This window comes from Talpa occidentalis, unplaced genomic scaffold (genome assembly GCF_014898055.3).
Source record: "Talpa occidentalis isolate TD23 unplaced genomic scaffold, MPIMG_talOcc4v2.1 talOcc4.11, whole genome shotgun sequence".
Taxonomy (NCBI): domain Eukaryota; kingdom Metazoa; phylum Chordata; class Mammalia; order Eulipotyphla; family Talpidae; genus Talpa; species Talpa occidentalis.
Window position 1 is genome coordinate 42,182,725 of NW_023601104.1, and position 136,577 is coordinate 42,319,301.

At 50.4% G+C, this 136,577-nt stretch overlaps 11 protein-coding genes and 3 pseudogenes across 15 annotated transcripts; 3 read left to right on the forward strand and 11 right to left on the reverse strand.

Moving 5' to 3' along the window:
• Positions 1–6,897: 6,897 nt before the first annotated feature.
• Positions 6,898–27,169, forward strand: NYNRIN (NYN domain and retroviral integrase containing). Of its 2 annotated transcripts, none has more exons than XM_037503150.2 (8): positions 6,898–7,163; positions 15,630–16,297; positions 16,405–17,970; positions 18,739–18,869; positions 18,956–19,052; positions 20,828–20,929; positions 21,134–21,235; positions 22,439–27,169. In XM_037503150.2, the coding sequence occupies exons 1-8, from the start codon at positions 6,966–6,968 to the stop codon at positions 25,302–25,304; spliced, it is 5,730 nt and encodes a 1,909-aa protein (XP_037359047.1). In that variant the 5' UTR covers positions 6,898–6,965; the 3' UTR covers positions 25,305–27,169. The 2 variants fall into 2 exon arrangements, with proteins under 2 accessions (XP_037359047.1, XP_037359048.1); XM_037503151.2 differs by having other exon boundaries at positions 15,825–16,297.
• A 3,239-nt stretch (positions 27,170–30,408) lies between these two features.
• On the forward strand, positions 30,409–30,761 carry LOC119238237 (eukaryotic translation initiation factor 1-like). The gene has a single exon (XM_037501943.2). It carries the CDS (start codon positions 30,420–30,422, stop codon positions 30,759–30,761), a length of 342 nt encoding a protein of 113 aa, XP_037357840.1. The 5' UTR covers positions 30,409–30,419.
• Positions 30,762–37,273: 6,512 nt separating this feature from the next.
• Positions 37,274–38,510, reverse strand: CBLN3 (cerebellin 3 precursor). Its single transcript, XM_037501944.1, has 3 exons — positions 38,211–38,510; positions 37,831–37,950; positions 37,274–37,471 (listed from the first exon to the last, which is right to left on the reverse strand). The coding sequence occupies exons 1-3, from the start codon at positions 38,508–38,510 to the stop codon at positions 37,274–37,276; spliced, it is 618 nt and encodes a 205-aa protein (XP_037357841.1).
• An 805-nt stretch (positions 38,511–39,315) lies between these two features.
• Positions 39,316–52,703, forward strand: KHNYN (KH and NYN domain containing). 3 transcript variants are annotated; one of them, XM_037503153.2, is made up of 8 exons: positions 39,316–39,362; positions 40,060–40,280; positions 41,995–43,091; positions 43,231–43,364; positions 43,446–43,542; positions 46,603–46,710; positions 46,903–47,004; positions 47,528–52,703. In XM_037503153.2, exons 2-8 carry the CDS (start codon positions 40,080–40,082, stop codon positions 47,778–47,780), a joined length of 1,992 nt encoding a protein of 663 aa, XP_037359050.1. In that variant the 5' UTR covers positions 39,316–39,362; positions 40,060–40,079; the 3' UTR covers positions 47,781–52,703. The 3 variants fall into 3 exon arrangements, with proteins under 3 accessions (XP_037359050.1, XP_037359051.1, XP_037359052.1); XM_037503154.2 differs by having other exon boundaries at positions 39,321–39,459; XM_037503155.2 differs by lacking the exon at positions 39,316–39,362 and adding an exon at positions 39,726–39,846.
• On the reverse strand, positions 48,722–53,291 carry SDR39U1 (short chain dehydrogenase/reductase family 39U member 1). The gene is made up of 6 exons (XM_037503156.2): positions 53,244–53,291; positions 52,877–52,983; positions 52,716–52,798; positions 52,239–52,360; positions 51,343–51,486; positions 48,722–51,058 (listed from the first exon to the last, which is right to left on the reverse strand). Exons 1-6 carry the CDS (start codon positions 53,257–53,259, stop codon positions 50,646–50,648), a joined length of 885 nt encoding a protein of 294 aa, XP_037359053.1. The 5' UTR covers positions 53,260–53,291; the 3' UTR covers positions 48,722–50,645.
• A 3,178-nt stretch (positions 53,292–56,469) lies between these two features.
• Positions 56,470–59,478, reverse strand: LOC119238966 (mast cell protease 8-like). 2 transcript variants are annotated; one of them, XM_037503157.2, is made up of 5 exons: positions 59,420–59,478; positions 58,094–58,238; positions 57,629–57,764; positions 57,134–57,391; positions 56,470–56,701 (listed from the first exon to the last, which is right to left on the reverse strand). In XM_037503157.2, exons 1-5 carry the CDS (start codon positions 59,472–59,474, stop codon positions 56,546–56,548), a joined length of 750 nt encoding a protein of 249 aa, XP_037359054.1. In that variant the 5' UTR covers positions 59,475–59,478; the 3' UTR covers positions 56,470–56,545. The 2 variants fall into 2 exon arrangements, with proteins under 2 accessions (XP_037359054.1, XP_054545473.1); XM_054689498.1 differs by having other exon boundaries at positions 56,638–56,701; positions 57,139–57,391.
• Positions 59,479–70,770: 11,292 nt separating this feature from the next.
• Positions 70,771–73,216, reverse strand: LOC119238078 (epimerase family protein SDR39U1-like; annotated as a pseudogene).
• A 527-nt stretch (positions 73,217–73,743) lies between these two features.
• On the reverse strand, positions 73,744–76,218 carry LOC119238970 (chymase-like; annotated as a pseudogene).
• Positions 76,219–78,639: 2,421 nt separating this feature from the next.
• LOC119238968 (mast cell protease 8-like) lies at positions 78,640–82,493 on the reverse strand. The gene is made up of 5 exons (XM_037503159.2): positions 82,415–82,493; positions 80,239–80,383; positions 79,786–79,921; positions 79,291–79,548; positions 78,640–78,863 (listed from the first exon to the last, which is right to left on the reverse strand). Exons 1-5 carry the CDS (start codon positions 82,467–82,469, stop codon positions 78,708–78,710), a joined length of 750 nt encoding a protein of 249 aa, XP_037359056.1. The 5' UTR covers positions 82,470–82,493; the 3' UTR covers positions 78,640–78,707.
• Positions 82,494–90,991: 8,498 nt separating this feature from the next.
• Positions 90,992–96,137, reverse strand: LOC119238971 (epimerase family protein SDR39U1-like; annotated as a pseudogene).
• Positions 96,138–97,185: 1,048 nt separating this feature from the next.
• LOC119238079 (chymase-like) lies at positions 97,186–99,215 on the reverse strand. Its single transcript, XM_037501821.1, has 4 exons — positions 99,137–99,215; positions 98,337–98,487; positions 97,706–97,841; positions 97,186–97,500 (listed from the first exon to the last, which is right to left on the reverse strand). Exons 1-4 carry the CDS (start codon positions 99,213–99,215, stop codon positions 97,186–97,188), a joined length of 681 nt encoding a protein of 226 aa, XP_037357718.1.
• Positions 99,216–101,305: 2,090 nt separating this feature from the next.
• On the reverse strand, positions 101,306–104,675 carry LOC119238967 (mast cell protease 8-like). The gene is made up of 5 exons (XM_037503158.2): positions 104,561–104,675; positions 103,228–103,372; positions 102,760–102,895; positions 101,984–102,241; positions 101,306–101,539 (listed from the first exon to the last, which is right to left on the reverse strand). Exons 1-5 carry the CDS (start codon positions 104,613–104,615, stop codon positions 101,381–101,383), a joined length of 753 nt encoding a protein of 250 aa, XP_037359055.1. The 5' UTR covers positions 104,616–104,675; the 3' UTR covers positions 101,306–101,380.
• Positions 104,676–118,960: 14,285 nt separating this feature from the next.
• Positions 118,961–119,847, reverse strand: LOC119238080 (chymase-like). Its single transcript, XM_037501822.1, has 3 exons — positions 119,816–119,847; positions 119,483–119,675; positions 118,961–119,275 (listed from the first exon to the last, which is right to left on the reverse strand). The coding sequence occupies exons 1-3, from the start codon at positions 119,845–119,847 to the stop codon at positions 118,961–118,963; spliced, it is 540 nt and encodes a 179-aa protein (XP_037357719.1).
• Positions 119,848–130,120: 10,273 nt separating this feature from the next.
• On the reverse strand, positions 130,121–133,078 carry LOC119238081 (mast cell protease 8-like). Its single transcript, XM_037501823.1, is given in 6 exon segments — positions 130,121–130,311; positions 130,743–130,997; positions 131,239–131,374; positions 131,690–131,824; positions 131,826–131,841; positions 133,024–133,078. Coding segments are annotated over 6 exon segments (753 nt in total). The 3' UTR covers positions 130,121–130,155.
• Positions 133,079–136,577: the final 3,499 nt, after the last annotated feature.

Genomic DNA, 136,577 nt, shown 5'->3' on the forward strand with positions numbered 1-136,577 from the left:
GTGTCCTCTCCCTTTGTGTGACCATTCCAGGTGTGGTGGCTCAGTGGGCATTAGGAATATTTTTGGAAGTCCTTTCAACACAGGAACAGCAAGTCATAACTTACTCCTTATGGAAGTTACTGCAAGCCACATAAATCTATACTGCTAAACTGCTACTGTATCTCCTACTCACCTTCCTCTTAGGCAGATCCCCAAAGTGCGCTTGGTGCCAGCTGACACAGGGACAGAAGTGTGACAGGAGAGAAGTTTGAAGGGAAAGACATTGTAGTCTTTTTTTTTTTTAAAGATTTATTTATTTATGCATACAAAAACTGTGGTACAGGCCAGAGGTGTGTGGGGGGGTGAGAAGATTCACCAGAGACAGAGTGGGGAGCAGAACAGGCAGACTGACTGAAATATATTGCTGACGGGAGCAGTAGGCAAGACAGGAGAGGTCTGCTGCACCATGTGGGTCAGCTCCTTGGCTGGGGATTGAACTCTTGGCTGGGGATCGAACTTGTGTTGCAGTGGCTGCTGATAGCTTTATTGTGCTAAGACTTAACCCCTTGTGCCACCAGGGAGGTCTTGTAAAAGGCATTATTTAAGTGTGCCTGCTACGTCACAGAACATATCTAGTTAAAATTTTCATGGACTGCTGCCCTGGGAGGATGTGCAAACAGGCCAACGCTGTGTGGGAGGGACCAACACTGTGTGTTAGCAAACTTTGCTAATTCTTGCTGCTTTGTAGGAGAAAACCCCTAGTTTGCTATAGTTTCAACTTGCATTTCTCATATTAGGGTGAAGGGGACTATTTTCTCAGATTTAAGAACCATGTAAGTTTCCTTTTTTCCTCATCTCTTTATATCCTGTCTCCATTTTTCTACTCTTAGTCTTTTCCTTATTGAGTTGTAAGAGCAGTTTAAATATCAAGGAAATTAGTCCTTGGTCTGTGATATAATTGCAAATATATTTTCCTAGCTTTTCATTTGTCTGTTAGCTCTATGGTGTTTATTTTCCCATCGAAAAAATTCTATATTTACTTAACTGGATGTTTAAGTAAAATTTACAATTTTAAAATGACTTCTGAAATAGCATCATTCTTAGAAAGGCCTGCTTCTCCCGATATAATAATAAAAACATTTCCCATGTTTTTTTGTAGTGCTTTTATTAATTCAGTTTTAACATTTAAATACTTGATCCTTCAGGAATTTGTTTTGGCTTTGGAGGTGAGATGTAGACATTTTATCTTAGAAGTTTCCCCCATCAGGGCCTCCCCGTTGGTGCAGCCATTGAGCGCTGGGTGGCGAAGCTGCCCGCAGCCTCTGCAGCACCAGTTTGATCCCCGGCTGCCAGAGAGGGTCCCACATGGTGCGCAGACCTCTCCTGCCACCCACTGCTCCCCTCAGCAGTGTGCTTCATCAGTCTACCTGCTCTGCTCTCCCCTCTGGCTTTGGTGAATTCTCTTACCCTCCCGCACTTCTGACTGTACCTAGTGCTTGTATAAATAAATAAATAAATAAATAAATAAATAAATAAATAAAAGAAGTTTCCCCCATCATCCCAAGATCATTAAAGCACATCTTATCTCCATGGGCTAGAAGGTTACTTTATTCATATACAAAATGTCAGCTCTTCTGACATTAGTCTGTTCCATGGGGCAGTTTGTCTATTTATGGACTATTGCTCATTGCAGCTTTGTAGGTTTTGGTTCCAGACAAGGAGCTTCCAGAGCAGTGAGACAGTGCCTTTTGTTGTTTAAGACACCATTTTGTGATCATTTGTAACAGCAGCCCAAGGAAGCTGATAGAGTGCCAGGGCCAAGATTTGAACCCAAGCCTTCAGTTGTAAGCCCTGTGTTCTGAATGGAGGCACAACCCTTTTCCAGAGAAAGCATTTGTGAGGGGAAGTGTAGGGGAAACTAGTTTAATTAGCTTAATTCCACAGTCCTCAGGCCTCACCAGCATGTGGGTGCTGAGAAACTAAGGTTTTGCTGACTATTCTTTATCAGAAAGCTGACCTCAGCGGACTGCCTCAACCCCATTTTCTTATCCTCTGGCTTCTGATCAGGTTTGGCCAATGCTCACCACTGGAAGGTGGCTGTCCCAAGCTGGGCCACAGCTTGTCAGCGGCTGTGTGTGACCTCAGGGCCATATCTCCTGCTTGTGCCTTCTTCCTGCTCCAACTCCGGCCCATTGTTGGTCCAGCAACCACCTCTTCCTCTTTCCTTTTCAGGCCTATGGGAGCATCCAGCCCTCCTGTTCCCATCCCACATTAGCTCTAGAGTACTGGACAGTCACTTATGGATTCTCCATAACTTTGCCCACCTCCCCATAAGAGATCCATTCTTTCAACACCTTTCTTTTTTTTTTAATTCTTTTTTTCTTAAAAATTTATTTTTATTTATTTATGCATACAAGAACAGGGGCTAGGCCAGAGGTATAGGGGGTGAGAGGATTCACCAGAGCCAGAGTGGGGAGCAGAACAGGGGGATCTACTGCAATATACCGCTGAGGGGAACAGCGGGGAGGTAGGAGAGGTCTGCAGTACCATGTGTGTTAGTCCCCTGGCTGGGGATTGAACTCATGTCCCATGTGGGTTAGTTCCCTGGTTGGGGGTCACACTCACACCACAGTGGCTGGTGATAACTTGATAGCACTGAGGCTTTAATCCCTGTGCCACCAGGGAGGTCCCTATCAACATCTTTCAATGACTCCTTCTGAGGGTGCTATGTAGTTCTGACTCAGACCCTGACCCCTGTGGGGGTGCCACCACTAGAGCAGGCACTACAGTGTCCTGGGCCCTTACCTCCACTTGCTCCGTTTGCACCAACTGAAGTTCTGACCATGCCATGTGCCTCTGAGAATCCAGTCTGCTCTATAGGAGGTCTCCAAGAATGAAAGCTGCTCAGCTACTCTGGTAAAGGCGAGGAGGACAGAGGTCCCAAGCCAGTGTGTGGGTTGCTGGACAATGCCCTCAGCTCCAAGTGTGGATCTGGGCTTGGCAGGGAGACATTTCAATGCCAGAACACCTCTCCCTCTAGAGCCTTGGAGGGATAAGGATCTATTACTCTGTCAGGCTCATAGCTGGAGGCCCCTCCTTTAATGGGGAGCTTTCTCCTGGAAGGTTTCTCATTCCTTATGCAAACAGGCTCCTGGCAGGGCATGCTTCCCTGCTGCCAGACATGCCTAGACATATTGAATTCTATTTGGACTTGAGCTGGGATCCTCTATACAAGTTTGGGAAAGTAAATTTGGGCCAGGTGGAGGAAGGCCTCCAACATAATCAAATAAGTTTTAAGCTAATATTTTAGGCAAAAAGTAGCTAACTGTATGTGAGCTGGGGAGAGAATTACATCAAAAATTGCTAAGAGCTCAAAACTCAGCACATAGCCATCTCAGTGCCTGCTCCTGCCCTCCCTCTAACTGAAATATCACCTGTCCTGGAGCCCCCCAAGGCACTCTCCATCACCACACCTTGTTTCACTCACCACGCCTTGTATCATTCCCTGAAGTCATGAAGTTTTCTTCTTTCTTTGCCCCTTGCATGAGGGCAGAGAGATGGGTGACTTAGTTGATGCTATATTCCCAGGACCTGGCTCATAGCAGACACTCAATAAATATCACTGAATTTGTTGAGTGAGTGAATGAATTTGGCCCAATGAATGGATTTAGATGAGGAAGCCCAGAGAGGTCAAGATGTTATAGGACAGGGAGAGGGGCAGCCCAAACCCCGCAAACCTGCCTATTCTACATGGGTTCTGCCATCCGCCGCATCAACACAAAACATAGGAGACTTTAATGGGAAGGAACTTTAATAAAACTAGGAAACAATACAGGTAAGGCAAAGAGTCTAGTTTCTAAATGAAGCCTCCAGAGTTACCCGTCCCCTCATGGGTAAAACTCCATCCATATGGGATCGGCCCAGAGCAAGGCCCCAAAGCCTGCTAAATCTAAAGCATCTTCCAGTGGGGACCCACAGAAAAGGGTCACAAACAACCGGACAAGCCCGGAAGGAAAAGAGCAAAGTCAACATCAAGATAAAAGCTGCCATTGTCACCTCCCCACAGGTCTCACCCACAACTGTGTCACCCAGTCCATGACCAAAAGACAAGCGCAGTTTCTTCACGTGTCTCTAGGCTCCATGCACCTCCTCCAGGTCTCCTGGCTCCATCCTGCTTCCTTCCTTAGTCTCTTCTGCAGCTTCTCCTCTTCCTACTCAGCTCCACCCTCCCTTGGGTGGGGCAGGGAACCTCCCCCTTTCCTGGGGACCACCCTGTTGCAAAGAGACTTAGCTACCTGCTGAAAAGCCACAGAGCATTATGGGTGACACTATCCTGGAACAGGGTTATCTAACTGCACCTCATACATCCTGGTGGAGAGGTGGGAGGGTTGGGTCAGCAGCGCCCTATCTAGTAGTCAGGCTGGATGCAAAAGGATGGGAAGTTGGTCCAGGGGTGGGGTGTGGAGGGGCGCCAGGGAGGGAAGGTTAGGGCGGAAATCTGTGGGAAGGTATGGAGACAACTGGCCTGAGCTGAGCCAGAGAAGAGACAAGATCTAGGTATGGGGAATGAGAGCACACTGGATGTCTCCTCTGTGCCAGGTACAGGCGTACCAATGTGGTCTAACTCATGACTTGTGCTGGAGATATCACCGTCATTTTTATGAGCCAATGAAATGGAGGCACAAGAGTTTAAATAAATTACTCTCTTTTACCCACTTGATAAAGTACCTGACTCCTAAGCAAGACCTCTTGCCACCCTCTGCTCCCCACTGTGCTCTTCTTTAACCCTTTCCTGGGAGGGAAAGGCTGAGCATAGTATTAAACCTGAGGGCTTTCCTTTGAGATGCTCTGGGGGTCAGGAACGTGCTAGCATGTCCCTGACCTGCATGTCCCTGGGGACACACTGAGGGATGAGTTGTGGACCAGGTTTGCAAGGCAAGACTGCTGCTCAGTGAGCAGCCCTCTTGCTATTTATTAGCAGTAATGATTAGCAGACAACGGCAACAGGATCAGGGTCCAGGGGAGACAAGTGGTAATCAACTTTTATGGGGAACAGGAGGGGACATGTCGGCCACATATACAGGGAGGACGTCCCATGCAGGTGCTTGGTGTAATTTCCGAGCTTATCCCAGACCACCTCAGACCATGGCCACACAGTCAGTCAGTGGCTACCTGGGCTTCCCTGACTGCCTCATGATGTGGGCTGTTGTCTTAAGGCAGTCACGCAGGACTGCCTCATCCAATTCTTTCACATACACACACACACACACACACACACACACACACACACATGCATAGAGAGGCCATACACACAAAGGTGCAGAGGCCCCAAGTGATAGAGAGGCCACAAGATGCCACTGTGCTGGGTGATGAGGTGAGGGGGTTCATACTCAGAAGAGGATTTGAGTTAGATATTTCTCTGGGAAGGAGTGGGGAGCACCTGTGGCTCTCACCTGCTTTAGAGAAGGAATTGAGGCCTGAGAAGGCAGAAACCTCTTTCGAAAAAGGGAAAGCAGTGAGAGGTAGGGAGAGTGGAGAGGGGCTGAAATTGGCCCTGAGGGTCTTCTGCTTCCTGGGGCTGCAGAGGGCAGGGCAGGGATGTGCCAGGTGGCGCAGAGCAGAAGGCCTTAGAGTCAGAGGCCACACAGGTCACTTTTCCCTTTTCTGGATTCCAATGGAGGGAGAAGCAGGAGTGGGGGTGGGGTGGGAAGGCTGAGTCTAGTCTCAACTAGGAGTGGTGTGAACCTCTCTCTCCTCCCCCACTTGGGCCCCTTCCCTGGACTGGGGAGCTCCTGGCCCCTTGCCTGCAGGCATGCAAACACGCCCTGGCCCCACAGCCCAGATGTTCCAGGGCAGGCCTGACTTAAGGCCGTAGGTACACTTGTGCTTGTCGGACTGCGGCTCTGGATTTGGGTCTGGAAAATAAAGGTCACAGGGGCCCAGGACTAAGAGTCAGCAGAGCCAGCTTCTGTGCAGCCCCAGGGCTTCACAAGGTGTTCTTGGGGGGAGGGGCGGGGAACACGTCCAGGGCCCGTCCAGGGCCGGTTTTGGAGGCAGACCCCCAGCCCCAGGCCGGTGCCTGACCGCAGCTGCCTAGCAACTCATGTGGGTCTGGGGTTAGGGAACCTCAGGGCTTGAACCTCTCCCAGCCTAAAGCCTCCCCCCAAACTTGCTAAAAAGGGCTTTCATAAACAAGAAAGTCTGAAAGCAGCAGCTCTCTCCGCCCCTCCAGTCCTGGGGGCTTCAGGAGGGTCTGGGCCGCCTGCCAGCCCTGGCCGGCCCCAGACTTGGGGGGCGGGGAAGCGGTACAGTTGCCCTCTCCTTCCCGCGGCGTTTCCAGCCCAGAGTTTCCTCAGACCCCAGCTTCCCCACCCAGCTCTCCCTTAACCCTTTCCTCCGACGGCAGGCGCAGGGCCGGCTCTCCGGGGAGGCTGAGCGCGGCGGTGAGGGCGAAAGGACCGGTCCCAGAGCTCCACCCTCCCCACCTCCCGAGCGGCCCTCTCCTCTGCCTTGCACTTGGGAAAGGCGAGCGAGGAAGGAAATTAACTTTGACCCCTGGATTCTGGCTTTGGGCCCAAAACTTGGGTGGAGAGCAGAGGCTTCCAGGACCCTCCCGTTCCCTCCCCCTGCCGCCCCCTCCTTTCCCCGCCCCCCGCGCCCCCTGAGCTTCCCGCAGACAGAGGTTCTCCTGCAGGGGCTGGCGCCCGGCGCGGGGAAGCCGGGGCGGAGGGAAGGGCGACGCGAGCCCGGCCGGCCCCACCCCTAACCGCAGCCCCTGGCAGGAAGAGGCTTTCGCGGGAGCCGCAGCGGAAAGGCACGGAGCCCCGAGGGGCAGCTGCCAGGCGGCGGGTGGGTCCGCTGCCCCGAGGGGGCGCGCCGCGGGGACCCAGGGGCGTGGCCTGCGCTCGCCGGCCGGGGCTGGGGCTCCTCGCGCGCTCGGACCCGGGTGACCCTGCTCCCCTCGTCCAGGGGCGGGCGGAGTAGTCATGCTCCTGTCTGGGGGCGACCCTCCGGCGCAGGAATGGTTCATGGTGCAGAGCAAATCAAAGGCCCGGGTGCAGCGGCAGCGGCTGCAAGTGCAGCGCATCTTCAGGGTCAAGCTGAATGCCTTCCAGAGCCGACCAGACACTCCCTACTTCTGGCTGCAGCTCCAGGGACCCAAGGAGAATATGAGTAAAGCCAAGGTAAACAGCTTCTCCCCACCCCCACCCATCCCTTATAGCCAGACCCTTGTGTGCCCCTTCCCACCCGTGACAGGGGAGTCCCCCCACCTAGATTGGCACTATGGGGAGAGGGAGGGGGGAAGTACTGGGCCATCCTCTTGCCTTTCCAGCTCTGCAGCCCTGGTTCCTTCCCTCTGATTCCTTCTTTCTTTTCTGCCCCACCCTCTCTTGCCTGACGCTCCTGTGTCCCTTAAGTGCAGAGAGAGCCTGCAGGGTGTGAGCCCCTCCACCATGCTTCCCTAGCCAGGGCCCCTGCACCCACAACCTGGCTTCTCCATCTGGGGAGTAACCTAAAGTCCTGCCTGCCCATGATGTCTTCCACACATGGCTTTGTTCTCCACCAACACTCTGGAGGGCCCAGGTCCTTCTGGCTCCCTTTAAGTCTCCTTAAATCCTGGGCTTCCCCAAGAGTCTTTCAGAGTGCCGACCACAGGGGCCCTTAGAGGTTTCTAGAGACAAGCTAGCATTTTACAGATGAGATATTGAGTACAGGAGACAGTAAGAGGCCTCTGTGAGTGTTCAGGGCTAGGTAGTTGCCCAGTGGCAGGGTCTTAGACCAGAACTCGGGGCTCTGGGCTCTCTGCTGTGGATTTTCAATTCTCTAGGTAGTCTCTTGCAGGGTATGGGGGTTGGGGGTGTAGATGCCCTGGAAGATTCCAGCCTTTGGGAATGAGTGGGAATCTGGGAGGAGAGTGATGGGCAGGTTAGGTCACAGGACACCTCTTGTGTTCTCCCTGACCTCTTCCCCAAGCTTCTCTACTTGGACCTTCCTGGTGAAGGTCTCCCTTTTCCCCCTGATTCCCTTATCTTATCTTTTCCTGGTCTGAGTGCTACAGCCAGAGACCACCAGCTTCCTGTCTCCTCCCCCCACCCCTCCTACTTCTTCTCCAGCTGGGTCTGTACCAACATCCTAATTGACCTTGGCTGGAAAGGGCCAGAACAGGCTGGAGAGCAGACTAGCAGGCAGCCTGGGAAGTTCCTCCCTTAGCCCTTCTGTGAAGCTGCTGTGTCAGCAGTTTTTCCAATTTTGACAGTGGTGCTGGGGGGAGGGTAAGGGTGCCTGCTCAGAGAACAGATGTGCAGGAGCCCCTGAGATGAAGAATTTTTGGCAGCTGGGATAGGGTGGGTTAACAAGAGGAGTCTTTGGTGTTGTTTGGCCTCTTAATCATTTTGTTAATTTGAAATACAGCAGCTCACCCTTTTATAGGCCTGGCACTCAGTGAGGTGTGCTGTTCCCCTGCTCCCTGCTGGAATCTGGGATCAGCTTCTCCAGGGCAGTCTGCCCCAGCTCCCACTGCTGTTTCGGGGTTCCTGGGGCAACTGATCCCTCCCTCAACACCCCAGGTTTTGCTAACATAACCAGTGACCTCCTGGATCACCCCCCACACACACACCCGGTCACCTTTCACTTCAGAAAGGCATTGCTTCAGATGGAAACAATGTGCCCTGAGGGGTTCTGGGGGTGACTTCCTCCCTACTGCCCAGAATGAGTAGAAAGTAGAGCTGGCTGGAGGTTTGGAGCAGGAAGTCAGGGAAGGTGGGGAGTATTAGGCTTTGTCCCAGGAGTTAGGAGTCTGGGCTCAATTTGCTGTCACTACTGGTAGAACAGAGGGGTGTGGTAGAGAGAGTTTAGATTGGGGTTTGCCATGTTTAACTGGATGCCCTGGGCCACATCATTTACCCTCTCTTTAGCCTTTTTCCTCATCCATAAAATAATATAATAAACCCACTTCATGAAAGGGTTGTGTCTGCTGAAATAATGCATGCTGAAATACTTTCGCAAAATGTGGAAACTGATAGAAGGTAGAGCTAGAAGCCAGTGCTTGTTGTTGTTAAGTAGCTGTCTAACCCCGAGCAAGTCCTTTCCCCTCTCGTGTCTCAATATTGTCCTGGGTTGTAAAGCAAGAAGTTTGAATTAAATGTTCTCCAAGGTCCAGCGATCTGGTACATGGGAATTCCCCAAGTGTAAGGCTGCCTGCCCCGTGGTCTCCATGGGGACCATGTGACTGCCCCCAAACCTAACTAGGGATGCAGAATTATCCCCTTTATAATAGCCTGCTGGCCATAGGCCACTGCAGAGAGGACTCCGTGAGACTAGAGCTTCAGGATGCAGGATGAGGAAGGTGGTGGGGGTTTGTGTGTGAGAGGAGGGGCCGTCAAGGATAGGTGTTGGTCTGGTAAAGGGCTTATGTGTATTTCTGCGTTACATGTGACTGGTTTCCCAGGAAAATCTCTGTAGAACTCAAGAGGACCTTTAAATTGTTTTCTGGTGGTGAGATTCAAAGAATAATGAAGGCATTGCTGGAAATCACACTCCCAGGCAGCAAAAACACACACTAGGGAGGTCTAGCCTCTCTGAGGTGAAATCAGCTAGTGGAAAGGAGGGTTTTTTTAGTGATCAGAGTGGCCCAGGGATAAGCCCTGCTCAGCTGCCTGTCCTCCTTGGTGATGATATGAGGAAGGATGGGGTGCAGAGAGGAGAGGGGACCTGTTGGCTTCTCTCCTTTGCGCTAGTGATAAAGGGAGGTGATAGGAGCCAGAGACTAGGTCTGGAGCTGTCAGACGGATGTGATCTGCTGTGCTTCGCACCAACTGTGAACTGCACCATGGAAGTTGGTAGTGGCCAGGGCCATACTGGAGCTGGCTCCGTTGTTAACATTTCAGGAAGCTTTCAAGCCAGTGGCTCTCATTGCTAGTGTGAGATCAGCGTGGTGGGAGTATTTATACCACAGAAATTGGTGAATACTACAAATCAGGGCTATACCCTTAAATCTTTATGGTTAAACACTCACCAGCACAGTTAGTTGTGTTGTGTGTCACTCATCCTTCTCCTTTGTCGTTAAGCTCAGGTTTTCCTTTATCAAAGTAATACGCCATTGACAAGTCCAGTAGAGTTTTAAAGGCTCACAATAGAACACAAGAGATTTTCTTGCCTCTCTCAACTCCCTTTTCAGGGCCCTTTCACATAGGCACTATCCTGGCATCTCCACAGCTCTGCTTTCCTAAAAATATATGTAGATGCTGTTATCTTTTGAAGAATCAATTTGAGATGTTGTCTTTTTACTTCCTACTGTAGGGGAGGATTTAGCTCCCTTTTACTGCCATCCCTCTTTCTTGCCAATATTGATATATTTCAATTTTCTGCCGTCTATATTTACATTTAGTATTCTCAACATTATGCCTGTAAAATATTCACATCTAAGCATTTATGTGCACTGAGATCATGTTTTCTTTTTACATTTTTATTTCACCAAGGTGAAGAAACTCCTTGCTTTCTAATTTGCTTATTTTTCTTTACTTGTTAATTTTGACAACTGTCAGTAGTCTCAGTACAATTTTCTTCAAGGCCAATCTGTTGGCTGAAGGAATCCTTTTAGTTCCAAATTTTCTTTTGGAGTTCTCTCTCCTCTCTGGTTAGGCCAGCACTGCTGTCATCTTGGCACCTCTGCGCCTTTTTTCATTGCTAAATACCTTATTTCCCGGACCACATGCTTTTCTTTTCTTTGGGTTGGTGGGGGGAATCCATCAGCTTCATTATGTTCAAAGGACGGTGCTGTGCTAAAGAGTGCTAATAACTACGACATGCTCATCTCGCTTTTTTTTTTTTAAAGATTTTTTTTTTAATAGAGGCATGTTTTTATTTATTTATTTGTTTGTTTGTTTTGTTTATACATGAACTGGGTACAGTCAGAAGCGCGGGAGGGTGAGAGAATTCACCAGAGCCAGAGCGGGGAGCAGAGCAGGCAGAAGGACCGAAGTACACTGCTGAGGGGAGCAGCAGGCGGCAGGATAGGTCTGCGCGCCATGTGGGACCCTCCTCTGGTGGCCGGGGAGCAGCCGGGGATTGAACCGGCGCTGCAGAGGCCGCGGGCAGCTTCGCAACCCAGCGCTCAACCGCTGTGCCACCTGGGAGGCCCTCATCTCGCTTTTTCTAACTGACAAAATTTTAATGAGGTAATATTGATGGATAACAACAATTTCAGATGTACAGCATTAGAATTCAACCCCTGTATGCTCTGTGTCCTGATCATTACCCTAAGTCCACCCATCACCACACTCTTCACCCCTTTACCCCTTTCACTTACCCCTACATGTTGGTCTCTGAGCCACACACAATCTCTAGTTAGAACTAGTTGTCCTCTATATCTGGAGACAGTTGTCATCTTAGAGCAGTGCCAGGCATGTTGTAAGATCTCAATACTGACTTGCTGAGCAGATGAACAGGTTTCTAGATTTCTCTTTGCTATCATCCTGGAGATCATCTTTACTTTTTCCTCTATGTTGCATCTCCTTTCTTGATTTCCTTCCCTTCTTTTTTTTTTAAGATTTATTTATTTATACAAGAACTGGGGTACAGGCCAGAAGCACGGGAGGGTGAGAGGATTCACCAGAGACAGAGCGGGGAACAGAACAGGCAGAGTGACGAAGTACACAGCTGAGGGGAGCAGCGCGCCAGACAGGAGAGCTCTGCTTCGCCATGTGGGATTCTCGTTGGCCCGCGGGGATTGAACCTGCGCTGCAGAGGCTGTGGACAGCCTCACAGTGCGGTGCTCAACTGCCTGCGCCACCAGGGAGGCCCTTGATTTCCTTTCTTGATTGAAATTTCCTTTCTTGAGCTAGAAAATGCTCCCTGGCAGCTTCTGGAGAAGAGTTTATAGGAGGTAAAAGTTTGGAGTTACATCACTGCGTATCTACACTGCATACCTCAAGGTCACTTGATGACAGTTTGGCTGGTATCGAATACATAGAAAGTTATTTTCCTTCAGAACTGTGAAGGCTTTAATCCACTGACTTCTTGCTTTTGAGAAGCCTGAAGCTATTCTGGTTCCTGCTCCTTTATAGGCGAGGTGTTTTCTGTCTGGCAGCTGGTCGTTCCCCTTGGTGCTCTGAGGTTTTCCAGTGAGACCCCTGGAGGTGGGTCTGTCTTTATCCATCCTTGCTTACTCTCACTGATGTGTTGGGTGGGCCCTTCTTTCTGGACGCTCATGTTTCTCTGAAGGAGCAAACATTTTGGCACTGGTTTGTGGATGACGTTGTCCCCGTGGCTTCGTTTCCCCTCTTTCTCTGCATGTCTGCTTCAGACTTTGGACTTTCTGGACTCGTCCTCCACTCTCCTCCTGGTTTCCAGTGCAAACCCTTTGCTCTGCTTCCTGGAGATGAGAAAGCAGAGCAACCCTTCGGCCCTGTGAGCCTCTCGTTTCTCTCATGGTATTTTTAACATCTAAAAGTTACTTCTCTTTCCTCTGAATACTCTTCTGGAAAATGGTATCCCACTTTGGTTTTGTGTGACCCATATTTTAGTGGTCTCTGCCAGGACAGTAATGAGGAGCGTTTTGAATTTTTATTTTCTGCCTACTTTCTCTACCTTCAAGTTGCTCCCACCTCATCTGTTTGTTTCACATTAGAATTTTCCTCACATGACTGTAATCCTTGAATGATTAAAAGTGGAAGACAGAAAACCGATTGGGCACTGAGGCTGAGACTTGTTGATTTTGAGCTTGGGGACACGGGCTGTTCGGGAATCCATCCGAACAGTTCTGCTCCAGTTTAGTTCTGCCCCAGGCCTGGTGAGGTTTTCCAAAGTGTGTTCCTCTTCTGTCCTGGAGGCCCAGGGGCTGGCTGGTGAATCTCTGAATAGGAAGAATGAGTTTCTTTGCACTTTCACTGTAGATGTGTGGAAGTCCTCTGTATGGCCTCTGTGCGGTGCCCAACGCCACAAGGGTGCTCATAGGCCTCTAGACCTAAGGCCTTGCTTTCCCCTCTAGAGACCAAACCTCTGACTGGTAGGAAAGTGTGTTTGTGTGTGTGTGTGTGTGTGTGTGTCTAGAGTTGGGGTGGGGTGGTTAGCCTCCAGGATCTAATTGCTCCTTCAGACAACTTTACTTCAATCTGCCCTTCATTCCTAAGTCTAGAATTTTTTGTGCTGCCATTTTCTGAGAATTTTGAGTACGCTGTGGTGTAATTTAGGGGGAGGGTTCTGGAAAACTGACTGTAAGTGACAACTGACTTACAACAAAGAAGAATTCTAAGTCAGGTATGAAATGGTAGAGCAGCATGGGGTCAAGTGTAGAGCAGTGTTAACATATTTGGTGTTATTGTTTTTATTAGCTGACAAGTTAACAATGCCCGGTGGATATTGGGCAATACATTTTTACAAATATGCCACTCTTTTTTCTGTGCTTATTTTCTATTCTTTGTTGTTACCTCTTCTCTGCTTTTTTGCCTTTTAGAGGAAAAAGGTCTGGGAGGGCTTTAAGCAGGAAAATTGTTCCACATATTTTCTACATGCAAATGCCTGTTGCTTCCTTATCTCTCCCCACTCCCCCAAGGCACAGGCAGCAGCATGGTTAAGAGCCCAGCCTAGTTAAGATGGTTAAGCATGGTTAAGATCTCAGCCTTGGGGCATCTGTAGGACTTCAATTTGTGTCCTTTCTTGTTCATGTAAAATGAGCATGATAGTACTTTCCTTATAGAACCAGAGAGGAATACATGAAAGAATGTGTGTAAGAGCCTGACACATAGTCAGCGTTCAATAAATATCAGTTTAGATTTATTATTTTGAAAATATCGCAGTTCCTATTATCTCAATCAAAAAAAAAATCAGTTAATGGAACAATAAATATTTTAAGCTCTTTGCACAAAGAGAAAGAAACCACTCTTAGTTATCTGCCCCAACACGTGTCTTCATTTCCAGATGTGGGGTACATGGGGAGGGGTTGTTTGTTAAGGTCTGCGAGTTATCCCACACCCGGTCAGATTGCCCTTCTGGGCAGTAGCACCAGTTGAGGTTCTGGGTGGGAAGAGTTGGTTTGGGGGCTTGAACTGATCAGGTTTTGAGATCTTTCTTTTTTTTTTTTTTTAAACATTTCTTTATTTATTTATACAAGCACTGGGTACAGTCAGAAGCGCGGGAGGGTGAGAGAATTCACCAGAGCCAGAACGGGGAGCAGAGCAGGCAGAGGGACTGAAGTACACTGCTGAGGGGAGCAGCGGGTGGCAGGAGAGTTCTGCGAGCCATGTGGGACCCTCCTCCAGTGGAGGGGGAGCAGCTGGGGATTGAACCTGCGCTGCAGAGGCTGCGGGCAGCTTCGCAACTCAGCGCTCAACCGCTGCGCCACCGGGGAGGCCCATGATCAGGTTTTTAATTGATTGGAAAGGGGTTAGATCTGGGCCTTCGTGCTTGGGTGTATTTCGGGTCCCTTTGGGAAGGGATTGGAGGTCTTCGGCCTAGTTCAGGAGAGGAAGCAAACAATGGCCTGAGCAGGGAAGGATGACCAGGGTGCTGAGCAGAGGGGGCTGGAGTGGCCTTCAGGATGACTGCAGAGGATCTCAAATGGAGCACTTGTTCCCTAGTGGAGCTGTCAGGGGAAATGGGAAGAGGGAGGGAGGCCTGTCATCATTATGGGGATAAGAGAGGACATGAGGGCAAGCACAACACAGACTGGCTGATGAAGGGCAAATGCTCATGCCCCCTTGGAACTCATGGGGTGATGCTGGTGTAACTTGGTCTCAGGGTGGAGGAACCCAGCTTTTCGGATCCCAGCCTCTGTGAATCTTGTACACCCAAGGACTTGGTCAACCAGTGAGCCAGAGGCCTCCCACTTCAGTTGTGTGAATCTGCGGGGTTGCCTTGGACACAGGCCTGGTGACTTATCTCCTCCTCTGTCCGCTCTAGGCAACACAGTTACTATAGTTACCAGTACAGGTTGCGCTAGAGACCTTCTGCAGGAGGATTAAGCCAGAGTCCCATAGAGGTACCGTGTAGTCACTTCAGTCAGCCTGAAGAGATGGAAGGTCTCTGGTTTCAGAGTCAGACAGATGTGGGTTGTGATCCTAGCTCAGTCCCCCCTAGCTATGTCTCTGGGCCAGTTAGAATGCCCTCTGAGACTGCAAGATGGGAACAAGCTGTGCTGGGCCCCATGCTAGGTGCCTTCTCAGCATTAACTCATTGAAGCTTCCTACTAGACTAATGAGATGGGCCTTGTTCTCCCCATTTTACAGTTGTGTAAACCCCCTCCCCCAGGCTGTTTCACAGGTTCACAATGCCGGAGTAGGACGGGACCTAGGAATATATCGTTTAGTCTGCCATTTTGTAGGTGAAGACACTGAGGCCTTGAGAAGATGATACATTTTCCACAATTCACCTCATCTATTGAGGTCAAGTTGGACCCAGAAGCACATCTCTTGACTGCAAGTCCAGTGCTCCCCATGCCTCCTCCATCTGTCAGAGTTCCTGGAAAGAGATGAGTGTGGGGGGAGCAGGACCAGGGCAAGAAGACTGGCCACGGGGTCACTGGCAGGCAGTGGGGCAGGCAGGGGAGGACACCTGCTTGGCAAGGTGTGTGCTTTCTAGGTGGGGGGGCATCAGCCAGTGGCAGGTGTGCCCCCATCCAGGGCTGACTTCCTTGTGCTCTCCTGTGGCTTCAGGAGTACCTGAAGGGCCTGTGTACCCCAGAGCTGTGGAAGGAAGTTCGCTACCCACCAGTCCTGCACTGTGCCTTCCTCGGGGCCCAGGGCCTCTTCCTCGACTGCCTCTGCTGGAGCACCCTGGCCTACCTGGTGCCCGGCCCTCCTGGTTCCCTGATGGTGGGCGGGCTGACTGAGTCTTTTATCATGACCCAGAACTGGCTGGAGGAGCTGGTGGGGCGGCTGCGCTGGGGCCCTGCCCCGCTGCTGACCCCCCGCGGGATCTGGGAAGCAGAGGTGACCCGGGCCTTTGGGGCCCTGGTCTGGATCCGTGGTGACCAGCATGCAGGGGACCTGCTGCAGCTGCCTCCGGCGGTTCAGGAGCTGCTGCTGAGCCTGGTGCGAGATGCTGCGGGCAAGGAAGACATCATCGAATGGCTGGGCCGCATCGGCTCCTCTGATACCCGCTCTGACCCAGAGGTCCTGCACTGCCCTCCCCAGCAGCAGAAGGAAGGCCCAGCCATGGTGTCTGTGGCAGATGGCTCTGCACCCTTCCTGGAGATGGGGAGCCTCCAGAATGGTAGTTCAGAAAACTCAAAGAAAATTACTAGCCTGGGAGCCACCCTGTCCCCAGTTTCAGGCACCCCAAGCCAGACCGCGCAGCAGGAAACAGCAGACCAGCTGATGCGGTAAGTTCTGGCTTCTCTGACCCTACTCCTATCCCTCTACCCCCAAGGAAATAGTTTGGGACCTAAATAGCCTTCCCACATTTCCAACAAACTTGGGTTTCCTCCAGGGTTTGTTCCAACAAGCAAGGTGGTATGGACGGTGCTCGAGAGAAGGGGTCGGTGCAAGCCACAGGCAGCCAGGACTCCGCAAGTCACACACAAGTCTTGTCACAAAAGAGGCAGGTCCAGAGGGTGGAAGATAAACTCCCCCTCCAGCCTTCGGTGTCCAGCCTGGGCGTGTGCCCCACCTGGAAGGCCTGGCCCCCTGGGCCAGCCTTTGGGCCCTTGTGGCCTGGTACCATCGCTGCCACCTTCTGGAGGATCAACGAACTGCATTCTCTCCACCTGGCCTGGCTCCTGTCCCAGGCCTGCTTCAGTTTCCCCTTTTGGCAGAGACCGCTGGTCCCCATTCAGTTCAAGCTGCCAGGGCAGAATCCTTTGCCCTTAAATCTAGAGTGGAAGCAGAAGGAGCTTGTTCCTCTGCCCCGTGTGGAGAGCCCAGATGGCCCAGGAGGACAGGCAGTCCTACAGAATTGTGCGAGGCCAGAGACCCCCTCAAAAGTAATGAGTTTACTGGTGGTCTCGGGTGTAAAGGACAAGGCTAGCTCTGGACTTCCACAGATTGGGCCACCTTTGCCTTCCACTCCCCAATTACAAGCTGGAAGTGAGACAAGGGACCAAGGAAGTGTACAGTGCAACTGTAAAGGGCCTGAAGAGAGGCCCACTCCAGCGCTCCCTAAGGGCCAAGGGGTGCCCACAGCTCAAGAGAGGCCCACATCTAAAGGAGAGCTGTCAGCTCGGTCAGGACCTGAAGCTAAAACAGTGCCTGAGCCTCTCCAAGTGCCCGTGGCTGCAGCAGCACCCACAGCTCAGAGCCCACCCACCACTCAAGTGCCGCCCGCAGCACCCGAAGTGCCTACAGCCAAGGTGACACCAGCAGCCCTCACAGAAGCTGCAGCCCCCAAAGTGCCTTTGGCTTCAACCAAGGCAGCAGCTCAAGTGGTGTCCACAGCTCAAAAGCAGGCCATGGATCAGCCAGCACTGGATGCTCAAGTGGGGCCTGTGACCCCCCAGGCTGCCACTACTCAGAAAATGCCTGCGGCAAAAACAGCACCGGCAGGTCTCAAAGCAACCAAAGCCCAAACTGGGTCTGCAGCTAAAACAGGGTTGACAGCTCCCAAAGGAACTACTGCTTCCAAAGCACCTGCCACCCCCAAAACTCCTGCAGCTTCCAAAGCCTCCAGAGCTCCCCAAATGCCTGCAGCTCAGAAGGCACCCACAGATGCTGGGCCAGCCTCCAACACAGCCAAACTCCTGAGTGACGTCCAGCCCTCTTCAACAAGGGGCATTGCCTCCTTCCCAAAGGGTCAGGGGGAAGCTGGAAGGCAGGGTCCCCAGCCTGGCAGCACCCTGGCCCCCAGCAATAAGCACCAACCTCAGACGGAGGGGCTTCTGGGGCCCTGGGAGGGGTCCCTGAGGCAACCGCCTCGCCACCCGCAGGCCAACAGCACAGTGACCAGTTTCCAGCGCTACCATGAGGCCTTGAACACACCCTTCGAGCTGAACCTGTCTGGGGAACCCGGAAACCAGGGCTTGCGGCGTGTGGTCATTGACGGCAGCAGTGTGGCCATGGTGTGAGTAACCGCAGGCAGTGGTGCTGGAGTTGGGCAGGTTATCCCTGCCGGGGCAGAGGGTGACTGTCTTCTTGACCTCTGCAAATGGAAAAAGATGGGAGGGAGGTGGCCCATGTCGAGTAGCTACTGCATGTTAGGCAGTGTACTCCAAATTGTCACTGCCTACAAGAGTGGGTTTCTATTCTTTTCCTTTGAGAGAAGCAGAAACAGGCTCAGGGAGGTGAGGAATCTTGCCCAAGGTCCCAGAGCCAGGAAGGGCCCAGCTGGCCTTTGGAAGCAGATCTTTTCACTGCCAAGGCCCAGGTCTTCTACGGCAGGCAGCCCGCTTCACACGGCATGGCAACTGCCAACCCCAGGCCACCTTTAGCCCAAACCTTAAGGCCCAGCACAGATCTCCTTGAAGACCCTCCTCACCAGGCTGACCTTAGAGATGGCTCTGCCCACACAGCACCTATTGTGGGATAGGTGTGTTAGCCTACTTCTACACCAGACCGCTTAATTTGCCACTTTCAGCTCACTGCAGGTGGCCCTGAGTCAGGGCTTCCAGCCCTGAATCAAGCACTGAGTCTGATGCTTGCCTTCTTCCTCCCCTTGCCCTGGAAGCCACCCCAGGTGCTCACAGAATGTGTGATGATGGAGGGAGAGGAGAAAGGCGTCTTCGCTGCCTGTGTACTGCTGCTGTGTGGCCTGCTGGTTCTGAGGGACGGATGAAGGGTGGGCCCACTGCTGGTGCAGGAAGTTGCCCCTCACTTTCTACCCTGCCCCCAGGCACGGCCTCCAGCACTTCTTCTCCTGCCGTGGCATTGCCATGGCGGTGCAGTATTTCTGGAACCGGGGACACCGAGAGGTCACTGTGTTTGTACCCACCTGGCAGCTGAAGAAGAACCGCAGGGTGCGAGGTGAGTTTTTCTGTCCCCTCTGTGGTACTTTCCACTTAACTTCCCTCCCCCCCCCAGTGGCTCTGATTTCTGCCTTTCACCCGCAGAGAGCCACTTTCTGACGAAGCTGCACTCCCTCAAGATGCTTTCAATCACCCCGTCCCAGCTGGAGAATGGCAAGAAGATCGCCACGTACGATTACAGGTGTGTGGGCCCCAGGCCTTCTCTCTGTGGTGCTTAGGGCTCAGGAGGGGCTGCCAGGTGGAGTCTGCTCCTGTGCCTGGGGAGGCTGAGGCTAGGGCCTTAGAGGGTAGGGCATGCCCAGCCCTCTGCAGCAGAAGAGGGAACACAGCAAGGAGAGGGCCTCTAGATGGCTCTACCCAAGCCCTGGGCTCTACCCAGGCCCCATTTTCCTTAACCTCCAGGCTTCCTTCCCCATGATCTGTGGGCTGATAGCCAGCACTTTGGGTGGGACTAGCCCTGGTTACTTCTGGTGCTTTGGGTGAGCTGCTTTTCCCAGCAGCTGACTTGGGGTACGAGTTTGGATTCAAGCTCATATCTCAAGAAACTGCTTCAGTTTCCCTTCCCCAGCCTATGTGGTTGGAGTCTGCCTGGGACCTGACAGGAGTTAGATGGGCTTTATCTCCTAGCTAAGTCCTAAATGCCTCCCTACTTGTCAGTTGTAAGCACACACTCCCCAATGTGACTGCAGGACTGGAGTGCACAGGAGGAGCCTGTGTGCTGCAGCTTCCCTGCTGTCCTCATTAGTCCTGGGCTCACTGGTCCTCACTGGAGTTGCTACCAGATGGACAGAGGTCTTGGCTTCACTCAGGCATCTCCCATGCCCAGCAGGAGATGTTCTTTCCCTCCTGCTTTTCCCAAGACCTGGCATTCACTCAGGCTAAGCCTAGGCAGGGTTGAACAGGGCAACTCAGGCATCATTCCTGGAAGAACGAGTCCCCCAGGATAAGACTTTTAAGTGCCTCCAAATTGGGTCTCGCTGTGAGGCAAGATGGCATTTCTGCAGAGGGCTAGTGGAGTGGCATGGTGGTGCACTGGCGTGCAGTCTGGGAATGCTGAGAAGGGGTAACCTGCACTTTCTCTCCTGGCCAAGGGCCTCTTTTGACAAGTGATCTTAGAAAAAACGGATTTGTCTATTCAGGTGTATGTTTTATATGTGCATACATACATCTATTGTGTGTAGGTCTGTCTTGGCATGTATATGTATGTTGTGCATTGGTGAACAGTAATAATGGAATATTTGCATGTATACTTGATGGCAGGCATTGATGCTTCAATGCATTAGCTCATTCACGTTAGTCCTCACAGTAATATAGGGTAGGTTTCTTTAAAAAAAATGTATTTATTTATTTTGTAGAAGAACTGGGGTGTAGGCCAGAGGTGCAGGGGATGAGAGAATTCACCAGAGACAGGGTGGGGAGCAGAACAGGCAGACTGACGGAAATACACTGCTGAGGGGAGAGTAGGCGAGACAGGAGAGGTCTGCTGCGCCATATGTGTTAGCTCCCTGGCTGGGAATTGAACTCAGGCTACAACTGTGATAGCGCTGAGGCTTAACCTCTAGGCCACCAAGGAGGCCTCTTAGGGTAGGTTTCTTATGTCCATTTTGGAGATGTGACAATTGAAGCAGCAAAGGTATGTGTGTGCCTGTGGACAAGCCTGTGGGTTTCCATCTGTGTGTCTGCGTGGGTGATGTGGGTGCCTATGTGTAACAGAGTCTGTGTTTGTATATGCACTTGGGTGGTGCATCCCATTTCACCCTCTCAAGGTCTTGTGGGGACCCCAGGTGGCTGCATAGATGAGGGGTTGGGATCCTGAGCCCTGGCGTTCATTCCAACTACTGTGGGCAGCATTTCTGCCCAACTTGTCTCCATGTGAAGTTGCAAGTTATTTTCTCAGAGGACAGGACAGCGTGGGGCTGATTACTGGGTGGTTTATGATTTCCTGTCTCCCTGCAGGTTCATGGTAAAGCTGGCGGAGGAGACAGATGGCATCATTGTTACCAATGAGCAGCTCCACATTCTGATGAATAATTCCAAGAAACTGATGGTCAAAGATCGGTGAGGCAGCTCCCAGGGCCTGGAGCCTGTGCTTCCCCTTGGATGTCAGGCAGCTTCTGGCAGGAGGGGGTCTTGGAGCTGTGCTCAGCCACACCTGCTAGGTCCAGATGAGGGCCTCGGCCCCAGTGGAGACGCCTGGGGGGCAGTGGGGTGTGGGTGGGTCCAACTCTGCTTTGTGACTGTGCCTCTTCTCTCCCTGGTCAGCCTGTTGCCCTTCACCTTTGCGGGGAACCTCTTCATGGTGCCCGATGACCCTCTGGGCCGTGATGGCCCAACACTTGATGAATTTCTGAAGAAGCCGAACAGGTAATGGGCCAGGCCTCTCTGGCTTCCCAGCCTCTCCAGGGACTTACCAGAAATTCCTTTCTGCTAGCCAGCATTGGTCTGGTGCTTAATAAGGAGCAGGAGGATCTGACTTTTTCTGATTATCTTGCTTCTACCACATACTTACGGGTCCATAATCCACATCTCATGTAGTTTTGCAGATTTATAGTTATACACACATCCGCTTTAATACTGGGCATGTCCTTTTGTGACTGGTGTTTGTGCTCCATGTTTTCTGGTTTCCCCACCTGTGTGCCATGTTAATTTACTTTAATGGCAGTGCGATATTTCAGGACATGAGTACCTGACAGAATCTTGGGTTCTATTGTCGAGGGCTGCTTGGCAGTTTCTGTGTTTGGCTGGTGGCCCCAGTGAGGCAGTGCAGGCCTTCAGGTACAAAGGGAGCCGTGTCTAAAGTATATAGCAAGTAGGGCCTCCCTGGTGGCGCAGCGGTTCGGTTGAGCGCTGGGTTGCGAAGCTGCCGGTGACCTCTGCGGCGCCGGTTCGATCCCCGGCTGCTCCCCGGCCACCGGAGGAGGGTCCCACGTGGCGCGCAGACCTCTCCTGCCGCCCGCTGCTCCCCTCAGCAGTGTGCTTCGGTCTTTCTGCCTGCTCTGCTCCCTGCTCTGGCTCTGGTGAATTCTCTCACCCTCCCGCGCTTCTGACTGTACCCAGTGCATGTATAAACAAAAAAACAAACAAACAAACAAATAAATAAATAAAACATGCCTCTATTAAAAAAAAAAAAAGAGGTTTAAAGTATATAGCAAGTAGAATTCTTTCCACATTTATTATCCTCTGTGATCTTCACAACTTGAACTAGATGTGCATGACCATCATTCCACAGATGAGGAATCTGAGACTCAAGTGACTTTCCCAAGGTCACTATGGAAGTGGTTATATACTAAGATCTTCTGACTTCTGCCCCCTCTGAGCCCCCTTGCCGCCCACCTTCCAGTTCCCTGGGCCCAGCAGGGAACCTTCCCGGCGGGGCACTGCTTCCTGGGCTAACTGTCCCCCAGTTCCATTTCCTGTTCTGGAACCCAGTGATGTGGACGAAGTGCCTCTGTTGTGCCTTCCAAAGCCCCTGCCGGGCCTCTTTGTGGTTTGCTCATCCTGGGGTCAGGTTGGAAATGCCAGTCATCTCACTCTTGTCAAACCACTGGCTCTCTTGTTGCTGTGTAGGTTGGACACTGACATCGGCAACTTCCTGAAGGTGTGGAAGACTCTTCCACCCAGCTCCACCAGCATTGCTGAGATGAGTGATGCCGCTGTCCCTGGGCCCCTAGAGAGCCCACAGAAGGTGGACGAAGTCAGGGAAGAGAAGGAGGACAGGAGGGACGAGGAGCAGAGAGAGGTGCAGGGGATGCAGGAGCTGTCTGAGGAAGAGCCTGCCCAGGAAGACGACCGGGACTCCTCCCTGGCGTCAGTGTTCAGAACTGAGTGCCCTGTGCTATCAGAGGAAATCCTCCGGTGCCTCAGCCTCCACAACCCCCACGATGGGGCCCTTGACATCGATCTGCTGCCGGGGGTGGCTTCTCCCTCCCTGGGCGTCCTCTGGGATGGGAAGGCCCCCTGCCAGCAGGTTCTTGCTCATCTGGCCCAGCTGACCATCCCCCGCAACTTCACCGCACTCTCATTCTTTGTGGGGTTCATGGACTCCCACCGCGATGTCATTCCTGACTATGAGACCCTCATGGGCCCTCTACACAGTCTCCTTAAGCAGAAGCCGGACTGGCAGTGGGACCAGGGGCATGAGAAAGCCTTCCTGGCCCTGAAGCGAGCCCTGGTGTCTGCCCTCTGCCTGACAGCCCCCAACTCCCAGCTGCCCTTCCGCCTGGAGGTGATGGTGAGCCAAGTGGCCTTGACGGCCATTGTCTATCAGGAGCACTCAGGGAGGAAGCACCCCATAGCTTATACCTCGAAACCCCTTCTTCCCGACGAGGAGAGCCAGGGCCCCCAGTCTGGGGGAGACAGCCCCTATGCTGTGGCCTGGGCCCTCAAGCATTTTTCCCGCTGCATTGGTGATACCCCAGTGGTCCTGGATCTTTCCTATGCCTCCCGGACCACAGAGGACCCCCAGGCACAGGACGGCCGTAGGGATGCCAAGGCGTGGTTGATCCGATGGTCTCTCTTGGTACAGGACAAAGGCAAGAGGGCCCTGGAACTAACCCTTCTCCAGGGCCTGCTGGGGGAGAACAGCCTGCTGACACCTGCATCCTCCATGCCTCGTTTTTTCCAGGTTCTGCCTCCTTTTTCTGACCTGTCCACTTTTGTGTGCATCCACATGTCTGGCTATTGCTTTTACCGCGAGGACGAGTGGTGCGCTGGCTTTGGTCTCTATGTCCTGTCTCCCACCAGCCCCCCTGTCTCCCTCTCCTTCTCCTGCTCCCCTTACACACCAACCTATGCGCACCTGGCAGCCGTGGCCTGTGGCCTAGAGCGCTTTGGCCAGTCCCAGCTCCCTGTGGTTTTCCTCACCCACTGCAACTGGATCTTCAGCCTCCTCTGGGAGCTTCTGCCCCTCTGGCAGGCTCGGGGCTTCCTCTCCTCTGACGGGGCCCCACTACCTCATCCAGGCCTGCTCTCCTACATTATATCCCTCACTTCCGGCCTCTCAGCCCTTCCGTTTATCTACCGAACCTCCTACCGGGGCTCCCTGTTTGCTGTGACCGTGGACACCCTGGCCAAGCAGGGCGCCCAGGGCAGTGGGCAATGGTGGCATTTGCCAGAGGACATGCCGAGTCCTGTCGTGTCTCCCCATAGCATGGGCAAGAGGCCCGACTTGCTGGCATTGCAGCGAAGTGACAGCACGCTGGCTGATGTCATCGCCACGCTGCAGGCTGGGCAGAAACTGCCCAGCTCTTCACCCTTCAGTTCTGCCTTTAACTCACTAAGCCTCGACAAAGAGAGTGGTCTGCTGATGTTCAAGGGAGAAAAGAGGGCCAGGGTCTGGGTGGTCCCGAGGCAGCTCCGGAGGGATCTGATTTTCTCCGTGCATGACCTCCCCATGGGTGCCCATCAGAGGCCCGAGGAGACCTATAAGAAGTTGCGGTTGCTGGGGTGGTGGCCTGGCATGCAGGAGCACGTGAGAGATTACTGCCGGAGCTGCTTGTTCTGCATCCCCCGCAACCTCGTAGGCAACGAGTTGAAGGTCATTGAGTCCCTGTGGCCACTCAGGTCGACCGCCCCCTGGGCCAACCTGCAGATTGAGGTGGTGGGCCCGGTCACCATCAGTGAGGAGGGCCACAAGCATGTGCTGATTGTGGCCGACCCCAACACCAGGTGGGTGGAGGCGTTCCCCCTGAAGCCCTACACGCACACGGCGGTGGCCCAGGTGCTGCTGCAGCATGTGTTTGCCAGGTGGGGTGTTCCCATCAGACTGGAGGCCGCCCAGGGCCCCCAGTTTGCCCGGCATGTCCTGGTGAGCTGTGGGCTGGCCCTGGGCGCCCAGACTGCCTCCCTTAGTAGAGACCTCCAGTTCCCCTGCCTGGTGAGCTCGGGGGCCTACTGGGAATTCAAGAGGGCCCTTAAGGAGTTTATCTTCCTGCATGGCAAGAGGTGGGCAGCCTCCCTACCCTTGCTGCACCTGGCCTTCAGGGCCTCCTCCTCCCAGACCACCCCAATCCAGATCCTGACGGGGGCCGAGGTGAGGCTTACTGAGCCCCTGTGGTGGGAGATGAGCAGTGCCAATATTGAGGGGCTCAAGATGGATGTCTTCCTGCTGCGGCTGATTGGGGAGGTGCTGGAGCTGCACTGGAGGGTGGCTGACAAGGCCTGTGAGAAGGAGGAGAACAGGCGCTTCCAGCGGGAGATCCGGGAAAAGGAGTGGAACGTGGGCGACCAGGTCCTCTTGCTGTCGCTCCCCAGGAACGGCAGCAGTGCCAAATGGGTGGGTCCTTTCTATATCGGGGACCGGCTGAGCCTGTCTCTCTATAGGGTCTGGGGCTTCCCAACCCCAGAGAAGCTTGGGTGCATCTATCCTAGCAGCCTGATGAAAACCTTTGCCAAGAGTGGCACTCCCCTGTCCTTCAAGGTCCTTGAGCAGTGAGCTGGAGGGGTGGGGGAGCCCCTGTACCCCAGATCTGGGTGTCTGCTGCTAGGCCTCCCTCTCTCCCTGACAATGCTCTCGTAGTCCCCTGGGGGCCCTTAGTTGTGCCTTTTATAGACAAGTTATTTCATAAAGCTTTGTTGAATTGCCTTGAACTAGGGACAAGGGTCCCTATGGAAACTTTCCCTTTTTGGGGTATTGGGAGAATCTGCCAAAGGCTGTGAGTTATGGGCCCATGGCAATTTTACCCTGGGGGGTAGAAATTCCCCATACTAAGGTAAGCCAGGCTCAGTGTCATTCCCCTAAGTATTCCCTGTGCTGTCACACAAGTGCAACTGTGAGTGGGCTTGCACATGCATGTGTATGTGCATGCTTGCACACACACACACACACACACACACACTCCAGAGTCTTACTCCTGGCTGTCCTACCCATGAACTAGTGTGGTTTCTGGATCTCAGAATCGGAACTGCATTCCCCACTGAAACAGAAACCTCAAGCGTGGTTCCCTCTCTACCCTGTTCATTTTGGAACCCCTTAACCTTGAGGTTGTCACAGCTGACACATCCATGCGGGCTTTGGAGAGACAGCCAGTGCAGTCTCAAGGCCTGCCCAGCTGTCAAGGAAGGGTTGGCAGTACTTTGAAGGGTGGTCAGCCTACCTCATTTGACTCCAGCTGATGGAGACAATCCCCACCCCTGCTTCCATGTTATCAATCCCACAGGAATCAAGGATCTCGATGCCAAGTGTGGCATCTCTACCTGAAGAGCTGCTTCAACTAGACCAAGGGGCCCAGGCCTCTTTTTTGGGGGGACTGATTCTACCTCCCAATCCCACCCCCTGGCCCATAGCCCTCTTTCCACCTGTACCCCTAGACCCTACAGAGTGCGTGACTGCTTTGTTTGGATCACCCCTCACCCTCACCACCCCCTGGTCCTGCCTTCTGTGTAGGGCGAAATCTGGGCTCTCTCAGAGCCACTTTTGTGTCAAGAGTGAATTTGTTGTAGGTGTGTGTGCTGTACTCACCCCTTGGGATTGCTGTGGTAACTCCACCTGCCACTGAGTGGTTTTCAGAAGGAGGCAGCACCCCTTCACTCTGGCTGGGCCTTAAGTGGTTTTATTTCTCCAAAGCTGAGCCAGTTTCCTGGCCTTGTTCAGGCTGCCAAAACACTTGGCATTGCGAGGGCCAGAGTAGAACCTGCTGTCAAGTCCAATTTGCTGGTTTTACAGCTAAAGAAAGAGCCCAAAGTCACATGGCTAGTTTGTGGCTGGATCAGCATCAGGACTCAGTTTACCAGAGACAGAATTCTGCTGACAGGCAAGTGAGAGAATCCCTCAAATATCTGTACCCACATTTTCTCCAACTCCCTAGCTCCCAAATCTCTGTAGACAAAGTGTTTTGATGTTGCCCTCAAACCATTTCCAGCTGTTAATTCTGTCCAGGAAAGAATGATTGGGTGGCAGCTGAGAAATGGAAAGATATGCTGTGGGTTTTTTAAGCAGAAACATTCTCCCCCTCCCTGTCTCCCCTCCTCCCTCCCCCTTCATGTAGCCGTATGTCCAACCTCATCTCTCTCCTTGGTGCTATACCCACCGCCCCTGTTAATCACATGTATGATCTTATACCCTTTTTATGTGACTTTTTCCCCTTTGATTTGTCAATAAACGGATCAAAATGGAGCCAGTGTCCAGTTCTTTTATAGCATCAGTCAATTATGGGAGTATGGGGGGCAGGCAAAATTGGGGCTGCTGCCTGTCCTCCAGGCTGACTCGCACATCTGAATAGCACTGGATAGCACCTTCTCACGTTTATCTCTGAACCAAGCGCTTATTTTACACATGAGATCAGCACCAGGTAGTGACCTGTGGAAGGCTCCATGGCAGGGCTTGGCAGGATTGGGCGCACCAGCCAGGCTGTGGGCGTCCATGTCTACACTGGTGTTTTTCCCAATTGTTAAAAAAAAAATTCGACAGAGTAAATACAGACATCTATATGACTTTAGTCAATGATACATGAAATTGAACAGCAGCCCATCCAGCTAATAGAAAGGTACTTCCAAAATAGGTTTTCATAGTCAGAAAGAGGGTGGGACAGGGGGACTTTTAGCTAAAGAAAATGTTGTTCCAGGCAGGGCCACCCTCCCTTAGGGGAAGGCAGGAAGTTCTTATGATGCAGATTATGTGCCGTTGCCAATGCTGACTATATTCCTGGAAAGAGTTGAATTAAGTTAGATATTAAATCTAGGCTTGGTGACATGGGCTTGGCATGGGTGACTCCATTTTGGGTCTGCTGTTTCTTTTTCTTTTTTAAAAACAGGTCATTTCTGGTAAGCAGGCAGATGGGAATGAACATGAACTAGGGCTGGCGTGAGAGAAAGGTGCCAGTGCTGAAACAATTTAGTTGAGTTGGAAACAGTGTAGAACTGGGTTTAAATACTGAATCTATAGCTGCTACCCATGTGACCTGTTTCCTGAAGCTTCAGTAACAACAGCAGGAAAACAATTCTCAAGTTACCATGTGGTGCGAGGATTCAAGGATTCTACAAAACAATCTGTGCAGAGGGCCTCCCTGGTGGTGCAAGGGGTTAGGACACAACCTATGAAGATATCTGTAACCACTGCAGCATGAGTTCAATCCCTGGCCAGGGAGTTACCCACATGGTGCAGCAGACCTCTCCTGTCTTGCTAGCTGTTCCCCTCAGCAATGTATTTCCGTGGATCTGCCTGTTTTGTTCCCCACTCTGTCTCTGGTGAATCCTTTCACCCCCTGCATCTCTGGCCTGCACCCCAGCTCTTTTATGCATAAAAAATCTTAAAAAAAAAAAAAAGAAATCTGTGCAGAGGGGCTGTAGTGCTAGGCATGAGCTGCATGTTTGCGTCCCAAGTTCATGTCTTGAACTCCTAACCCCTAATAGAAGGTCGCCTTGGAAGGCAATCGGTTTAGATGAGGTGATGAGGGTGGAGCCCCCGAGAGGGGCTAATGTCCTTCTACGGGACAGACAGACTAGAGCTCCCTTTCTCTCCATCATACAAAACTACAGGACAACAGACCTGTGGGTGCCAGGCTTTCTCCAGCCCTAGATCTCCCAGCACCTTGATCCTGAATATCCAGCCTCCAGAATATGAGAAATAAATATCTGTTATTCCAGCCACCCAGTCTTTGGTGTTTGTGTTAGAGCAGCTGGAAATAAGCTGTCTGGCTGCACGCAGCTGACATTCTCTTCTTCCTGCTCCTGGAGCTTTTGCCATGTCACCCCTCAGGTAAAGAGACCTTCCTAACGCAGGCCAGACTTCCCAACCTCAGGGCCCTGTCTCCCTGCCTCTTGTTGACTTTCTCCCCACCCACACTTCTGTTCAGCACTAGCAGTAGTGTGGCATGGCTCAAGGGAGCTCCCCACTCACGTGCACGCAGTTGTTTATTATTTGCAGAGACCCCTACGTGCCAGGCCCTGTCTAGGTGGGGCAGAGCTCATGAACAGGTGAGGGGGACAGACAATTCATCAAGTGAGTACAGTATAGAGCAGTGCAGGGGCCTGAGGTCTCTGCATTCACAGCCTTTAGAGAGGTCACCCAAAGTGAATAACCTGCTCTTAGTGGAAGTTTTGGATCTCCACATGGAAGGCCCATGAGAGAGGGGCCATTTTAAAACTACTTTACTGTCTACTCCAGAGAACCTTAAGCAACAATCAGATTTTACTTACACTGGCATTTAAGGCCTAGGAAGGTGAGACTTCTCCTTTTTGCTGTTGATCAGTTTATAAGGTCTGAGCAGAGACTTGAGATTCCTCCTATTTTTGGAGGCGTGAATAGACAAGTTTGTCCAGAGAGTTGAGTACCGTAGACTCCTCCCTAGTCACTACTTCTCTTCTTTACACTCATCACCATTGTCCCTTCTCATTTGGGGTGCTAGCAGGCAGGCTTCCCCTAGTCTCTAAGGGAGAAATTACCAAGTAGCCAGTGAGCAGACAGTCTCATCATATAATGCCCTCTAGAAAGATAAAGAATGTTCTATGATGAATTCCCTTTCCATGTTAAAACTTATGTCAACCATCTGGTGAGACTGGAAGCCTTAAGCTTTGCTGTGCCACGTTTTCCTAGCCACGGTTTACTAAGCCCTTGTGTTGGTAGGTCCAAGTAAATATACCTAAAAGAAAGAAACATTGCAACAGAATGGCTACAATAAAACAAAACAAAACTTCTAGCTGCATTTTTAAGATTGTCAAGTATCTTTGGGACACACATGCACAAGTTTCAGCTTGTTTACTAATTCATATGATAATTTACAAATATAGGGTATTGTTCTGTGTCAGGCTCTCTTCTAAATGCTTTTCAACCCTGCTGGGTAGATACAGTTGAAAAAGGAGGCACGAGGAAGTTAGGTAATTTGTTCAAGGTCAGGTGCAGCTGCTAAGTGAACAACTAGCGCTCTCTCCATTGTGTAAGGACACAACAAGATGGTCATCCCCAAGCCTCACTTGACAGTGGGTCTGTCGGCACCTTGGTCTTAAATGTCTATCCTTCAGAATTTCACCACTCAACTGTCTTAAGTGGTTAAGTGTTATCACTGTGCTCCTTGCCTCATGCAAAGCTAATTCACTGTGATGTGATGATAGTTTCCCACCCCCATCCATGCCCTCTCCATCTTTTATTTTATTTTATTTATTTTTAAAAAATATTTTATTGAGGGGCCTCCCCGCTGGCGCAGCGGTTGAGCACTGGGTTGCAAAGCTGCCCGCAGCCTCTGCAGCGCCGGTTCGATCCCCAGCTGCTCCCCGGCCACTGGAGGAGGGTCCCACATGGCGCGCAGACCTCTCCTGCGGCCCACTGCTCCCCTCAGCAGTGTACTTCGGCCCTTCTGCCTGCTCTGCTCCCTGCTCTGGCTCTGGTGAACTCTATCACCCTCCTGCGCCTCTGACTGTACCCAGTGCTTGTATAAATAAATAAATAAATCTTTAAAAAATATATTTTATTGAGACACTGAGCTGCCGCCGAGGTCTCAGCAGCCTCCCCCTCGAGCCCCCTCACTACCCAACGCTCAGACCACCTCCCCCACCCACTGCCATCTCCCATCGCCTTCTGCAGGCCATTTCCACTGAGGAAAAGGAATCGTATCGTATGTCTGCTATCCAGAACCTCCACTCTTTCGACCCCTTTGCTGATGCAAGTAAGGCTGATGATCTGCTTCCTGCTGGCACTGAGGATTATATCCATATAAGAATTCAACAGAGAAGTGGCAGGAAGACCGTTACTACTGTCCAAGGGATCACTGACGATTACGATAAAAAGAAACCAGTGAAGGGGTTTAAGAAGAAATTTGCCTGCAATGGTACTGTAATTGAGCATCCAGACTATGGAGAAGTAATTCAGCTACAGGGTGACCAGCACAATAACAAATGCCAGTTCCTCGTGGAGCCTGGACTGGGTAAGGACGACCAGCTAAAGGCTCATGGGTTTTAAGTGCTTTTGGCTCAGTGAAGCTTAGTGAGGATTTCCTCGCAATGAGTAGAATTTCCCTTCTGTCCCTTGTCGCAAGTTTAAAAACCTCACAGCTTATATAATGTAACCATTTGGGCTCTGCTTTTAACTTGAACTAGTGTAACTCCTTCGTGCAATAAACTGAAAAGCCACACTGTCTAGTCTTGAAGTCCCTCATTTAAACAGAGATCAAGCAGTAGGTGCCTGGCAGAGTCCAGCCTGTAACAGAGCAATAACTTGATGTTTCGGCCATGCCCAGAACCCCAAGATCACTATTGTCTCTGTTTGGTCAGAAGCTCCTCAGCTCTCCCTCTGTAGAGTTCCCAGCCCTAAGAGAATGGCACCACCTGAACAGCCTTCGGTGAGGCTGAGAGGAGAAAATGGGGTGAGGCAGCAAAGACAGCTGTAACCTACAGGGAGCCTTTGGTAGTAAAGGAAAGATGCCCTGATGTCTCCAACTTGGCCAGAGTCCGGAGTGGCCACCTTCCCTCTAGTGAGGCGACAGGACATCTATGATGAGACATATCCTAGTTAATCCGATGAACACACCAGAATATGAGGCCAGCTTTCTGTTTTCAAAGTCAAACTTTTGACAAGGGAACAAAGCTTGCAACTTACTAGCAGCAGCTGCCCAATGCAGCTGGTTTTTGGTGGTTTTTTTTTCCCCTTCAGTTTTAATGTTACGTAATGTATTTAAACCCTTATTTAAATAAAACTTGTTTTCAGAAAAAAAAATTATTTCGTTATTTTTGTATAGAATTGGGGTGTAGGCCAGAGGTGCGAGGAGTGAGAGGATTCACCAGAGACAGAGTGGGGAACAGAACAGGCAGACTGACTGAAATACAGTGCTGAGGGGAGCAGTTGGTGAGACAGGAGAGGACTGCTGTGCTATGTGAGTCAGCTCCCTGATCTGGGATCGAATTCAGGCTGTCGTGGTGATAGCGCTGAGACTTAACTCGTAGGCCACCAGGGAGGCCCCTCCATCTTTTATTAATGTATTAAATAGTGCCAGTTAAGATAGCGTAACTCACTGTCATTTCAGATTGTTCCATATTAGGTTGAATTACAAACTGAAACTGGGTCCTCCCTGGTGGCGCAAAGGGTTAAGCACCGCACTATGAAGCAATCCACAGCCTCTGCAGCACAAGTTCGATCCCCGGCTGGCCAGGGAGCAACCCACAGGGCACAGCAGCCTCTCCTGACTCGCCCACTGCTCCCCTCAGCAGTGTATTTCAGTTAGTCTGCCTGTTCTGTTCCCCACTCTGTCTCTGGTGAATCCTCTCACCCCCTGCATCTCTGGCCTGTACCCCAGCTCTTGTATGCATAAATAAATAAATCTTAAAAAACAAAACAAAACTGAAATATGTCCTGATTTACCTCCATTGGGTCTAAGAATGATTCTCTTGACCTTGCTGAGTTCTGACTAGAATGCCATGCTCTCTTTCTGAGGGCACTAGCCACTCAGCTAATAAATGGTGCCAATTTAGAGATTTCCTCATTCTTGGAGATGGTGAAAGATGAATCAGGGGAGAGTGTAAAAACTGGATTGCATGGGACCTCAAAATCATGCTAAGAAATTTGGATTTCATTCCAAGACACCTCTTCCATCTGCTAAAGGGCTTTGGGCAGTGAAGTTCACTGAGGTAGGTCATCATGGCCACCCAGTGTGGAGAATGGACTGAGGGTCATAGAACAGGAGGCCAAGGTGCCAGTCAGGAAGCTTTTGTAGAACTTTCTCTGAGAGATTGGCAGCTTGAGTCAGAGTGGTGGAAATAAGGGGTGGAAACCATGGATAGGAGAGAGTGGCTATGGGGGTGTTGGAGCGGGGGGAAGTAGAGAATACTAGCTGGCATTTAGTTGGGGGCAATAAGGAGAGTCTATTTATAGAAACAGAGAACAAGGGAGGTAGAACAGGTTTAGGGAGGAAAACTATAATTTTATCAAGTTGATTTTTAGGTGGGATACCAATGCCAAGATACAGGAGGAAGATCCTGGTTAGAGAGAAACATGTAGACGTTGTGAGCACATAGATGGAAATCGGTGTTTTTGAGAGTGTGTCAAGACAGAAATAATCTTAGGGCAGAATCTTGAGGAAAACCAATATTTAATAGATGGGCAGAGGTAGAGAAATTTCTGAAAAAGAAACTGGGGCATGGGTGAGAGGTGGAGAAAGTCTAGAAGGTTGAGTGTAGCCAATAGGATCAGATCATAGGGAGAGCCAGAGTGCCAGAAGGATTATCAAGTCTATTGACTTTAGTGACACAGAAGTTGTGAATGGCCAGATGCGGGCAGTTTAGGTGGAGCTCCAGAGGCCACAGTTGACTTAAGAGGTGAGCAACTGGTGAGCAAAGATATTTGGTTCCAATGAGGAGGAGATTTGACATTAACTAGCTGGAGAGACATAAGGAGCTGAGGATAACTACCCACCACTATTTCTGCATCCATCCTTTCTCTTTTAGATTGAAGAGACTTGAGTGCAATCAACTGCTGAAGGGAAGGAGTAAGCAGAGAGGGAGAAGTTGAGCATACAGGGGAGAGAGGAAAAGAAAAGAGTATGTTTAGAGGAAGTGGAATCCCTGGCTGGTGGAGGAAGATGGCCTCCGTGACAGAAGTGACAATGCGCCTTCTACTGAGCGAGATAGAAAGAAGCAGAGATAAGAAGGAAGGTGAGTTTGTGAATATACTGGGAAGGGCTCCTGTCTGGTGTTTCTCCCTTCACAGTCAAGCACAAGGTGGGGTGTGTCAAGCACTGCTGCTGGCAGTGTGGGGAGAGCTGGTTGGGTAAAAGGTATAAGGAGAAAAAAAAAAGATATAAGGAGGGAACAGAAGGCTTCAGTCAGATTTGAGGGACTATGAGGAAAGAAACTGGCAAAGGAAACCACAGAATTGATTGGAGGGTTGAGGACCAGGGGTTGCTGGAGACCATGGATTTAGGTCCACAGCAGGGATCCACTCTCTCCAATAATCAGTTGCCAGGCGTGGGAGTAGGGAAGGTGAACAGTTGGATTCTATTCTTAGGCTCCTTTACTGCTGAGGAGATTTTTGGATCTGGAGAAGATCTCTAATGACCATCTGTGATTATTTATTGTTTAATCTATTTACTTCACAAGTCTACTTAAGCAAATAATTTAAGCCCTTCTCAAATAGCCAACAAAGCCTATGCATTTTATAAATCAAATTATCTAAACATTCATTGCAACCTTAAATCCTCCTATATATTTCAAATGAATCACCAGCATAAGATGTCAGCTTCTCTAAAAGCATCAAACATTTTGGTAAAGCACACACATTACAAGGATGATACAAGGATGATAAAATTTATTACACCCATACCTGAAACCATTATCAAAATGGCTTTGCAGACCCAGAAATGGACCCTCTCTTAGTTCAGACCAATTTTTTTGCATTTGGACATGCAAAAACAGAACATTATCTCAGATCAGACAAAGTGTTGGATGATGATGATGATGATGACTGACTTTTGGATTATTAATCAATGAATTCCAGTTGGGATATGGGAACTAGCTCATCTTCTAAGATGATTAAAATCCCAGTCAGTCTTTATCTTGTATATTTTGGGAACTTTCTAAGCCCACACCTTTTCCACAGATTGGAAATTACCAGTTGCCAGGAGTTATTATAACCAGAGAACTTGAAGTTTAATGACTATGATATGAAGATGCCCCAAAGATGTCTGTGCCCTAATCCCTGGAACCTCTGATTATGCTCTGTTTCAGGGCAAAAGGGACTTTTCTTAATTAAGGTAATGGATCTTAAACTAGGAAGATTGCCTTGGATTATTTGGGTAGGTTAATCAATCGCATGAGCCCTTAAAATCAGAGAAATTTCTCTACTGAAGTCAAAGACATGTGATAAAAGGGTGGATCAATGTTGTTAACTCAAAGATGGGAGGTGGGGTGCAGGGACCTCAGTGGACTAACATAAGGAGTGAATTCTAAATGAGCTTGGAAGTGACTCCTTCCCCTTTAGCAAGGAAGGCAGCCCTGCCCACAGGTTGCTTTTGATCTTATAAAACCCTAGGTAGAGAACCCAGTCATGTTCTGCTGGGCTTCTGACATATAGAAGCTGTGAGATAATAGGTCAGTGCTGTGTTAAGCTGATAGGTTTGTTGCACAGCAATAGAAAACCAATACAAAAATTCTACTGTGATCATTGACACATTTATCTAGTCCATCTGCATTTTTGAAAAACATCAATTTGTTTTCCTCAATATTCATTATCCTCTTATTTACTATAATATGCCTAATATTTAGTTGCCAGGAATAGTCTATTTCCCATTCACTTTCCCTAGGCAGGTGTGACTAAATTCTTGCCAATGTACTACAATCAGAAATATCCGGTGCACGTTTCAGAAAAGAGTGTGCCCTTTTGTCCTTCCTTCTTCCTGGGTGTTATCATGGAAGGACAAGTAATGGCTGGCGCTCAAGGAGCTATCATGTGCCATGATACTAAAGATACTACAACAGCAAGAAGGGAAATTGGGTTATGGGGATCATAGAACTGCCAACTAACTCTGAACTCTTCGCTTTCAGATTCTTCTATGTGAGACAGAAATAATCTATCTTGTTTAAGCTATTATTATTTGGGGTTTTACTGTTCCTGTAACTTCATTATAATTTGTATGGTAATTGAGAGGGTCCCTTTTCCAAGAGGTGAGGATTGAGTTTGATCAATAAGTGGTTATCTTTGGGACCTTTGACTAACTCAATCTTGTAACATACCATTGGACTTTCTTTCTGGTCGTGACATAAGGCCAGATGGCGTCAATCAGTCTTTCATTCTTGGTACAGTTCCAACTTTTTCTGGAATTACTCACAACTCTCTGTATCCACTCCTCCCTACTTACACAGATAAAAACAATTATGCCTCATGAATAGATAAAACACCTACTATATTTGTACTCTTCTACTTATCAAAATTAACAAAAATACCCTATTATAGTCATTCTTCTTTCCTCAGTAGATTAACTACCTATTTTAACTCTTTCCTTTTTGAGTATCACTATAGAGTCATGGATCTTTACAAATTTCACTTTGTTCCAATGAATTATATTACTTTCATTTTGAACATCAGATTATCATAGCACATTAGGCGGCAAATTTTAAAATTAGTTTCTTTGTTTTTCAGCATTACTCCATATATTTTCTAAAGTATCCCTGTTTGTTGTCATTAACTCAGTACTATGTTCCAGGCTAAGAGTTATATAAGACACGGAGCTATCTATATCCAAGGCACCTGAGTCCTTTTATAGGGGAATCATATTTGGGGCAAAGATCCAGGTGCTAAGAATGCATATCAGATTTTTCCTGCTGTTGCTTCTACTGTACTTTAGTGACAAAGGTTGAAAAAGTAATTTCTTTGGAAAACCACAAATTCACATTGGTATTTCCTATTTATTTCAAGCAACTCCAATCCTTTTTTTGACTCTAATGCACGTTTTACATTTATTTTTGCTACAACATACTTGCATGTATCCTGTAACCCCCAATTCAAATTATAATGGCATCTTTTCTCTTCAGTGATCTATAGGGTCTCACTGACCATCATTTTCTAGTTATTTTATTGATAGATTGATCCATGCTGGGCCAAAGGGACAGCGAGGTAAGACAGTTTATAATAGTGGCAGGCGAGTGGCTGAAGAGAAGAATCATGAAATCCAAGGAAATAGGGATGGTCCCTGACGTGCTCCATGCCTGGAGAGCCATACCTGCCCACACATAACATCCACCCCCACCTGCAGCTGCCCAAGGAAGGTCTCTACCCTTAATATTGGCAGGAGCAAACATACATATCCCACGTCTTTGGTGGGAAGGTGAGTGCCAAAGTTCCTCTGGGGCCTGGTACTCCTGGCTGCCCTAATGTATATGGAAAATGCACCATATTTAGGCTGGGCACATGCCCCCTTCCTGTATCACCAGCCACAGGCTCCATGTGGATCATGGCCCTCCCCACACTCCTGCTGAACTCCCTGTCCTAACCCATACCACTCTGGCTCAGCTCCTGACTGTGCTGGCTGAGATTTGTGATGCTGCCACTCCTTATAGGAAAGAGCCTGCAGGGTGTGCTGAGGCTGGTCCATCTGGGTCCCTGTGGGGGCCTATTTGGCTCACCTGTGCCATCTGTTCCCAAATAGCACTGAACAGGAAGCTGGTGGGGATGGAGCGGGGAGCAGGGAACTCAAAGGAACACAGGCTCCCTTACTGCCCAATACTAGGGCTGCAGGTACAAGGAGATGCAGTGCCAGCCTGGGAGGGCAGCTGGGATGGGGGTGGCGTGTAAGAGTGACCAGGACCTGAGATACCACAGCTCTACTCCTCATCGTGGGCATTTGGCACAGGGTCTCATGCAAGGAGATGGAATACACACAGTCAGAGGGAGCCCCTCTCCTGTCCCTAAGATGTTGCTTCTGGGGCAAGAGAGGACACGGAGCAGAGGTCAGGGGCTAGAGTCCTGTCCTTGAAAGGCTTGAGCCCTCAGAGTGGGAAGATGAGGAACCCAGAGAAACTTGAATATTTCCAGCCTCCAAGAAGATTCCCCCGACGAAGGCGCAGGGACACCCGGTCCCCAGGGTCCAGGGGCAGTAGCACAGAGCTGGTGGCTGCCTCCCGGGTCACATCAGGGTCATTGGCAAAGGCTGAGATGACAGGCCATGTGTTCAGCATCAAGCTCACCTGGGGAGGGGAGCCCAGTTAGCACTTCTCCCAAGCCCTTGTCCCTGGACCCCTAATATCCCAAGGGTTCCCTTTTTCCTCCAGGCCCACGTGGATGCTTTGGGAGTCCCCCAGGCCCCAATCCCCAGACTTTGGGAGTCTGGAAACCTGGGCTCAGAGGACTTCCCTGGGAGATTGAGAGGTGGTCAGTGTTGGATGTTGCACAGCCTCCAGACTCTCTGCTAGGCAGGCTCTTTACTCCCTGCTCCCTTGCCCCCAGCATACAGGCCAATGGAGGGTCTGCCCAGGGGTCATTGAGCTGTATTTATTCCCCTGCCCTCCCCTTCTGAGCTGGGGATGGGGCTCAGCACTCAGGTCACCTGGACAGTCTGGCGGTTGTAAACCTTCACCACGTGGAACCGGAAGCTGTAGACTCCCCGGACAGGGGCCACGAAGGAGCCTGAGGCCCGGTCAAAGCCACCGCCCTCATTCACCAGGACCTGGGGAAGCAGACCCTGCTGAGTGGGGCAGGGAAATCACTTGCTGGGGGTCGGGGGGCAGGGCAAGAGTAAGGAAAAAGAAGGGGTGGCAAGTAGAGGGAACAGGAGAAATGTACAGATTCAAAAGAAGTGAGAAAGGAGGAGTGTGGGTTGGAATGTAGGGAGGGGAGACAGGCAGGCAGTGTGAGGGGCAAATTGCCATAGTACAGGCAGTTTCCTTAAAATCTGAGGGGTGGCAAAGTGGGCTGTCAGGGGATTACCTGGTCGAAGTAGATGGCCCCGCTGGTGCCATTGCTGATTTCCCCAGCAGGCTCGTGGTGGTGGCTTCGGACAGCAGCAAATGCCACTCTTCCAGGAGGCGCCTCTCCCAGGGCAGCTCCCCCGGGCCCTCCTGCAGCAGCTCGGCCAGGCTCACAGACCACCAGACACTCACCTTCCAAAAGGACAGGCTCTGCCCCCTCCTGGGCCCATCCGGCCCCCAGGACCAGAAATGTGAGGGCCAAGGGCAGATGGAGGGTGGGTGAGGGGCCTGGTGGCCAGTGTCTCTTAGCTGCCAGCATGGCTGAGGGCTGTGTGACACACGAGTCCTCTTCAATCAGCTCCTTTTCCCCAGACAACTGCCACCTCTCGCTTGCTCCTCAGCCCTCTCTCTGGGTCTCACTGTCACCTGGTCTTGGCATCTCCCTCTCCAGACCTATCTTTGCCCCTTGACTCTGTCCTGCCTCTCACTCCTGCTGTCACTGCAGTTCCCTCCTCCTTGGCAGGACACAAAGTGACAGCAATTGGGCTCTGGGAGGGAGAGGAGAGATGAAGCAGCCAGATAGGCGGGCTCCAGCCAGAACCCCAGGGCAGCTCCTCTGAGGGCTCTGAAGGCAGGAACTGGGATCTCAGAGGACAAGCGTGTGTGTGTGTGTGTGTGTGTGTGTGTGTGTGTGTGTGTGTGTGTTCACTTGTGTTGTGAGTGCGTGCAGAGACACAACTCCTACAGCTCCTTCCTCTCCTAATTCCTCCCCTCTTCAAAAATTCTTTACATGTCAATAGCCCATTCGGTGGCATTTTTTCCAACGTGTAGCTTGTCTTCCCCCACAATAGCTCTGGTTGCAAAGTGCTTGGGGTGACAGTGTCACTCTCTTGTGACCCTAGGCCAGTCTTTTCCCTTCCTTGGTCTTCCAGATCGTCACGGGAAGGCAATCAGTGGGTCCTCATTTCCCAGAAACACTGTGGATCCGGGAGAGGGAGCTCCGGGGAGACAGGCAGGAGGCCGGCCGGGGCGGGCCGGGGCGGGCCGGGGCGGGCCGGGGCGGGCCGGTTCGGTCTGGGGCGGGGCCCGGATGACTCCGCCCCGGGCCAGGAAGTGACTGGGGGAAAAAAACACAACAGTTCGAGATGCCGAGAAGAGTAGTTCCCGTTGGGTGAGAAATCGGGGAAAGCCCGCCCAGATTTGGGCCCCCAGCCCTTCACCCCCGGCCCGGGGCGCGGGCGCAGCTGGGCCCCGGCGTGCTCCGAGAGGTGCGGGCGGGACTGGGGTCGCGGCGGGCGGCCGGGGGGCGCGGGCGGGACCCCCTGTCGGGGGACGGCGGGAGGCCGGGGCCGCAGTGCGGAGCGCGGCGGGGCGGGGCGGCTGGGGGAGGGGCGCGCGGCGCCTTCTTGGGGACCCCGGAGGGAGGGGGCGAGGAGCGGTTAGACCCTTGGAAATGGCAGACGAGGGACCCCGGAGGACAGCCAGATATAAATCCCTGGTGAGGATTCTCTTTAAGTGACCGTCTTGGAACCCGAGATTGCACAGTCCCCCGAGGAGAGGGACTTTTTCGTTGCTTATCCACCCCTCTGGCCTCCGGGCCGAGCTGGAGTCCTCGCACCCTTCCTGCTCGGGACTGTGGCCCCGCGTCCACCCAGGTAGATAGCCTTGTTTTTCCCACTCCCTCTCCCGAGAGAAGGCCTTTCTTTGTCCGGAGAATCCTCTGCCTTTCCTACCCCCAGACAGCCTGGGATGCAGGGTATCTTCACCAGATCGGTAACTTGGTACGACCTGTTGATCGCTGGTGTAGGCCCGGAGACCAAGATGTGATTTGCAACGTTGAGGCCCTGAGCTGCCTCCCCTGCTTCCAGGTTTGGTCGGCCAAGCAGCCATGCCTACCTATGGGGCCAGCTGCCCGTCCCCTGACCGCTTTGCGGTGTCAGCCCAAGCCGAGGACAAGGTGCAGGAGCAGCGGACCCGCGTGGAGCGCATCTTCAGCGTGGGGATGAGTGTCCTCCCGAAGGATTGTCCTGAGACCCCTCACATCTGGCTGCAGCTGGAGGGTCCCAAGGAGAACGCCAGCCGGGCCAAGGTGAAAGCCCCTCCCCAGATCCTTTTGGAAATAGCTGTGACTCCCTCCTGGAGGGAGGCTGGGAGAAGAGGGGGTAGGGAGGACCTCCACTCCTTGGTTGGCACAGTGGCAACTTCAGAGGTGCTGAGCTTTAACTCTGTATTTCTAGTTTTAGTTTCGTTTCTGGTGAATGAGCCAGGTTACTCACCTTCTGCCAGGACTTGGAGACAGGTGATTCAGTTCAACTCAATTTGTGCTCTTTGCAAGAGTATAGAAAATCCGGTTGGGCAAGCAGGCCCCTTCGGGGAATTCTCTGTGGGGAGGGGGAGGTTGGGCCACTTTACTTCCTTTGGAGTCAGACTGGGGTTCCTGTATAGCTCTGCCACCTACCAGCCTTGATCTATAAAATGTAAATAATAGACTCCATCACATCAGGTGTGTTATGAACGAGATAAGCATGTAAAGTATGAGCTCAGTAAAAGTTGACCATCATAATGATGGATATATGCAATACCTATACAAGGGGGGTCTTGAATATGGGGGGGGGAGCTAGGGATTCTACCCCCTCCACCCCCATGCAGCTGAAAATCTGTGTATAACCTTTGATTCCCCAGAACTTAACTATAGTGTCCCATGGTATACCAGGGGGATTGGTTTCAGGACCCACTTAAATTTTGGTGTCTAAGAATGCTCAAATCTGGGCCTCCCCGGTGGCGCAGCGGTTGAGCGCTGGGTTGCGAAGCTGCCTGCAGCCTCTGCAGCGCTGGTTCGATCCCCGGCTGCTCCCCGGCCACCAGAGGAGGGTCCCACATGGTGCGCAGACCTCTCCTGCCGCCCGCTGCTCCCCTCAGCAGTGTGCTGCGGTCCTTCTGCCTGCTCTGCTCCCCGCTCTGGTTCTGGTGAATTCTCTCACCCTCCCGCGCTTCTGACTGTACCCAGTGCTTGTATAAACAAAAACAAACAAACAAATAAATAAAAAACATGCCTCTATTAAAAAAAAAAAAAAAGAATGCTCAAAGCCCATTTTAGTTGTCCTCCATATTCAGCCAACCGGCACCCAACATCATGGTTGATGGAATCCATGAGTACAGATCCACTGACAGAAAAAAACCCGTGTGCAAGTGAAACTGTGCGGTTCAAACCCATGTTGCCCAAGGCTTAACTGTATCTTTAGACTCCACCTGATAACCAGTTAATTGTTACAGCGCCTTAAATTGAGTCAAGTTCTAAATGGAAATACTAGCTGTAGGCTGTCAGAAGTGGGAAAGAAGTGAATTTCTTTTTTTTAAATTTATTTATGCATGCAAAAACTGGGGTACAGACCAAAGGTGTGGGGGTGGTGGTGAGAGGATTCACCAGAGACAGAGCGGGGAGCAGAACAGGCAGATCTACTGAAATACACTGCTGAGGGGAGCAATGGGCGAGTCAGGAGAAGTCTGCTGCACCATGTGGGTAGCTCCCTGGCCGGGAATTGAACTCATGCTGCAGAGGCTGCGGGAAAATTCATAGGTTGTGTCTTAACTCCTTGTGCCACCAGGAGGCCCAGAAGTGAATTTCTTAATCCCCACCTTTGTTAGGATCTTGGGGTGGGGAAGTAGGAGGAGAAGAAATCCTTTTTTCTGCCCATGCATCCTGGCTTTCAGGGGAGAGCAATGAGCCTGAAGGGGGGTTACTGGGCCACTGATGATTCTAGTAGTCTCCTTTTTTCTTTCCTTTCCTCCCCAATCACCTCTAGGAGTACCTGAAGGGTCTCTGCAGCCCGGAGCTACAGCACGAAATCCATTATCCACCCGAACTGCACTGCATCTTCCTGGGAGCCCGGGGCTTCTTCCTTGATTGCCTGACCTGGAGTACAACGGCCCATTTGGTGCCGGGGGCCCCTGGTTCGCTGATGGTCAGCGGCCTGACTGAGGCCTTCGTCATGGCTCAGAGCCGAGTGGAGGGGCTGGTGGAGCGGCTGAGCTGGGACTTTTGGCCAGGGCCGACCCCTGGCGCCTCTCAGTGTGCTGGAGTGCTGAGAGACTTCTCGGCCCTGCTGCAGCTCCGGGGCGATGCCCACAGGGAGGCCTTGCTGCAGTTGCCTCTGGCCATCCAGGAGGAACTGCTGAGCCTAGTGCAGGAGGCATCCAAGGGCCAGGGACCCCAAGCAGTTCCCTCCAGGGAGCAGGGGAACCCAGGTCTTCTGGATCCTCAGCACTGGGGAGTCGGAGCTTCCCTGAGTGAAGGCAGGGAGTCCCTGGACACTGGACCTGCAAGGCAGCGAGAGTCACAAAGAGAAATACATAGTGGGGAGAAGGAGGGAGGGAAGCAGGATGATCCTTTGAAGTGGAAGGAGCTGTTTGGGAAAGAGACTTGGGAGCAAGAGTTGACCTTTAGGTCACAGCCAGGGGGAGAAGAGGCAGGGCCCCTGAAAGGGAAGACCCTGAGGAAGGAGGGAGTGGTTGAGGAAAAAGGACGGTTGTGTGTCCAGGGTGAGCCTCCTGGTGCCCACAGTCCCTGTCAGAGGGCATCTCAGCTTCGGGGAGCCTCCCTCCTCCAGCGGCTCCACAATGGGGAAACCTCACCTCCAAGAGTACCTAGTCCCCCACCTGCTCCTGAACCTCCATGGCACTGTGGAGACCGGGGAGACAGAGGAGATAAACAACAACAGGTTGGGGCTCGAGGTCGTGGCTCTCCATGGAAACCACGAAACACCCGTGGGGGCAACTTGGTGACTGGCACTCAGCGTTTCCAGAAGGCCCTAGAGGACCCTTTCACCCTGTGCCTCGCCAACGTGCCAGGCCAGCCAGACCTCCGCCATATTGTCATTGATGGCAGCAACGTGGCCATGGTGTGAGTACCTGGTGGGACTTAGGGTCCTGGGGAGGGAGATGAGGCGGCGCTGTAGGACATGTGCTGAGGGGTAGGTATGCCAGCCAGGCTGCTAACCTTCTCCTCAGGAGCCCCCTGTGCTGATCCCTCCCCTCGGCAGGCACGGCCTCCAGCACTACTTCTCCAGCCGGGGCATCGCCATCGCTGTGCAGTACTTTTGGGACCGGGGCCACCGCGACATAACTGTTTTTGTGCCTCAGTGGCGTTTTAGTAGTAAGGATGCCAAGATCAGAGGTGAGTCAGGTGTAGCCTTGGGGGCCCTGGGATAGGCCCTACTTTTACTTCACGATAACACTGCTGTGCTCCTCTCTCTAGAGAGTCACTTTCTGCATAAGCTGTACTCCCTCAGCTTGCTGTCCCTCACTCCCTCCCGAGTCATGGATGGCAAGAGGATCTCCTCCTATGATGACAGGTACTTGCTTCTCTCCTGGCCCCAGGCTTGATATTTAAGGAACTCCTGAACTTTTGTGCTCTTTCTGAGCCTGGGCAGTGGAAGAAGGGCCAGGCTTCCCTTTGTGTGCCCTGATGGCACAGGGAAACCTCCCCTGCGGGCGAGAGGACACGGATGGTGGACACCTGTGTGTGCTCGTTCCCGTTCGTCATTCATTTTTCACTCATAAAATTAAATGATGCCTCTTGTTTATGTAATGCCTTTCTGTCTGGAAAATACTGGTTTAGTGAAAAGATGGGAATGCTTCTGACATGGATAGCTGACATGCCTTCTTACAACCTAAATTTCCAAACATGTAGCAAAATTCCTCTGTGTATTCTAGAAACACCAGAGTACATGTTCAAAATAAGTCAGATGAGGATACATAAACCTTGTGTAAGAAGACTGTACAAGCCATGGCATAATGGAAAGATTCCTGGGCTTGCTTAGAATTTGCTCTGCCTTTGAGCCCGGGTTGTATCACTCATTCACTCTTTTATTGTGGGCCAATCTCTCCCAGAATTAACTTTTTTTTTAAAGATTATTTATGCATACAAGAACTGGGGTACAAGCCAGAGGTGTGGGGGATGGTGAGAGGATTCACCAAAGACAGAGTGGGGAACGAACCGGCAGATTGACTGAAGTACACTGCTGAGGGGAGCAGCGGGGAGACAGGAGAGGTCTGCTGCCCCATGTAGGTAGCTCCTTGGCTGGGGATTGAACTTGTGCAGCAGTGGCTGCGGACAGCTTCATAGGTTGCATCTCACCCCCTGTGCCACCAGGGAGGCCCGGAATTAACTTTTTCTTGTCCTAAGATCCTCTTCCATTCAGCATGCTCCTTGTAAATATCAAAAGAAGGTGAGATAAGTGCTTACCTCACTCAAGGTGCTAGGCTAGTGATGTTTCTTAATTTTGCAGGGACCCAATCGAGTGTGGCAGAGGCTCTTATCTCTGCTGTGCACTAATAGGGACAGCGGCTAAGAGTGGATGACGCTTTTGGCAAAGGCTACTCTGTGGTAAAGGAAAAATGAGAACTTAAAGCTGCCAGATGCTTTAAATGAACACAGGGCACATTCCTTCAGTATAACAGACAGTGTAGGAAATGAGCAGATTTTAAAAGCTAATTAACCAATTAAAAAACTTGGCAAATACAAGTTCTTTATTTTCGAGGATTTTCAGTTTTAAATAAAAGACTCATTTCCTAACCATAGTGATTATATTTTTTGTCTTTTTTTTTTAAGATTTATTTTCTTTCTTTATGCATACAAGAACTGGGGTGTAGGCCAGAGGTGCAGGGAGTGAGAGGATTCACCAGAGACAGAGTGGGGAGCAGAACAGGCAGATCCACTGAAATACACTGCTGAGGGGAGCAGTGGGCAAGACAGAAGAAGTCTTCTGTGCCATGTGGGTCAGCTCCTTGGCCGGGGATCGAACTCAGGCCATGGTGGGAGGCAATAGCTTGATGGTGCTGAGATTTTACCCCTGCGCCACCAGGGAGGCCCTATTTTGTCTTTGTATTTATTTTTTTGTTTTTAATTTTTTTAAGATTTATTTATACAAGCACTGGGTACAGTCAGAAGTGCGGGAGGGTGAGAGAATTCACCAGAGCCAGAGTGGGGAACAGAACAGGCAGAACGACAAAATACACTGCTGAGGGGAGCAGTGGGCGGCAGGAGAGGTCTGCGCGCCATGTGGGACCCTTGCTGGTGGCCGGGGATCAAATCGGTGCTGCAGAGGCTGCACAAGGTGAATTTGGAATTTTGCCTAGTTGCAGTGAAGCAGCACAGCGACACCAGCACAGACCTACTGATTACAGTGTGACATGAGGCATGTGACATGTGCTCAACCTGAAAATGCCTTTTTGGTATATCATGTGATACCACATTTATTTCCCCAGACAGAAACCCCAAACCAGACATCCATCCTACCTCAGCCAGATTAGCTGTCCCCTCTCAACTGCCCTGTGTTTCAGGTGCTGGTTATCCACTTAGTCCTTGGTACTTGCCTTGCTCATGAGGCAGGAATGCTGGGAATCAGGGAAGATCTGATTGTTGACTTCAAAGAGCCAAATCAAACAATAAGTCAAACACTTAGGTGCTCAGAGGAAGGGAACCCCTCTGGCTGGGGTTTTGTGGGTTTTGTGGGTTAGACTGAATTTTTTGTTGATTGAGAAGGACATGAGCGTAGCTGAATCTCTTGGCTTCTAAATGTGTTCAAAAAGATCCCCACCTACCACATCATCAGTCCTCTCCTAGTCCTGTGAATTACTAAAAGTGGGACCCAGGCACCTCTTTTTAAAGTTCCCCTGCTGATTCTGTTAGTGAGGTTTGACAAGTGCCTTCTAGATGGAGGAAGTAGTCTGAGAAGCAGGGAAGGCAGACAGCACAGGGCATGTTTGGAGAATAGAGTATAATCTGATCAGTGATTTTGGCGGGAGTTGAGAGTACATCAGGGAATACCAGGAGAGAGAGGATCATTCTGCAAGATGAGCTGCATTCTGGAAAACCTTAGCTGCCAGCCCTGGGCATGTGGATTTTATTTGGTAGATAAAGGGCAAGTTTGTGTTCTCTTGGAGGAGAGTAAGAGAAATTGGAGGGCAGTAGGTAGCTGGGGGCAGGGGACCCTCTTATTTGGAGACAGTTCAGTATCATTTGGGACACTGGAAGAACTGAGTTGGGAATTGGAATGGTGGGAAAGAAAAGGGGCAGAGAGGAAACCTTTTCAGAGGAAGAACATAATGGATATATGGCTGACTGGTGAAGCAGGGTGGAAGAAGATAGACCAGATCTCACTGTCTCTTAGTAATGAGATGCAGTGTCCAGTGGACTGTGGGAGTGGAAGGATGCTGTTGGGAGACCATGTTGGAATTGTCTTTGTTTCCTCTTTAACCTATGATACCTGCATCCAATCACCTTGGGCTGGGTCAAGGTGAGGTTGGGGGCCAGATCTCCATCACCAAAAGTGTGTCATAAGAGTTGATAATGTTCTTTGGGATTGGGGCCTTGGGGAGTTCCAGAATGGTTGCCATGGTTTTCGATACAGGTTTATGGTGAAGCTGGCTGAAGAGACTGATGGGATCATTGTCTCCAACGACCAGTTCCGTGATCTGGCAGAAGAGTCTGAAAAGTGGATGGCAATCATCAGAGAGCGGTGAGGGAGTCCTCCCCTGAGCATAGGGCAGACCTTTCTCTAAACCAGCTCTGCTCTGCGCCGGTGAGGCATGGGAAGGGGCTTGATGTTGCCTGGAAGGATGGTAGCCTGAAGATGCCAGTGGTGTTGGTCTAGGTGACCTGGGAGGAAGGTAAGGGCCCCTCTGTGACCACACATTCTCTGCCCATCTAGCCTGCTGCCTTTCACCTTCGCGGGAAACCTCTTCATGGTCCCCGATGACCCGTTAGGGCGCAATGGCCCCACGCTGGATGAATTTCTGAAGAAACCAGCCAGGTAATGCCTCATACTCTCCGTGGCCATCTCTGCAGGGGCCTTGCAGGCCCGGAGACTTGTGGAATTGTGACCTTAATTGTGACCTTAATGCGGGCCAGCTTAATTCTGAATTAATTAAAATTGCCTTGGACCTGCCCTCCTTTTAACTGCTTCTCAGAGAATCCTGACACAGAACCTCCGGGCTGGCAGGGAAGCCCCTTGCTTCCTGTTTTATACATCAGTGTGTTGATGGAGTTAGTTGGAAGGTGGTTGCTTTTACTTAGCGCCAGCCATGTTCAGCACGCCCCCTGCTGGACCGTTGGTTAATGTCTTAGACTAGGACCAGATCTTTTAGTGGTGAGCCCTTTCCCTTCAGAAGTGGGTTGATACTGCCACCCAGTGGTCATCTCGGGGAACTTCAGGAGTGCTCCCCCAGAGCAGGAGCCGCTTGCCTTTAACAAAGTGAAGAGCTGGAGGCCCACTGAGCTCTGATTTCTCTCCATGGTGCTTCTCAACTCTTCTCGTGTTCTCTGCTTCATCCCAGGGCACCGGGGCCTTCTAAGGCTCAACCTCCTTCCATGGGCTTCGCACACCACGGAAATCAGCAGCAGGGGCAAGAGGCAGTGGAAAAAGACAGTGGCGGCATTCGGAAGACGCGGGAGACGGAGCGGCTGCGGCGCCAGCTGCTGGAGGTGTTTCGTGGCCAGGACCACAAGGTTGACTTCATCCTGCAGCGGGAGCCGTACTGTCGGGACATCAACCAGCTCTCCGAGGCCCTGCTCAGTCTCAATTTTTGAGCCTCGTGTGCCTGAGCAGCTGCCGTCTGTCAGCTGCCATCTTGCCCGGCTCAGCGCCTTCTGTGACAGTCCCTGTGTGGCTCAGACCCTGACCCGAACTTACTCTGAGTTGGTGCTGTAGGTCACGGAAGCTCTGCCCTCCCAGTTAACTGCCCTGCCTACTCCTAGGTCTGGGGCAGCCATCCTGAACTTCCCCAGGCTGGGCAAGAGCACTGGTGTAGGGGGCTGGGGGCACTTTAGGGACAGGCCCATAAAGGGACCTGATCTTATTTTGAATCAGGACCTCAAGCAGCTCTCAAGAGGCTCTGCTCAGTCTTAACTCTCATTCTTGCCTAAGCACAGGGTTGCTGGAGGAGCGGGAGCCACTGGATAGGGTCGGTCCTGGAGATCGGGACAGCAGCTCCTCCACGCTGAGCTGGGTGGAGGCTAGGGTGGGCAGGGGTGTGAAGAACAGCTGGCAAGGAAGCTAAGCCTTCCCTCTCTTTGCTAGCCATTCTGGATGGCCAGAGGGCACGTCCCAGGCTTGGCCAGGCTCCCAAGGAATGCTAGGGCCTAGAGAAGCTAGTGTTTTGGGGCCTGGGTCACAGTGGGGCAGCAGGGAGCCAGGTGGAGAAGGCTGGGGGAGACTTGGCTTCTGGTTTCGGCTGTGCCTGGCTGTGGCCTTGATTGAGCTGCTTGGCCTTTCTTTCTGCCTCTAAGTCAGGGGTAGAAATACCTGTTGGGATGAGAAATGAGAACATAGGGGGAGGCTGCTTGGAGGAAAGGTAATTGGACCAAGTCGCCGGTGTGTCTGTGGTGCACAGGCTTCTGAACCAAAACCTCACTTTCTGAGCTGAGGGGCCTCTGTCCCAGCGCCCATACCCTAGATTTTAACACTGCTTCCTCAGTATAATGTGCCCTGTCATGGCTGCAGCCCTTTCGGGCAACCCCCAGATCACATTTTCAAAGTTGTTAATTAGGGGTGACTGTTTGCATTACCAAAATACTCTCAGGGTTCCTACAAATGGCAGCTCTCCTGTTGAATTCACATGTGTTTACAGATAAACGAATGTGTCAGAAAGCCCCTGATTAGTTGCACTTGCTGAAGTGTTGAGCATTCCCCAAACTGATGAAGCCATGTTCTGCAACGATGATGTTAGTGTGCTCTGCCCATATCATTTTCTCTACAGAATCACATATGTTGCATAAAGTGAGGCCCATTTATGCTTTGTGTGTGTGTATGGGGATGGGAGGGGTTTATGGAGCTTGTGTCTAGATGAACCAATTATCTGGAAAATGAAAACCGAAGAATCAGAGTTGGAAGTTAGGTGATTGGCCACTAGACCAACTACTGTCACATCAGGACATTCTGCCTGGATTCCTTCGGTCACTCCTGTATCTGTGCAGTCCTCCTGTGCCAGGGAAGTTATCTCCAGCAGACATTTCTCACCCATGAACAGTATTAGTCAGTAGTCCCTCCTTTTGTTCAGCTCCCGAATTTGCTTTTCTATTATTTTTCAGGCCAGTCATTCCCTCAGGCGAGAGCTGTACAGAGGAAGAGTACAGAGCTAGTCAGCTTCCTGAGCAGTTGGAGACCAGTCAGGCGAGACCCTGGGATGTGCTGTGGGGCTCTGCAGCCAGACCCGGGACCATCCCTTCTAGCCTCTGACTTCTGTCCTCTGAGCAGCACAGGGAGTTCAATGCTGCCACTTCAGTTCCTCCCTCCAGCAACTAGCGTAAGTCCATGGATGACAATGGGGCCTGAGTCCCAGAATGCTCCCCTCTTCCTTGGTGTATACCACTAGACCATACTGATCTGCGGGCAGGTGATTTGGAGACAGGTTAGTCAGGGAGGTGACAGTGGCCGACAGATGACCCACAATCCTCTCAGAAGAAAAATTGGTTTAATGTGGCCTGAATTGGGGGCTAGTGGAACTACTTTTGGCCAAGTTATGGCAGATATCAGGGTGGATAAACAGGGAGAGGAGGAGGAGTACTTGAGACTTTTCTCGAGTAGGGTTGAGTCTGTAGTTTTTAATAAGTTCTTTGCTCCTTTTGTTTTTAAGGATGGTAGGTATGCAGTAGGCCAGGGCTATCATCTGCCCTTTTATGCTGGGGACCCTGGTTGATTGAAGTAGGTAGCCCCAATCAGATGAGAGCTAAGTGTGTCTCACAGATGGGGAAGTTGGCTTTGTCCTGCTGCAGCTTCAACTGGGACCAGTGTGTCACTGCTTCATTAACTCACTGCCATTCAGTGACAATCTGAAGGCCTAGACCAGGGTCTCATCTCTTCCTCTGCTGACATCCTAAAGGCACTGTGTGAGCAAGTATGCAGGGTGACCACAGAATCATTGGAAATGGGTCATTGCTTGTCTTCTGTTGTCTACCACGTGATAACTCTGCCCCAAATTTCTTACCAACTCTTGGCAATGGAGGGACCAAGAAGGGAGGTGTTGCTCATTGTAACTTCAATGCCTCCATAGGGAAAGAGTCATTGAGTGTGATTTTCCTTGAAATAAATTGTAGGAGGATCTAGGCCTTAGAGATGAGCCGAGGCTAGTGAGATCACTTGTTTTTATTGGCTAAACAGTAGACGATTCTCTACACAACATGAAGAAAAAAATGAGGCAGGGAAGGGACACACAGGAAACCCAAATACGGAAATTTTTTCACAAGGAGTTGAAATGGTTAAGGTCTTAACTTAATGAGATTGTGGACTGAGACAGTGGACAATCTCAGCTAAATAAGGTGGACCAAGAGGACAGGGAGAGGAATCCCAAGATGCCAGATGGTTTCAGGACTCAAGTACAGCAGTACCTGAGCCTCTTCACAGTCTAACGAGAAAGCTTCTCCTGAGGACTTGTGCTCTGTCCTGAGCCTTCCCACTTAGGCTACAACTTCCTTCAAGGCAGCCCCTAGTTCTGGGAAGGAATACTGGTAGCCAGCGGCCAGTGTCCGCCGTGGGATGACCTTCTGGCCTTCCAGCAGCATGATGGCGCGCTCTCTACCAAAAATAGCTTGCACCACAGTGCTGGGGAGAGGGATGAAGGCTGGGCGGCCCAGGGCAGTGCCCAAGGCCTGGGCGAACTCAGCATTTGTAGTGGTGGAGGCTGGAGCCACTCCATTCAGAACTCCCTGCACATGGTTTGCTTCAATGGCGTGGATCAAGATTCCTGCTAGGTCCCTGATGTGAATCCAGGGGAAGAACTGGCAGCCTGAGCCGATAGGGCCTCCCAGGCCCAGGCGGAAGGGCAATAGCATGTGACCAATGGCACCGCCCCCACGGCCCAACACAACCCCTAAAATAGACAAAAGGGATAACTGAGGGAGGCCCCTCAGCCTCCAGGTAGCCTGGCTGTTCTGTTCCTCCTGTTTCCCCTTCCTCACTCTGCAAGCTGATTTATGATTCAGCCTGCAGCAGAGCGAGGGTGTGGGGCGTTGGGACTTCCATCCTCCCATCTGCAGGCTGGCCAGAAATGGAGGCACTTTACCACTCTGGAAGCTCAGCCCTTCTGACACCCCCACGGCCCCAAGCTGATTGAAGGAGGTGGATCCTGTCTGATACCCAACCCCGGGTTCTCACCAGAGCGCACCACCACCTGGCGTGTAGAGTCTCCAGGAAGCCTGGCTGCAGCTTCCCATTTGGTTATGAGGTTGGAGAAAAAGTCAAAATCCCCTCCAGGGCTGTCCTCATCATACTCCGCAGTCAGGCTGGGCTGGTAGTAAGCTGCAGGGGAATAGCGTCCATTGCTCTGGCCCTGGATAGCTTGGTTGTGCCTGACTTTTCTCAGTCACAGGCTCCCTTGGTCTCACCCATCTTAGCCCTTGGGATCTCCCCATGGGAAGACAAGTCATGAATATTTTCTCCTGGAGCCTCCCCATAAGCTGATCTCTCCAGTCCTGGAGGAACAACTCTTTGGTGCAGGACTAAGCTGAGCCTCTGTTGCAGAGCAGTGGTTAAGAACAAAGACTTGTTCTTAACCCCTGGCTGCCAGGCTGCCTGAATTTTAATCTCAGCTGCAGCACTTATTTGTGGCAAGTTACATAACCTCTCTGTGCAGAACTTTTGCATCTTTAAAATGCGGATAATAATAGCACCTACCTCAGAGAGTGTTTGTGAGGATTAAAGCCGAAATAGGTGCAAGGCACTTAGAATAGGGATAGGTATACATGCTGTAATTGAAATTATTTGATCCCCGAGGTGAAATACAGAACCAGGAATTCTATTCCTAGAGAACTGTGCTGTGAAAAGCAAGGAGTTTGGGAGTAGGTGGAATTTTTCCTGGCACTGGGAGCAGTGTTACCCTCTCCCCCTTTTCTCCAAGGATCCCCATTGATCATGAAAGTACTTGGACTCAGGGGCTAGAAGGTTCCTGTGTCTGGTAAAGCCCCACACTCTTGGGCACCTACAGCTAGAAGAGCCTCCCCTCTGCTCCCCCTTCCCCTGACTAAATTTAGGAGCTTATGACTGCCGCATACCTACACCTGTGACTAAGACCCAGGCCTGGGGAGGTCGTGGGGCTTCCGAGATGGCTCTTGCCAGCATTTGGGTGGTCTCCAGGCGGCTGCTAAGAACCTCTTTCTGGAAGTTTTCATTCCACCTGCAGGAAAAACGGGAAATGAAATGAAAAGCTACTAAATACATGCAAATGTCACACCCTCTCTTTCCCTGGTCCAGTGAAACCCTGCCTTGTGGCTTAGAGAAATGGTTTATCCCTCCCGGCAAGGGATAAGGCATGTCTTCTGTGGGGCATCCAGAGTTACAACTGAGGACAAAGCCAAGCGGTTGCGGGGTTCAGGGCAGGTGGGTGTGAGGCGAGGCGCAGGGTGAGTGGCCCGGGACATGGGTTTGGTTTTCTATCCGGCAGTCCTGTCTCCACAGGTCAGGGGTCTCATCAGAGTGGTTCCTGTCCTCCCTCTGCTCTGATGACTGTGAGCTTGAGCGCCCGGGCTGACCTTCGCAGAGGGTTGAGAATGTTCTCTCCTGCCAGGTTGACCGCGGCATCGCAGGCGGGCAGCCCGGACGTGGCGAGCGCGTCCTGGGGAGAGAGCAGGATGCCCGGAGCCCGCGCCCGCCCCGCCCCGCCCCGCGCCCGCCCCGCCCGGGCCCGACCTACCCACGTGACCCGCCCGGGGCCCGGGCTCCGGGAGACCGAGGTCACTTCGTGGCCCCTGGCCCTCAGCAGCCGGGTGAGGGCTGTCCCGATGAAGCCCGTTCCTCCACCTGCGCGGAAAGCCAGAGGTGACCATCCTCGGGGGACGCCCGCGTCCCCGCCGCGGCCCCCTCGGCCATCCCACCCGTTTCCAGACTCCCCCGTCCTTCCCGCCCTCCCCGCGAGGCGCAGGTGACCCAGGTCGAGGGATCAGGGCAAGCCCTAATCTCCAGGCCTGGGTACTTGTGCCCCCCTCGGGGTGACCCCCAGTTTTGCATCTCCGTCTCATGTTCCCTACACCCGCCCCCCACTCCTTTAACCCTTCCCTCACCCACGAGCACCCGCATCGCGACCGGGACCTACTGCGCCTGCGCAGAATTAGAGCCAGGCCAGGGCTCCCCTTTAGTCGCGGACGACCTCTCTGCGCATGTGCCGTTCGGGGAGCGCGCTCCGTGGGGGCGGGCAGAGCAGGCGCGGGGCGGGGCGGGGCCTGCCCCGGACCCGGAAGGATTCAGAGAGACGGACGCCTATGTCATCGCCAGGCGCGAGAGTGGGGTGGATGCGGGGACAGACTGAGGGGAAGTCTGAGGAGGGAAGATTTTAGTTCAGAAAAAAAGCTCTTGATCTAAAATCCGAAGCTACTTCAACAGCCCAGTTCTGGATGTCCCTCAGTTTGGCGCATCAGTAAATCAAGACAACCCATCCTCTGGTACTATCATTTCTCTCTCCTCGGCCTATCATTTTATCGTTTCTTCGCCCCCGTGCTGGCTCCTTCCCGGTGCTGGCATTCTAAACCTCTCTGTCGTAAAATAAGTCACCCTGTGTGCCCGTGCAGGGCCTGGAGGGCCGTCAGGGGCTGCACGGGGCCACGCAAGAGGCTCCACAGAGAGACAATCCCGCCTCCCAGGCGCCATGATCGCAAAGCCAGCGCTGCCCGGCAGCCTTCACCCCATCTCCTTCAGGAGAGTCTAGTCCCTGCAGAGTGATTTGTGGAGAAGCATGGTATTCCGAGGATCACCTTAAACGCAGACTCTGTCTTCCTGGAATTGCCCACGCACAGCCGGAGATTGTGGTCAAACTTGGGGAAGTGTCCCCAGGCCTGGGGTTCCAGGACTCTCAGCTTCACCTCTTGCAGAGTGTGGGAGCCCGGCCGGACACATTTGTTCTTCCCCAGCCTGCCACCCGGCACATCTTCGCAGGTGGGATGACATTGAATTGGGGTGCCAGGGGTAGGGTCCCCACTGCCAGGGTCAGGTTGGCTTTCTCCTTGAGCTGTGAGGGAATGAGGGGCTGTCAGCTCTGGACAAGGGACGGGGGGTGGGGGGGGGTTGCAGTAGAGGAAGGTGGGAGGGACAGCACCAACGGTGCCACAGGACGGTCACATCCAGGACAGACTGTTGGGGTGCAGCCTGGAGGCAGGTTGGGGGTATGGGGACCCTCAGGAGAAGACTGAGATGACAGGAGGTAGAGAATGGAGGAACACGTCATCACCTTCAGTAACATGATGTCGTGCTGGACAGCTAATCTTTGACAAAGGAGCTACAGCCATACAACGACTAAAAGAAAACCTCTTTAACAAATGGTACTGGGAAATATGGATAGCCACATGGAAAAAATTAAACTAGATCTGTATTTAACTTTATACATCAACATTAATTTAATTCAAAATGCATTAAAGATCTGCATATAAGAAACAAAACCATAAATTACTTGAAAGAAAACATAGAATACTGGAAAGAAAACTCAGCACAGGACTTTAACTCAAAGATATCTTTGGAGATTGAATTCCGTGGCAAGGAAAACAAAAGTAAAAATCAACAAGTGGCACTACATTAAGCTAAAAGGCTTTTGTACCTCAAAAGAAACCATCATGCACAAAAAATAGACAACCTATAGGGAAAAATATTTGCACATCACAGATGTGATGAGGGGCTAATTTCCAAAAAATACAAAGTACTTAAATAATCTAGCAATGAATAAAGCAGAGAGCCCAATCAATAAATGCGGTAAAGGCTTAAGTAGATATTTTTCTAAAGAAGACATTCTGCAGACATGTGAAAATTTGTTCAACACCACTTATTATCAATAGAAGGGAAATGCAAATCAAAACCACAAGAGATATCCCTTCACCCTGTGATAATGACTCATATCAAAAAGAATTAAAACAACAAATGTTGACAAGCATATGGAGAAAAAGGCACTCTCCTTCACTGTTTGTGGGAATGCAAGTTGGTGCAGCCTCAATGGGAAATGCTATGGAGATGTCTTAAGAAAATAAAAATGGATATCTCATACGATCCGGCAGTACCTTGGCTAGAAATTTATCAAAAAGATATGAAAAGTCTAATATGAAAAGACTCAACGTACGCTATGTTCATAGCAGCACTGTACACAATAGCTAACTCATCAACAAGTCCCATCAACAGATGAATGATAAAGAAACTGTGGACTAGTAATCAATGGAATACTATACAATTATTAAAAAGATGAAACAGTGTCTTTTGGGACAAAAGGAATGGAACTCAAGGTGATTATGTTAAGTGAAATAATTCAGGAAGTGAAAGATTATCAGATGGCTCCACTCATTTGTGGAATATAGATAATGAAAAAACACACAGAGGCAAAGGAGGAGTGAATCTTGGAGTCAGTGAAAGTCCAGTATTGCCTCTATTCTACCAGGGGGAACAGGAGGGCGCTGAAGGGGAAGGTATTGAACAGGTGGCTTGGAGGAGAGTGAGTGGGTCATGAGCACTTATGGAGGAGTGAAAATATAACCCCCAAATTGAATAAAAAACTAATGGGAAGAGACTCAACATGTTTTTCCTACTCTCTCTTAGACCACGAGCCCGGAACAGACATGGCACTTATTCAAGATATGTGCAGGCAAGATACTTCCAAGAAGGACATAAAGACATGAAGCTAATAGATGAGTAGTTGGCAGGTGACTTAGCTCTAGCAAAGGCCATGGGGCAGCTGGTGGACAAGGGCTGACCAGCCCTGCTCCAGTGGGAGGTGTGTCTAAGGTGGGAACACTATCTGTCACCTTGTCACAGGTGCCGTGAAGATTAGGGGGGTACAATCTGGTCCTCCCTGAGGCCCTGCTACAAACACAGGGGGGAGCTGGCAGACAGGACCTGGCAGGGACAGAGTCCAGGTAGACATCCCACTGAGCTGTAGCCACAGGGAGACCAAGGAGGGGGCTCAAGGAGAAGTGGGGCTGCTGGGACCCAGCCTACGTCAGTTGTGGGAAGTGGGGACAAATGCTTCCTCCCAGTCCTCTGCCTTGGGGGTTGGGCTGGGATCCAGGATGGAGCCATGTCCTCCCTGAGGGTCTCTGGGAAGTGAGTTCCATTGTTCTGTTGGGAGACAGCCCCTTCTGGTGGCCAGACAGAGGGTCCACCTGTGCCCATGCTGATGGGCTTGGGAGGCATAGGTTAGAGCTGGTGGCATATGTGGGCAGAGGGGAGGAGGTGATGGGAGGACAAGAGAAGATGGGGAGTGTGACCTGGTACATGGATGATTTCATTCAACAGACAGAGAGAACACAAATACTCTTACTAGGCAATGGTGTTTATTAAGAGTCAGTCACACCCACATAAGTTCAGATGGAGACCACGAACAGGTGGCAGTGGTCTAGTTATCCTGCGAGAGTTTCATTGTTCTGTGGATCCAGGGCATGAAGCTGGAGATCCTGGTGAAGACCCGGGGAAGGACGTCAGGACGTTTGTAAGCATAGCTGACGATACCCTGGGCCACACCTTTACACACGAACGGGCCCCCAGAGTCCCCCTGTAGAGAGAAAAGTGACAAGTCTCAGCCCTCACCCTCTGGCTGCCCTCCCCTCAGCTTCATCATCCCCTAGTCCTTTCTGCCTCCCTCTGAGGGTTCAGGTGTCCCAGGGATGAGACTGAATGGTCATCAGACACCAGGGCTTGATTGTAGGGGGACAGCAGCGTCTGGGCCTGTCTGACTCTCCCCACCATTCCCAATGCTGGCTGTGACCCCCTCAGCTCAGCCCAGGCACAGGCTCCTTCTTGTTACCCCAGGACAAAGGCCAAGAGTTTGAATGAGGGAACCTGGTCCCCCGTGCTGGGAAGAACGTGACTCCACCCACGCGTGGAGCCTGGCCCTGTGTACTCTGTGATATGGGCGAAGCCTGGTCATGCACCCCAATGTCACAGACACCCTGGGGCAAGACTGGGAAGGGGATTGTCTCCTTACACTACCAGTGGCCTTCTTGGACTTAGGTTTTCCCACACACAGCTGGATGGAGTTGTTGTAGTAATTTGGGAAGAGATCCTTGCACTTCTTCTCTGCCTGCACTTTTAGATCCACCTCTTGAAGTGTGTCTGGAGATTTGCCGCCAGCCATTTCTCCCCAGCCCGCCACGCTGCACACCTGCCCTGGCTTTACAAAGTCCCGAGGACGCGGCAGGGCAATGGGCTTCACAGCCTTGGTGAGATCGGCCTTGAATGCCAGCTGGTTAGAAAGGAGAAGGGGAAATTCATGTCCCGGCCTACACTTGGTTCAGGCCTGTGGGGAGGCTGCCTGTACCCACTGCCCTCCCGCAACCCCCGTCAGTGTCTACTCCTAGCCCCCTTCTGTTCAATGACCTGGGACGAGCGTCCAGTTGGAGGGAGGCGGAAACTCATACCCATGGTGGGGTGCTCGCTCCTGTAACTTGTGCAGATGCCCCTAAAGTCAGCAAGACAATACCTTCAACAGCATGATGTCATTGACACGTGTCTCAGGATCATAGTCCTGATGCGGGAAGGGTTTGAGCACAGGGATGTCCTGCGTGGTGATTTCGCTCTTCCTGATGTTGTGAGCTCCCAGCGTGACACTGATTTTCCTGTAAAACAAGGGGGTTGTGAAGTCCAAAGCTTCAGCGCAGACTCTGGAGGGCAGGTTGAAGCGCAGCCTCTAGACCCCCAGCTGAGTAGATTGGAAGGAGGGGATGGTCGGTATCCCCCTTCCTTGCTATGCAGAGGTGACCCAGGCTGTGATGGTGGTTCAGCAGCCCCCCTCCCTCTGATGCTCCAGGAACCCCACACTTGCTCTAACCCGGCCACACAGGTCACTGGGGCTCCTGTCTGGGCTCTGAGTGCTCAGGAACCTCCTGAATTGCCTGGTGCCGTGTAGGAGGTCCCAGGATGCTAAGGCCCCATTTGTTCTCCTCACCTTCCTTCGCAGTGAGCTGCTGTCAACACGAAGTTGTCTTGTACCAGGAAACCCCCACAATGACCTTCTCTGTTACCATAGAAACGTACAAGTGCCATGTAGGGCCGGGAGTGTGGTTTTGCCTCTTTGCCCCCATAGATCTCTCCTGAAAGAGAAACTTTCCTGAATCTCTTGGTTCATAGAAAAAAGATTCGGGCTTTGCCTTGCAGGCTGAAACAATGGATGAGATGACCCCGGCGGGGGTGGGCTGTCGTGGTCTTCAAGGACCCAACACCATGGGATATGGACTCGGGCCTCCTGGGCGCATGGGGACATGGGAATGTTTCCTCACCTGGTTCTCAGTTCATCTGTGGAGTGGGGAGCTCTGCCTGACTGAATATTAAACCCTCAAACACATGTTCTGGGGAAAGATGTGTGCTCAGGATAGACGTCTAGAAGACCTGAAATTAGTTGCTTTGACCTAGCCTGGTTGACTCTTGTTCACACACTTCTCAGCCAAACTGTGTCCTGCCTACTCCAGGCTTGGCCTAGTCTCAGACCTGAAGAATTGGATCCTATGCAGTGGAAAACTCAGGGTTCATTTTCCCCATCCTGAGTCAACCACATGGTACACGCTCCCAAAAGGCTTGTTGGGCACACAGTGAATACTCCAGTTCCTTTGTCAGCAGCAGAGAGGAGTGGTGCTAATAAATTTGATTCCCAGCACAGATTTGTCTTTTTAGAAATTGACTAGAGGATCGAGGGGGAAGATTAGACAAGTTTGAAAATCAGAGTGGGCTGGGGAAATGGGTGGGAGGAGCCTGGTGGGAGTCAGTGTCCTTAGGCCTTGTGAGCATGATGAGGCCACATGCTGTGGCTCATTTAGTGTCTTGAGTTTTCCTCTGGATTTGAGTGGCCAGAGAGTGGGGGCAGGGAGAAGGTGACAATTGGACCCTGAATTTAAGAAAACTCCTTCATTCTTGGTCCAGAGGACAGCACCTGCCATAGCAGAAATCTAACCTGTCTTAGGTGTGCAAAATGGAAATTATGGACATCAACTCCAGCTCTCCCCTCCCCTGCATCCTGCCCATCCTAAATATAAGTCCCTGTTCAGGTGACAGGAGCGAGAGCCATGGAAAGGAGCTGACACCCCAAGTCTTGTGGGAGTAGTTTCCTTTGCTGGGATTTCTGTGCCTGTATATTCAGAGACAGGTCTGGGTTTCAGCAAGTTTCAGTCATTCTGAGCAAGGAAGGCTCACAGGAGCCTCAGTGGACACTATGGAAGTGTCACAAGTGGTTTAAGCCTGTGTGGTGGGGGTGGAGCTGAGAATAGAGAGGGTCACTTACCTCCTTCAACCCTGGAGAGTAGGACACTGGCCAACAAGGACAGGAGGGGCAGCATCTTCTCTGAGGCTGATAAGGTCTGATGTGGTCCCTGCTTCCTCCCTCCAGCTTTTCAACCCTGGAGGTGAAGTAAGAAGGGGCGGGCTCAGCCACCACTGAGCCCCTCCTGGTTAGATACATTCTTAAGTTACGCATTTCACCATATCCCACTTCCTTCTGGTCTGTGTGGTGGGGGAGCTGCAAGAACCACATCCCTAGGCCATGGAGGGATGACCACGCCGAGGAGGAGAAGACCCTGGCCTGGGGTTTGTGGAATGGACATTACCTGCATGGTGTCCCCCCACTCTAACACAGACCCTCTACTGATGGAATATGACCCCAGTCACCTAAATTTGTGTTTAGGCAAGTGCTTCTCCAGATGTGAGCACCTGTTCAATCCTACATGTAAGCTTCCTTTTGGTGATAACCCAAGAGTTATTTCCATGCAAAAGGAGGCAGTGGTCTCTCCTGAAATACATAGTCAAGAGCCTGGTCATCCATCATGTGTTGGTGAGTTCAGACAAGCAGAAACTGCTGGGGGTGGGTGAGGAACAGAGACTCTACTGAGTTCATGTGTGTGCCAGGCCCAGGTTCATCCTAAGGTCAGTGTTGATCTGAACTTGTGGCAAGGTCAAAGGTATAAAGTCCCTGTATGAAAGTAGTTTTGGGAATAGAGGCAGAGTCTGAGGAGGAGAAGCAACTTTTTCAGTCATTCTGAGTGTCCCAGGTCACTCCTGTCACTGGCTGAGGAACCTGGGGCTCCATTAATGCCAAGATGTGAGCTAAGGCTCAGACCCTGAGGCCTCACCTCGGGTGAGGACCCCAAGTCTCTGCACGGGTGCTTGAAGACTGTCAGCTGTTGCCTGGAAACATTTCAAGGTTTGAATCTACTTGGGAGACAAGCAATCACTGTAGATTTACATTACTTCTCTGTGTTCTTTCTTACATTAACACGGATTGGAGAAGACCATGATCTCTGAAGCTGAACATTATTCTTCTTTTGCATCTCCTGATTACCAGAAGGTGAAACATGTAAAGTGTCTTCTCATTCTCCTTCCTGTCCCAGGTGTGATTGTGTGTTAATGGCTGTCATGTCCTATTCTTTTATGACTTTTGTCTCTCTTCACCCCCAAGTTGCAAACCCAAGTGTGTGCAGCAATGTTGGGGTGAGTAATTAAGTAACTGTGTTGGACACATTGAGTTAAGTACCCAGTGATAATATTTATGAAATTTTGGCAACTTAGAAAATCAATGATGTAGTGTGTAATATTGACCTAGAGCCATTGGTTATCATTTGAAGGCATCTTGTCACAAACCACGAGGTTTTCACAGTTTTCATAGTTGACTTCCAATCTGCTGGGCAGTGTTTTCACTTTTTCTGATAGAGAATTTTCCTCGAACTCTTGGGACACTACCTGGGGCTCCCCCTCCACCTCATGGGCTAATCAGGGGAGGCCGGAGGAACCACTCACAGGTTTAGGCCCACCCTCTGGGGCAGGCATGTGTGCATGTGACACTGGCCCAATCCCTGATCCCCCTGTCTCAGCTGCCCCTGCCTGCTCATGAATCAGCTGCTCTGACCTGGGACAGAGGCCCCGACCTGAGCTTAGCCAGTATGTCGTGAGACGCAGCTGCACTGTGGTTTCATGAATGAATTTGAAATTTCTCTATACTTTTTAGTAACTAGAAAGAAAAAAGGAAAGTTCATGAAGCCTGGAGAATTTGAATAATGCACATATGTATAGTATAAACCCAAGAAGATGAGGGAGAATGGAGTAATAGTATGGAGGCTACATTGACTAAAAAGTTTCAGTTTTCATGAAACAAACCCAAACATTAATGTGGACATTAGGAAGCTCAGTGATCTCAAAGCAGGACAAAGGTCATGGGCAGGATTCCCTCCACCCCAGACAACAGGGCAGAAAAGTGATTAAAGATACAGTTGCTGAAAATATCTCCACCTAGTAGGAACAAACAACAGACAAGCGAACAGACCTAAACCATCAGTGTAGACACCCAGACAGCTCTGAGAACTCAGAGTGGGACAAAGGAGCATGACATGGGCAGGGTCCCCCACCCTGGCCCTTCCCCCAGAGCTCCTCCTCCCAGTCCAGCTGCGCCTCTTCAGGTGCCCCACTGGGCCCAGCTCACCAGGGCTCTGCTTCAGGGTCACGTTCACAGGGGGAGGGTGGGGTGGGGCTGCCAAGGGTGAACAGAGACAGACACGGTGCCTTTTCTCCTTGCAGACACCCCAGTAGCTGAAGGAGAACTTGCTCCTACCAGGCGTGGAGAGTGTGAGGAGGTTGCTGCCCACTTTCTCCAGCAACTCCTCGACCATGAGCGCTTAGTGTCTTCTGTTCCAGAGGAGTCTTGCCTTTGTGACTACATTTTACTGTGGTAAAATACATAGAACATCAGCTTTACCCATCACCATGATGGGGTGCACAGTGTGGGGGCACCAAGTCCACACCTCTTGTCCTGTCACCACCTGCACATCCACCCCCGAACTTCCTCCTTTTTCCAAAGGGAGTGTCTGAGCCCCTGAATTCAGGTGTAATCCCCATTGTCCTCTGCCCCTTCCTGGGGAGACGGCCTGCTACTCCATGTCTTCAGTGTGGAGAGTCCTCCATACATACAAGCATCGGCCATGTGTCCCTGTCTTAGGGTTTACGCCTGCCTGTCAGTGGGACGTGACAGGGTGCGGGGTGAATGCTGTGGGCACACAGCCTGGAGGGCGAGTGCAAAGATGGAGTGAGGGCGGGAGGGCAGGAGGCCGCACACCTGCTGCCTGATGCATCCTTCGCTGCCAGCCTCAGGATGAAACCGAGGTTCCTCCCACCGTCTCCTGAATGTGCTCTGGTGGGATGAGAGGCCTGGCTCTCCTGTCTGGGTATTTCACAGCTAATGAAAGAGTTGAGAAGCCAGTGTCTTCCTCTAAGGGCCACCGATGTTCTCGGATCATGGAGACGTGTGTAAACCCTGCTGAGAACCTGGGTTCCTCTTTTTTTAATTTAAAAATTTATTTATGCATACAAAAACTGGGGTACAGGCCACCAGGTTTCTCTTTACAAGGAGCAAGAACCTCTTATTCAGAATAACTGTCCCCACCTGGGCATCACTCCTTCGTCCTCTACACCATGCGCTGGCCAGGAGAAGATGGATGCAAGAATATCTGAGCGTTGCCTCTGGAGTCCACACCCCTAACCCTGCTTGTCCAGAATGCAGTTCACGCAGTGTGGGAGAGGGTGGGCCTACCCCTCTGCTACGAGCTATTTCTGACCTTTCAAGAAACTTGGCAGGAGATATGGAAAAGCTCACTTGAGACCCAGTCTAGGAGGTCCCAGCCTTGAGTTCTGAGAATTTCCATCAGAGAGTGTTGGGGGAAGTGTGTGGCCTCCCAGCATGGCCAGGAGAGCAGAGGAGGAACCGGAGGTGTGTCCAGGAGAAGAGGGCTGCACCCACTGCACCCCGCCTGTGGGCAGCCTGTGGCTATCCTGAGTGCAGACTGTCAGGGGCCTGATGAGATTCCTCCTGTGCTTCCAGAGCAGGAACGGAAGGGGGAGAGGAACAGAGAGAGAATCAATCTTTTTTGATATTTTTTTGAACACCAGTTGCTTCCTCAGAAACTTGATGCACCCTGTATCACCTTATTCTCAGTATCTGGGGGGATTCCCACGGTGGACATGGAAAAGGAACTCTCAAGAGGAATGTCACCTTAATGCAGGGATTCCAGAAGAAACTTGGGTTAGTGAAACATGGTCAGTCTTGAGCCAGTCTCCTGGTCATGCATGGTAACCCGGCTCCTGGTCGAGTGCCCCCTACAGGAAGGGAGGGAGAGTCTGTTGCAGGACTGGACAGACTGCTCTGGGGTGTGAGGTCCAGTCTGAACGCTGAGATGGAAGACAGCACAGTTCCTTTTCTTCCTGAAGTCACACCAGATCAGGGAGGCTCAGGTGGTGCCTCCATCCCAGACATCACAGTCACTGCCACATCCTTGATATCCAAGGTCTTGGTGACCACAGAGACACTCAGTTCTGGGCGTGGAGGCCACACTGGGGTCAGACTCTGCTGGCTCTGGGTCCCCTGCACCTGGCCTGCCCGGCGCCCCCACTCCCAGGTCTGGACGCCAATCTGACCTGTGGCTTTGGAGTCAACTTCAGCCATGGTTGTGGGTGCACATCTCCCCGAGCCCAACACACACCCCCCCCAATAAAAATCCATGTTCACATGGGGGTTTTATCTCCCCCCGATTCCTGTTGACCTTGAAGATGTGCTTCTCACGTCTTGTTACCCACAAAGGCCTCTGTAACGGAACATCTCAAAGATCTTGGCCACTTTCAAAATGAGGTGAGAACAGTGTTTGAGTGTTTGAGAGCAGGGTTTGAGAACATAACTGTTTGAGTGCTGAGAAGTGTCGTGAGACAAGTACACCAAGATGAAGCTCAGAGAGGGACAGTGAAGGGGTTCATGCCCTTCCCTTGTGGAAAAGCACCCCCAAACAAAAGATTAAGTAAGGAGAATACAGTTCCCACCAAAGGCCGGGAGGCTAACGTGGACGGGGAAGGGAAAAGGACAGCGTGGCTGAGCGTGGGTGAGGAGCAGCTGCTGCTCCTGGCTGTGACCCATCTCTGGCATCTCAGGTCCCTGAGCGCCTCTGCTCCTTGCCGGGGACAAGAAATACTGGTTCTCCAGACCAGAACTAGGGAGTCCTGGGCCTGTAGGGGTGTCAGTGGAGGCTGTAGCAGCACAGCCGAGAATTTAAACCAAGGATGAACAACCCTCTTGCCCTGCTCAGTGCTTGGGAAGCTGGAGCTTGTGGGGACAAAGTCACAATGATCAGCCACACCCATCCCTCGTTCTGACGCTCTTGTTCCCCCACAGCCAATAATGGATCCAGGGTGCCTTTCTGTTTCCCGACTGTCTTGTTTTCAACCATTTGTAGAAATAAAAAAATACAACCATCCACATAAGCACACACAAATATATGTGTACACATACATGCATGTGTAATATACACAATTTGTATCCTAAAAACATACCCCGTGTCCACGTATGTATATGTAGGTACACGCTGAGGAGTAGGTACAGATACATGGTTTCCAAGAGCAGCCTTGATACATAGTTCATCTGAGGGAGGTGTCATGGGTAACAAGGACTAAAGAGCATCTGCTGTAGCCCTGTCCTCTTTTGGGGTTGGGGGGGAGGCCCAGAAATGACAATGGAGGTGCATAGCTGAACAGGAGTCTGGACTCCACCCCCAGGTCAGGTCTTTTCCAACTGGGAGAGAGAGGCTCGCAGCTCTCCTTCTGTCCAACCCACCATCACTGCAGTCCCCGAAGATGTTTTTGGGCCCTTGTGGCAACGATCCCTGAGAGACAGCAACAGAGTCACGTGAACAGCTGTTCTGGGAGAACTGCAACTGTGAAAACACTCTGTTCTGCTCACAACATCTGCCCAATGTGGCTTCGCCACTTATCATGTATAGAGGAAAGTGCAGCTTGGTGCCCTGCATTGGGTGTGTGTGTGTGTGAAACTGTGTGACCTCAGCCTCATCACCCAGTATCTCTAAGTCTGTTTCACTTTTTTTTTAAAAATAAATTTTATTTTTATATTCCCCATACAATTGCAACCCCCTTAGTTTGACCCCAATCCCTCCCCTCCCTGCCCCCTCACCCCCTATAGAGTGTCTCTAGTTCATAGTTTTTTGTTGATTTTGATTTTCACTTTCTTATGGTTATTCATTTTCCTGGTCCCTTATTTAAGTTTTCTAGATTCCTACTATGAGTGAGACCATCCGGTATTTTTCTTTCTGGCTTATTTCGCTGAGCATGATCCCTTCCAGCACCATCCATGTTGCTGCAAATTGCATGTGTTTATCTTTTTTGAATGCTGAGTAATAGTCCATGGTGTATATGTACCACATCTTCTTGATCCAGTCATCTATTTTTGGGCATTTGGGTTGTATCCAAAGCTTAGCTATTGTAAATAGTGCTGCTATAAACATAGGGGTGCAGGTGTTCTTTGGAATTGATGTTTCTGTGTCCTTTGGGTAAATACCTAGGAGTGGAATTGCTGGATCATATGGAAGCTCTATGTTTAGTAGGTCCAGAAATCTCCACACAGCTCTCCATAGTGGTTGGACCAGTTTGCACTCCCACCAACAGTGCAGGAGAGTTCCTTTTTCTCCACATCCTCGCCAACATTTGTTGTTGCTAGTTTTTTTAATATGTGCCATTCTCACTGGTGTGAGATGTTATCTCATGGTAGTTTTGATTTGCATTTCCCTGATGACAAGTGATGTTGAACATTTTTTCATATGCCTGTTGGCCATTTGCATTTCCTCTTCAGAGAAGTTTCTTTTTAGCTCTTCTGCCCATTTTTTGACTGGACTATTTTCTTTGTTGTTGAGTCTCATCAGCTCTTTGCAGATTTTTGTGATTTGTTCTTTATCATTAGTGTTGTGTGCAAAAATGTTCTCCCAGTTGGTGGGGTTTCTCTTTGTTTTTGTTATTGTCTCTTTTGCTATGCAGAAGCTCTTTAATTTGATGTAGTCCCAGCTGTTGATCTTTGCCTTCACTATCACTACTTTGGGTAATGTGTCTGTAAAGATGTCTTTGATGTGCATATCACGTAGTGTTTCGCCTATATTTCCTTCTATGTATTTTATGGTTTCTGGTCTTATGTCTAGTTCTTTAATCCATTTTGAGTTGATTTTTGTGTATGGTGTGAGGTAGTGGTCAAGCTTCATTCTTTTGCATGTAGCAACCCAGTTTTCCCAGCACCATTTATTGAACAAACTTTCTTTGCTCCAATGCATAGTTTTTGCTCCTAGTTGACCATAAATCTGTGGGTTTATTTCTGGATTTTCTATTTGATTCCATTGGTCTGTGTGTCTGTTCTTGTTCCAATACCATGCAGTTTTGATGATTATGGCTTTGTAGTATAGTTTGAAGTCTGGGAGTGTGATACCTCCATTCCCTTCTTTTTTTTTTCAGGAGAGCTTTGGCTATTTGGGGTTTTTGGTGATTCCATATGAATTTCATCAATAATTGTTCTATTTCTTTGAAGAATGACATTGAAATTTTGATTGGAATAGCATTGAAACTGTATATTGCTTTTGGTAGGATGGCCATTTTAATCATGTTTATTCTTCCAATCCATGAGCAGGGGATGTCTTTCCACTTCTTTGTGTCTTCTTCTATTTCTTTTAACAGGGTTTTATAGTTTTCTTTGTATAGGTCCTTTACCTCTTTTGTTAGATTTATTACCAAGTATTTGATTTTTTTTTGTTTCGATAATAAAAGGGATTTTTTTTGATTTCTTCTTCTTCAGATTTATTGTTTGTGCATAGGAAGGCTACTGACTTTTGTGTGTTGATTTTGTATCCTGCCTAAGTCTGTTTCGCTTTTAAATGTGGTTATGGTCAATCCCCTGTAGAAGGCAGAGAATTCAGTAACATAATATAAAAATTATACAGGCTTTGGACATGGCAAGGTGTGGGTTAATAACAATGCCCCGTGTCTCCCTCACTGCTGATTCCCCCTATGCTGCATTTGGGCTAAAAACAGCTACCTAATGACAACCTCAATTATTTGTAGGGCTTCTGGGTGCCCCACATCCACCCTAGTGTTCCCTTCTACAGGCATCACTTCCCTGGGAAAGCCCTCTGCTCTGGGACACTGACCGGCTTCCAGGGACGCCTTCTTGGGACAAACCTTTCCTTTGGCCTGTTACATCGTCTACAGGCTTAGGAAACAACCGTCTGATGCCCTATGCTGTGAGGCTGAGGCAGAGATGAGATTTCTGGGAGAAAAGGACCCAGCTAACCCCACTGATGTGCCCCGTGTTTTTTCCTCAGGACTCACTGAGCACCATTTTCCAGTAGGGATTTCTGTGAAGGCAGCTGAGATACTGGCAGCTGCACAGCCAGCCCCAGCTTGTGACGCCAGGAGAGGGGGAGTTGGGTGAATGGCTGGAAGCTGAGTCCTCAAGTCCAAGGGCAAGGGCAAGGGCAGCGCCTTGGTGAGTGACACCCGGTCCATTCACAGCTGGACCCTCAGTTCCCAGGCGTAGGGACCAGAAACAAGGGGCCATTTGCAGTGTCATGTTGGAGGTTCTGGCCAGTGATAAGCAAGGAGAGTACAGCTGCAACGAAAGGTGGCGGGTAAAGTGGACGGTGAATGTGAAGATGAGAATGGAGGAAATTGTACATGAGAGAAATTCTTGCTCCTGTTGTCAGCCCAGCTCTGGCCTCTCCGATCCCTGGTGTCTCATATGTCGTCCTATCATAGTTCCTTTGGTAGGAGGCTCCCAAAGGCCCAGCAGCTCTCTGTAACACCTGAATTCTCATGGGAGCACTGTGAGGGATGGGCTGGAATGGTCCAGATCTTCTATTTTGTTCACATAGACTTGAATGGTTGCCTCCTGGTCCTTGGTCAGAAACAGAGGAACTTAATAGCAGGGAGCATTTACAATAACATATGTTTTACCAACACTGAAGGGAAATAGAGTATATGACAAAAAATTTCTGAGAATTAGAATTTCTAAATACAATATTTGCTATATCTCCCTGAATGTTATATACAGAAACAGAAAGTCTATGCACACACGTATTAGAGATTCTGCAAATGATTCACCAGCAGCCCTCTCACCTACCCCAAACCCAACCATCTGCCACATCCCGTAGAGACTTGTAAATAGTGCACACCTCTGGCCCCAGGTGTGATGGGGAAGAAAGAACCTCTTTCTGTGAAGGTTAAGATGTGACTTTCTGGTTAAAGAAATGGCCTTAGGAGGCAAACTTTCTGGGTAAAGTTCCTCAGGTGAGGCAGTGTTAAGAAGGATCTTGAGTGTTGTCCAAGATCACATCAAAGGTGACGTACACCACAACCCAGATGACCCCTACCTTCTAAGTGACTCCCTTTCCGGCAGTGCAGAAAAAACAGATTTTTCTGAGTCTGTATTGTGACACTTGCCCACAGTTCAGTGAAAGTGGCCACAGTGTTCAAACCCACACTCACTTTCCTGTCTTCCTCTGTAGCTCTCTCAGCACCCCAGGCTTTTACTCACTCCATGGTTTTGCTGAACTATCCCCAACCTGACCACAAGCCTCCCTCCTTGTTGGTGACTGGTACATAATTATTGATAGATTTGGCTACAAGGAGAAGTTATAAGGTGACTAGTATATACCAAACCTCTGAAAATGCCATAGCTGCATCTCCTTCCTATAGACTTTTTCCCTACCTTCCTGCCCTCTCTCCCCCATTCTCACCAGAGGCAAGTGGAAGTGTGACCTTCCCACTATAGCACACAGCCTCGGTTCTCCTTCCCTAATAGCTCTCACCCTTAAGTGTTTTTGATATCTTATAAGTACCCCAGAAATTCTGATTATCATCCAAGCCTCCTAATAGAAGTGCACAGATAAATATAGCTGAGGCAAGACTCTCTCTACAACATGGCTGAGTCTTGTGGTTAAATGAAACTGGCTATGGCCAAGTTCTGGCCCCTTACGCCTATAGATTCTGATTTCAAGCAGAACATAAGACAGTGATACGACTTAGCAGTAGAAGCACTGCTAAGCATTGCTAAGCAGTAGAAATCACTTGACAGCAGTAGAAGCAAATGCCATGTGTCAGTGTGGGAATGTCCTGATACTGTGCTAAGTGTCACTACCTAGAAGGAATGGTCCTGTCCACTTCCAACAGGCTCTGGATGTGACATGTGAGAGGTTACGGCTCTGGGGGATGCCCCTCATGCGCCAGGCTCAATATTCTGTGGGGAAAGAACATCAGGATAAAAAGAAGAAAATGATTTTTAATATACTTTAAAATATTTTTAAGGAAAGGAACTGTGTGATCCAAATGAACGTTTCCATCATGATAGGGAACCTTTCTCCTCTAAGAGAGCAGAATTGCTAACATTAGCAATATAAAGAGAAACTGTATTCTTCAGCAACACTTTATCTTTCCCAAGATTCCTTGGTAATGTAGGAAACAGTGCATTTGCAGTTCTTGGATAAGATCACCAACTTTTGAACCAGACTCCTACATTCGAACCCTTGCTCCCTCTCCACTCTTAATGACATGAGCAAAGAGGAAAATACTTTCCCATGTCAGAATCTCAGCTGTCTCATTGGTGACATGAAGAAATATCAGTAGCTACCTCGTTGGTATCATTAGTCAATCCTACTAAACATTTCAAGAATTATCACCAATCTCATTGACACTCTTCAGAACAAATTGAACAGGAAAGAATACATCCTCCCATATTCTGAAAGGCCAGCATTCCCAGGTACCAGCCAGCCAAAGATACCAAAAGAAAACTGGAACAACAATGTCCTTTATGAAAATAGATGCAATGTTCCTCCACAAGAAACTATCAAATTGAGTCCAACAACACAATAAAAGGATTATAGTCCATGAGCAATTAGGATGTACCCCTGAAAAGTAAGGGTGGTTCAACATTAGACATTCAATCAGTGTAACTCACCATAGTAATAGGATAAAGGGAAAATACACGATCATCTCAACAGATGCAGAAAATTCATTTAACAAAATGAAAATCATTCATGGTTTTAAGGGGGAAGAAGTTTCAGCAAGCTAAGAATAAATGGAAACTTCCATAACATCATAAAAGGTGTTTATTCAAATCCAAAAGCTATCATTTTATGCAGTGGTAAAAGATTGATATTAGGAACAAGATAAATATGTACACTTCACCACCACTATTTGACATTGAATTCAAAGTCCTGGACAGAACAATTATGTAAGACAGTGAAATAAAAGGCATACATAATGGAGAAAATGAAGTAAAACTACTATTGGCAGATGACATGACTGCCCTTTATACAAAATCCCCACCCCGCAATAGTAAAATAAATAAATAAATGGCAGCATACAAGCTCAGTTGTCAGTCTATACACCAGCAATGAATAATCCAAAAAAAGAAATTAATACAATTCCATTTGCAATAGCATTCTCCCAAATAAAATGTCTATCCCCAAATATAACCATGGAGGTGAATAAATTTGAATTTGCTTAGTAGTGGATCTTATTTAAAAATAAATTACCTTTCTGAGTATTGTGCTAATATATGTTCATGAAGAATATGCAAAGTAGGAAGGAAAACTGTCATTACTTCAATCTCCCACAGACATAGTGTTACATGAGCATTGAGTTTTATTATTTTTTTATTTTTATTGTTTTTAAAGATTTACTTATTTATTTATACAGGCACTGGGCACAGTCAGAAGCACGGGAGGGTGAGAGAATTCACCAGAGCCAGAGCGGGGAGCAGAGCAGGCAGAAGGACCGAAGTACACTGCTGAGGGGAGCAGCGGGCGGCAGGAGAGGTCTGCGCACCATGTGGGACCCTCCTCCAGTGACCGGGGAGCAGCTGGGGATAGAAAACTAGGATCTCTTTCCTAGTTTTTAGAATTTTTACTTGCAATTAATTTCTACAGTTGTTGGAAAATTTTAAAAAGAAAACAAAATTATAAAGTGATTTGAATTCTCATTACTTGTTATTAATCATCTTTAATGTCCTGAGGGATGACCCAACATTTCTCTCATGGGTATCTGCAGCCCTGCTTGTCCTATTCTGGTGAGAGGAGCACAGAGGAACCTTGCACTATGTGGTATGTTGTGTCTGCTGCTTTCATTAGCTCAATGATCTGAGATTTATCCAGAGGTCAGAGATCAGCAAAAGGTCAAGTCCTGGTCTCCAGTGCATTTGTAGGGGTAGAGGCTGGACCATTCCATTCAGAACTCCCTGCACATAGTGTGCATAAACAGCTAGGGTCAAGATAACTTCTAAGTCCCTCATGTGCCAGAGGGGACATAATTCCCTGCTGCTAAGTCCCTTGTGTGCCTTAGGCTGCCAAGGGAAGAACTAGCAGCTTGAGCCGATGAGGCCTCCCAGGTCCAGGTGGAAGGGCAATAGCATGTGACCAATGGCATCGCCCCCATGGCCCAGCACAACCCCTAGAACAGACAAAAGGGATGACTGAAGCAGGCCCTGCAGCCTCCAGGTAGCCTGGCGGTTCTGCTCCTCCCATTCCCCTTCCTCACTCTGCAAGCTGGTTTATGATTCAGCCTGCAGCAGAGCGAGGGTGTGGGGCGTCAGGACTCCATCCTCCCATCTGCAGGCCGGCCAGAAATGGTGGCACTCTTCCACTCTGGAAGCTCAGCTCCTCTGACACCCCCACGGCCCCACGCTGGTTGAAGGAGGTTGATCCAGTCTGATACCCAACCCCGGCTTCTCACCAGAGCGCACCACCACCTGGCTTGTAGAGTCTCCAGGAAGCCTGGCTGCAGCTTCCCATTTGGTTATGAGGTTGGAGACAAAGTCAAAATCCCCTCCAGGGCTATCCTCATCATACTCCGAGTCAGGCTGGGCTGGTAGTAAGCTGCCGGAGAATTGCGTCCATTGCCCTGGCCCTGGATAGCTTGTCCTGCCTGACCTTTCCCAGTCACAGGTTCCCTTGGCCTCACCCACCTGAGCCTTTGGGATCTCCACGTGGGAAGACAAGTCATGAATATTTTCTGATCTCAGTCATGAGCTGATCTCTCCAGCCCTGGAGGAACAACTCTTTGGTGAAGGATTAAGCTGAGCCGCTGATGGAGAGCAGTGGTTGAGAACAAAGGCTTGGGTGCCAGGCTGCCTGGACTTTAATCTTAGCTCCATCATTTCTTAACTTTATGACAAGTAACATAACTTCTCTGGGCAGAACTTCTGCATCTGCAAAATGGGGTTAATAATAGCACCTACCTCACAGGGTGTTTGTGAGGACCAAGGCACTTAGAATAGGGAAGGGTATACATACTGTAATTGCAATTATTTGATCCCCGAGGTGAAATACAGAACCAGGAATTCTTTTCCTAGAGAACTGTGCTGTGAAAAGCAAGGGAATAGGTGGAATTTTTCCTGGCACTGGGAGCAGTGTTACCCACTCCCCCTTTTCTCCAAGGATCCCCACTGACCGAAAAGTACTTGGACTCAGGGGCTGGAAGGTTCCTGTGTCTGGTAAAGCCCAGCACTCTGGGTACCTACAGCTAGAAGAGCCTCCCCTCTGCTCCCCCTTCCCCTGACTAAATTTAGGAGCTTATGACTGCCGCATACCTACACCTGTGACTAAGACCCAGGCCTGGGGAGGTCGTGGGGCTTCCGAGATGGCTCTCGCCAGCATCTGGGTGGTCTCCAGGAGGCTGCTAAGAACCTCTTTCTGGAAGTTTTCATTCCACCTGCAGGAAAAACGGGAAATGAAAGCTACTAAATACACATGCAAATGTCACACCCTCTCTTTCCCTGGGCCAGTAAAACCCTGTTTGTGGCTTAGAGAAGTGGTTTATCCCTCCCGGCAAGGGATAAGGCGTATCTTCTGTGGGGCATCCAGTGTTACAACTGAGGACAAAGCCAAGCGGTTGCGGGGTTCAGGGCAGGTGGGTGTGAGGCGAGGTGCAGGGTGAGTGGCCCGGGACATGGGTTTGGTTTTCTATCCGGCAGTCCTGCCTCCACAGGTCAGGGGTCTCATCAGAGTGGTTCCTGTCCTCCCTCTGCTCTGATGACTGTGAGCTTGAGCGCCCGGGCTGACCTTCGCAGAGGGTTGAGAATGTTCTCTCCTGCCAGGTTGACCGCGGCATCGCAGGCGGGCAGCCCGGACGTGGCGAGCGCGTCCTGGGGAGAGAGCAAGATGCCCGGAGCCCGCGCCCGCCCCGCGCCCGCCCCGCCCGGGCCCGACCTACCCACGAGACCCGCCCGGGCCCGGGCTCCGGGAGACCGAGGTCACTTCGTGGCCCCTGGCCCTCAGCAGCCGGGTGAGGGCTGTCCCGATGAAGCCCGTTCCTCCACCTGCGCGGAAAGCCAGAGGTGACCATCCTCGGGGGACGCCCGCGTCCCCGCCGCGGCCCCCTCGGCCATCCCACCCGTTTCCAGACTCCCCCGTCCTTCCCGCCCTCCCCGCGAGGCGCAGGTGACCCAGGTCGCGGGATCAGGGCAAGGCCTAATCTCCAGGCCAGGGTCCTTGTGCCCCCCTCGGAGTGGCCCCCAGTTTTGCATCTCCGTCTCATCTTCCCTACACCCGCCCCCCACTCCTTTAACTCTTCCCTCACCCACGAGCACCCGCATCGCGACCGGGACCTACTGCGCCTGCGCAGAATTGGAGTCTTTGGCCAGGGCTCCCCTTTAGACGCGGGCGACCTCTCTGCGCATGTGCCGTTCGGGGAGCGCGCTCCGTGGGGGCGGGCAGAGCAGGCGCGGGGCGGGGCGGGGCCTGCCCCGGACCCGGAAGGATTCAGAGAGACGGACGCCTATGTCATCGCCAGGCGCGAGAGTGGGGTGGATGCGGGGACAGACTGAGGGGAAGTCTGAGGAGGGAAGATTTTACTGCAGAAAAAAAGCTCTTGATCTAAAATCCGAATCTACTTCAACAGCCCAGTTCTGGATGTCCCTCAGTTTGGCGCATCAGTAAATCAAGACAACCCATCCTCTGGTACTATCATTTCTCTCTCCTCGGCCTATCATTTTATCGTTTCTTCGCCCCCGTGCTGGCTCCTTCCCCGTGCTGGCATTCTAAACCTCTCTGTGTCGTAAAATAAAGTCACCCTGTGTGCCCGTGCAGGGCCTGGAGGGCCGTCAGGGGCTGCACGCGGCCACGCAAGAGGCTCCATAGAGAGACATTCCCGCCTCCCAGGCGCCATGATCGCAAAGCCAGCGCTGCCCGGCAGCCTTCACCCCATCTCCTTCAGGAGAGCCCAGTCCCTGCAGAGTGATTTGTGGAGAAGCATCCTATTCCAAGGATCACCTTAAATGCAGACTTTGTCTTCCTGGAATTGCCCACGCACAGCTGGAGATTGTGGTCAAACTTGAGGAAGTGTCCGCAGGCCTGGGGTTCTAGGACTCTCAGCTTCACTTCTTGCAGAGTGTGGGAGCCCGGGCTGGACACGTTTGTTCTTTCCCAGCGGCCACCCGGTATATCCTCTTAGGTGGGATGACATTGAATTGGGGTGCCAGGGGAAAGGTCCCCACTCAGGGTTAGGTTGGCTTTCTCCTTGAGCTGTGAAAGGAATGAGGGGGCAGTAGACAAGGAACAAGGAACTCTGGACAAGGAACCTGGGGCAGTAGAGGAAGGTGGGACAGCACCAATGGCGCCATATCCAGAGGACTGAGCTGCTGGGGTGCAGTCTGGAGGCAGGTTGGGGGTATGGGGACCCGTGGGAGAAGACGAGACGACAGGGGGTAGAGAAGGGAGGAACAGTTTGTCACCTTCAGTAACATGATGTCGTGCTGGACACTCATGTCGTCATACTTTGATGAGGAAACTGTCTTATGACCTCGAGCTGCTGCCACGTGTATTCCTTCTGTCTTGTGTCATGGGCCCCCAGGACCACCACTATGAGCCTGTTGTGAGGGGACGGAACGACAAGGGGAGACAGTGATGGTCTGAGATGTGCCCGTTCTGGGGAACAGGAAGTGGAGTCTTTCACTGGGTCACCTGATGCTGCCACCCCTCTTCGCTTGGTTCACTTCTGGCATTGGGGGGGCTCAAGTCTTGCTCAGGGAAGGGAGTTTTCAGGGAACAGAGATAATTTCCAGGACCTTTGGAGTTGCTGGGGACTGAGCAGAGTCCATGGAGGACCCAGAGCAGGACGAGCATTTCCTAATTCAGGGCGCCCTGTATGGGCACCAACCACACAGGAGCAAGAGAGATGCTTTGTAGGGGAGTTGTGTTTTCAGTGACTGAGGATCAGACCTTCTGTGATGTTTGCCCAAGTTTGCCTCCTCTTAAGGCTGACCCAGGTCAAGGGCCTCTCCTCAGGTCCCCCAAGGGTGTGCTCCTGGTTCTTACCCTTGCTCTATAGCTCTGTTTTGGGGTAGACAGCCCTGAAGTCTCACCTTCCTGCACAGTGGGCGGCTGTCAGCACAAAGTTCCTTCTTATCAGGAAGCTGCCGCATGTGGCTAGGTTACCCTGGGGAAGGACAATTTCCATATAGGCCATGTAGGGGCGGGAGTGTGGCCTGGACTCTGTGCCCCCGATGATCTCCCCTGGAACAGAGAACCCAGGCCTGAGCACATCGGTGTTCTCTCCGCAGAATGTGCGAGCTGGGTTCAAGAGGGAGAGGCTTCTCCTCACTCACCCTGGCCCTGTGCTCTGTCTATCCTCCCTCTCACGTATCTGGTGCCTCCTTCCCCTCCCGCAGCCTCCCACTGAGTTCTCCTCCCATCATGGAGGCGTAGCAGCCATGCAAGTGTTGCTCATCTGGGCTTTCCCCCACTCCCATTCTGCCCCTGCCTCAGCCCTCCTTTTCACTAAGCCAGTCTCTCCAGGCTCCTGTCTCATCCTTCTGCACAGCCCGTGAATGGTGTCCGAACACCATATTACCAGACATTGTGAGGTCTGGAATGGAGAGGATGAAGGGGGCCTAGGCCCTCATACATGCTCTCACCTTCTGTGTTGAGAAGACACATATGTCTCCTTTTCTACTTGCTCTGGGATGTGCCGAATCTACGTGGGGTTCCTGAGAACTATTATAGGCTGCGGACAATGGGTGGGCACATCCCAAGTGGAAGCTTCCACTCTGGCTCTTGAAGAGAGAGCCTGGAACCCTCTTTGAGAGTCAACTCTATTTGGACTAAACTTTGTTGTAGGAGCTGAATCTGCGGCTTCTAGTGGAAAGGGCCCGAGACTCACCAGCTTTAGCCCTGGAGCACAGGACAGTGAACAGCAGGGTGAGAGGAAGACGATGCATCTTCTCAGAGAGGCTTCCGATAGCGAGTGCTGCTTCTATTTTCCAGCTGTGGGTTTTATAATCCATCAAGCCAGGGCAGGGCAGGGCAGGCTGATAACCACAGGAACTGCGTGGTGATTTTCTTTCCTCATTCTAAGCTGACTGTCTTTCCGATCAGCAGCTGCCCCAGAGCTGCCATCTGTTTTATTATAAGTGAAGAGAGACCTGAAATTTCAAGTCCTGGTTCCAGGTTAAATGCTCAACTATGGTGCCTCATTGGGGAATTTGGGAAAAGATGCAAGTTACTCATACAGCTCTGCAAGGGAAACAAAAGTAAAAATAGACAATGGGACTACATTAAACTAAAGGCTTTTGTACCTCAAAAGAAAGCATCATACACAAAAAAATAGGTTACCTATAGGGAAAAATATTTGCACCTAACATGTGGTGAGGGGCTAATTTCCACAAAATACGAAGTACTTAAATAATCCAACAATGAAAAAAGCAGACAACCCAATCAAAAAACTGGGGTAAAGGCCTAAAAAGATATTTTTTCTAAAGAAGACATTCACAAGGCCTGGAGATGTGAAAATTTGTTCAACATCACTTATTATCAATAGAAGGGAAATGCAAATAAAACCACAATGAGAGGGCCTCCCCGGTGGCGCAGCGGTTGAGCGCTGGGTTGCAAAGCTGCCCCTGGCCTCTGCGGCGCAGGTTCGATCCCCGGCTGCTCCCCAGCCACCGGAGGAGGGGCCCACATGGCGCGCAGACCTCTCCTGCCACCCGCTGCTCCCCTCAGCAGTGTACTTCCGTCCTTCTGCCTGCTCTGCTCCCCGCTCTGGCTCTGGTGAATTCTCTCACCCTCCCGCGTTTCTGACTGTATCCAGTGCATGTATAAACAAACAAACAAACAAACAAATAAATAAATAAAATACGTGCCTCTTTAAAAAAAAAACCAAAAACAAACAAAAAAAAAAACCCACAATGAGATACCCCTCACCTCTGTGAGAATAACCCATAGCAAAAACAATGAAGATATCAAATATTGACAAGGATGTGGAGAATAAGGAACTCTCCATCATTGCTGATGGGAATGCGAGTTGGTGCAACCTCAATGGAAAATGATATGGAGATAGCACAAGAAAATAAAAATGGGTATCTCATATGGTCCAGCAGTACCTCGGCTAGAAATTTATCAAAAAGATATGAAAAGTCCAATATGAAAAAACTTATGCTATGTTCATAGCAGCACTGTCCACAGTAGTTAACCCATGGTACCAAACCAAGTCCTACCAACAGATGAATGGATGAAGAAACTGTGGACTATGTATACTCAATGGAATACTATACAACTATTAAAAAGATGAAACAGTGTCTTTTGGTACAAAAGGAATGGAACTCAAGGAGATTATGTTAAGTGAAATAATTCAGGAAGTGAAAGACAGATATCAGATGGTTCCACTCATCTGTGCAATATAGATAATGAAAACACACACACAGGCAAAGGAGGAGTGAATCTTGGAGTTAGTGAAAGTCCAGTATTGCCTCTATTCTGCCAGGGGGAATAGGAGGGCAGGAGAAGGGGAAGGCGGAGGGAGGAAGGTGGGGTATTGGACAGGTGGCTTAAAGAGGGTGAGTGGGACATGAGCACTTATGGAGGAGTGAAAATATTACCCCCAAATTAAATAAAAACTAATGGGAAGAGACTCAACATGTTTTTCCTTCTCTCTCTTAGACCACGAGCCCGGAACAAACCTAGCACTTATTTGAGATATCAGCTGGCAAGATTCTTCCAAGAGGGACATGAAGACATGAAGCTAATAGGCGAGTAGTTGGCAACTGACTTAGCTCTAGCAAAGGCTGTAGGGCAGCTGGTGGATGAGGGCTGAGCAGCCCTGCTCCAGTGGGAGGTGTGTCTAAGGTGGGAACACAATCTGTCATCTTGTCACTGGTGCCATGAGGATTAGGGGGGTACAACCTGGTCCTCCCCAAGGCCCTGCTGAAAACACACAAGGGAGCTGGCAAACAGGACCTGGTGGGGACAGAGCCCAGAGCAGACATCCCGCTGAGCTGTAGCCACAGGGAGACCAAGATGGGGGCTCAGGAATAGGAGGAGCTCCTGCGACATGGCCTACATCAGGTGTGGGAAGTGGGGCCACACATGCTTCCTCCCAGTCATCTGCTTTGGGTGTTGGGCTGGGATCCAGGAAGGAGCCTCCCTGAGGGTCTCTGGGAAGTGAGTTCCATTATTCTGTTGGGAGACAGTTCCTCCTGGTGGCCAGGCAGAGGGTCCACCTGTGCCACTGTGGATGGGCTGGGGAGGCACAGGTGGGAGCTGGTGGCATGTGTGGGCAGAGGGGAGGGAGCGATGGGAGGATAGGAGAAGTCAGGGAGTTTGACCTGGTACATGGCTGATTTCATTCAAAAGAGAGAACACAAATACTCTCACTGGGAGGTGGTGTTTATTAAGAGTCAGATGGTGGCCCCCACATTTAGATGGAGACCACGAACAGGTGGCAGTGGTCTAGTTACCCCTGGAAAGTTTCATTGTTTCGTGGATCCAGGGCAGGAAGTTGGAGATTCTGGTGAAGACCTGGGGAAGTAACTCAGGACTCTGGTAAGCATAGCTGACGATGCCCTGGACCACACCTTTACAAACCAACGGGCCCCCAGAGTCCCCCTGAGGAGAGAAAAGGGACAAGTCTCAGTCATGGCCCTCTGGCTTCCAAACTCTAAGGTTCATCATCCCCCGGTCCTTTCGCCTCTCTCTCAGGGTTCAGGTGTCACAGGGAATGGACTGAATGTTCATCAGACATCAGGCTTTGATTGTAGGGGCACGAGCAGCATCCAGGCCTGTGTGACTCCCCCCATTGATGATGCTGGCTGTGTCCCCTTCAGCGCAGCCCATGCCCAGGCTACTTCTTGTTACCCCAGGACAATGGCCTAGAGGCTGATGGAGGGAGACCTGCCCCTGTGCTGGGAAGAATGTGCCTCTACCCACGAGTGGAACCTGGCCACTGAACACTGTGATATGGGAGAACCCTGGTCATGCACCCCAATGTCACAGAAACCCTGGGGCAAGACTGGGAAGGGGATTGTCTCCTTACACTTGCAGTGGCCTTCTTGGACTTAGGTTTTCCCACACACAGCTGGATGGTGTTGTTGTAGTCATTTGGGAAGAGATCCTTGCACGTCTTCTCAGCCTGCACTTTTAGATCCGCCTCCTGAAGTGTGTCTGGAAAGTTGCCATCTGCCATTTCTCCCCAGCCCGCCACGCTGCACACCCGCCCGGGCTTCACCCAGTCCCGAGGACGCGGCAGGGCAATGGGCTTCACAGTCTTGGTGAGTTGGACCTTTTTTTTCAGCTGGTCAGAAAGGAGAGTGGGGAGTTCATGTCCTGGCCTACACTGGGCTCAGGCCTGTGGGGAGACTGCCTGTACCCACTGCCCTCCCGCAACCCTGCGAGAGTCTTCTCCCCACCCTCCTTCTGTTCACTGACCCAGGACGAGCATGCAGTTGGAGGGAGGTGGGAATTCATACCCATGGTGGGGTGCTCGCTCCTGTGACTTGTGCAGTTGCCCTGAAAGTCAGCAAGACGGTACCTTCAACAGCATGATGTCATTGATATGTGTCTCAGCATCATAGTCCTTGTGGGGGAAGGTTTGGATCACACGGATGACCTGCCGGTTGTTTTCCTTCTTTTTGATGTTGTGAGCTCCCATCATGACAGTCATTTCCCTGTAAAACAAGGAAGATGTGAAGTCAGGAGCTTCAGCGCAGTCTTTTAGGGCAGGTTGAAGCACAGCCTCTAGACCCCCAGATGAGTAGATTGGAAGGAGGGGAGGGTGGGTGTCCCCCTTCCTTGCTGTGCAGGGGTGACCCAGGCCTTGATGGTGCTTCAGCAGAACCCCCTGCCCCCATGTTCCAGGAACCCCACACTGGCTCTGCCAGTCGACACAGATCACGGGGCTCCTTTGTGTGCTCAGGAACTTCCTGAATGGCCTGGTGCCGTGTAGGAGGTCCCAGGATGCTAAGGCCCCATTTGTTCTCCTCACCTTCCTTCGCAGTGAGCTGCTGTCAACACGAAGTTGTCTTGCACCAGGGAACCCCCACAATAACCTCCTCGGTTACCATAGAAATGTACACGTGCCATGTATGGCCGGGAGTGTGGTTTGGCCTCTTTTCCCCAGTAGATCTCCCCTGAAAGAGAAACTTCCCTGGATCTCTTTGTTCATAGAAAAGATTCGGGCTTTGCCTTGCAGGCTGAAACAACGGATGAGATGACCCAGGCTGGGGTGGGCTGTCGTGGTCTTCAAGGACCCAACACCTTGGGATATGGACTCGGGCCTCCTGAGCTCATTGGGTGCATGGGAATGTTTCCTCGCCTGGTTCTCAGTTCCTCTGTGGAGCGGGGAGCTCTGCCCTATTGAATATCAAACCCTCAAACACATGTCCTGGGGAAGGATGTGTGCCCGGACCAGCACCGCAGTGAACAATGAGGCCGTCTCAGGGTTGAGAGACTGCGCAGGGTGGTCAGGGATTCGGTTAAAGAAATGACAAACAGACACACTTCAAGAGAGAGTGTAAATCTGAGTGTAATTTAATTTGAGTTGGTGACCAGTATATATATGTTTTCTAAAAGCATAGGAATGGCAAACATCAGTGAAGAGATCAGCTTGCTTATAGGTTTAGCTTATCATTGCCAGGGCAGTGATTTACATCTGGACCCAGGCGCATTCCTAAGTAGTTAGGCTATTAATTTTTCTTTTTGTTTTATATGATTACTTTTTGTTTTAACTACTCACTACCACTAAATTACTATTAATTAACACGGGTGAATTTTACTTTTCACAATGTAATATTTTTATCATTAAGATTAATGCTAACAAGGCTAAGCATACAACAGAGAAATTATTAAGCTAACAGTTCTATTAATACACAGAGTTTAGTAACGTTTCATTTGAATTAGCCTAGTTATTAGATTTCGTATGTTATTTTTTAATCAGCAAACCAATGACCTTTTAGACAGAGAAAGAGATAAGATTTTAGAGAGAGAGAAAAGATTTTAGAGAGACAGTTGTATTAGAATAAAGTTTGTGGGTCTTGAGAAGGCGAGATAAGTTTCCCGGCGGACAGCATTCCTGTAGTGGCTCCTGGTGGTCGTTATCTTTCAACAGGCTTCCGTCTTATCTATGTCTTCAGGGGGTTTTGCTGTTCTCCCCCTGAGCGTTGGTTCCTTGCCCAGCGGGACCTAGGGACCGTGGCGAAAGCCATTAGCCCTAAAGGTCACTGCAGGGGGAGGTGCAGCAGATGTGTGCTCAGGATAGACGTCTTCACGACCTGAAATTAGTTGCTTTGACCTAGCCTGGTTGATTCTCTGTCACACATTTCTCAGCCAACCTGTGTCCCTCCTACTCCAGGCTTGCCCTATTTTCAGACCCGAAATATTGGATCCTGAGCAGTGGAAAACTCAGGGTTCATTTTCCCCATCCTGAGTCAACCGCATGGTAAATACACCAAAAGGCTTGTTGGGCACACAGTGAATACTCCAGTTCCTTTGTCAGCAGCAGAGAGGAGTGGTGCTAATGCAATTTGATTCCCAGCACAGATTTGTCTTTTTAGAAATTGACTAGAGGATCGAGGGGGCAGATTAGACAAATTTGAAAATCAGAGTGGGATGGGGATGGGGTGGGAGTGAGCCTGGTGGGAGTCAGTGTCCATTAGACCTTGGGAGCATGGTGAGGGCACAAGCCATGGCTCATTTAGTGTCTGAGTTTTCCTCTGGTAGATTTGAGTGGCCAGAGAGTGGGGACAGGGAAAAGGTGACAATTGGGCCCTGAATTTAAGAAAACGCCTTCACTCTTAGTGAAGAGGACAGTTCCTGCCATAGCAGACACTTAACCTGACTTAGGTGTGCAGAATGGAAATTATGGACATCAACTCCAGCTCTCCCCTCCACTGCATCCTGTTCATCCTAAATATAAGTCCCTGTTCAGGTGACAGGAGCGAGAGCCATAGAAGGGAGCTGACACCCCAGGTCTCGTGGGAGTAGATTCCTTTGCTGTGATTTCTGTCCTGTATATTCAGATAGAGGTCTGGGTTTCAGCAAGTTTCTGGGAGTAGACTGAGCAAGGAAGGCTCAAAGGAGCCTCAGTGGACACTATGGAAGTGTCACGAGTGGAGTAAGCCTGTGTGGTGGAGGTGGAGCTGAGAATAGAGAGGGTCACTTACCTCCTTCAACCCCGGAGAGTAGGACACTGGCCAACAAGGACAGGAGGGGCAGCATCTTCTCTGAGGCTGATCAGGTCCGATGTGGTCCCTGCTTCCTCCCTCCAGCTTTTCAATCCTGGAGGTGAAGTAAGAAGGGGCGGGTTCAGCCACCACTTAAATATATTCTTTAGTTATGCATTTCACCATATCCCACTTCCTTCTGGTGTGTGTGGTGGGGTAGCTGCAAGAACCACATCCCTAGGCCATGGAGGTGTGACCACGCCCAGGAAGAGAAGACCCTGGCCTGGGCCTGGGGATTGGGCATTGCCTGCAGGGTGTCCCCCCACTCTAACACAGACCATCTAGTGATGGAATATAACTCCAGTCACCTAAATTTGTGTTTAGGCAAGTGCTTCTTAAGATGTGAGCACCTGTTCAATCCTACCAGGTAAACTTGAAACACATAGTCAAGAGCCTGGTCATCCATCATGTGTTGGTAAGTTCAGCCAAGCAGAAACTGCTGGGGGTGGGTGAGGAACAGAGACTCTACTTGAGGTCATGTGTGGGCCAGGCCAGGTTCATCCTAAGGTCAGTGTTGCTCTGAACTTGTTGCTAGGTCAAAGGTGTATGTTCTCTGTATGAAAGCAGTTTTGGGAATAGAGGCAGAGACTGAGGAGGACAGCTTTGTCAGTCATTCTGAGTGTCCCAGGTGGAAACATTTCGAGGTGTGAATCTACTTGGTATACAAGAAAATACCATTGGATTACATTACTTCTCTGTGTTCTTTCTTAAATTAACACAGATTGGAAAAGACTACGATCTCTGAAACTGGACATCATTCTTCTTTTGCACCTCTGATTACCAGAAGGTGAAACATGTGAAGTGTCCTCTTATTCTCCTTCCTGTGCCAGGTGTGACTGTGTTAATAACTTGTTATGTCCTGCTCTTTTATGATTTTTGTCTCTCTTCACACCCAAGTTGCAAACCCCAAGTCTTTTCTGCAATGTTGGGGTGAGTCATTAAGTAACTATGTTGGACACTTTGAGTTAAGTACCCAGTAGATTGTATTTATGAAATTTTGGCAACTTAGAAAATCAAAGATGAAAGCATGTAATATGACCTAGAGCTATTGATTATCATTTGAAGGCATCTTGTCACAAACCACGAGGTTTTCATAATTTCCATAGTTGACTTCCAATCTGCTGGGCAGCACTTTCACTTTTTCTGATAGAGAATTTTCCACTAACTCTTGGGACACTACCTGGAGCTCCCCCTCCACCTCACTGGCTCCATCAGGGGAAGGCAGGAGGATCCACTCACAGGCTTAAGCCCATCCTGCAGGGCAGGCATGTGTGCATGTGACACTGGCCCAGGCCCCTCATCCCCCTGTCTCAGCTACCCCGCCTGCTCATGATTCAGCTGCTCTGACCTGGGACAGAGGCCCAGACCTAAGCTTAGCCACTTGTCAGGAGACAAAGCTGCTTTGTGGTCTTCATGAATGAATTTGTAATTTCTCTGTAATTTTCAGTAACCAGAAAGCAAAATGGAAAGTGCATGAAGCCTGGAGAATTGGAATAATGCACAGATGTATAGTATGAGCCCAAGAAGATGAGGGAGAATGAAGGAGTAAAAGTATGGAGGCAACAATGACTGAAAAGTTTCAATTTTCATGAAACAAATCCCAACCATTAATGTGGACATTAGGAAGGTCAGTGAACTCAAAGTAGGAAAAGGGAGCATGGAAATGGGCAGGATTCCCTCCACCCCGGACAACAGGGCAGAAAAGTGATTAAAGATAAAGTCGCTGAAAATATCTCCACTTAGTAGGAACAAATAACAGACAAGTGAACAGACCCAAACCGTCAGTGTAGACACCCAGACAGCCTTGAGAACTCAGAATGGGACAAAAGAGCATGGAAATCGGTAGCGCCCCCTACCGCGCACCCCCCCCACCCCGCCCTTCCCCCTAGAGCTCCTCCTCCCAGTCCAGCTCCGCTTCTTCAGATGCCCCACTGGGCCCAGCTCACACCAGGTTTCAGCTTCAGGGGCCTGTTCACAGGGGGAGAGTGGTGTAGGGCTACCAGGGGGTGAACAGAGACAGACATGGTGCCTTTTCTCCTTGAAGACACCCCAGTTGCTAAAGGGGTTCACGAGGAGGTCGCTGCCCACTTTCTCCAATAACTTCTGACCATGATCACTTAGTTCCTTCTGGGCACAGAGGAGTCTTGCATTTTGTGACTACATGTTATTGTGGTAAAGTACACAGAACATCAGCTTTACCCATCACCATGATGGGGTGCAAAGTGTGGGGGCACCAAGTCCACACCCCTTGTCCTGTCACCCCCTGCACCTCCACCTCAACCTTCCTCCTCTTCCAAAAGGGAGTCTCTGAGCCCCTTCAGATGTAATCCCAGTTGTCCTCTGCCCCGCCCTGGGGAGACGGTCTGCTGTCTGTGTCTGCAGTGTGGAGAGTCCTCCATACATGTAAGTGTCGCCAATGTTCCTGTCTTCGGCCTTATGCCTGCCTGTCAGTGGGACGTGACAGGTTCCGGGGCAAACAGCATGGGTACACGGCCTGGAGGGCGAGTGCAAGGACAGAGAGAGCAGGAAGGCAGGAGGCCACACACCAGCTGCTTGATGCGTCCTTTGCTGCCAGCCTCAGGATGAAGCCAAGGGTCCTCCCACCATCTCCTGAAGGTGCTCCAGGTGGATGAGAGGCCTGGCTCTCCACTGTCTGGGTATTTCACAACTAATGAAGGAGTTGAGAAGCCAGTGTCTTCGTCTAAGGGCCACTGATGTCCTCAGGGACATGGAGATATGTGAAAACCCTGCTGAGAATCTGGGTTTCTCTTTTTTTATTTAAAGATTTATTTATTTATGCATACAAGAACTGGGGTACAGGCCACTGGGTTTCTCTTTACCAGGAGTGAGGACCTCTCATTCAGAATAACTGTCCCCACCTGGGCATCACTCCTGCCTCTTCTATACCATGCGCTGGCCAGGAGAAGATAGATGCAAGGAGAATATCTGAGCATTCCCTCTCGAGTCCATACTCCTAACCCTGCTCATTATGCGGCTCACCAGGTAGAGTTTGGGGGAGGGTGGATCTGCCTCTCTGCTCTGATCTGTTTCCTACCTGACAAGCAAGCTTGGCAGGAGATATGGAAAAGCTCACTGAAACCCAGTCTAGGAGGTCCCAGCCTTGAGCTCTGAGAATTTCCATCAGAGCGTGTTGGGGGAGGTGCGTGGCCTCCCAGCCCCATCAGGAGAGCAGAGGGGACCGGAGGTGTGTCCTGGAGAGGAGGGCTGCACCCACTGCACCCTGCCTGCGGCTATCCCGAGTGCAGACTGTCAAGTGCCTGATGAGGTTCCTCCTGTGCTTCCAGAGCGGGGACAGAAGGGGCAGAGGAACAGAGAGGGAATTAGTCTTACCTGATTTTTTTGAACACCAGTTGCTTCCTCAGAGACTTGATGTGCCCTATAGCACCTTATTCTCAGTATCTGGGGGGTTTCCTGCGGTGGACATGGAAAAGGAACTCTCAAGAGGAATGTCGCACTAATGCAGGGATTCCAGAAGAAACTCGGGTTAGTGAAACACGGTCAGTCTCTGAGCCAGTCTCCTGGTCATGCATGGTAACCCGGCTCCCGGTCTAACACCCTCACTGCACACCTGAGCATAGTCACCTGAAGGAAGGGAGGGAGAGTCTGTTGAAGAACTGGACAGACTGCTTTGGGGTGTGAGGTACAGTCTGAACGCTGAGATGGAAGACAGCACAGTTCCTTTTCTTCCTGAAGTCACACCACATCAGGGAGGCTCAGGTGGTGCCTTCAGCCCAGACATCACGGTCACTGCCACATCCTTGATATCCAAGGTCTTGGTGACCACAGAGACACTCAGTTCTGGGTGTGGAGGCCACACTGTGGGGTCAGACTCTGCTGGCTCTGGGTCCCCTGCACCTGGCCTGCCCGGCGCCCCCACTCCCAGGTCTGGACGCCAATCTGACCTGTGGCTTTGGAGTCAACTTCAGCCATGGTTGTGGGTGCACATCTCCCCGAGCCCAACACACACGCCCGGCCCCCCCGATAAAAATCCATTTTCACATGGGGGTTATATCTCCCCCCTGATTCCTGTTAACCTTGAAGATGTGCTGCTCACGTCTTGTTACCCACAAAGGCCTCTGTAACAGAACATCTCAAAGATCTTGGCCACTTTCAAAATGAGGTGAGAGCAATGACTTCATATTCTGTTTGAATGCTGAGAAGTGTCGTGAGACAGATATATCAAGATGAAGCTCAGAGAGGGAAAGTGAAGGGGTCTATGCCTTTTCCTTGTGGAAAAACACCCCCAAACAAAAGATTAAGCAAGGAGAATACAGTTCCCACCAAAGGCCGGGAGGCTAACGTGGACGGGGAAGGGAAAAGGAGAGCATAGTTGAGCGCGCGTGAGGAGCAGCTGCTGCTCCTGGCTGTGACCCACCTCTGGCATCTCAGGTCCCTGAGCGCCTCTGCTCCTTGCCGGGGACAAGAAATACTGGTTCTCCAGACCAGAACTAGGGAGTCCTGGGCCTGTAGGGGTGTCAGTAGAGGCTGTAGCAGCACAGCCGAGAATTCAAGCCAAGGATGAACAACCCTCTTGCCCTGCTCGGTGCTTGGGAAGCTGGAGCTTGTGGGGACAAAGGCACAATGATCAGCCACCCCCAACCCCACCCCGACTGACCCACTCGCTCCCCTACAGTCAATAATGGACTCAGGGTGCCTTTCTGTTTCCCGCCTGTCTCGTTCAACTGTTTGTAGAATCAAGAAAAATACAACCATCCACGGAAGCACACACAAGAATATGTGTACACATGTATACATAAGTGTAATATACACAATTTGTATCATAAAAACATACCGTGTCAGTGTATGTATATGTAGGTACACACCGAGGAGTAGGTACAGATACATGGTTTCCAACAGCAGCCTTGACACATAGTTCACTTGAGGGAGGTTCATGAGTAACAGGACTAGGGAGTGTCTGCTGTGGCCTCGTCCTCTTTCACAGGGACAGGGGGAGGCCCAGAAATGACAATGGAGCCTCATAACTGAACAGGAGCCTGGACTCCACTCCCAGGTCAGGTCTTTTCCAACTGGGAGAGAAAGGCTCGCAGCTCTCCTTCTGCCCAACCCACCATCACCGCAGTCCCCGAAGATGTTTTTGGGCCCTTGTTGCAATGTTTCCCTGAGAGACAGCAGCAGAGTCACGTGAACAGCTGTTCTGGGAGAACTTCAACTGTGAAAACACTCTGTTCTGCTCACATCTGCCCAATGTGGCTTCACCACTTCTTAGCATGTATAGAGGAAAGTGCAGCTTGGCAGCCTGCGTCCTGTGTGTGAGTGTGTGTGTGTGTGTGTAACCATGTGACCTCGGGCTCATCACCCAATATCTCTGAGTCTGTTTCACTTTTATTTTATTTTATTTATTTATTTAAATTCTTTTCCTTTTTTAAAGATTTATTTATTTATTTATACAAGCACTGGGTACAGTCAGAAGTGCGGGAGGGTGAGAGAATTCACCAGAGCCAGAGCGGGGAGCAGAGCAGGCAGAAGGACAGAATACACTGCTGAGGGGAGCAGCGGGAGGCAGGAGAGGTCTGCGCGCCATGTGGGACCCTCCTGCGGTGGCCGGGGAGCAGCCATGGATCGAACTGGCGCTGCAGAGGCTGCGGGCAGCCTCGCAACCCAGCGCTCAACCACTGCGCCACCGGGGAGGCCCTCTGTTTCACTTTTAAATGTGGTTATGGTCAATCCCCTGCAGAAGGTGGGGAATTCAGTAACATAATATAAAAATTATACAGGCTATGCACATGGCAAGGTGTGGGTTAATAGCAATGCCCTGTGTCTCTCTTACTGCTGATTCCCCCTATGCTGCATCTGGGCTAAAAACAGCTGCCAAATGACAACCTCTATTATTTGAAGGCCTTCTGGGTGCCCCACCCCCACCCCAGTGCTCCCTTCTACATGCATCTGGTAGGACTTCATTTACCTGAGAGAGCGCTCTGCTCTGGGACACTGAACAGAGTCCAGGGACGCCTTCTTGGGACAAACCTTTCCTTTGGCCTGTTATATCGTCTACAGGCTCAGGAAACAACTGTCTGATGCCCTGTGCTGTGAGGCTGAGGCAGAGATGAGATTTCTGGGAGAAAGGGACCCAGCTAACCCCACTGATGTGCCCCGTGATTTCCTCAGTGCTCACTGAGCACCATTTTCCAGTAGGGATTTCTGTGAACATAGCTGAGACACTGGCAGCTGCACAGCCAGCCTTAGCTTGTGGTGCCAGGAGAGGGGAGTGGGGTGAATGGCTGGAAGCTGAGTCCTCAAGTCCAAGGGCAAGGGCAGCGCCTTGGAGACTGACACCTGGTCCAATCACAGCTGGACCCTCAGTTCCCAGGCGTCCAGACCAGAACAAGGGGCCATTTGCAGTCTCATGTTGGAGGTTCTGACCAGTGATTAAGCAAGGAGAGTACAGTGGCACAAAAGGTGGCTGGGTAAAGTGTACAGTGAATGTGTACACGATAGAAGCTCCTGCTCCCGGCGTCAGCCCAGCTCTGGGGTCTCTGGCCCTGGTGTCACGTGTGCCATCCTGTCATAGTTCCTGTGGATGGGGCTCTCGGGGCCCAGCAGCTCTCTGCAGCCCTTGCTCTCTCCGGGGAGGATGTGCAGGGCGGGCTGGCTTTCCCGGTCTTCTGTTCTGTCCTTGTATGGGTCCAGGGCTGCCTCCTGGTTCTTGGTCAGAAACAGAGGAACTTAATAGCAGGGAGAATTTACAACAAAATATGTTGTACCAACACTGAAGGGAAAATAGAATATATGACAAAAGAATTTTGAGAAGAGAATTAGAATTTCTAAAAAAAAAATTGTTAAGTGTCTCTGAATATTATATATAGAGAAACAGAAAGTCTATACACAAACATATTAGAGGTTCTGCAAATGATTCAGCAGCCGCCCTCTCACCTACCCCAAACCCAACCATCTGCCACATCCTGTAGAGACTTGATAGTACACACCCCTAACCCTAGATGTGATGGGGAAGAAAGAACCCCTTCCTGTGAAAGTTAAGATGTGACCTTCTGGTTAAAGAAATGGCCTTAGCAGGCAAAGTTTCTGGGTAAAGATCCTCATGTCGGGTAGTGTTAAGAAGTCTTGAGTGTGGTCCAAGATCGCATCTACGTTGACAGACACCACAACCCAGATGACCCGTAACTTCTAAGTGACTCCCTTCCCAGCAGTGCAGAAAAGATTTTTCTGAGTCTGTATTGTTATACTTGTGCACAGGTCAGTGAAAGTGACCACAGTGTACAAACCCACACCCACTTTCCTGTCTTCCTCTGTAGCCCTCTCAGCACCCCAGGCTTTTACTCACGCCACGTTTTTGCTGAACTGTCCCCAACCTAACATCCAAGCCTTGCTTCTTGTTGGTGACTGGGACATAATTATTCACAGATTTGGCTACAAGTGGAAGTTACAGGGTGACTAGTATATGCCAAACTTCTGAAAATCCCATAGCTGGGTCTCTTTCCTATAGACTTTTTCTCTCCCCTTGCGCCCTCTCTCCCCCATTCTCACCAGAGGCAAATGGAAGTGTGACCTTCCCACTACAGCACACAATCTCAGTTCTACTTCCCTGACATAATCTCCCTCAAGTGTTTTTGATATCTTATAAGCACGCCAGAAATTCTGATCATCATCCAAGCCTCCTAATAGGAATGCACAGATAAATTAACTGAGGCAAGACTCTTCTCAACAACATGGCTGAGTCTTGTGTTTAAATGAAACTGGCCAGGGCCAATTTCTGGCCCCTTATGCCTATAGATTCTGATTTCAGGCAGAACATAAGACAGTGATACGATTTAGGGAAATCAGTTGACAGCAGCAGAAGCAAAGGCCATGTGTCAGTGTGGGAATATCCTGTTACTGTGCTAGTGCCACTACCTAAAAGGAATGGCCCTGCCACTTCCAACAGGCTCTGGAAGTGACATATGAGAGGTTCCAGCTCTAGGCGATGTTCCTCATGTGCCAGGCTCAATATTCTGTGGGGAATGTAGAGAAAGAACATCAGGATAAAAAGAAGAAAATGATTTTTAATATACTTTAAAATATTTTTTTAAAGATTTATTTATTTATGCACACAAGAACTGGGGTATAGGCCAGAGATATGGAGGGTGAGAGGATTCACCAGTGACAGAGTGGGGAACAGAACAGGCAGACGGACTGAAATACACTGCTGAGGGGAGCAATGGGTGAGTCAGGAGAGGTCTGCTGTGCCATGTGGGTAGCTCCCTGGACGGGATTGAATTCATGCTGCAGTGGCTACGGATAGCTTCATAGGTTGTGTATTAACCCCTTGTGCCACCAGGGAGGTCCCTTTAAAATATTTTTAAGGAGGGGCCTCCCTGGTGTCACAAGGGATTGAGCACTGTGAAGCAATCCACAGACTCTGCAGCATGAGTTTGATCCCCAGCCAGCCAGGGAGCAACCCACATGATGAGGCCGACCTCTCCTGACTCGCCCGCTGCTCCCCTCAGCAGTGTATTTCAGTCCATCTGCCTTTTCTGCTCCCCACTCTATCTCTGGTGAATCCTCTCACTCCCCGCACCTCTGGCCTGTACCCCAGCTCTTGTATGCATAAATAAAAATAAATCTTTAAAAAAATATTTTTAAGGAAAGGAACTGTGTGATCCAAATGAACATTTCCATCACGATAGGGAAGCTTTCTCCTCTAAGAGAAAAGACTTGCTTACATTAGCAAGATAAACAGAAACTATATTATTCAGCAACACTTTATCTCACAAATTCCTTGGCAATGTAGGGAACTGTAAATTTGCACAGCTTGGATAAGATCTGACTTTGGAATCAGATGCCTAAATTCTAACCCTTGCTCCCTCTCTACTCTTATGACATGAGTGAAAAGGAAAAGTACTTTCCCATGTCAGCATCTCACTGTCTCATCTGTGACATGAAGAAATGTCAGTAGCAACTCAGATGGCATCATTGGTCAATCCTACTAAACATTTCAAGAATTATCACCAATCTCACTCAAACTTTTTTTTTTTTAAAGATTTACTTATTTAGCATACAAGAACTGGGGTACAGACCAGAGGTGTTGAGGGGTGAGAGGATTCACCAGAGATAGACAGGGGAGCAGAACAGCCAGATCTACTGAAATCCACTGCTGAGGGGAGCAGTGGTCGAGACAGGAATGGTCTGCTGTGCCATGTGGGTAGCTCCCTGGCCGGGGATTGAACTCGTGCCACAGTGGCTACAGATAGCTTCACAGGTTGCATCTTAACCCCTTGAGCCACCAGGGAGGCTCTCTCATTCAAACTCTTTAGAACAAATTGAACAGGGAAAGAATACATCCTCACATATTCTGAAAGGCCAGTATTCCCAGGTACCAACCAGACAAAGATACCAAAAGAAACTGGAACAATGTCCTTTATGAAAACAGATGCAAAGTTCCTCCACAGGAAACTATCAAATTGAGTCCAACAACACAATAAAAGGATTATAGTCCATGAGCAACTGGGATTAACCCCTTAAAAGTTAAGGTGGTTCAACATTAGACATTCAATCAGTGTAACCCACTGTAGTAATAGAATGAAAATATATGATCATCTCAATAGAGGCAGAAAATTCATTTAACAAAATGAAAATCATTCATGGTTTTAAGGGGGAAAAAAATTTCAGCAAGCTATGAATAAATAGGAACTTCCATAACATCATGAAAGGTGTTTACTCAAACCCAAAAGCTATCATCTTATGTAGTGGTAAAAGACTGATATTAGGAACAAGATAAGTATGTCCACTTCACCACCACTATTTGACATTGAATTCAAAGTCCAAACAGAACAATTATGCAAAACAATGAAATAAAAGACATGCATACTGGAAAAAATGAAGTAAAACTACCTATTGGCAGAACATGACTACACCTTTATAGAAAATCCCCCCCATAGCAAAATAAATAAATAAATTCATGGCAGCATACAAGCTCAGTTGTCAGTCTATACACCAGCAATGAATAATCCAAAAAAAGAGAAATTAATACAATTCCATTTGCAATAGCATTCTCCCAAATAAAATGCCCACTACCAAATATAACCTTGGAGGTGAATAAATTTGAATTTGCTTAGTAGTGGATCTTATTTAAAAATAAATTACCCCTCTGAGTATTGTGTTAATATAAGTTCATGAAGAATATGCAAAGGAGGAAGGAAAAGTGTCATTCATTTCAATCTCCCACAGAAAGAGTGTTACATAAGCATTGAATTTTAAATCCTGGGATCCTATGAGATCTACAGTGCCATTTTCTGTGATCTCATAAAACCCAACAACTGAAGCCTTTCCTCCATGTTCTTAAAAGTGTATGTCAATGGCACTATAGTATCTTTCCTAGTTTTTAGAATTTTTACTTACAATTAATTTCTACAGTTGTTGGAAAATTTTAAAAAGAAAACAAAATTATAAAGTGATTATATTTCTCATTACTTGTTATTAATCATCTTTAATGTCCTGAGGGATGATCCAACACTTCTCTCATGTGTATCTGTAGCCAGGCTTGTCCTATTCTGGTGGGAGAAGCACAGAGGAACCTTGCACTATATGGTATGTTGTGTCTGGCTGCTTTCATTAGCTCAATGAGTCTGAGGTTTATTCAGAGGTCAGGGATCACCAAAAGGTCAAGTCCTGGTTCTCCAGTGCCCAGCATGCTGCCCACTATGCATGGTATTGCAGCTTAGCAATCTAACTTCCTTGGGAAAAGGCGTCCTCTGCCAGTCTTAGCCCATGTGCTTGAGTGGGACCCACACAAGTGCCCCCAAAGCAGGGAAGACTGAGCCTTGTCTGCCCATGGACTCAACTTCTAGGGCCACAGAGACTTGCTATTCAGGTCAATCAATATCAAAGGCCAGTTTTGGTAAAAACAAAAGTCAAGAGAAATGGCCTCATTCGAAGCATTTGTAATTTTAAAGGGATGATAAATAACCCTCAGAAAGGAAGCTTGGATGAGGCAGGGCTGCTGTCTGGATTTAGTGGCTGTGGCTGTCACTGTCTTGTGCACCTACGGCATGTACAGCTGCATCTGCGTCTGGCTGCAGCACAGCAAGGGCCTGTGCACCTCGGCTGAAGAAACTATCCTGAAGGACTTGGCAGGATGGAGGTGAAGGGGCGGTGGTTCTGTCATTAGGGACATGATTTCTGGGGCTCTGGCACCTCTATCGGTCAATACCATCTCCTAGTCCCCACCTCAGCCTCAGGTTACTGTCTGGGTTGGAACAAGTAGTCTTTTCTGAGTCATCAGCTGTGGGCAATGATGTGGCCACAGTGGATCCTCACACCACCCTGGGGGTGTCACCAGACAGCAGAAGTGGGGGCAGGCAGCCTTCATAGAGTGCCTTGTAAGATGATGCACCACAGAACCAGAAAGGTCTCAAGTATAGCAGTACTTGAGTTTCTTCAGTCTAACGAGGAAGCTTCTCCTGAGATCTTGTGCTCTGTCCTGAGCCTCCCCACTTAGGCTACAACTTCCTTCAAGGAGCCCCATCTCCGGGAAGGAATACTGGTAGCCAGTGGTGTGTCCTCTGTGGGATGACCATCTGGCCCTCCAGCAGCATGATGGGGTGCTCTTTCCCAAAGAAAGATTGCACCACAGTGCTGGGGAGAGGGACGAAGGCTGGGTGGCCCAGGGCAGTGCCCAAGGCCTGGGCAAATTCAGCATTTGTAATGGTGGAGGCTGGAGGCATTCCATTCAGAACTCCCTGCATATAGTTTGCATCAACAGCTTGGGTCAAGATAACTGCTAAGTCCCATATGTGCGAGGGGGGACATAAGTCCCTGCTGCTAAGTCCCTTATGTGCCTCAGGCTGCCAAGGGAAGAACTGGCAGCCTGAGCCGATGGGGACTCCCAAGCCCAGGCGGAAAAGCAATAGCATGTGACCAATGGCACTGCCCCCATGGCCCAACACAACCCCGAGAACAGACAAAAGGGATGATTGAGGGAGGCCCCTCAGCCTCCAGGTAGCCTGGCTGTTCTGTTCCTCCTGTTTCCCTTTCCTCACTTTGCAAACTGGTTTATGATTCAGCCTGCAGCAGAGCGAGGGTGTAGGGTGTTGGGACTTTCATCCTCCCATCTGCAGGCCGGCCAGAAATGGTGGCACTCTCCCACTCTGGAAGCTCAGCCCTTCTGACACCCCCATGGGCCCAAGCTGATTGAAGGAGGTGGATCCTGTCTGATACCCAACCCTGGGTTCTCACCAGAGCGCACCACCACCTGGCGTGTAGAGTCTCCAGGAAGCCTGGCTGCAGCTTCCCATTTGGTTACGAGGTTGGAGAAAAAGTCAAAATCCCCTCCAGGGCTGTCCTCATCATACTACGCAGCCAGGCTGGGCAGGTAGTAAGCTGCCGGGAATAGCGTCCATTGCCCTGGCTCTGGATAGCTTGGTCGTGCCTGACCTTTACCAGTCACAGGTTCCCTTGGCCTCACCCACCTGAGCTCTTGGGATCTCCCCGTGGGAAGACAAGTCATGAATATTTTCTGATCTCAGTCATGAGCTGATCTCTCCAGTCCTGGAGGAACAACTCTTTGGTGAAGGATTAAGCTGAGCCGCTACTGGAGAGCAGTGGTTGAGAACAAATGGGCTTGGGTGCCAGACTGCCTGGATTTTAATCTCTGCTCCATCATTTCTTAACTTTATGACAAGTAACATAACTTCTCTGGGCAGAACTTTTGCATCTGCAAAATGTGGTTAATAACCTACCTCACAGGGTGTTTGTGAGGACTAAATGCTTAAATAGGTGTAAGGCACTCAGAATAGGGCTAGGTAAACATGCTGTAATTGAAATTATTTGATCCCCGAGGTGAAATACAGAACCAGGAATTCTATTCCTAGAGAAATGTGCTGTGAAAAGCAAGGAGTTTGGGAGTAGGTGGAATTTTTCCTGGCACTGGGAGCAGTGTTACCCTCCTTCCCTTTTCTCCAAGGATCCCCATTGATCATGAAAGTACTTGGACTCAGGGGCTAAAGGTTCCTGTGTCTCGTAAAGCCCCACACTCTTGGGCACCTACAGGTAGAAGAGCCTCCCCTCTGCTCCCCCTTCCCCTGACTAAATTTAGGAGCTTATGACTGGCACATACCCACACCTGTGACTAAGACCCAGGCCTGGGGAAGTCGTGGGGCTTCCGAGATGGCTCTTGCCAGCATTTGGGTGGTCTCCAGGCGGCTGCTAAGAACCTCTTTCTGGAAGTTTTCATTCCACCTGCAGGAAAAACGGGAACTAAAAAGCTACTAAATACACACATGCAAATGTGAGTTTTTTCAGTCTAAGGAGGAAACTTCCCTGGTCCAGTAAAACCCTGCTTTGTGGCTTAGAGAAATGGTCTGCCCTCCCGGATCTTTTCTGGGGCATCCAGTGTTACAACTGAGGACAAAGCCAGTGGTTGCGGGGTTCAGGGCAGGTGGGTGTGAGGCGATGCGCAGGGTGAGTGGCCCGGGACATGGGTTTGGTTTTCTATCCGGCAGTCCTGCCTCCACAGGTCAGGGGTGTCATCAGAGTGGTTCCTGTCCTCCCTCTGCTCTGATGACTGTGAGCTTGAGCGCCCGGGCTGACCTTCGCGGAGGGTTGAGAATGTTCTCTCCTGCCAGGTTGACCGCGGCATCGCAGGCGGGCAGCCCGGACGTGGCGAGCGCGTCCTGGGGAGAGAGCAGGATGCCCGGAGCCCGCGCCCGCCCCGCCCCGCCCCGCCCGGGCCCGACCTACCCACGAGACCCGCCCGGGCCCCGGGCTCCGGGAGACCGAGGTCACTTCGTGGCCCCTGGCCCTCAGCAGCCGGGTGAGGGCTGTCCCGATGAAGCCCGTTCCTCCACCTGCGCGGAAAGCCAGAGGTGACCATCCTCGGGGGACGCCCGCGTCCCCGCCGCGGCCCCCTCGGCCATCCCACCCGTTTCCAGACTCCCCCGTCCTTCCCGCCCTCCCCGCGAGGCGCAGGTGACCCAGGTCTCCTGATCAGGGAAAGCCCTAATCTCCAGGCCTGGGTCCTTGTGCCCCCCTCGGAGCGGCCCCCAGTTTTGCATCTCCGTCTCATCTTCCCTACACCCGCCCCCCACTCCTTTAACTCTTCCCTCACCCACGAGCACCCGCATCGCGACCGGGACCTACTGCGCCTGCGCAGGATTGGAGTCTGGCCAGAACCCCCTTTAGACGCGGACGACCTCTCTGCGCATGTGCCGTTCGGGAAGCGCGCTCCGTGGGGGCGGGCAGAGCAGGGGCGGGGCGGGGCGGGGCGGGGCCTGCCCCGGACCCGGAAGGATTCAGAGAGGACACCTATGTCATCGCCAGGCGCGAGAGTGGGGTGGATGCGGGGACAGACTGAGGGGAAGTGTGAGGAGGGAAGATTTTACTGCAGAAAAAAAGCTCTTGATCTAAAATCCGAACCTACTTCAACAGCCCAGTTCTGGATGTCCCTCAGTTTGGCGCATCAGTAAATCAAGACAACCCATCCTCTGGTACTATCATTTCTCTCTCCTCGGCCTATCATTTTATCGTTTCTTCGCCCCCGTGCTGGCTCCTTCCCCGTGCTGGCATTCTAAACCTCTCTGTGTCGTAAAATAAAGTCACCCTATGGGCCCACGTAGGTCCTGGAGGGCCGTCAGGGGCTCCACGGGGCTATGCAAGAGGCTCCACAGAGAGACATTCCCGCCTCCCAGGCGCCATGATCGCAAAGCCAGCGCTGCCCGGCAGCCTTCACCCCATCTCCTTCAGGAGAGCCCAGTCCCTGCAGAGTGATTTGTGGAGAAGCATCCTATTCCGAGGATCACCTTAAACGCAGACTTTGTCTTCCTGGAATTGCCCACGCACAGCTGGATATTGCGGTCAAACTTGGGGAAGTGTCCCCAGGCCTGGGGTTCCAGGACTCTCAGCTTCACCTCTTGCAGAGTGTGGGAGCCCAGGCTGGGCACATTTGTTCTTCCCCAGCCTGCCACCCGGCACATCTTCCCAGGTGGGATGACATTGAATTGGGGTGCCAGGGGGAGAGTCCCCACTGCCAGGGTCAGGTTGGCTTTCTCCTTGAGCTGTGAGGGGAATGAGGGGCTGTCAGTTCTGAACAAGGGACGGGGGTAGTAGAGGAAGGTGGGAGGGACAGCACCAATGGTGCCACGGGAGGGTCACATCCAGGACAGATTGTTGGGGTGCAGTCTGGAGGCAGGTTGGGGGTATGGGGACCCTCAGGAGAAGACTGAACGACAGGAGGTAGAGAAGGGAGGAACATGTCATCACCATCAGTAACATGATGTCGTGCTGGACACTCATGTCGCCATACTTTGGATGAGGAAACTGTATTATGACCTTGAGTTGCTGCCACATGTCTTCCTTCTGTCTTGTATCATGGGCCCCCAGGACCACCGCTATGAGCCTGTTGTGAGGGGGCAGAAGGACAAGGGGAAACAGTGATGGTCTGAGATGTGCCCGTTCTGGGGAACAGGAAGTGGAGTCTTTCACTGGGTCACCTGATGCTGCCACCCCTCTTCTCTTGGTCCACTTCTGCCATTGGGGGGGCTCAAGTCTTGCTCAGGGAAGGGAGTTTTCAGGGAACAGAGATAATTTCCAGGACCTTTGGAGTTGCTGGAGACTGAGCAGAGTCCAAGGAGGACCCAGAACAGCACGAGCATTTCCTAATTCAGGGCGCCCTGTATGAGCACCACCCACACAGCAGCAAGAGTGATCCTTTGTAGGAGAGTTGTGTTCTCAGTGACTGAGGATCAGGCCTTCTGTGATGTTTGCCCAAGTTTGCCTCCTCTTAAGGCTGACACAGGCCAAGGGCCTCTCTGGTCACCAAGGGTGTGCTCCTGGTTCCTACCCTGGGGCTCTTTATACCCTGGTTTGCGGTAGACAGGCCCTGATGTCTCACCTTCCTGCACAGTGGGCGGCTGTCAGCACAAAGTTCCTTCTTATCAGGAAGCCACCGCATGTGGCTAGGTTACCCTGGGGAAGGACAATTTCCAGATAGGCCATGTAGTGGCGGGAGTGTGGCCTGGACTCTGTGCTCCCAATGATCTCCCCTGGAACAGAGAACCCAGGCCTGAGCACAAGCATTGGTGTTCTCTCCACAGAATGTGCGAGCTGGGTTCAAGAGGGAGAGGCTTCTCCTTACTCACCCTGGCCCTGTGCTCTGTCCATCCTCCCTCTCATGTATCTGGTGCCTCCTTCCCCTCCCGCAGCCTCCCACTGAGTTCTCCTCCCATCATGGAGGCGCAGCAACCATGCAGGTGTTGTTCATCTGGGCTTTCCCTCACTCCCATTCTGCCTCTGCCTCAGCCCTCCTTTTCACTAAGCCAGTCTCTCCAGGCTCCTGTATCATCCTTCTGCACAGCCGTGAGTGGTACCCGAATGCCATATTACTAGACAATGTACGGTCTGAAATGGAGAGGATGAAGGGGGCCTAGGCCCTCATACATGCTCTCACCTTCTGTGTTGAGAAGACACACATGTCTCCTTTTCTACTTGCTCTGGGATGTCCCCCAATCAACGTGGGATTCCTGAGAACTATTACAGGCTGCAGACAATGGGTGGGCACATCCCAAGTGGAAGCTTCCACTCTGGCTCTTGAAGAGAGAGCCTGGAACCCTCTTTGAGAGTCAACTCTATTCAGACTAAACTTTGTTGTAGAGCTGCACCTGCGGCTTCTAGTGGAAAGGGCCCGAGACTCACCAGCTTTAGCCCTGGAGCACAGGACAGCGAACAGCAGGGTGAGAGGAAGACGATGCATCTTCTCAGAGAGGCTGCCCATAGCGAGTGCTGCTTCTATTTTCCAGCTGTGGGTTTTATAATCCATTAAGCCAGGGCAGGGCAGGGCAGGGCAGAGCAGGCTAATAACCACAGGAATTGCATGGTGATTTTCTTTCTTCATTCTAAGCTGACTGTCTTTCTGATCAGCAGCTACCCCAGAGCTGCCATCTGTTTTATTAGAAGTGAATTGGAGGCCTGAAATTCCAAGTCCTATCTTCCAGGTTAAATGCTCAACTATGGTGCCTCAGTGGAGCACACGGAATTTGGGAAGAGATGCAAGTTTCTCATACAGCTTTGCAAGGGAAATAAAAGTAAAAATAGACCATGGGACTACATTAAACTGAAAGGCTTTTGTACCTCAAAAGAAGGCACCATGCACAAAAAATAGGATACCTATAGGGAAAAATATTTGCACATAACATATATAGTGAGGGGCTAATTTCCACAAAATATGAAGTACTTAAATAATCCAACAATGAAAAAAGAAGACAACCCAATCAAAAAACTGGGGTAAAGCCCTAAATAGATAGTTTTTCTAAAGAAGGCATTCACAAGGCCTGCAGACATGTGAAAATTTGTTCAACATCAGTTATTATCAACAGAAGGGAAATGCAAATAAAACCACAATGAGATACCCCTCACCCCTGTGAGAATGACCCATAGCAAAAACAATGAAGATATCAATATTGACAAGGATGTGGAGAATAAGGAACTCTCCTTCATTGCTGATGGGAATGCAAGTTGGGGCAGCCTCAATGGGAAATGATATGGAGATATCATAAGAAAGTAAAAATGGATATCTCATATGGTCTGGCAGTACCTCGGCTAGAAATTTATCAAAAAGATAGGAAAAGTCTAATACGAAAGAACTTATGCTACTTTCATAGCAGCACTATCCACAATAGCTAACTCATGGTACCAAACGAAGTCTTACCAACAGATGAATGATAAAGAAACTGTGGACTAAGTACTCCATGGAATACTATACGACTATTAAAAAGATGAAACAGTGCCTTTTGGGACAAAAGGAATGGAACTCAAGGTGATTATGTTAAGTGAAATAATTCAGGATGAAAGACAGATATCAGATGGCTCTGCTCATCTGTGCAATATAGATAAGGAAAAAACACACAGAGGCAAAGGAGGAGTGAATCTTGGAGTCAGTGAATGTCCAGTATTGCCTCTATTCTGCCAGGGGGAATAGAAGGGTGGGAGAAGGGGAAGGTGGAGGGAGGCAGATGGGGTATTGGACAGGTGGCTTGGTGGAGTTGGTAAGTGGGACATGAGCACTTATGGAGGAGTGAAAATATAACTCCAAAATTAGATAAAAAAATAATGGGAAGAGACTCAGCATGTGTTTCCTTCTCTCTCTTAGACCACGAGCCTGGAACAGACATGGCCCTTATTCAAGATATCCGCTGGCAAGATACTTCCAAGAGGGACATGAAGACATGAAGCTAATAGGCGAGTAGTTGGCAGCTGATTTAGCTCTAGCAAAGGCTGTGGGGCAGCTGGTGGACAAGGGCTGAGTAGCCCTACTCTAGTGGGAGGTGTGTCTAAGGTGGGAGACCATCTGTCACCTTGTCACAGGTGCCATGAGGATTAGGGGGGTACAATCTGGTCTTCCCTGAGGCCCTGCTGCAAACACACAGGGGACTGGCAAACAGGACTTGGCGGGGACAGACCCAGAGTAGAAATCCCACTGAGGTGTTACCACAGAGAGACCAAGCAGGGGGCTCAGGGAAAGGTGGGGCTCATGTGACCCGGCCTACATCAGGTGTGGGAAGTAGGGCCACACATGCTTCCTCCCAGTCTTCTTCTTTGGGGTTTGGGCTGGGATCCAGGAAGTAGCTAAGGCCTCCCTGAGGGTCTCTGGGAAGTGAGTTCCATTGTTCTGTTGGGAGACAGTCCCTCCTGGTGACAGGGTAGAGGGTCCACCTATGCCACTGTGGATGGGCTGGAGAGGTATAGGTGGGAGTTGGTGGCATGTGTGGGCATTTGCAGGTGGGTGATGGGAGGACAGGAGAAGACGGGGAGTTTGACCTGGTTCATGGCTGATTTCATTCAACAGAGAGAACACAAATACTCTCACTGGGAGGTGGTGTTTATTACGAGTCAGAAGTGGCCCCCACATTTAGATGGAGACCATGAACAAGTGGCAGTGGTCTAGTTACCCCTGGAGAGTTTCATTGTTTTGTGGATCCAGGGCAGGAAGCTGGAGATTCTGGTGAAGACCTGGGGAAGTAACTCAGGACTCTCATCGTCAGCATAGCTGACGATGCCTTGGGCCACACCTCTACAAACAAATGGGCCCCCAGAGTCCCCCTGTGGAGAGAAAAGGGACAAGTCTCAGTCACAGCCCTCTGGCTTCCAAGCTCTAAGGTTCATCATCCCCCGGTCCTTTGGCCTCTCTCTCAGGGCTCAGGTGTCCCAGGGAAGGGACTGAATGTTCATCAGACACCAGGCCTTGAACACCAGGCCTTGATTGTAGTGGACGTGCAGCTTCCGGGCCTGTGTGACTCCTCTCACCATTGCCGATCCTGGCTGTGTCTCCCTCAACTCAGCCCAGGCCCAGGCTCCTTCTTGTTACCCCAGGACAAAGGCCCAGAGGCTGATGTAGGGAGAACCTGCCCCCGTGCTGGGAAGAACGTGCCTCCACCCATGAGTGGAACCTGGCCACTGTACACTGTGATATGGGCGAAGCCTCGTCAAGCACCCCAATGTCACAGACACCCTGGGGCAAGACTGGGAAGGGGATTTTCTCCTTACATTTGCGGTGGCCTTCTTGGACTTAGGTTTTCCCACACACAGCTGGATGGAGTTGTTGTAGTCATTTGGGAAGAGATCCTTGCACGTCTTCTCAGCCTGCACTTTTAGATCTGCCTCCTGAAGTGTGTCTGGAGAGTTGCCATCTGCCATTTCTCCCCAGCCCGCCACGCTGCACACCTGCCCGGGCTTCACCACGTCCCGAGGACGCGGCAGGGCAATGGGCTTCACAGTCTTGGTGAGTTGGGCCTTTTTTTTCAGCTAGTCAGAAAGGAGAGGGGGTACTTCATGTCCCGGCCTACACTGGGCTCAGGCCTGTGGGGAGACTGCCTGTACCCACTGCCCTCCCGCTACCCTGCGAGAGTCTTCTCCCCAGCCCCCTTCTTTTTTTTTTTTTTAAAGATTTATTTATTTTTATACAAGAGCTGGGGTAGAGACCAGAGGTGCAGGAGGGTGAGAGGCTTCACCAGAGACAGAGCAGGGAACAGAACAGGCAGATGACAAAAATACACTGCTGAGGGGAGCAGCGGGTGAGATAGAAGAGGTCTGCTGCGCCATATGGGACCCTCGCCTGTGGCCGGGATCGAACCCGCACTGCGGAGGTTGCGGACAGCCTCACAGCGCTGCACTCAATACGCTGCACCACCGTTCCCCAGACCCCTTCTGTTCACTGACCCGGGACGTGCATCCAGTTGGAGGGAGGTGGGAACTCATACCCATGGTGGGGTGCTCACTCCTGTGACTTGTGCAGTTGCCCCTGCAAGTCAGCAAGATGGTACCTTCAACAGCATGATGTCATTGATAAGTTTCTCAGCATCATAGTCCTCGTGGGGGAAAGGTCTGAGCACAGGGATGACCTGCCGGGTCTTTTCCTTCTTTTTGATGTTGTGAGCTCCCAGCGTGACATTCATTTCGCTGTAACACAAGGAGCATGTGAAGTCGGGTGCTTAAGCACAAAGCACAGTCTCTGGAGGGCAGGTTGAAGCGCAGCCTCTAGACCCCCAGCTGAGTAGATTGGAAGGAGGGGAGGGTGGGTGTCCCCCTTCCTTGCTGTGCAGAGGTGACCCAGGCTGTGATGGGCCTTCGGGCTGGGAATTTCCCCCCGATGCTCCATGAATCCCACACTGCCTCTGCCCAGCCACACAGGTTACCAGGACTCCATTATGTGCTCTGGGTGCTCAGGAACCTCCTGAATTGCCTGGGCCGTGTAGGATATCCCAGGATGCTAAGGCCCCATTTGTTCTCACCTTCCTTTGCAGTGAGCTGCTGTCAACACGAAGTTGTCTTGCACCAGGAACCCCCCACATTGACCTTTTCGGTCACCATTGACCTGTATAAATGCCATGTAGGGCCGGGAGTGTGGTTTGGCCTCTTTACCCCAGTAGATCGCTCCTGAAAGAGAAACTTCCCTGGATCTCTTAGTTCATAGAAAAAGATTCGGGCTTTGCCTTGCAGGCTGAAACAATGGATGAAATGACCCAGGCTGGGGTGGGCTGTCGTGGTCTTCAAGGACCCAACACCTTGGGATATGGACTTGGGCCCCCTGGGCGCATGGGGACATGGGAATGTTTCCTCGCCTGGTTCTCGGTTCCTCTGTGGAGCGGGGGGCTCTGCCCGACTGAATATCAAACCCTCAAACACATGTCCCGGGGAAGGATGTGTGCTCTGGATAGAGGTCGTCACGACCTGAAATTAGTTTCTTTGACCTAGACTGGTTGATTCTCTGTCACACACTTCTCAGACAACCTGTGTCCTGCCTACTCCCAGGCTTGGCCTAGTCTCAGACCTGAAAAATTGGATCCTGTGCAGTGGAAAACTCAGGATTCATTTTCCCCATCCTGAGTCAGCTGCATGATACATACCCCCAAAAGGCTTGTTGGGCACACAGTGAATACTCCAGTTCCTTTGTCAGCAGCAGAGAGGAGTGGTGCTAATGCAATTTGATTCTCAGCACAGATTTGTCTTTTTAGAAATTGACTAGAGGATCAAGGGGGAAGATTAGACAAGTTTCAAAATCATAGTGGGCTGGGGAAATGGGTGGGAGTGAGCCTGGTGGGAGTCAGTGTCCATTAGGCCTTGGGAGCATGGTGAGGCCACATGCCCTGGCTCATTTAGTGTCTGAATTTTCCTCTGATAGATTTGAGTGGCCAGAGAGTGGGGGCAGGGAGAAGGTGACAATTGGACCCTGAATTTAAGAAAACTCCTTCATTCTTGGTCCAGAGGACAGCTCCTGCCATAGCAGACACCTAACCTGACTTAGGTGTGCAGAATGGAAATTATGGACATCAACTCCAGCTCTCCCCTCCCCTGCATCCTGTCCCATCCTAAATATAAGTCCCTGTTCAGGTGACAGGAGTGAGAGCCATGGAAGGGAAATGACACCCCAGGTCTCGTGGGAGTAGATTCCTTTGCTGTGATTTCTGTCCTGTGTATTCAGATAGAGGTCTGGGTTTCAGCAGTTTCTGAGAGTAGACTGAGCAAGGAAGGCTCAAAGGAGCCTCAGTGGACACTATGGAAGTGTCACGAGTGGTTTAAGCCTGTGTGGTGGAGGTGGAGCTGAGAATAGAGAGGGTCACTTACCTCCTTCAACCCCGGAGAGTAGGACACTGGCCAACAAGGACAGGAGGGGCAGCATCTTCTCTGAGGCTGATCAGGTCCAATGTGGTCTCTGCTTCCTCCCTCCAGCTTTTCAACCCTGGAGGTGAAGTAAGAATGGGCAGGCTCAGCGACCACTTAGCCCCTCCTGGTTAAATACATTCTTAAGTTATGCATTTTACCATATCCCACTTCCTTCTGGTCTGTGTGGTGGGGGAGCTGCAAGAACCACTTCCTGAGGCCATGGAGGTGTGACCACGCCCAGGAAGAGAAGACCCTGGTGTGGGGCCTGGGGAATGGGCATTGCCTGCAGGGTGTCCCCCCACTCTAACACAGACCCTCTACTGATGGAATATGAACCCGGTCGCCTAAATTCGTGTTTAGGCAATTGCTTCTTCAGATTTGAGCACCTGTTCAATCCTATCATGTAAACTTCCTTTTGGAGATAACCCCAAATTATTTCAGTGCAAAAGAAGGAGGCAGTGGTCTCTCCTGAAACAGAGTCAAGAGCTTGGTCATCCATCATGTGTTGGTAAGTTCAGCCAAGCAGAAACTGCTGGGGGTGGGTGAGGAACAGAGACTCTACTTGAGGTTGTGTGTGGGCCAGGCCAGGTTCATCCTAAGGTCAGTGTTGCTCTGAAATTGTGGCAAGGACGAAGGTGTAATGTCCCTGTATGAAAGCAGTTTTTGGAATAGAGGCAGAGACTGAGGAGAACAACTTTGTCAGTCATTCTGAGTGTCCCAGGTGGAGATATTTCGAGGTGTGAATCTATTTGGGATACAAGCAAACACCATTGGATTACATTACTTCTCTGTGTTCTTTCTTAAATTAACACAGATTGGAAAAGACTACGATCTCTGAAATTGGACATCATTCTTCTTTTGCATCTTCTGATTACCAGAAGGTGAAACATGTAAAGTGTCCTCTCATTCTCCTTCCTGTGCCAGGTGTGACTGTGTGGTAATAACTTGTCATGTCCTGTCCTTTTATGATTTTTGTCTCTCTTCACACCCAAGTTGCAAACCCCAAGTGTGTTCAGCAATGTTGGGGTAAGTCATTCAGTAACTGTGTTGGACACTTTGAGTTAAGTACCGAGTAGATCGTATTTTTGAAATTTTGGCAACTTAGAAAATCAATGATGATCGCATATAATATGACCTCGAGCTGTTGGTTATCATTTGAAGGCATCTTGTCACAAACCACAAGGCTTTCATTGACTTCCAATCTGCTGGGCAGCACTATTACTTTTTCTGATAGAGAATTTTCCACTAACTCTTGGGACACTACCTGGGGCTCCCCCTCTATCCCACAGGCTCCATCAGGGGAAGGCAGGAGGAACTGCTCACAGGCTTAAGCCCATCCTACAGGGCAGGCATATGTGCATGTGACACTGGCCCAGGCCCCTCATCCCCCTGTCTCAGCTACCCCGCCTGCTCATGATTCAGCTGCTCTGACCTGGGACAGAGGCCCAGACCTGAGCTCAGCCACTTGTCAGGAGACAAAGCTGCTTTGTGGTCTTCATGAATGAATTTGTAATTTTTCTATACTTTTCAGTAACTAGAAAGCAAAATGGAAAGTGCATGAAGCCTGGAGAATTGGAATAATGCACAGATGTATAGTAAGAGCCCAAGAAGTTGAGGGAGAATGAAGGAGTAAAAGTATGGAGGCAACAATGACTGAAAAGTTTCAATTTTCATGAAACAAACCCAAACATTAATGTTTGGAAGCTCAGTGATCTCAAAGCAGGACAAAGGTCATGGACATGGGCAGGATTCCCTCCACCCCGGACAACAGGGCAGAAAAGTGATTAAAGATACAGTCGCTGAAAATATCTCCACTTAGTAGGAACAAACAACAGACAGGCAAACAGACCTAAACCATCAGTGTAGACACCCAGACAGCTCTGAGAACTCAGAGTGGGACAAAGGAGCATGACATGGGCAGAGTCCCCCACTCTGGCCCTTCCCCCAGAGCTCCTCCTCCCAGTCCAGCTGCGCCTCTTCAGGTGCCCCACTGGGCCCAGCTCACACCAGGGCTTCTGCTTCAGGGTCACGTTCACAGGGGGAGGGACTACCAGGGGGTGAACAGAGACACCCTTTTCTTTTGCAGACACCCCAGTAGCTGAAGGAGAAGTGGCTCCAACAAGATGTGGGGAGCGTGAAGAGGTCTCTGCCCACTTTCTCCAACAACTTCTGACCATGAGCACTTAGTGCCTTCTGGGCACAGAGGAGTCTCGCGTTTTGTGACTACATGTTATTGTGGTAAGGTACACAGGACATCAGCGTTATCATCACCATGATGGGGTGCACAGTATGGGCGCACCAAGTCCACACCTCTTGTCCTGTCACCACCTGCACCTCCCCCCCCAACCTTCCTCCAATTCCCAAACGGAGTCTCTGAGCCTCTTCAGGTGTAATCCCCATTGACCTGTGCCCCTTCCTGGGGAGAATGCCTGCTGCTCGGTGTCTGCAGTGTGGAGAGTCCTCCATATATGCAAGCGTCGCCATGTGTCCCTGTCTTAGGCCTTATGCCGGCTGTCAGTGGGACGTGACAGAGTCTGGGTCAAACGCCATGGGCACACAGTCTGGAGGGCGCGTGCAAGGACAGAGTAAGGAAGGGAGGGCAGGAGGCCACACTCCAGCTGCTTGATGCATCCTTCACTCCCAGTGTCAGGATGAAGCCGAGGTCCTCCCGCCGTCTCCTGAATGTGCTCCACTGGATGAGAGGCCTGGCTCTCCTGTCTGGGTATTTCACAGCTAATGAAAGAGTTGAGAAGCCAGTGTCTTTGTCTAAGTGTAACTGATGTCCTTGGGGACATGGAGAGGCATGTAATCCTGCTGAGAACCTGGGTTCCTCTTTATAAGGAGAGAGCACCTCTCATTCAGAATAGCTGTCCCCACCTGGGCATCACTCCTGTGTCCTCTATACATGCGCTGACCAGGAGAAGATGGATGCAAGGTGAGTATCTGAGCATTGTCTCTGGAGTCCACACCCCTAACGCTGCTCCTCCAGAATGCAGCTCACACAGGTAGAGTGTGGGGGAGGGTGGACCTGCCCCTCTGCTCTGATCTGTTTCCTACCTGACAGGCAAGCTTGGCAGGAAATAAGGAAAAGCTCACTTGAGACCCAGTCTAGGAGGTCCCAGCCTTGAGCTCTGAGAATTTCCATCAGAGCGTGTTGAGGGAGGTGTGTGGCCTCCGAACCCAGTCAGGAGAGCAGAGGGAACTGGAGATGTGTCCTGTAGAGGAGGGCTGCACCCACTGCACCCCACCTGTGACTATCCCAAGTGCAGACTGTCAGGGACCTGATGAGATTCCTCCTGTGCTTCCAGAGTGGGGACAGAAGTGAGAGAGGAACAGAGAGGGAATTAGTATTTCCTGATGTTTTTTGAACACCAGTTGCTTCCTCAGAAACTTGATGTGCCCTATATTACTTTATTCTCAGTATCTGGGGGGTTTCCTACGGTGGACATGGAAAAGGAACTCTCAAGAGGAATGTCACATTAAAGCAGGGATTTCAGAAGAAACTTGGGTTAGTGAAACATGGTCAGTCTTTGAGACAGTCTCCTGGTCATCCATGGTAACCCGGCTCCCGGTCTAACACCCTCACTGCACACCTAAGCCATAGCCCCCTCTAGAAGGGAGGAAGAGTCTGTTGCAGGACTGGACATACTGCTTTGGGGTGTGAGGTACAGTCTGAACGCTGAGATGGAAGACAGCACAGTTCCTTTTCTTCCTGAAATCACATCACATCGGGGAAGCTCAGGTGGTGCCTTCAGCCCAGACATCACGGTCACTGCCACATCCTTGATATCCAAGGTCTCGGTGACCACAGAGACACTCAGTTCTGGGTGTGGAGGCCACACTGTGGGGTCAGACTCTGCTGGCTCTGGGTCCCTTGCCCCTGACCTGCCCCCACTCCCAGGTCTGGACGCCAATCTGACCTGCGCCTTTGGAGTCAACTTCAGCCATGGTTGTGGGTGCACATCTCCCCGAGCCCAACACACACCCCCTCGCCCCAATAGAAATCCATTTTCACATGGGGGTTATATCTTCCCCTTGATTTCCTGTTAACCTTGAAGATGTGCTTCTCACGTCTTGTTACCCACAAAGGCCTCTGTAACAGAACATCCTAAAGATCTTGGCCACTTTCAAAATGAGGTGAGAACAGTGACTTCACATATTGTTTGAGTGCTGAGAAGTGTCGTAAGACAAATGCACCAAGATGAAGCTCAGAGAGAGACAGTAAAGGGGTCTATGCCCTTTCCTTGTGGAAAAACACTGCAAACAAAAGATTAAGCAAGGAGAATACAGTTCCCAATAAAGCCGGGAGGCTAATGTGGACGTGAAGGGAAAAGGACAGCATGGCTGAGCGCGCATGAGGAGCAGCTGCTGCTCCTGGCTGTGACCCTGAGCGCCTCTGCTCCTTGCCCGGGGCAAGAAATACTGGTTCTCCAGACCAGAACTAGAGAGTTCTGGGCCTGTAGGGGTATCAATGGAAGCTGTAGCAGCACAGCCGAGAATTCAAGCCAAGAATGAACAATCCTTTTGCCTTGCTCAGTGCTTGGGAAGCTGGAGCTTGTGGGGACAAAGGTACAAAGATCAGCCATCCCTGCATCCCCACTCTGCCTGACCCACTTGCTCCCCCACAGTCAATAATGGACTCAGGGTGCCTTTCTGTTCCCCTCTGTCTTGTTTTCAACCTTTTGTAGAATCAAGAAAAATACAGCCATTCACAGAAGCACACACAAAAATATGTGTACACATATATACATAGGTGTAATATACACAATTTGTATCATAAAAACATACCCCATGTCCATGTATGTATATGTAGGTACACACCGAGGAGTAGGTACAGATACATGGCTTCCAAGAGCAGCCTTGACACATAGTTCATTCATGGGTAACAAGGACTAAGGAGCATCTGCTGTGGCCCTGTCCTCTTTCATGGGGTTGGGGAGGAGGCCCAGATGACAATGGAGCCACATAACTGAACAGGAGCCTGGGCCCCTCCCCCAGGTCAGGTCTTTTCCAACTGGGAGAGAAAGGCTCGCAGCTCTCCTGCCCAACCGCCCATAACCGCAGTCCCCTAAGATGTTTTTGGGGCCTTGTGCAATGATCCCTGAGAGACATAAGCAGAGCCACATTAACAGAGGTTCTGGGAGAACGGCAACTGTGAAAACACTCTGTTCTGCTTGCAAAATCTGCCCACTTTGGCTTCCGCCACTTCTTAGCATGTATAGAGGAAAGTGCAGCTTGGTGGCCTGCGTCCTGTGTGTGTGTGTGTTTGTGTGTGTAACCTTGTGACCTCGGGCTCATCATCCAATATCTTTGAGTCTGTTTCACTTTTCAATGTGGTTATGCTCAATCCCCTGCAAAAGGTGGGGAATTCAGTAACATAATATATAAATTATACGGGCTTTGCACATGGCAAGGTGTGGGTTAATAGCAATGCCTTGTGTCTCCCTCATTGCTGATTCCCCCTACATTGCATTTGGGCTAAAACCAGTTACCAAATGACAACCTCAGGTATTTGAAGGCCTTCTGGGTGCCCCACCCCTGCCACAGTGCTCCCTTCTGTGGGCATCAGGTGGGACTTCACTTACCTGGAAGAACCCTCTGCTCTGGGACACTGACCAGCATCCAGGGACGCCTTCTTGGGGCAAACCTTTCCTATTGGCCTGTTATATCGTCTACAGGCTCAGGAAACAACCGCCTGATGCCCTGTGCTGTGAGGCTGAGGCAGAGATGAGATTTCTGGGAGAAAAGGACCCAGCTAACCCCACTGATGTGCCCTGTGATTTCCTCAGGACTCACCAAGCACCATTTGCCAGTAGGGATTTCTGTGAAGGCAGCTGAGATACTGGCAGCTGCACAGCCAGCCTTAGTTTGTGGTGCCAGGAAATGGGGAGTGGGGTGAATGGCTGGAAGCTGAGTCCTCAAGTCCAAGGGCAAGGGCAGCGCCTTGGTGAGTGACACCTGGTCCAGTCACAGCTGGACCCTCAGTTCCCAGGAGTAGGGACCGGAAAATAGGGGCCATTTGCAGTCTCATGTTGGAGGTTCTGGTCAGTGATTAAGCAAGGAGCATACAGTGGCATGAAAGGTGGCTGGGTAAAGTGGACAGTGAATGTGTACATGATAGAAGCTCCTGCTCCCGGCGTCAGCCCAGCTCTGGTGTCTCTGGCCCTGGTGTCACGTGTGCCATCCTGTCACAGTTCCTCTGGGTGGGGCTCTCAGGGCCCAGCAGCCCTCTGCTGCTCTCTCTGGGCTGTGTGTGGGTGTGTGTGTGTGAGCGCGTGCGCGTGTGCGCCGGGCGGCTGGGCGTTCCCGGTCTTCTGTTCTGTCCGCGTAGGGGTCCAGGGCTGCCTCCTGGTCCTTGGTCAGAAACAGAGGAACTTAATAGCAGGGAGCATTTACAATAAAATATGTTGTACCAACACTGAAGGGCAAATAGAATATGTGACAAAAGAATTCTGAGGAGGGAATTAGAATTTCTAAACACAATATGTGTTATTATCTCCCTGAATGTTATGTAGAGAAACAGAAAGTCTATGCATGCATATTAGAGGTTCTGCAAATGATTCAGCAGCAGCCCTCTCACCTACCCCAAACCCAACCGTCTGCCACATGCCGTAGAGACTTGATAGGGGTGTGCACACCGTGGCCCCAGGTGTGATGGGGAAGAAAGGACCCCTTTCTGTGAAGGTTAAGATGTGACTTTCTGGTTAAAGAAATGGCCTTAGGAGGCAAAGTTTCTGGGTAAAGATCCTCAGATGAAGTAGTGTTAAGAAGTCTTGAGTGTGGTCCAAGATTGCATCTAAGGTGACAGACACCACAGCCCAGATGACCAGTACCTTCTAAGTGACTCCCTTCCCAGCAGTGCAGAAAAAGATTTTTCTGAGTCTGTATTGTGACACTTGCCCACAGTTCAGTGAAAGTGGCCACAGTGTTCAAACCCACACCCACTTTCCTGTCTTCCACTAGCCCTCTCAGCACCCCAGGCTTTTACTCACACCATGGTTTTGCTGAACTGTCCCCAGCGTGACATCAAACCTCGCTCCTTGTTGGTGACTGGGACATAATTATTCACAGATTTGGCTACAAGTGGAAGTTATAGGGTGACTGGTATATAACAAACCTCTGAAAATCCCATAGCTGGGTCTCTTTCCTATAGACTTTTTCCCTCCCACCTGCCCTCTCCCCCCCATTCTCACCAGAGGCAAATGGAAGTGTGACCTTCCCACTACAGCACACAGCCTCGGTTCTCCTTCCCTGACATAATCTTCCTCAAGTGTTTTTGATATAAGCACCCCAGAAATTCTGATTATCATCCAAGCCTCCTAATAGGAATGCACAGATAAATTAACTGAAGCAAGCCTCTTCTCAACAACATGGCTGAGTCTTGTGGTGAAATGAAACTGGCCAGGGCCAAGTTCTGGCCCCTTATGCCTATAGATTCTGATTTCAGGCAGAACATAAGACAGTGATACGACTTAGGGAAATCAGTTGACAGCAGTAGAAACAAAAGCCATGTGTCAGTGTGGGAATATCCTGTTACTGTGCTAGTGTCACTACCTAAAAGGAATGGCCCTGCCCACTCCAATAGGGACTGTCTGTGACATGTGAGAGGTTACGGCTCTGGGGGATGCCCCTCATGGGCCAGGCTCAATATTCTGTGGGGAATGTGGGGAAAGATCATCAGGATAAAAAGAAGAAAATGATTTTTAATATACTTTAAAATATTTTTTTAAAGATTTATTTATTTATGCATACAAGAACTGGGGTACAGGCCAGAGATGTGGAGGGTGAGAGGATTCACCAGAGACTAAGTGGGGAACAGAACAGGCAGATGGACTGAAATACACTGTTGAGGGGAGCAGTGGGCGAGTCAGGAGAGGTCTGCTGCACCATGTGGGTAGCTCCTTGGATGGGATCGAACTCATGCTGCAGTGGCTGCGGATAGCTTCATAGGTTGTGTATTAACCCCTTGTGCCACCAGGGAGGCCCCTTTAAAATATTTTTAAGGAGGGGCCTCCCTGGTGTCACAAGGGGTTGAGCACAGCACTATGAAGCAATCCACAGACTGCAGCACGAGTTCGATCCCCTGCTGGCCACAGAGCAACCCACATGGTGCAACAGATCTCTCCTGACTAGCCCGCTGCTCCCTCAGAAGTGTATTTCAGCCCATCTGCCTTTTCTGCTCCCCACTCTATCTCTGGTGAATCCTCTCACCCCCCGCACCTCTGGCCTGTACCCCAGCTCTTGTATGCATAAATAAATAAAAATAAATCTTTAAAAAATATTTTTAAGGAAAGGAATTGTGTGAGCCAAATGAACATTTCCATCATGATAGGGAAACTTTCTCCTCTAAGACAACAGAATTGCTTACATTAGCAAGATAAATAGAAACTATATTATTCAGCAACACTTTATCTCACAGATTCCTTGGCAATGTAGGGAACAGTAAATTTGCAGAGCTTGGATAAGATCCGACTTTGGAATCAGACGCCTACGTTCCCACCCTTCCTCCCTCTCTACTCTTATGACATGAACGAAGAGGAAAAGTACTTTCCCATGTCAGCATCTCACTGTCTCATCTGTGACATGAAGAAATGTCAGTAGTTACTCAGACGGCATCATTGGTAAATCCTACTAAATATTTCAAGAATTATCACCAATCTCACTCAAACTTTTTTTTTTTTTAAGATTTACTTATTTATGCATACAAGAACTGGGGTACAGACCAGAGGTGTTGGAGGGTGAGAGGATTCACCAGAGACAGAGTGGGGAGCAGAACAGCCAGATCTACTGAAATCCACTGCTGAGGGGAGCAGTGGTCGAGACAGGAGGGGTCTGCTGCGCCATGTGGGTAGCTCCCTGGCCAGGGATTGAACTCGTGCTGCAGTGGCTACAGATAGCTTCACAGGTTGCATCTTAACCCCTTGTGCCACCAGGAAGGCTCTCTCACTCAAACTCTTTAGAACAAATTGAACAGGAAAGAATACATCCTCACATATTCTGAAAGGCCAGTATTCCCAGGAACCAACCAGACAAAGATATCAAAAGAAATTGGAACAATGTCCTTTATGAAAATGAATGCAAATTTCCTCAACATGAAACTATCAAATTGAGTCCAACAACACAATAAAAGGATTATAGTCCATGAGCAACTGGGATTAATCCCTGAAAAGTTAAGGTGGCTCAACATTAAACATTCAATCAGTGTAACCCACCCTAGTAATAGAATGAAGGGAAAATATATGATCATCTCAGTAGATGCAGAAAATTCATTTAACAAAATGAAAATCATTCATGGTTTTAAGGGGGAAAAATTTCAGCAAGCTAGAAATAAATGGGAACTTCCATAATATCATAAAAGTTGTTTACTCAAGCCCAAAAGCTATCATCTTATGCAGTGGTAAAAGACTGATATTAGGAACAAGGTAAGTATGTCCACTTCACCACCACTATTTGACATTGAATTCAAAGTCCTGAACAGAACAATTATGCAAGACAATGAAATAAAAGACATGCACACTGGAGAAAATGAAGGAAAAATACCTATTGGCAGATGACGTGACTACACCTTCATAGAAAATCCCCACCCCCATAGCAAAATAAATAAATTCATGGCAGCATACAAGCTCAGTTGTCAGTCTATACACCAGCAATGAATAATCCAAAAAAAGAGAAATTAATACAATTCCATTTGCAATAGCATTCTCCCAAATAAAATGCCCACTACCAAATATAACCTTGGAGGTGAATAAATTTGAATTTGCTTAGTAGTGGATCTTATTTAAAAATAAATTACCCCTCTGAGTATTGTGTTAATATATGTTCATGAAGAAAATGCAAAGGAGGAAGGAAAAGTGTCATTCATTTCAATCTCCCACAGACAGAGTGTTACATGAGCACTGAGTTTTAAATCCTGGGATCCTATGAGATCTACAGTGTCTTTTTCTTTGATCTCATTAAACCCAACAACTGAAGCCTTTGCTCCATGTTCTTAAAAGTGTATGTCAATGGCACTATAGTATCTTTCCTAGTTTTTAGAATTTTTACTTACAATTAATTTCTACAGTTGTTGGAAAATTTTAAAAACAAAACAAAATTATAAAGTGATTATATTTCTCATTACTTGTTATTAATCATCTTTAATGTCCTGAGGGATGATCCAACATTTCTCTCATGTGTATCTGTAGCCCTGCTTGTCCTATTCTGGGTGGAAGGAACACAGAGGAGCCTTGCACTATGTGGTATGTTGTGTCTGGCTGCTTTTATTAGGTCAATGAGATCACCAAAAGGTCAAGTCCTGGTCTCCAGTGCCCAGCATACTGCCCACTATGCAGGGTATTGGCAGCTTAGCAACCTAACTTTCTTGGGAAAAGGCGTCCTCTGCCAGTCTTGGCCCATGTGCTTGAGTGGGACCCACACCAGTGCCCCCAAAGCAGGGAAGACTGAGGCTTGTCAGCCCATGGACTCAACTTCTAGGGCCACAGAGACTTGCTATTTAGGTCAATCAACATCAAGGGCCAGTTTTGGTAAAAACAAAAGTCAAGAGAGATGGCCTCACTCTGAGCATTTGTAATTTTAAAGGGATGATAAATAACCCTCAGGAAGGAAGCTCGGATGAGGCAGGGCTGCTGTCTGAATTTAGTGGCTGTGGCTGTCACTGTCTTGTGCACGCACAGCCTGCACAGCTGCGTCTGTGTCTGGCCGTGCACACCAAGGGCCTGTGCACCTCGGCTGAAGAAACTATCCTGAAGGACTTGGCAGGATGGTGGTGAAGAGGTGGTGGTTCTGTCATTGGGGACTTGATTTCTGGGGCTCTGGCACCTCTACCGGTCAATACCACCTCCTACATCCCCCCCCTTAGCCTCAGGTTCCAGTCTGGTTTGGGACAGTAGTCTTTTCTGAGTTATCAGCTGTGGGCAATGATGTGGCCACAGTGGATCCTCACACCACGCAGGGGGTGTCAGAGATAGCAGGAGTGGGGGCGGGGCAGCCTTCATAGAATGCGCCACAGAACCAGAAAGGTCTCAAGTATAGCAGTACTTGAGTTTTTTCAGTCTAACGAGGAAGCTTCTCCTGAGATCTTGTGCTCTGTCCTGAGCCTCCCTACTTAGGCTACAACTCCCTTCAAGGAGCCCCTAGCTCTGGGAAGGAATACTGGTAGCCAGTGGTGTGTCCTCTGTGGGATGACCTTCTGGCCCTCCAGCAGCATGATGGCGCTCTCTACCAAAGATAGCTTGCATCACAGTGCTGGGGAGAGGGATGAAGGCTAGGCGGCTTAGGGCAGTGCCCAAGGCCTGGGCAAACTCAGCATTTGTAGTGGTGGAGGCTGGAGACATTCCATTCAGAACTCCCTGCACATAGTTTGCATCAACAGCTTGGGTCAATATAATTTCTAGGTCCCTTCTGTGCCTCAGGCTGCCAGGGGAAGAACTGGCAGTCTGAGCCAATGGTGCCTCCGAGGCCCAGGCAGAAGAGCAATAGCATGTGAGCAATGGCACCGCCCCCACGGCCCAGCCCAAACCCTAGAACAGACAAAAGGGATGATTGAGAGAAGCCCCTCAGCCTCCAGGTAGCCTGGCTGTTCTGTTCCCCCTGTTTCCCCTTCCTCACTCTGCAAGCAGGTTTATGATTCAGCCTGCAGCAGAGCGAGGGTGTGGGGCATTGGGACTTCCATCCTCCCATCTGCAGGCCGGCCAGAAGTGGTGGCACTTTCCCACTCTGGAAGCTCAGCCCTTCTGACAACCCCAAGGCCCCAAGCTGATTGAAGGAGGTCTGATCCCATCTGATACCCAACCCCGGGTTCTCACCAGAGCGCACCACCACCTGGCGTGTAGAGTCTCCAGGAAGCCTGGCTGCAGCTTCCCATTTGGTTACGAGGTTGGAGAAAAAGTCAAAATCCCCTCTAGGGCTGTCCTCCTCATACTCCGCAGCCAGGCTGGGCTAGTAGTAAGCTGCCGGGAATAGCGACCATTGCCCTGGCCCTTGGATAGCTTGGTCGTGCCTGACCTTTCCCAGTCACAGGTTCCTTTGGCCTCACCCACCTTAGACCTTGGGATCTCCAGGTGGGAAGACAAGTCATGAGTATTTTCTGATCTCAGTCATGAGCTAATCTTTCCAGCCCTGGAGGAACAACTCTTTGGTGAAGGATTAAGCTGAGCCGCCACTGGAGAGCAGTAGTTGAGAACAAAGGCTTAGGTGTCAGGCTGCCTGGATTTTAATCTCTGCTCCATCATTTATTAACTTTGTGGCAAGTTACATAACCTCTCTGTTCACAACTTTTGCATCTGCAAAATGGGGTTAATAATAGCACCTACCTCACAGGGTCTTTGTGAGCATTAAATGCTGAAATAGGTGTCAAACAATTAGAATAGTGATGGGTAAACATGCTGTTATTGCAATTATTTGATCCCCAAGGTGAAATACAGAACCAGGAATTCTATTCCTAGAGAACTGTGCTGTGAAAATCAAGGGGTTTGGAAGTAGGTGGAATTTTTCCTGGCACTGGGAGCAGTGTTACCCTCCTTCCCTTTTCTCCAAGGATCCCCATTGATCATGAAAGTACTTGGACTCAGGGGCTAGAAGGTTCCTGTCTGGTAAAACCCCGCACTTGGGCACCTACAGCTAGAAGAGCCTCCCCTCTGCTCCCCTTTCCCCTGACTAAATTTAGGAGCTTATGACTGCCGCATACCCACACCTGTGACTAAGACCCAGGCCTGGGGAGGTCGTGGGGCTTCGAGATGGCTCTCGCCAGCATCTGGGTGGTCTCCAGGCGGCTGCTAAGAACCTCTTTCTGGAAGTTTTCATTCCACCTGCAGGAAAAACGGGAACTAAAAAGCTACTAAATACACACATGCAAATGTGAGTTTTTTCAGTCTAAGGAGGAAACTTCCCTGGTCCAGTAAAACCCTGCTTTGTGGCTTAGAGAAATGGTCTGCCCTCCCGGATCTTTTCTGGGGCATCCAGTGTTACAACTGAGGACAAAGACAGCGGTTGCGGGGTTCAGGGCAGGTGGGTGTGAGGCGATGCGCAGGGTGAGTGGCCCGGGACATGGGTTTGGTTTTCTATCCGGCAGTCCTGTCTCCACAGGTCAGGGGTCTCATCAGAGTGGTTCCTGTCCTCCCTCTGCTCTGATGACTGTGAGCTTGAGCGCCCGGGCTGACCTTCGCAGAGGGTTGAGAATGTTCTCTCCTGCCAGGTTGACCGCGGCATCGCAGGCGGGCAGCCCGGACGTGGCGAGCGCGTCCTGGGGAGAGAGCAGGATGCCCGGAGCCCGCGCCCGCCCCGCCCCGCGCCCGCCCCGCCCGGGCCCGACCTACCCACGAGACCCGCCCGGGCCCCGGGCTCCGGGAGACCGAGGTCACTTCGTGGCCCCTGGCCCTCAGCAGCCGGGTGAGGGCTGTCCCGATGAAGCCCGTTCCTCCACCTGCGCGGAAAACCAGCGGTGCCCATCCTCGGCGGACGCCCGCGTCTCCGCCGCGGCCCCCTCGGCCATCCCACCCGTTTCCAGACTCCCCCGTCCTTCCCGCCCTCCCCGCGAGGCGCAGGTGACCCAGGTCGCGGGATCAGGGCAAGGCCTAATCTCCAGGCCTGGGTACTTGTGCCCCCCTCGGAGTGGCCCCCAGTTTTGCATCTCCGTCTCATCTTCCCTACACCCGCCCCCCACTCCTTTAACTCTTCCCTCACCCACGAGCACCCGCATCGCGACCGGGACCTACTGCGCCTGCGCAGAATTGGAGTCTTTGGCCAGGGCTCCCCTTTAGAAGCGGGCGACCTCTCTGCGCATGTGCCGTTCGGGAAGCGCGCTCCGTGGGGGCGGGAAGAGCAGGCGCGGGGCGGGGCGGGGCCTGCCCCGGACCCGGAAGGATTCAGAGAGAAGTACGCCTATGTCATCGCCAGGCGCGGGAGTGGGGTGGATGCGGGGACAGTCTGAGGGGCCGGGAAAGGGGGGAAGTGTGAGGAGGGAAGATTTTAGTGCAGAAAAAAAGCTCTTGATCTAAAATCCGAAGCTACTTCAACAGCCCAGTTCTGGATGTCCCTCAGTTTGTCGCATCAGTAAATCAAGACAACCCATTCTCTGGTACTATCATTTCTCTCTCCTCGGCCTATCATTTTGCAACAGGGTGGTCCCCCTGTCCTATAACAATTTTATCGTTTCTTCGCCCCCGTGCTGGCTCCTTCCCCGTGCTGGCATTCTAAACCTCTCTGTGTCGTAAAATAAAGTCACCCTATGGGCCCACGTAGGGCCTGGAGGGCCGTCAGGGGCTCCACGGGGCTATGCAAGAGGCTCCACAGAGAGACATTCCCGCCTCCCAGGCGCCATGATCGCAAAGCCAGCGCTGCCCGGCAGCCTTCACCCCATCTCCTTCAGGAGAGCCCAGTCCCTGCAGAGTGATTTGTGGAGAAGCATCCTATTCCGAGGATCACCTTAAACGCAGACTTTGTCTTCCTGGAATTGCCCACGCACAGCCGGAGATTGTGGTCAAACTTGGGGAAGTGTCCCCAGGCCTGGGGTTCCAGGACTCTCAGCTTCACCTCTTGCAGAGTGTGGGAGCCCAGGCTGGGCACATTTGTTCTTCCCCAGCCTGCCACCCGGCACATCTTCCCAGGTGGGATGACATTGAATTGGGGTGCCAGGGGGAGAGTCCCCACTGCCAGGGTCAGGTTGGCTTTCTCCTTGAGCTGTGAGGGGAATGAGGGGCTGTCAGCTCTGGACAAGGGACGGGGGGTAGTAGAGGAAGGTGGGAGGGACAGCACCAATGGTGCCACGGGAGGGTCACATCCAGGACAGATTGTTGGGGTGCAGTCTGGAGGCAGGTTGGAGGTATGGGGACCCGCAAGAGAAGACTGAGATGACAGGAGGTAGAGAAGGGAGGAACATGTCATCACCTTCAGTAACATGATGTCGTGCTGGACACTCACGTCGCCATACTTTGGATGAGGAAACTGTCTTATGACCTTGAGTTGCTGCCACGTGTCTTCCTTCTGTCTTGTGTCATGGGCTCCCAGGACCACCGCTATGAGCCTGTTGTGAGGGGACGGAATGACAAGGGGAGACAGTGATGGTCTGAGTTGTGCCGTTCTGGGGAACAGGAAGTGGAGTCTTTCACTGGGTCACCTGATGCTGCCACCCCTCTTCTCTTGGTCCACTTCTGGCATTGGGGGGGCTCAGATCTTGCTCAGAGATTAAAGTTTTCAGGGATCATATATAATTTCCAGGACCTTGGAGTAGCTGGGGACTGAGCAGTGGCCATGGAGGTCCCAGCAGGGTCAGCACTTCCTAATTCAGGGCGCCCTGTAGGAGCACCACCCACACAGGAGCAAGAGAGATCCTTTGTATGGGAGTTGTGTTTTCCGAGACTGAGGATCAGGGCATCTCTTCAGTGATGTTTGCCCAAGTTTGCCTCCTCTTACGGTTGACCCAGGCCAAGGGCCTCTCCTCGGGTCCCCCAAGGGTGTGCTCCTGGTTCTTACCCTTGCTCTATAGCTCTGGTTTGGGGTAGACAGCCCTGAAGTCTCACCTTCCTGCACAGTGGGCGGCTGTCAGCACAAAGTTCCTTCTTATCAGGAAGCTGTCGCATGTGGCTAGGTTACCCTGGGGAAGGACAATTTCCAGATAGGCCATGTAGGGGCGGGAGTGTGGCCTGGACTCTGTGCCCCCGATGATCTCCCCTGGAACAGAGAACCCAGGCCTGAGCACAAGCATTGGTGTTCTTTCCACAGAACGGGCGAGCTGGGTTCAAGAGGGAGAGGCTTCTCCTCACTCACCCTCACCCTGTGCTCTGCCCATCCTCCCTCTCATATATTTGGTGCCTCCTTCCCCTCCCGCAGCCTCCCACTGAGTTCTCCTCCTGTTATTGAGGCGCAGCAACCATGCAGGTGTTGCTCACCTGGGCTTTCCCCTGGTCCCATTCTGCCCCTGCCTCAGCCCTCCTTTTCACTAAGCCAGCCACTCCAGGCTCCTGTCTCACCCTTCTGCACAGCCTGTGAGTGGTTCTGAACGGCCATATTACCAGACAACGTGCGGTCTGGAATGGAGAGGATGAGGGGAGCCTAGGCCCTCATACATGCTCTCACCTTCTGTGTTGAGAAGACACATATGTCTCCTTTTCTACTTGCTCTGGGATGTCCCCCAATCATTGTGGGGTTTCTGGGAACTATTACAGGTGCAGACAATGGGTGGGCACATCCCAAGTGGAAGCTTCCACTCTGGCTCTTGGAGAGAGAGCCTGGAACCCTCTTTGAGAGTCAACTCTATTCAGACTAAACTTTGTTGTAGGAGCTGATCCTACAGCTTTGGGTGGAAAGGGTCCGAGACTCACCAGCTTTAGCCCTGGAGCACAGGACAGTGAACAACAGGGTGAGAGGAAGACGATGCATCTTCTCAGAGAGGCTGCCCATAGCGAGTGCTGCTTCTATTTTCCAGCTGTGGGTTTTATAATCCATCAAGCCAGGGCAGGGCAGGGCAGGCCGATAACCACAGGAACTGCGTGGTGATTTTCTTCCCTCATTCTAAGCTGACTGTCTTTCAGATTAGCAGCTGCCCCAGAGCTGCCATCTGTTTTATTATAAGTGAAGGGAGGCCTGAACTTCCAAGACCTGGCTTTCAGGGTAAACGCTAAACTGTGGTGCCTCATGGGGCTCCTGGAATGTAGGGAAGAGATGAGTTACTCATACAGCTCTGCCTGACCACCTGACACATCCTATTCTTGAGTTGCATTTCCTCCCTCCACAATTCCCTCAGCTGCCCATGCACTGTTTGAACAATCTTGCTTAGGCCCCCAGGGAATCTGAAAGCTTTGGAACTCCCTGTGGTCCTGACTTTCTTCCTCTCCCAAGTGTTGTTGAACAGAATATACTACTGAAAACTCCCTCAATGATACCCAGAGCCTTGGTCCTATTGCAACTGCTGATCCTCATCTTGTCATTGGTCTCACAGAATTTACTTCCCTTCACACTACTCCATCTTACCAAACGTATCTGCAGATACGTTGTCTAAGAATTGCTTGACTCCAGGTCACAAAGATTTCTTTTTTTTTTCTATATGTTTTATAGTTTTACATTTAGATTTACGACTCATTTGAGTCAATTTTTAAAAGCTGTGAGACTTAGGTTGGAGTTCTTTTTTATTTTCCTTTTTTTTTTTTTTTTGCATATATGTCATGAGAATGATCTGAGGCAATATAGATAAATTGCACCAGATGGGCCTTCATTGGAAGGCAGTTCTTTTCCTTGAATTTTGCCTGGTTTTGTGTTTTTTTTTTTTTTTTAGATTTATTTATTTATTTATACAAGCACTGGGTACAGTCAGAAGCTGATCAGAAGCACGGGAGGGTGAGAGAATTCACCAGAGCCAGAGCAGGGAGCAGAATAGACAGAAGGACCGAAGTACACTGCTGAGGGGAGCAGCGGGCAGCAGGAGAGGTCTGCGCGCCATGTGGGACCCTCCGGGGATCCAACCAGTGCTACAGAGGCTGCGGGCAGCTTCGCAACCCGGTGCTCAACCTCTGCGCCACCGGGGATGCCCTTGCCTGGATTTGATTAAGTGTCCTCTGTACAACTGCAGTGCTGACTCATGGAGACTGTGGGCCTGCAAGGACAATTTGCCTTCCATGTCTTTTAGATCCCCCTGGAAAAATACCAAGTCACAGCACAGTTATTAACTTCACCCATTTCCAGCTTGTAGAAAAGAATTTCTGCCGCGGACTAGTGCAGCGGTAGACTAGCAGGACTGTCTCAGGATTGAAGAACTGTGAGGATGCTCAAGGAATCGGCGCATAAATGACAGACAGACACACTTCAAGAGTGAAGATCTGAATGTAATGTGCTCAAAATCATCATAGACTTTTATATCTTTTCTAACAATAGATGATTTCATACAATTTAATTCTTTCTCAGCATAAGACATCTACTTTGTTATTCATGTTCATGTGATCGATGTTCTATGGCATGGCACAGCAAACAATCTCAAAGTACTGAATCTACACAATCAGTTTTGTTTACACAGAACAGCATTCTTTAAGCTAGCTTTTCTTGATTCGTATCCCAAAACCACAATGATCAAAAACATTGATATTTACCTACTGGCACCTTCTACTTTTAGTGATCACGAGCAATATATTCTCTACGTAAGCATTTTGATTTTTATGGTGTTGTCTCATGTGAGAAGTATTGTGATTATTATAAAACTACTATTGCCACACACTATTTTCTTTATCATGCATTTCCTGACTGATTGTACACATATAAAGAAAAAGCAAAGTAAGCGAAAAAGTAGTATGATTATAGGCAGGCTGCTAAGTTGTTACTGTTTCTGAAACAATGACTATCTGATTAATGGTTAAACTGCTTTGTAGGTAATTCCATCAGGCTTGTTTGCAGGTGACGCTCTTAGCAGCCTTGTTTCCATCAAAGGAGGGGTGAATTACTGCGGGCTTGTTGCCTAAATTAGGCTTATAGGCATGTGGGCCTTGTTTGATCTGAACGCCAAAGTTTATCATGATGAAGCCCCTGGGGACTTCGCCTGTCTTAGGTCGTCAGGAGTCACAGACATGAGGCTGGCCAGTGCCTTCTTTAGTCTGCCCCCGATCTTACCCGTCATTGACTGTCCAGTCCAGCGCACAGGGGAAGGGGGTCTTACTCTGATGTGTCTGAGTGAAAGCCTCCCTCTTTCCAGTAAGTTCACTGGCGTTCAGTGGCAGAGGCTGCCGCAAATTTCCTTGGCCCTAACTTGCCCTTTGCTCATGTCTGCTTGGCTCCTCTTCATTTTGGTGGAGATGCCTGGCAGTGTCCTTCATGATGGTGACTTTGAGTAAAAATTCATCTGAACTATTCTGAGGCCAACTGGAGGCCTGATATGATGTGCCATATCAGATGTGCTGTTCTGGGCAGGACTAGGGTAAGGCCAGGAGGAGATGCTCTCTCTCAGGGTCTGCAAGAGCTCCCCCAAGCAGCTGTCTTCTTCAATTTGCACCCAGGTGCCTCCCTGGCCTGGAGGCAAGTTTCCTGCAGGGTCGCAGTTTCTTGAAGGCAAAGGCTGCAGAGCTGGAGCAGAGCAGGAAACTGGGTATAAAGACAGGAGTAAAGTGGTTATGGAGCAGGAGTAAAGTGCTGTTAGTCTCATTACTGTGGAAAAGAATTTTCTGACACAGACAGGAGCTACCCTCTCTAAATGTATGTTTTTAGGGCCTCCCTGGTGGCACAGGGGTTAAGTATCAGCTCTATCAAGCTATTGCCAGCCACTGTGGCCTGAGTTTGATCCCAGGCTAGGGAGGTGACCCACATGGCGCAGCAGACCTCTCCTGCTTGCCCCCTGTAAGGCAGGACTGGGCACAGTGCAGGTTTTCTGATCCCATGCAGACCGGGTAAAGGAGGAGTCAGAGTCCTCAGTAGTTTTGCAGGTCTTTTATTGGGGTTCACCAGGCATATGGCAGGCAGGGGTGCTGGCTGGGGGGCTGGGAGGCTGGCAGCCTCCCAGCCCCCAGCAAGTCTTCACTCTATCTGGGCTCTCTAGCATTCATTCTGCTGCTTCTCGACTTCTGCTTTGGCTTCTACTGCTGCTGCTACTGGCGTCCCCCCGTGACGCCGCCCTTAAAAGCACAGTCTTAGCTCAGCTGAATCCCATCTACCTATGCCCACACCCTATTCCAGGTGCCCGCCATCAGGCATGCATTCAGGACTAGGATCCATCATCTATCCTGATGGCGGAAGGGCAGAAAAGCCTGATATTTTCTTTACCCTACAGTCCACCCCCTCAGGGTTTTCTGCCATATAGTCTTCATACATACACAATTTTCCTTAACAAACATAATGCAGCCATGGCCCACAAAAGCAAATGCATCAAATATGACAAAATACAATATAACAAAATACAACAGAACACAAATAAGTCCAGGCAGGGCACCAACCTAGTGCAAAAGACAATTATTGGTACCAGCAGATAAGCCACCAAATCTGCTGCCGAAGGCACTGCTCATACGAGGGAGGGGAATCACTCACGGCATCTACTGTAACACACCAGGAGCCGTCAGGCTTCCTGGCCTTCTCTGGCTGTAGTCTCGGCTACAAGCCACACACTGCATCCACCCCCAGGATGCACTAGCTCTGGGATTGGCAATTTTATTCTGTTGGGGTAATCGCCAACCCTCAGGGTTTCTGTCTGCAGTTGCTCCAACACTCGGCCTTCACAGCCACCCATGCGACTCGCAGACCCCTGCACTCAAGCTAACTCACTGCACAAGCACATGGGTTGGGGATCCAAACTCTACATTCGGCTTGGGCTCCACCCCAAGCTACATTCCCCACCCGTCCCCCAAGGACAGGTACCTCAGCTCCTCACCCTCACTCAAGAATGAGCAGGGCATCACCCACAGGTGATTTTACGAGACTCACTGGTCTTCAGCATACCCAGGCTGCTTAACAGCCACTCAGGGCTTCTCAACTTAGCATCAGCACCAGCTTTTGCCTTCTTAGTTGGCTTTTCTCCTCCACCTGGCTGCTGGGCATGCACAGGCTGCTTTTGGCCATCTAGGCCCACTGGCCACCCCCAGATTCCCATCTCCTGGGGTTTACAAACAAAACTGTTCCACCCCCAGGGTCCCAAAACATATCAACCTGCAAGGTCCTCCGCCTTTTGACGGGACTGTCAGTCCACCAGTCCAAGTCCATTGGCCTCTCCCTGCTTCAGCAATGGCCTGCTGCCTCAGGGGTCATTGGCTGGCCCTTTCCATTGTCGTTGCCTGGTCCTCTCAGGCGTCTCCTCCATGCGAGGTCTCGTCCCACAACTCCGGACCGTATCCACCTTCTGCGCCGCCATGGCGCCTCCAGCGTCATCACAGGCAAACAGTCTGTTCTCCTTAGTCCCTCCAGGTCTTCGGAGGGCTCCATACCCGTCTACATGGATCTTGCCGACTTACGCCAATTGTAAAGGCAGGAACTGGGCACAGTGCAGGTTTCCTGATCCCATGCAGACCGGGTAAAGGAGGAGTCAGAGTCCTCAGTGGTTTTGCAGGTTTTTTGTTTGGGGTTCACCAGGCATATGGCAGGCAGGGGTGCTGGCTGGGGGGCTGGGAGCCTCCCAGCCCCCAACAAATCTTCACTCTATCTGGGCTCTCTAGCGTTCGTTCTGCTGCTTCTCGGCTTCGGCTTCGGCTTCTTCTGCTGCTGCTGCTGCTGCTGCTGCTGCTTCTGCTGCTGGCGTCCCCCCGTGACGCTGCCCTTAAAAGCACAGTCTCAGCTCAGCTGAATCCCATCTACCTATGCCCACACCCTATTCCAGGTGCCCGCCATCAGGCATGCATTCAGGACAAGGATCCATCATCTATCCTGATGGCGGGAGGGCAGAAAAGCCTGATATTTTCTTTACCCTACACCCCCTCCTCCCCTCAGCTTTGGAACAGCTTGTTCTGCTCCCCATTCTGTCTCCGGTAAATCCTCTCATCTTCTGCACCTCTGGATAACAGCCCCTTTCTTACATGCATAAATTAATTAAAATAAATCTTTAAAATTAAATATATGTTCTTAAACAATTATATCTTTTTTTTATTGAGATAACGTTATTATACAACTGTAAATGTCGTTTTAATGGTCTTTTTATCCTACTCATCACAGATTCTTCCCTTGGTATGTATGAATGGCAAACCCCACTGTTAACATAAAATATTTATGAAAAGATATGGTGCTTTTTGGACAAAACCCCAAACCCCTAAAACTCTGCTTGAACCCCTGTATTAGCTTCCTAGAGTTAGTTAGCAAAATATTCCAAGGCAGTGGCTTAAAACAACAGAAATTAATTTTTTCAGGTCTGGAGGCAGGAAGTCTGAGATCAAGGTGGCTGCAGGGCTGGTTCCATCTGCGGGCCGTGTGGAAGGGTCTATCCCAGCCTCTCCCTGAGCTCCCAGTGACTGCTGGTGACCCTTGACTTTAGCGACCTCATGCGCCTCCCCTGCCTTCATTGGCCTTCCCCCAGCACCTGAGTCTCTCCTCATCAGCATGCCAGCTGTGTTGGAATAAGGCCCACTTGAGTCCAGTATGACTTAATTAATTACATCTGTAATGACTTTATTTTCCATTAAGATCACATTCTGAGGTGCTGAGAATTAGGATGTCAATACATTTATTTGGCAGGGACATAGTGCAGCCATAACAACTGCTTCAGTACACACACATGCCAAACCCCTATGTGGCGCAGGACGATATGAATGTAAAAATTGCCAGAGAAACTGGGGATGCAGGAGAGACAGCTTGCAGGTTCGCAGGGGAGGGTATAGTACTAGGACATGAGTTGGTAGAAGTGATATTTTCCAATGAGGTTTTAGACCTGGGGCTCAACAAAGGTGGCTTTGAGATGGCCTGGCAACAGAGTCTTGGCCTTCCCTGCTCCTAAAGATCTAAAGATGCATATTATATTGGGAGGAGCAGGCTCTTTAGCATTTCCCCAAGTTCCTCACAGCCTTTAGGGCCTTCTTCCTGTGAGTTTGACTAACTTCTCTGGATTGTATCTCTAGGTAAAACGGTCTTACTGGAGCAGTTTCTCCTGCTGACTGTGTGCTGCTGAGACCTTTATCATCCCGTTGTGGGTCAGGTGGGCCCATCCTTGAGGCCCATCCTCCACTACCTCGAATTTAACCCTAGTGTGCTGATTACAAGCTTATCTTTTGTGTTTATCACCAGCTGCTTTTTCCATGGTAGGGGTCTGAGTGACGCTTCCTGGGTCAGCAGGCTATCATACAACTCTGAAGGGAAACAAAAGTAAAAATAAACAAGTGGGATTACATTAAACTGAAAGGCTTTTGTACCTCAAAAGAAACTGTAACATAAACAGCTGGGACTACATCAAATTAAAGAGCTTCTGCACAGCAAAAGAGACAATAACAAAAACAAAAAGAAACCCCACCAACTGGGAGAACATTTTTGCACCCAACACTAATGATAAAGGACTGATCACAAAAATCTGCAAAGAGCTGATGAGACTCAGCAACAACAAAGAAAATAATCCAGTCAAAAAATGGGCAGAAGAGCTAAAAAGAAACTTCTCTGAAGAGGAAATGCAAATGGCCAACAGACATATGAAAAAATGTTCAACATCACTTGTAATCAGGGAAATGCAAATCAAAACTACCATGAGATACCATCTCACACCAGTGAGAATGGCACATATTAAAAAAACTAGCAACAACAAATGTTGGCGAGGGTGTGGAGAAAAAGGAACTCTTCTGCACTGCTGGTGGGAATGCAAACTGGTCCAACCACTATGGAGAGCTGTGTGGAGATTTCTGGACCTACTAAACATAGAGCTTCCATATGATCCAGCAATTCCACTCCTAGGTATTTACCCAAAGGACACAGAAACATCAATTCCAAAGAACACCTGCACCCCTATGTTTATAGCAGCACTGTTTACAATAGCTAAGCTTTGGAAACAACCCAAATGCCCAAAAATAGATGACTGGATCAAGAAGATGTGGTACATATATACCATGGAATATTACTCAGCCTTCAAAAAAGATAAACACACGCAATTTGCAGCAACATGGATGGCGCTGGAAGGGATCATGCTCAGTGAAATAAGCCAAAAAGAAAAAGAAAAATACCGGATGGTCTCACTCATAGCAGGAATCTAGAAAACGTAAATAAGGGACCAGGAAAATGAATATAAGAAAGTGAAAATCAAAATCAACAAAAAACTATGAACCAGAGACACTTTTTGGGGGGTGGGGGGCGGGAAGGGAAGGATTGGGGTCAGAATGGGGCTTTTGCAATTGTATGGGGGAATATAAAAATAAAATTTATTATTTAAAAAAAAAAGAAAAAAAGGAAAAAAGAAACTGTAACAGAGTTGTTTCCCAAATAGGGGGAGGTTCCAGTTGTCCTGCACCACCCAAAAGGAGAGTGAAGCTGAGCATGGAGAAGAATAAGCTGCAGAGGAGACTGAGGAAGGAAGGAAGCAGGATGGAGAGCCAGAAGGAGACCAAGAGGAGGCACATGGTGTCAGGAGTCACGTGAAGAAAGTGCTCTTGCCTTTTGGTGGTGGACTGGGTGACACAGATGTGGGTGAGACTCATGGGGAGGTGACAATAGCAGCTTTTATCTTGATTTTGATTTTGCTCTTTTCCACCCAGACTTGTCTGGTTGTTTCTGATCCTCTTCTGTGGGTCCCCACTGGAAGATGCTTTAGACTTGTGGCAGTCTTTGGGGCCTTGCTCTGGGCCAGTCCTGCTTGGGTGAACTTTTACCCATGAGGAGACAGGTAACTTTGGGTGCTTGATTTAGAAACTATATTCTTTGCCTTTCCTGTATTGTTTCCTAATTGTATTAAAGTCCTTTTCATTAAAGTATCATATGTTTTGTGTTGATGTGGTGGGGGGTGCTCCTCTCCCTGCCCTGTAACAAAACCATCATACACAAAAAATAAGCAACCTATAGGGAAAAATATTTGCACATCACATATGTGATGAGGGGCTAATTTCCAAAATATACAAAGTACTTAAATAATCCAAGAATGAAAAAAGCAGACAACACAATCAAAAAATGGGGCAGCAGCCTAAATAGATATTTTTCTAAAGAAGGATTTCATAGGCCCTGCAGACATGTGAAAATTTGTTCAATACCACTTATTATCAATGAAAGGGAAATGCAAATCAAAACCACAATGAGATACCCCCTCACCCCTGTGAGAATGACTCATATCACTGCTGGTGGGAATGCAAGTTGGCGCAGCCTCAAAATGGGAAATGCTATGGAGATGTCTTAAGCAAATAAAAATGGCTATCTCATATGGAACAGACATGGCCCTTATTCAAGATATCAGCTGGCAAGATACTTCCAAGAGGGACATGAAGACATGAAGCTAATAGGCGAGTAGCTGGCAGCTGACTTAGCTCTAGCAAAGGCTGTGGGGCAGCTGGTGGACAAGGGCTGAGTAACCCTTCTCCAGTGGGAGGTGTGTCTAAGGTGGGAGACCATCTGTCACCTTGTCACAGGTGCCATGAGGATTAGGTGGTTACAACCTGGTCCTCCTCAAGGCCCTGCTGCAAACACAGGGGGTTGCTGGCAGACAGGACCTGGCGGCGACAGAGTCCAGAGTAGACGACCCATTGAGGTGTAGCGACAAGGAGACCAAGGAGGGGGCTCAGGGAGAGGTGGGGCTGCTGGGATCCAGCCTACATCAGGTGTGGGAAGTGGGGCACAAATGCTTCCTCCCAGTCCTCTGCTTTGGGGGTTGGGCTGGGATCCAGGAAGGAGCCAAGGCCTCCCTGAGGGTCTCTGGGAAGTGAGTTCCATTGTTCTGTTGGAAGACAGTCCCTCCTTGTGGCCAGGCAGAGGGGCCACCTGTGCTGCTGTGGATGGGCTGGAGAGGCACAGGTGGGAGCTGGTGGCATGTGGTGGCAGAGGGTAGGGGTTGATGGGAGGACAGGAGAAGATGGGGAAAATGACCCGGTACATGGCTGATTTCATTCAACAGACAGAGAGAACACAAATACTCTCACTGGGCAATGGTGTTTATTCAGAGTCAGTCACCCCCACATAAGTTCAGATGGAGACCACGAACAGGTGGCAGTGGTCTAGTTATCCTGCGAGAATTTCATTGTTCTGTGGATCCAGGGCACGAAGCTGGAGATCCTGGTGAAGACCCGGGGAAGGACCTCAGGATGCTTGTAAGCATAGCTGATGATGCCCTGGGCCACACCTTTACACACAAATGGGCCCCCAGAGTCCCCCTGTGGACAGAAAAGTGACAAGTCTCATCCATGGCCCTCTAGCTTCTCTCCTCTCAGGTTCGTCATCCCCCCAGTGCTTTCTGCTTCCCTCTCAGGGCTCAGGTGTCCCAGGGAAGGGACTGAATGGTCTTCAGACACCAGGCCTTGACTGTGGTGGGACAAGCAGCGTCCAGACCTTGTGACTTCCCCCACCATTGCCAATGCTGGCTGTGTCCCCCTGAGCTCAGCCCAGGCCCAGGCTCCTTCTTGTTGGCCCAGGAAAAAGGCCCAGAGGTTGATGGAGGGAGAACCTGCCCCCGTGCTGGGAAGAACGTGCTTCCACCCACGCGTGGAACCTGGCCACTGTACACTGTGATATGGGGGAAGCCTGGTCATGCACCCCAATGTCACAGACACCCTGGGGCAAGACTGGGAAGGGATTGTCTCCTTACACCTCCAGAGGCCTTCTTGGACTTAGGGTTTCCCACACACAGCTCGATGGAGTTTTTGTAATTTTTGAAGAGATCCTTGCATTTCTGTTCCCTCTGCACTTGTAGATCCACCTCCTGAAGTGTGTTTGAAAGCTTGCCTTCAGCCGTTTTTCCCCAGCCCGCCACGCTGCACACCTGCCCGGGTTTCACCACGTCCTGAGGATGTGGCAGGGCAATGGTCTTCACAGCCTTGGTGAGCTGGGCCTTGGATTCCAGCTGGTCAGAAAGGAGAGATGGGGGCATTTCATGTCCTGTCTTACACTGGGCCCAGGCCTGTGGGGAGGCTGCCTGTACCCACTGCCCTCCTGTAACCCCCACGAGAGTCTCTCCCCAGCCTCCTTCTGTTCACTGACCCAGGACGAGCATCCTGTTGGAGGGAGGTTGGGAATTCATACCCATGGTGAGGTGCTCGCTGCTGTAACTTGTCAGTTGACCCTGAAAGTCAGCAAGACAGTACCTTCAACAGCATGATGTCATTGATATGTTTCTTAGCATCATAGTCCTGGTGGGGGAAGGTTTGGATCACAGGGATGACCTGCTGGGTGTTTTCCTTCTTTTTGATGTTGTGAGCTCCCAGCATGACAGTCATTTTGCTGTAAAACAAGGAGGATGTGAAGTCGGGAGCTTCAGCACCGTCTCTGGAGGGCAGGTTGAAGCACAACCTCTAGACCCCCAGCTGAGTAGATTGGAAGGAGGGGAGGGTGGGTGTCCCCCTTCTTTGCTGTGCAGGGGTGACCCAAGCCTTGATGGGCCTTCGGGCTGGGAATTTCCCCCCGATGCTCCAGGAACCCCACACTGCCTCTGCCCAGCCACGCGGGTCACCGGGCTCCTCTGTGTGCTCAGGAACCTTCCTGAATGGCCTGGGGCGTGTACGGGGTCCCAGGAAACAAGGCCCCATTTGTTCTCACCTTCCTTTGCAGTGAGCTGCTGTCAACACGAAGTTGTCTTGTACCAGGAAACCCCCACATCTGTGCAAATTACCGTCTTTGTCACTATAGAAATGTACAAGTGCCATGTAGGGCCGGGAGTGTGGTTTGGCCTCTGCCCCAGTAGATCTCTCCTGAAAGGGAAACTTCCCTGGATCTCTTTGTTCATAGAAAAAAGATTCAGGCTTTGCCTTGCAGGCTGATACAATGGATGAGATGACCCAGGCTGGGGTGGGCTGTCGTGGTCTTCAAGGACCCAACACCATGGGATATGGACTCGGGCCTCCTGTGCTCATGGGGACATGGGGATGTTTCCTCGCCTGGTTCTCAGTTCCTCTGTGGAGCGGGGAGCTCTGCCCGACTGAGTATCAAACCCTCAAACACATGTCCCGGGGAAGGATGTGTGCTCGGGATAGATGTCTTCATGACCTGAAATTAATTGCTTTGACCTAGCTTGTGTGATTCTTTGTCACACACTTCTCAGCCAAACTGTGTCCTGCCTACTCCAGGCTTGGCCTAGTCTCAGACCTGAAAAATTGAATTCTGTGCAGTGGAAAACTCAGGGCTCATTTTCCTCATCCTGAGTCAACCGCGTGGTAAGTACCCCAAAAAGGCTCTGGGCACACAATGAATACTCCAATTCTTCTGTCAGCAGCAGAGAGGAGTGGTGCTAATGCAATTTGATTCCCAGAACAGATTTGTCTTTTTAGAAATTGACTAGATGATCGATGGGGAAGATTAGACAAGTTTGAAAATCAGATTGGGATGGGGATGGAGTGGGAGTGAGCCTGGTGGGAGTCAGTGTCCATTAGGCCTTGGGAGCATGGTGAGGCCACATGCCATGGCTCATTTAGTGTCTGAGTTTTCCTCTGGATTTGCATAGCCAGATAGTGGAGACAGGGAGAAGGTGACAATCAGATCCTGAGTGTAAGAAAACTCCTTTATTCTTGGTTATTAGGACAGCTCCTGCCATAGCCTGTCTTAGGTGTGCAGAATAGACATTATGGACATCAACTCCAGCTCTCCCCTCCCCTGAATCCTGCCTCATCCTAAATATAAGGCCCTGTTCAGGTGACAGGATTGAGAGTCATGGAAGGAGCTGACACCCCAGGTCTCGTGGAAGTAATTTCCTTTGCTGTGATTTCTGTGCCTGTATTTTCAGAGAAACTTCTGGGTTTCAGCAAATTTCTGGGAGTTGACTGAGAAAGGAAGGCTCACACAAGCCTCAGTGAACACCATGAAAATGTCGCAAGTGGACTAAGCGCACCACTTGTGTGGTGAAGGTGGAGCTGAGACTAGGTAAGAAGGTCACTTACCTCCTTCAACCCCGGAGAGTAGGACACTGGCCAACAAGGACAGGAGGGGTAGCATCTTCTCTGAGGCTGATCAGGTCTGATGTGGTCCCTGCTTCCTCCTTCCAGCTTTTCAACCCTGGAGGTGAAGTCAGAAGGGGCGGGCTCAGTGACCACTTAGCCCCTCTTGGTTAGATACATTCTTAAGTTATGCATTTCGCCATATCCCACTTCCTTCTGGTCTGTGTGGTGGGGGAACTTTAAGAACCACATCCTGAGGCCATGGAGGTGTGACCTCGCCCAGGAGGAGAAGACCCTGAACTGGGGCTTGGGGAATGGACATTGCCTGCAGGTTGACCCCCAACTCTAACACAGACCCTCTATTGATGGAATATGACCAGTCGCCTAAATTTGTGTTTAGGCAAATGCTTCTTAAGATGAGAGCGCCCGTTCAATCCTACCATGTAAACTACTATGGTGATAACCTAAGAGTTATTTCTATGCAACAGAAGGAGGCAGTGGTGTCTACTGAAACACGTAGTCAAGAGCCTGGTCATCGATCATGTGTTGGTAAGTTCAGACAAGCAGAAACTGCTGGGGTGGGTGAGGAACAGAGACTCTACTTGAGCTCGTGTGTGGGCCAGGCCAGGATCATCCTAAGGTCAGTGTTGCTCTGAACTTGTTGCTAGGTCAAAGGTGTAAAGTCCCTTATGAAAGTAGTTTTGGAAATAGAGGGAGAGACTGAGGAGTAGAAGCAACTTTTTCAGTCATTCTATGTGTCCCAGGTCACTTCTGTCACTGGCTGAGACTCTGTGAATGTCATGATGTGGGCTAAGGCTCTGACCCTGAGCCCCCACTTCAGGTGAGGACCCCAAGTCTCTGAACAGGTGCTTGAGCACTGTCAGCTGTTGCCTGGAAACATTTCAAGCTATGAAACTTTTTGGATGTGGCAATCACCATACAGTTTACATTACTTGCCTGTGTTCTTTCCTAAATTAATATAGGTTGGAGAACACCATGATCTCTAACCTGGATATAATTTTTTTTTTTTGCATCTCCTGATTACCAGAAGCGGAAACATGTAAAAGTGTCTTCTTTTTCTGGTTCCTGTCCCAGGCGTGACTGTGTGTTAATGGCTTGTCATGTCCTGTTCTTTTGATGGCTTTTGTTTCCTCCTACCCCCAAGTTGCAAACCCCAAGTGTGTTCAGCAATGCTGGGGTGAGTCATTAAGTAACTGTGTTGGGCACAGTGAGTTAAATACCCAGTGATCTTATTTGTGAGATTTTGGCAACTTAGATAATTAATGATGATCGCATGTAATTTTGACCTCGAGCCATTGGTTATCCTTTGAAGGCATCTTATCACAAACCACAAGGATTTTTCACTGTTTCCATTGTTGACTCTAATCTGCTGGGCAGCACTATCACTTTTTCTGATAGAGAAATTTCCTTGAACTCTTGGGACACAACCTGGGGTTCCCCCTCCACCCAACAGGCTCAGGGGAAGGCAGGAGGAACCACTCACAGGCTTAGGCCCACCCTCCGGGGCAGCCATGTGTGCATGTGACACCGGCCCAATCCCTGATCCCCCTGTCTCGGCTGCCCGTGATTCAGCTGCTCTGACCTGGGACAGAGGCCCAGACCTGAGCTTAGCCAACGTGTCGGGAGACGCAGCTGGTCTGTGGTCTTCATGAATGAATTTGTAATTTCTCTGTACTTTTCAGTAATAGAAAGAAAAAATTGGAAAGTGCATGAAGCCCGGAGAATTGGAATAATGCACAGATGTATATTGAGACCAAGAAGATGAGGGGGAACAAAATAGTAAAGCATGGAAGGCATCAATGACTGAAAAGTTTCAATTTTTATGAAACAAACCCAAATCATAAATGTGGACATTAGGAAGCTCAGTGATCTCAAAGTCAGACAAAGGAGCATGGAAATGGGCAGGGTGCCCCACCCCGGCCCTTCCCCCAGAGCTCTTCCTCCCAGTCTAGCTGCGCCCCTTCAGATGCCCCACTGGGCTGAGCTCACACCAGGGTTCTGCTTCAGAACCATGTTCAAAGCGGGAGGGTGAGGTGGGGCTGCCAGGGGGTGAACAGAGACAGACATGGTGCCTTTTCTCCTTGCAGACACTCCAGTAGCTGAAGGAGAAGTTGCTCCAAGCAGGCGTGGGAGTGCAAGGAGGTCGCTGCCCACTTTCTCCAGCAACTTCTTGATCATGAGCACTTAGTGTCTTCTGGGCACAGAGGAGTCTCGCGTTTTGTGACTACATGTTATTGTGGTAAAGTACACAGGACATCAGCGTTACCATCACCATGATGGGGTGCACAGTGTGGGGGCACCAAGTCCACACCCCTTGTCCTGTTACTCCCTGTACCTCCCCCCTGAATTTCCTCCTCTTCCCAGTGGGAGTCTCTGAGCCCCTTCAGGTGTAATCCCCATTGTCCTCTGCCCCTTCCTGGGGAGATGGCCTGCTGCTCTGTGTCTGCAGTGTGGAGAGTCCTCCATACATGCAAGTGTCGCCAATGTCCCTGTCTTAGGCCTTACGCCTGCCTGTCAGTGGGACGTGACAGGGTCTGGGGCGAACTGCATGGGCACACAGCCTGGAGGGCGAGTGTAAGACAGAGTGAGGGTGGGAGAGCAGGAGGCCACACACCAGCTGCCTGATGCGTCCTTAGCTGCCAGCCTCAGGATGAAGCCGAGGTCCTCCCGCTGTCTCCTGAATGTGCTCCAGTGGGATTAGAGGCCTGGCTCTCCTGTCTGGGTATTTTAGAGCTAATGAGAGTTGAGAAGCCAGTGTGTTCGTCTAAGTGTGCTGATGTCCTCGGGGACATGGAGAGGCATGTAAACCCCATTAAGAAACTGGGTTCCTCTTTACAAGGAGAGAGCACCTCTCATTCAAAATAACTGTCCCCACCTGGGCATCACTCCTGCGTCCTCTATACCATGTGCTAGCCAGGAGAAGATGGATGCAAGGAGAATATCTGAGCATTGCCTCTGGAGTCCACACCCCTAACGCTGCTCCTCCAGAATGCAGCTCACGCAGGTAGAGTGGGGGGGAGGGTGGACCTGCCCCTCTCCTCTGATGTGTTTCCTACCTGACAGGCAAGCTTGGCAGGAGATATGGAAAAGCTCACTTGAGACCCAGTCTAGGAGGTCTCAGCCTTGAGCTCTGAGAATTTCCATCAGAGAGTGTTGGGGAGGTGTGTGGCTTCCCAACCCAGTCAGGAGAGCAGAGGGGACCGGAGGTGTGTCCTGGAGAGGAGGGCTGCACCCACTGCACCCCACCTGTGACTATCCCAAGTGCAGACTGTCAGGGACCTGATGAGATTCCTCCTGTGCTTCTAGAGCAGGGACAGAAGGGGGCAGAGGAACAGAGAGGGAATTAGTATTTCCTGATGTTTTTTGTATACCAGTTGCTTCCTCAGAAACTAGATATGCCCTGTATCACCTTATTCTCAGTATCTTGGGGGATTCCCACGGTGGACATGGAAAAGGAACTCTCAAGAGAAAAGTCACTTAATGCAGGGATTTTAGAATAAACTTGGGTTAGTGAAACATGGTCAGTCTTTGAGCCA

What these genes read in the sequence shown, in the direction of transcription:
- NYNRIN (XM_037503150.2), top strand. Translation starts at nt 6,966, where the DNA reads ATGCTCCTGTCTGGGGGCGACCCTCCGGCGCAGGAATGGTTCATGGTG. An exon ending in AGAATATGAGTAAAGCCAAG is followed by an intron (nt 7,164 to 15,629) that starts GTAAACAGCTTC and finishes CTGTGGCTTCAG; the next exon opens with GAGTACCTGAAGGGCCTGTG. An exon ending in ACAGCAGACCAGCTGATGCG is followed by an intron (nt 16,298 to 16,404) that starts GTAAGTTCTGGC and finishes GGTTTCCTCCAG; the next exon opens with GGTTTGTTCCAACAAGCAAG.
- LOC119238237 (XM_037501943.2), top strand. Translation starts at nt 30,420, where the DNA reads ATGTCTGCTATCCAGAACCTCCACTCTTTCGACCCCTTTGCTGATGCA.
- CBLN3 (XM_037501944.1), bottom strand. Translation starts at nt 38,510, where the DNA reads ATGCTGGCAGCTAAGAGACACTGGCCACCAGGCCCCTCACCCACCCTC. An exon ending in GGGCCATCTACTTCGACCAG is followed by an intron (nt 37,951 to 38,210) that starts GTAATCCCCTGA and finishes CTGCTTCCCCAG; the next exon opens with GTCCTGGTGAATGAGGGCGG. An exon ending in ACAACCGCCAGACTGTCCAG is followed by an intron (nt 37,472 to 37,830) that starts GTGACCTGAGTG and finishes TCCCCTCCCCAG; the next exon opens with GTGAGCTTGATGCTGAACAC.
- KHNYN (XM_037503153.2), top strand. Translation starts at nt 40,080, where the DNA reads ATGCCTACCTATGGGGCCAGCTGCCCGTCCCCTGACCGCTTTGCGGTG. An exon ending in AGAACGCCAGCCGGGCCAAG is followed by an intron (nt 40,281 to 41,994) that starts GTGAAAGCCCCT and finishes AATCACCTCTAG; the next exon opens with GAGTACCTGAAGGGTCTCTG. An exon ending in GGCAGCAACGTGGCCATGGT is followed by an intron (nt 43,092 to 43,230) that starts GTGAGTACCTGG and finishes TCCCCTCGGCAG; the next exon opens with GCACGGCCTCCAGCACTACT.
- SDR39U1 (XM_037503156.2), bottom strand. An exon ending in GCCCCGGGCGGGTCACGTGG is followed by an intron (nt 52,799 to 52,876) that starts GTAGGTCGGGCC and finishes CTCTCTCCCCAG; the next exon opens with GACGCGCTCGCCACGTCCGG. An exon ending in ATTCTCAACCCTCTGCGAAG is followed by an intron (nt 52,361 to 52,715) that starts GTCAGCCCGGGC and finishes TTTTTCCTGCAG; the next exon opens with GTGGAATGAAAACTTCCAGA.
- LOC119238966 (XM_037503157.2), bottom strand. Translation starts at nt 59,474, where the DNA reads ATGCTGCCCCTCCTGTCCTTGTTGGCCAGTGTCCTACTCTCCAGGGTT. An exon ending in GCAGCTCACTGCGAAGGAAG is followed by an intron (nt 57,765 to 58,093) that starts GTGAGGAGAACA and finishes CTTGTTTTACAG; the next exon opens with GAAAATCAGTGTCACGCTGG. An exon ending in CCAAGAAGGCCACTGGTAGT is followed by an intron (nt 56,702 to 57,133) that starts GTAAGGAGACAA and finishes TTCTCTCTACAG; the next exon opens with GGGGACTCTGGGGGCCCGTT.
- LOC119238968 (XM_037503159.2), bottom strand. Translation starts at nt 82,469, where the DNA reads ATGCTGCCCCTCCTGTCCTTGTTGGCCAGTGTCCTACTCTCCGGGGTT. An exon ending in GCAGCTCACTGCGAAGGAAG is followed by an intron (nt 79,922 to 80,238) that starts GTGAGGAGAACA and finishes CTTGTTTTACAG; the next exon opens with GGAAATGACTGTCATGATGG. An exon ending in ATGACATCATGCTGTTGAAG is followed by an intron (nt 79,549 to 79,785) that starts GTACCGTCTTGC and finishes CTTTCTGACCAG; the next exon opens with CTGAAAAAAAAGGTCCAACT.
- LOC119238079 (XM_037501821.1), bottom strand. Translation starts at nt 99,215, where the DNA reads ATGGGCAGCCTCTCTGAGAAGATGCATCGTCTTCCTCTCACCCTGCTG. An exon ending in GTGCTCCAGGGCTAAAGCTG is followed by an intron (nt 98,488 to 99,136) that starts GTGAGTCTCGGG and finishes TCTCTGTTCCAG; the next exon opens with GGGAGATCATTGGGAGCACA. An exon ending in ACGACATCATGTTACTGATG is followed by an intron (nt 97,501 to 97,705) that starts GTGATGACATGT and finishes TTCCCCTCACAG; the next exon opens with CTCAAGGAGAAAGCCAACCT.
- LOC119238967 (XM_037503158.2), bottom strand. Translation starts at nt 104,615, where the DNA reads ATGCTGCCCCTCCTGTCCTTGTTGGCCAGTGTCCTACTCTCCGGGGTT. An exon ending in ACTCTCCGGGGTTGAAGGAG is followed by an intron (nt 103,373 to 104,560) that starts GTAAGTGACCCT and finishes TTTCTCTTTCAG; the next exon opens with GAGCGATCTACTGGGGTAAA. An exon ending in ATGACATCATGCTGTTGAAG is followed by an intron (nt 102,242 to 102,759) that starts GTACCATCTTGC and finishes CTTTCTGACTAG; the next exon opens with CTGAAAAAAAAGGCCCAACT.
- LOC119238080 (XM_037501822.1), bottom strand. Translation starts at nt 119,847, where the DNA reads ATGGCCACTGCTCAGTCCCCAGCTACTCCAAG. An exon ending in CAGTCCCCAGCTACTCCAAG is followed by an intron (nt 119,676 to 119,815) that starts GTCCTGGAAATT and finishes CCTGTTCCCCAG; the next exon opens with AACGGCACAACTCAGACCAT. An exon ending in ACGACATCATGTTACTGAAG is followed by an intron (nt 119,276 to 119,482) that starts GTGATGACATGT and finishes TTCCCCTCACAG; the next exon opens with CTCAAGGAGAAAGCCAACCT.